This window comes from Balaenoptera borealis, assembly GCF_965194805.1.
Source record: "Balaenoptera borealis genome assembly, chromosome: 20".
Classification (NCBI taxonomy): domain Eukaryota; kingdom Metazoa; phylum Chordata; class Mammalia; order Artiodactyla; family Balaenopteridae; genus Balaenoptera; species Balaenoptera borealis.
The window spans coordinates 22573661-22705082 of NC_138879.1; the positions used below are offsets into that span (position 1 = coordinate 22573661).

The window sequence follows — 131422 nt, forward strand, 5'->3', positions numbered from 1 at the left end:
GGTGCTAGCTGTGTCATTCTGGAACTGACTGGCTGGCCCAGAGAGCCCACAGAACGCCCCTCCCCCATGAGGGCTCTGGAGGAGACCTAGCCCTGGGCAAGGTTTGTGCTTCCCTTATCAGTGGCACCAACCACTGAGCTTCCTGCCCCCTGGGCCCTCCTAAGCGCATGCCTGTGGTCCCTGCGCCCTTCCTGGCACGGCTGGCCTCCTGGTCAGCAGCTGCAGGGGTGAGTCACAGATCTCATTAGAGCTTAATTAATCAATTGAGTTAATCAGACAGCTGAGATGTGCTGTGGTTGCAGATGGGAGCAGGAGAGAAAGAGCCAGAGCATGAAGGGCCGGGTCAGGCGGGCTGGGCTGGCAGGGCCAGGGCTGGCAGCGGAGCCTGGCGGGTTGGCATGGGAGGAGGGCGCTGGCCAAGTCCGCACCTGAGTCCCAGGGAAGGAGGACGAATGGGCTCAGCAAAGGCCCAGGACGGGCCGCTCTGAAAGGTGCCCTTTGCTGGGTGCCAGAGACAGCACCTGGGGAAGGAGAAAGCAGGACTCTTTCACCCCGGCTTCCTCTCTCATTTCTTATCTTGTCACGTGGGTCTCTGAAAGCTGTTTGAAATCCTTATTTGAATGGAATGGGAAAAGGAAAAAAAGACCAAAAAAAAGACAAAAAAGGTAGGTCCTCACATTCTCAGTGATCCCAGTCTGATGGGGGAGGCCAGATGTCTCCTGGGAACACAGACAGAGATCAGGACTCAGAGATAGAGAGACACACGTCTCTCCAGTGAGCCGCTCAGGCTCTGGACATCTGGACTTGGGGGGATGGGGAGGGGCCAGAGGGATTGGAGCCAAGGGCGGGCAGGAGTCCAGGAAGAATATTGGGAGGAGGGGAGCACCTGAGCAGAGTTTACATTGTGATTTGCAAAATGATGTTTCATCTATTTTTTCTCACATCCGACCTTGGTATTACCTTGGGGGCTGGGGGGAGGTGAGCAGGACGGGAAGTGTGGTGGTGGGAGACAGATGCAGAGAGGATTCACGGACACCCCCTCCCCTTAGGCCCTGCCTGCCAGGGGCTTACAGTTTCCACTGGGCGACAAGCTAAGTGCCGTCTCTGGTGACCGAGAGTCTGAGGCCGTGAGAGATAAGGGTTCAGGGTCTGGGCCATGCAAGGGACTGTGGGAGATGAACTAGTGGAAGGCAGGCACTTCTGATGAGGTTGAGGAAGTCTTCACGGAGGAGGCAGCATGTGAGCCAGGTCCTGCAGGCCTTGGGATTCCAATAAGTAGGAGGGGGCATGGAGAGGAAGGATGTCGCAGGAGCAGAAAATGGCCGGGGCGAAGGCAGGGAGGGTGGACTGAGTACAGCAGGTTAGTTGACCCCACAAGCTGGGCTGAAAACAAGGTTCCTGTTTGTGGCAGGAAGAGAGGGCTCTATGCTAGGGGGGCTCTTTGAATGCCAAACCCAGGGGTCCACAGTTGAATTTGGTAGGCACTGGGAATCACTGCCAGTCTCTAACTGGAAAGAATGGGCTTACAGCATTTTTTGGAGACAGGATGTCTGTGGGGGCAGCCCTGTGCAGGATGGAACCAAGATGGAAGAGACCTGAAACAGGAAGAGAGAAAGAGTGTGTGTGTGTGTGTGTGTGTGTGTGTGTGTGTGTGTGTGTATGGGGGGGAAGGGGGCTATGTGTGTACATGTGTGTACTTGTGGTTATGTATATACGTATTTGCATGTATATGTGAGTGTGTGTGTGTGTGTGTGTCTAGAGCAGTGGTTCTTACTCTTAGGAGTCATAGATCCCTTTAAGCCTTGACAAAAGCTTAGAAAAAATGCACGGACTCAAAATTTTGACTTCAATGATGGGGACAGGAGGCGTGTTCGCGGATCTCCTGAAGCCCATTTGCTGGACCTCCTAGGGTTCAGATCACCTTAAAATCCCAACTCTCCTGTTTAGTTGCAGAGTCTGCAAAAGCTGTAACTGAAGGCTCACCATGGTACTTGGTCCTGGGCAGCCTGGAGCCTCTCCCCATATCCTTCCTCTGGCAGGACAATTCTGCAGCCAGGACAGGGAGGACCAATGGGTAATAGGGGCTTTGGGGCCACTTGGGCACAGGATCAGCCAGCCCGGGTGTGAGAGCTCCAGGCTGCCAGGCGCCCTTCCCTGGCTCCCAGCATCAGCAAAAAATGTCTGGCTAGACCCAGGAGAGCTGCCTCCCTGCCAGCACTGAACGCCCTTTGAGTTGCCCTGAAGTAGCCCTGTTCACTCCTTTTCACAAATCCTAGTGCTGAGAGCAGCTGAGAAGTGGGACCCAGGTGTCCTAGCCCCAAAGAAGGGAGCTCCAGCAAAGCTGTTTCTGGGTTTGCTGTGTGACTCCTGGGGAATCACACCCTTCCTGGGCCTCTGCTCCTGCCCTCTTCCTGCAGCGGAAGCCAGCCTCCCCCAGGAGTAGGGTGGCCCCTGCAGACCCCGAGAACACACCCAACAAAAGCCACCCAGGATGGGACGGCCTTGGAAGGGGCTCCCCTGCCCTCCCTCCTCACTTTCTCTTTCCCTTGCCCATGCTCATGGCTTCGGAAGCATCCATTCTTTGTGTAAGAAGCCTTTCTACCCCTGTTGAAATGGTGTTGATCATGACCATCCCCTTTTGATCGACAGTGGAGCTCAGAGAGGGGCTGTGCCTCAGATCCCACAGCCAGGAAGCAGAAGCACCAGGAATGAAAAGAGTGTCCAAGTCCAGCTGGCAGGCTCTTCCCTCCACACTAGGCTGCTCCAAGGCCTGGGGGATGCCAGACGGGGAGCTCAGTGTTCACCCCAGCCCCAGGTCCTGCCCACATCTGGGGACCTCCGGTGAGCCTCCTGAGGGAGGACCACTGTCGTCACTCTGCCTCCCCCAGGGAGCCTCCTGCGGGGCGCTGTGGCCCTTTTGTAGCCATAAAATCGCCCCCCCGAAAAGGGGTGCTCTGCCTTTCATTTCAAAGGGGCCCCTCCCCACTGTCACAGAGGCAGAAGCCCCTCCCCTGTGGGCTTTTTATTCTAGATCTGTGCTGGTCCAATACGGTAGCCACTCATCACATGTGGCCACTGAGCACTTGGAATGTGACTAGTGCCACATGTTGAAATGAAGATATTTTAGATATACTGGGTTACATTTTAAAAATATGATTGAAATTAATTCCACCCGTTTCTTTGTACTATTTTATTTTTCCAGATGATTCTTTTATTTATTTATTTATTTATTTATTTATTTATTTTTGGCTGTGTTGGGTCTTCGTTTCTGTGCGAGGGCTTTCTCCAGCTGTGGCGAGCGGAGGCCACTCTTCATCGCGGTGCGCGGGCCTCTCACTGTCGTGGCCTCTCTTGTTGCAGAGCACAGGCTCCAGACGCGCAGGCTCAGTAGTTGTGGCTCATGGGCTTAGTTGTTCAGCGGCATGTGGGATCTTCCCAGACCAGGGCTCGAACCCATGTCCCCTGCATTAGCAGGCAGATTCTTAACCACTGTGCCACCAGGGAAGCCCTCTTTGTACTTTTTAAACGTGCCTACTAGAACCTTTCTAAGCATGTTTATGCCTTGCATTATATCTCTACTGGACAGAGCTGCTCTAGATAGCAATAGCCCCTTACCACTTCAGTGTTTTGTATAATCTCATTAAAAACTCTGCGAGATGAGAGGAGTGGGGTCTACTTGCCTTCATTTTACTGATAGGAAACATGCGACTCTGTGAGGTCCAATGACTTGGTCAAGGTCATATAGCCGGGAAGAGGGGGAGGCCAGGTACAAAGGAGTGGAAGCCAGGTTTTCCTGACTGTAGAACGGAGACCGGCTTTTTCCAAGACAATCCAGAGAGATGGCTCTCTCTCTCCACATTGGTGCTGACCAACCCCACCCCCCACCCCGCCTCCCTGGGCCACTCACTCCTCCCAGCCCCCACCGAAGCCACTCTCCCCTCCCCATGCTCTGGAAAGCTCCTGCTAGAAACATCCCCCTGACAACTGCATTAAGACTAATACCCCTTGGGACTTCCCTGGTGGCGCAGTGGTTAAGAATCCTCCTGCCAATGCAGGGGACACGGGTTTGATCCCTGGTCTGGGAAGATCCCACATGCCGCGGAGCAACTAAGCCCCATGCGCCACAACTACTGAGCCTTCAAGCCACAACTACTGAAGCCCGTGCGCCTGGAGCCCGTGGTCCGCAATAAGAAGCCCGCGCAGCGCAACAAAGAGTAGCCCCCGCTCACTGCAACTAGAGAAAGCCCGCACGCAGCAACGAAGACCCAATGCAGCCAAAAAATAAAAATAAAAAGACTAATGCCTCTTGGCCCTCCATTGAAGCCAGAGTCTGACATTAGACTGTGTGGCCTATGATTCCCCCATCAAACCTGGTGCGTTTGCCCTGTCATTAACAGTGGGCTCCTTTGTACCTGCTGCCACTCACATAAGTGCTCCAGCGCATGAGAAGCAATGGGCACGCTCCCTGGGACGCACCCACTGTCCCTCCCACTCGCAATCTTCCTCTTGCCCCCCCAACCTGGGTTCCACCCCTTTTGCCACCTCCTTGGAGATGAGCATATTCAATGAGGCTCTGTTGGGGGAACTGTTTCTTTAATTTACGCCCCCCCCACGTCTGTCCCTGGAACGTGATAAAAATACCCAGCATTGATTTTTTTTCTTCCCCTTCTGCCAGGGATAATGTTTACCCAGGTGTCAATCAAGAGAAGAATTTGGCTTCCTAATTTCTCTTCTCCTCCCTGGGGGCCGTGCGTCTCCCAGCCTCACATGGACATTGAGCTGGAATCAAGGTTACTAATAATCCCCCAGCACACACAGACACCGAGAGCACATATATTAAAGTCACATATTGATTTATGTTTTCAGGTCCCTCTGCCTTGCTGCCCAGCCTCAGCCTTTCTCTCTGCCAAGGAGAAAAAAGAATTACACAGCTATATTTATCGCCAGGATGTTCAGTATAAAGAGCACTGTGTCCGAAGGTAATTCCCACCCCACACCCTCTTTGGGGGTATTTTTTAAAAATAGTCTGGCATTGCCTATCCATAAGCATTTATCTTTTGTTGTTCATTCTTTAACTTTTCCCTGAAGGAAGCAGTGAGACATTTAAGGTAGACTGTCAGATGGACTTCCTGACTTGACAAATGGCGGCTGCCATCCCCAAGGAGGTGGTGGGGTTGTCTTGCCAGCGGAGATAATCTTGTGGCAGGTGTGCAAAAGGGATGGGTAGGATGTGTGTGGACAGTGGGGCAATGGATTCAGTAACTTCTAGAAGTCACCCACCAGTCCAAAAGGCACCTTGTGATTAGTGGCTCACAATTTATGGTCCCATTTCACAGCTGGGAAATTCAATAAGGTGAGGAGTGAGTTTACTTCCCAAGGCTTCAGCCTTGCCTTCCATCTGGACCCTGAGTTTGATGGGAGAAAACTTTCCTCCAGGCACGGGTGACTCCTGCCTTGAGGAGTCGAGGTGGAGGCATAGGTCTCTGGCTGGCGGGAGGTGGAGGCAGGAAGGACAGACAGTCTGGCGATTCTGATTCTTTAAGGTGAGATGCGGTAAGGAAGGGCTCTCAGAGCCCTAAGCCTGGCAACAACAGCCTCCTGCCACACCTCCCCTCCCACCCAGAGTGCGAGTTGCTCCGTTTGGTGGGACAGCCATTTAAAAATGCAAAACCATTTGACTCCAGTTCCCCCAGCGAAGCTCTTGGAATGGACGCAGTGCTGAGCGTGGGAACTCACACGGACTCAGCACCGTTCTCTCCATGTCTGTCAGCGAGTTTCCTTCCCTCTCATATAAATAACATCATCTCCTTTATTCTTCACAAATACTCTAGGAGGGAGAGGGTGTCAGCCCCATTTTACACATTGGAAAACGGAGGTTAAAGAACTTGCGCAGGGTCATACAGCAGGGAAAAGGCAAACCTCAACTACAGCCCAATTCCTGATTCCTCCGCAGAGCTCACCTCCGGGCCCCTGCATGGGCGCAGCCTCCTGATACTCAGCCATTGGTGACCTTCAGATCCCTCCAGCCTCCTTCCCCGGTCCAGCCTTGAGGTCATGGCTCACCTCCAGGCCCAGCTAACTCCATCCTTGGTACTGGAGAAGCAGTTCTTCTTCTGATTGTGCCCAGATGTACCTAGGCTGGAGGTCAAAACATTCCGTGATGGAGCCTGACCCAGGTGCCCCCGCCGGCCTGGCTTCTGCCAGGGACTCTGTGGGGCTGGCTGCCCCCTGCTTTCCCTTTGCTGTTCTGCAGGAGCTTGGCTGAAGTGCTTACAAACCCAGTGTCCCTCACTTCATTCTGGAAGCTATTTTACCCCCCTTGCAGGGCTGAGAAGTAAAGCCACGATGTGCCAGCCCAGGGCAGGGCAGGGCCCTCCGCCGTGTTGATCCCATAACCCTGCAACGTGAAGGTTGAGCCCCAAATTACAGATGGGGAAACCGAGGCTCAGGGAGCATAAGGAACTTCTCCTAGGTCACCCAGAGGATAAGTGGAGATACTAGGGTTGGGTCAAGTCCATGTGACCCAAAGTCCTTGCTCTGGAGCTCCCTCTTTATCTCACTGCTCCTCCCGGGCTGTCCCCATCTGACAGGCTGGGTGACGGCCGGGGCGGGCGGGTGGGGGGCAGACAGCACAGCGCGCGGCGGGAGTCAGCAACGAGGACCCTCCCAGGGAACTTTTCCCATTGAAAATCTGTTCCCCTCGCGGCCACGGGTGATGTATGGCTGGCGCTGATGAAAAGCGTGCGGCGGAATGGAGGCGGGCGGCGCGGGCGGCGCGGGCGGCCGGGGCTGGGGCAACGCGGCATTGAGATTCCGCGGGGCGCGGGGGGCGGCGCAGGCCCTGACACGGGTCGGGTAATTGATCTGGAGGTGCCAATTTGCAGCAACTAAATATTTGGTTTCTGCCTCTGCCCGCTTCGCACTCTGCTCAAACTTCAATTAAAAGCGAAAAGCGAAGGGGTGGGGGCGCTGCGCGCTCTGGTCCCCGCGGCCCGATCAATGGCGCGGAGCCTGCGGGCTGCGGAGAGCGGCGCGCTGGCCGCGGGGCACCGTGGACGAGGGCGGGCCGGGCGCCCTCTTCCGGATCGCCGAGCACCGGGCGGCGGGCCCGCGAGAGGCAGCGCCCGAGGGAGGGCCCGCGAAGGCGGCTCCACCAGCCTGGAGCCGCGGCTAGGTCTCAGCCTCACAGAGCCGAGGCCGCCCGCTTTGTGCCAAACGGGGGGCACAAACAGGGCCAGCCCTGACAGCCCCCTTGCGGACGTCCAAGCCTGTGTGCTCGGGCAGGGATCCCGGGGAAGGAGGGGCCCCAGGGCGCTGACCCCCTCTCCCCATGCACCCACCACTTTGAGGCCGGCCTTGCCAGTCAAGAGCATTCACTCAGCCTCTTTCCTGAGAGCCGCTGGGTGCCTGGGGGCACTGGGCGCAGAGGTCTGTCTCCTCTCTGGTGTCTGCCCACCTGTGTACCCTTGGGTTGGCCAAAACGCCAGGGGTAAATCCAACCCAAGCCCCACCAAGGGTGGGGGTCTGAAGGAGACAGGGCAAGATGCTGAGAAATTGGGGAGGGGTCCTGGGGAGGTGCTACAGCCTGGAGCAGGGAAAGGGCTCACTGGGTCACAGCTGCTTCATATCGGGGTTCCAGATAAACATAGTACCCTGTTAAAATTGCTGTATTGTTAATTAATTAAACAGGTGTAATCAGAAAAAAATATATATATCTATATATATATATCTATATATATATATATCCCCTGCATTAGCAGGCAGATTCTTAACCACTGCGTCACCAGGGAAGTCACTGGGTGCAGTTAGTCCCTGTGGAAATTCCTGTCTGTCGAGGATCTTTCACTACTTTGGGGGAGAGACTCCAGCACTGGTAAAGGGAGCTAATCATTGGTGCTGGGAAGCAGGGGGAACCTCAGGGTCTGCTGGGTAGGGCAGCCTGGGAGTAGTTAAGGCAGTTCTGGGAAAGATATGATGAGGGATGTGGATAGCGGTGGGGGTGACAAACAGGCATCCAGGTCAGAATGGAAGGTAGGGGTAGATTCAGATGGATGGAAAGTGAGGGGGTGGGGATTGGGATCTTTTCATCTGAGTGAGTTTCTTAAGGGCCAGAGCTGGGTAGTAAGGCAGAGGGGCTGGGAAGGTAAGTGAGGAAGCCCTTGTCCCCTCCCACATATCTATGCCCCACCTTCTGGGGTGGAAGGATGCTACCAGACTTACCCCTTCACCAAGTGAGGCTGCTGCTGGACCACGCAGCTGCAGGCTGCAGCCCCTTTCCTCCCCTCCTCCTCTTTAAGCCCCTTCTCCCTGTCCCCCCCCCCCCCCAGGATCCCCTTGGTCCACGGCTGGGTGTGGAAGAAAGGTCCTGCCCGTGTGGGCCCCAGCTTCCAGGTACTCAGATGGCCCTGCAAGGATCCTCTGGGCCAGGGAGGCCTGGGTACCAACCCCATTCCCAAACACAGGGCTCTGGGGGAGATTGGTCTCACCATCCCCCCTTTCTAACCCCTTCTACTCCAAGCAAATGCCTCACCTCCTGGGCCCTCCTCATCAGCCCTCAGTCCCGTTCTCTCTCTTTGTGGCTTGGGCCATGTTTGAGGATGAGGAAGAACCCCTGCTGGGCCACCACCAGAAGCCTCCCCATCTACCCCTGCTCTCCCACTCCAGGCCCTCCCTGGAGCTGCATCAGGCCCCACACAGAGCCAGAGCCCCTTCCCAGCCTGCAAGCTGGGTGTCTGCTCCCTCACATTCCCTCCCTCCCTCCCTCCCTCCCTCTCCCTGGGCTCTGAGCTGTGGAGAATGATTTCCTGTAATTGGCCAGCAATCCGGCTGCCCAACTTGTTCTATCGACATGCTGGTTAGCTGGAAATTGTATTGGAATCTGAGCGATGGGGAGGGGAGGGTGGGGAGCAAAGGGAGGAGGCTCTTTGGGCCCCAGCTGGGTGCAGCCTCAGCTCTGCGGGTGGGACAGAGGAGCCACCAGCCACATCTCCCCTTCCCGGGGAAGGAGCAGGAGAGCAGCCCACAGAGTCTCGGCATCTCCTGCACTTTGCTCCTTTTCATCTGCCATCTCTGGGGTCTCCCCTGCCCACCCCATGTGGCCTCGAGTCATCACTGCCACCCTACTCCCTCTCCTGCTCCTGCGACTGGTTCCTCCCGACCTGGAGTGCCTTTTGTGACAGCAGCCCTGGCTGTCCCTCTCCCATCCAATTTCTAGCCATGGTGGCCTGTTATGTAGTGTCCCAAACCTTCCCCTGCCCCTCCCTTCACCCTCCCAAGGACAGAGAGAGACTGAACATCTGAAGAAGAGTTGACAATAACTCCTAGCTAAAGACCCGAGGCGTCATTAATGGGGACAGTGCAGGTAGTGGGAGGGGCATTGTACTGGGAGTCCAGAGCGTGGGATTATGCCTATTGGTTACTTGGGCCCCCGTGGCTCAACCTCTGAGCCTCCTGCACTCCTTCTCAGAGTTGGGGGACTTCAAGGAGAAAGCTGCGGGATGTGCTTTGGAATCTGTAAGGCTCTGCTAAATACCCTATGGCCAGCCTGGGCCTAGGGATGGGGATAGTTTTAGGGGCCCGCCTGTCCCCTTCATCCCCCCGCCGCCGGGAGGCCGGAGCGCCTGCAGCCCTCGCTGGCGTCTTTATTGCTCCGCGCCGGGGCGGTGAGGCCCAAAGTGGGTGAACGGAGGGCAGGGCCCGAGCGCGCGGCTGGAGGGTGGGAGGCCTGGGGAGCGTGCCGGTCGCCCTCGCACGGGGTGGAATGGGGACACATCCGTCCGCCCCGCGGCGCCAGGGGCGCGGGGTGCCCGCAGCTCCAGCAAAGAGGACACAGCGAGCCGCACGGCTTGTTAACTAGCGCCCGGGCCGGGGCCGAGCGCCCGCGCCTCCGCCGCTGGCGGGGGGATCTGACACCGCCGCGGCACCGTAGGAGAGGCGGGAACGCCACCGAGAGAAAGTAACCGCTCGGCGAGCGCCTGCCGCCGAGGCCCGACCCCAACCCGGGCGGATGCTGCCACCTGCCGGCCGGAGGGAAGATCGCCCGCCCGGGCGCGGGGCCGGGGCTCCCGGGGACCTGACTCCTGCTGTATCCAAGGGGCTCCCGAGCGACCTAGACATGAAGCGACGCCCCAGGGGAAGTAGGATTCTTGTAAGACCATCTTGGGCCACCAAGCCTGGGAAAGGGAGGCCGTGGGGAGGGAGGCAAGAGGAGGTGAGTGGGAGCTGTAGCAGGACCAGGGCCAAGGGGAGGACGGGATGGCATTTTCTCCACACCTTAACAGGTTGGCCATCCTCTGACATTCTGGCATCAAACTCAATAGACTAGGTCAGGGAGGAAAATAACTCTGGAACTTTATAGTTTGCAAAGGGTTTTCGCTGTTCTCTGACATAAGCATCATGAAGTCAAGAGGTCATGTAAGTAGGAGACAAAGCCCAGTGGACCAGAGCGATGCCAAGTCTGTCCCTTCCAGGCAGGCCCAGGGACACAGCGGGCAGAGTTCTGAAGCCTGGCTCTGACCCGAATCAGATCATCCCTCTGGGCCTGGAATCAGAATAATCAATGCCATGTTACCTCCGGGTGTCACACATCCAGCAGCGTCCGGCATATCACGCCTTCACGAGGAGCCATCTTCTCAATGACTAGGGTAATGGGGCACTGCAAGGAGTCCATACCTTTCCTCCCTTACCCGCTCTTGCCAGGTCTCAAACCGGGGAAGCGGCTGCCCTCTGCCATTCTCATCCTGCCCTGGCCCTCACCCCACAGCCTGCCACCACCTTACCAGCCTTTGCCCCTCGCGGGTTTGCAGTGAGTTAATGAGCTGGTCTCTGAAGTATGAGCAGTTCTGGGAAAGGGGGCACTAAGTATGGCCACCACAGCAGTCGCATTTGTCACACTCATTTCTGGTCTTAATAGGCTGCTGGCCGCAGGATCAACACATCAGCAGGTCTGCCAGCTCTGGCAAGGGGAAGCTGATGTCTACATTGGTCTAATTGGGTTGGGGAAGGAAGATGGAGTACGTGGGTGAAGCTGCCCCAGCACCTCCACCCACCTCTCACACAGGTATGTCTGGACCTGGCTGGAATCCTCCTGGGGCCCCAGAAGTCAGAAGGCAACTGTACCTTCTGGGGCCAGGGAAGTGAGGAGCACAGGTCTTAGTGTGGGAGGAGGCCAAGTTTAACCCCAATGGTATCAGCCAAGTCTGGGAACCTCGGTCAGTCGGTGATGCTGGGGGAACAATGGCAGCACAGGGCATTTCAGATCCACACACTATTCAGCACCAATGGCGAGTCAGGCTCTGCACCAGGAACAGAGATGAATAAGACAGTTCCTGCCCTCAAAGGGCTTACAGTCTAGTAGGAGAGACTAACCAGTTTTTGGCTGATTATTATACTGTGGATTCAGGTAAAATGCGGGGCGGGGGGTATCCCAGAGCCTGGTATCCCAGGCTGGGTAACCCAGCCTGGGGCTTCAGATGGTGCCTGAGCTGGAAGGTAGCCAGTTGTAGGGAAAAAAAAAACGTTTTCCAGATTGGGGAGGTGAAGGCAAAGAGGCCAGAAACAGCCTGGTGCACCGCATGCAGACTAGCAAGAGCTCAGGGAGGTAGAGTGGTAGGAGGAGGCGGGGAGCAGGGTGCGGGGAGTGCTAGGGAAATGCCATGGTGGGACAGTGGGTCACCCCAGAAGGGGCCTGGCCGCTGCCCCGCTACAGCATCACCCACGAGGGAATTGTTACTGCCTCCTGGCCAAGGGCTTCAATCTACAGGGGAATCCTGCTTGAAGGCAGTCCTTGGTCCAAACTGATTACCCATGGTCCATGCAGGGGGTTTTGGCCGTGACGGGGCACGTGCTAGGAGAGGGTTCAAGCCCAGGGACTCTCCCAGCTTTAAACACTGGTGACGGCCACTGACAGTGCTCCTCACCCCTGCCCACAAGAAAGTTACAAGAGTCTACCATTGTTGCTTCCACACCCCATGATGGACACTGTTCCAGAGGGAGGGGTGCTGGGGGAGGTGGGAAGGAGCATCTGCTGACAGAGGGCTGTTTCTCTGCCTTGGACAGGATGTGCTCCAAGGAAGGGTCAGCCCAGTCCAGGGCTCCAGCCCAGATCCAGAGTGTGTGTGTTGAAGGGTTGGGAGGAAACCGGATGCATTCATTACCTGGTTTCAGCCTCTGAGGACATGGAGACCCAGGAATTCCTGCCTTGCAGGGTCCGCTAGGGGGAAGACAGGAGGTAGTGGGTGAGCAGGTAGAGGAGACTGGCGATGCCGGCCAGCCCCGTGAGGACCCCGAGCCGCAGTGGCAGGTACTCCAGGGAGCGCTCCAGCTCGGCGTGCAGGAGGACCACCTGGCGTTTGGTGACGCTCCACTCGCCTGAGTTGTCTAGAACGTGGCGGGCCATGCGGGCCTTGTCCTTCAGGGGCAGCTGGGCCTCGATCCGGGCCTCTGCGTCGTCGCGGTTCAGGTTGTTCCGCTGCATCAGCCGGGCCAGCTGCGTGTCTCGGTCACTAGGAACCGGGCAGAAGGGCTGCTCAGACATCGCAGGTCCCAGCCTCCCTCCCAGTGGCGCGTTACAGGGGTGGACAGCCCTGGAAGCTCATGGGCTCCCCCCACCACACCCCACTCTTTGTGAGCACCCTAGTAGCACTATGGGCTACCTGAGCCCCTTAGTATAAATGCGGAGGGAAAAGGCGGCAGCTGCTGTTTTCTGCCACCTGGGGTCTCTCTGCTTTGCCACCAGGCCTGAGACTCCCCAGTTTTAAGATGGGAGGATTTGATCACCTGGAATCAGCTACATCCTGCACCCCTGGATGGATGAGCTTTACTGAAAGGCCTGTGTCTGCAAGCTAAACACTTCCTGCAGTTCCCCTGGGGGCCTGGGCCTGCGGCATCAAAAACAGCTTCCCGGTCCACCACAAAGAGCCCTCTCCTTGTCTCCCCACACCTAGTCCTGCACATTCAGAGCAAAAGGACTGTGCTGAGACGGTGGCCACTGGGCTTGATGCCACTGATGAAGCGAGATGCGCAGAGCCCAAGGTGCTTCTAAGAGGAGCGAGGACTTGAGAACTGGATCCCCTCGGTCCTTGGGACAGGACTGACCACTGCACAGTAAGCCAAGCAACACCCAGCCTCCCAACTCCACAGGAAATACAAAGAATGCCTCTCTCGCGCACTCTGATATTACCACCTGGGGCCTTCCTGGGCAAACTCCCTGTCCTGCTTTTGGCTACACAGGAACTGCCCAGCTGCCCTCTGGAACGGGGTCATCTCTATGACTGCCTAAGCCCCTCAGTAGGAACAAGGTGGGAAAGGGCTGCAGCAGCTGTTTTCTGCCATCTGGGGTCCCTCTGCTTTGCCACTAGGCCTGAATTTTCCCAGTTATAAGATGGGAGGATTTGATGACTACAGTTTAGTCCCCTCCTACTTGTGGCCTAGACCCAAGGGCCTCCTGGGATGTGAAGACAGACTTTCCAAGGACAGACATAACTGAACACTAGCCAATCCCAACGCCATTCAGAACTGAACGTGGCAGGAAGTCATTTCTGGCTGACTGATCAGGGAAGACCTTGTAGAAGGACGGCATTTGCACTAGCCTTGGAAAGTAGGTAGGACTTCTGATTTCCTTTGTTAGGGGGACAGCATACTGTCAAGGTCATGGGGCCAATCCCTGCCTGGCTGAGAACAAGGACTATATCCAACCCTAGTCAGGGACACTGCAGGTCTGTGGCTGGGAAAGTCTGGGTGACAGAATGGAGATGGCTTGGGGCCACCAGTGAGCGCACACCCTTCAGACGGTGAGGCCGAGACTGGGGGCCTCCTGGGATGTGAAGGCAGAACTCTCTGACAGCCCTTCCTGGAGCTCAGGGATAGTCCCAGATGGTTTAAAGACCGACGTTGTTTGTGGTAAGGGAACTTTTGCCCAAACATTTATCCCACAATTGGCAAGCTCCTCGAAAAAGTGAATAATCACATTTTGGTATAATCACACTTTGGTAAACCCCCATATTATTTCAAATGCACCAGGGGTAGTTTGCCAGTTAAAGGAGTCCACGAGGGGGTCCTTATTTTTGTAAAGCGTGGATCCCTTTTATGAAAAGCAAATAATCACTCATTCATCTCTTGGGCATCTCTCAAGAGCCATACAACCACATGTGGTGAAAGTGGGGCATGTATGGCACCCGAGACCCTGGGAAAGGCTGCTCTGGCTGGTGAGTGGGGCTGGAGGATCTCCTGGGGAGCAGGCAGGATCTACAAAGCCGCAATTATCTGCCAGGAGCCACAGCTATCTCTGCTCTTAGCAAAAGGAAAGCATAGGAAGAGGAAGGTGGCAGGGAAAGTGTGGAGTCACCTGGTGACTGCAGACGCAACCAGCCCGTCTTGTTTACTCACCTACTAATAAGACTTTTTTTTTGAATCCCTTGGTACAAAGTTTCAATTGTATTAAAATTCCAAGGCAAAGAGAATTCTGTCCTCCTGGAGTTGGCTTGGCCTCAGTTGATAGTCTTTCACAGAGAACAAAGAACCCAGAGAGGCTGCAGGATTACAGGGGGAGACACGGGCCAGTGGGGGAGCAAAGAGGATGCCTGAGTCCCTGCACCAGGCTCAGCAGACTCAGGCTGCCTTTAAATGCCAACCCACAGCGGGGCGCTGGGGCAGAGGGCAGGGTGCTGCCTAGGGCACCGAGCACTCCAGGCCCCGCCTCCCGTGTGCTAGGAGACTCCCTCGCCATTAGTCTCTTGAGAGCCACCCTGTGCCCTAAGTACCTGCAGGGCCAAGTGCCCACCTCTGTGTCTGTTGTACTTATGCATGGCATCCAGGAAGTTTCTGGAAGGCAGAGACACCCTGAAGCCTCATCTGCACTCTCACTCTGCTGGGACCATGACTCATTTTCTCTGACAGTTTGATCCTCCTCTGTTTGCCAAACCTGGATTCTGGTTTGCTTCATGTCCTGGGGGACATGAACAAAGCTCCTTCCTTAGCTGGGTTCTGACAGCTCCCTCTCCGCAACTTTCTGTTCATAGATTTTGCCGATGGGTGACCCTGGACAAATTCTGTAACTCCCCGCCTTGAGTTTTTCTATAACTCAGAAATATCAACTCCTGTCCTGACTACCTTATGTTGAGAGGTAAACTGAGGGAAGTAATACATGTTTGGAAAGTTGAGAAGTGCTGCAGGAGGGAAAAGGGAACCAATGAATAAGAACATGGTCGCCCAGGGCAGGGCCCGGCATCTGGGCTGAAGTGCCTCCAATAGCCAGCAGGGGGAGCCCTTCCCAAGCACTAGAGAGACCTGAGGGCCATCACTCCCCCACACCTACTCCCAGGAACATTTGGGTCAGGCACAGAGGTCAGTTGCTATAGGCTCTGGGCCCTGCTCCCCAAAACCTCTGGGCCTCCTGGCCACCCTGTGGGGAAAGGGCAAAATGCAGGGGGCCATTTTGCAGGTACACGCCTTACCCCAGGGGTCCTCCTTTCCAGCCTCGGTCAGGCCAGGCCGTGCCACACACTCACCAGTATACCACCACTGTGTGCTTCATGTACTTGAGCAGTTTCTTGGTCTCAAACAGCAGGGGGATATCCAGAATCACGTAGCGGTATCCTGGGGGGAGGCCAGGAAACCCACAAATTCAATTCTGCAAGCACACACAGGACTATGTGCTCAGTGTGGGAACAGAGTCAAAGCCACTGTCCCCTACCATCAGGAGCTCCCGGGCAGAGGGGGAGACCTTCCAAGGAGAGGCATAACCTGAATGCTAGCCAGTTCCAATGCCATTCAGAACACAATGCTGCAGAAAGTCATTTTGGGGTGGATGATCCAAGAAGACCTTACAGAAGGGATGGCATCTGTACTGGCCTTGAAAAGCGGGTAGGACTTCTGATACTTGAAAATGAGCAGGTGGAAGTGAGGGTTCCAGGAATGGGAACAGCTCTGGCGGAAGTGGAGGCCTCGAGCAGAGTGAGGCGAAGCTGACAAGGTGGTCGGGGCAGTCACAAAGGGTTGAGTTCACTTGATCTTGAACCCAAAGAGTTGTTATTTCCGAACAGGGAGGTGACACAGCCAGAGCTGTAGGAGACTGGAGAGAGTTTCCGGGAACAAGTGGGCCTGTTCTGCCCTACTTCACCCATCTTTCCTCAAAAAAAGAGAAAAAAAATGATAGGTTCTCCACCAGGAGCCAGCTCCTGCATGGCGCTCTCTGCCAACTCTCCACGAGAAACTCCTATGGGGCAGCGGCCGCAGCAGCCCCAGAAGGAAAGAGGCTGCTTCTCGGCGTCAGAGGCCGCCTCCAGCCAGGGGTTACAGGTACGATGCTGGAGGCGTGGGGTGGTTATGACTCATACTACAGAACTAACTCCATGGGGTAAAAGGCACCGACTAGCCCTCCCACTGCAAGCCAAGGCCGGCCAAGGGGGTGCACCCTCACCCCCTGTGCGCGGGCATGTCCCTGGGCCACTCGCCCAGGAGCACCTGGGGCTCCTACTTCTCTTTAGGCCAGTGACCGCTGTGTAAGTGTGGAAAAGCTGGCAGGGGTCCCAGAGCAGTGAGAAGCGGGGGGTCATGAGACGGGCTCAAATGACACGCCTTGGTTTGTTGCCACCACTGTCTCCCTTTGGGCCCCTTACCAAACCTCACCTGTGTAATGAGTGAACAGATGGCCCGCTTCACAGGAAGATGGTAAGGATTACATGAGCAAATGCCTGTAAACCTCTCAGCAGCCCCTCACCCAGACCCTCACTCACTGCTCCACACATGATGGCTGTTATTACTACAGCTCCCTGGAGGAAGGAGGCTGGCAGTGCTGGCTCCCCCACTCCTGTCCAGCCCAGAACAGGGGCCGAGACCAGATCCTCCCTGGGCCTCTTACCTCCCTTTTCTGCTCCACTCCCGTCCCTTCCTCTCCCTGCACTGTCCTTTCTCCTCGGCTCCTCTTGGGAGCTCGCAGACAGTTCTATGGTTCGCTGGCAAAGGGCTATTCAGCTGTCACATCCCTCCTGCTTGATAAGCTCTGCAAACCATCCTGACTCTATTAAGACATCCGTCTGCCTACGCGGAGACCTCCCAACAGCTGGTGATCTTATCTGACGTTTGATTATACCAACTCTGACAGTTGTATTTGTTATACTCATCAGGGGAAAACTGGGACTGTGGAAGCCACAGCTGTCATCCCCATTTTTCACCTTATCGAGCTGAAAAGAGCTTTCTGGCTTTTATTTAAGTGGTGGTGGCTGGGGAGAGGGGAAGTTGGGTGGACGACACAGCGGGAGAACTTTGGAGCGGGTGACATTATCCGATGCTTAATTTCAGAAGGGGAGAGCCACTGCTGCCTCAAAGCCCTGCAGATAGATGTACTCGCGCCTGGCCTGGGAGCGAACGCGAAAGGGCAGGAATGAAAGGCAGGAGGCCTCGCTCCTGGCGGGGGGTGGGCAGTGACGGGAGGGGTCTTGGCACAGATACAAGAGGCAGGACAAAGGCAGCAAGAGTCCAGAGACTGCCCTTGAGGGAGGAGGGAGGGAGGCCTGTGGCAAGGTACTGAGACGGGGAGCAAAAGCCGGTCCAGCAGGGAGGATGCTGGGAGCCAGCTCCTGCCTGGCCAGAGCTGGGGGGCTGGGAAGGGAGGGTCAACATCAAGGATGTCTGTCAAGTCATCCCTTTCCTTCTGGAGGGAGGTACTGGTCAGAGGGGGACAGGAGTGGGGAGAGGGTCCCCACTCTGTACATGAGAACTTGATGCATGTGAGAATTTGGCCATGATCACAGTGCAAAAGCCCGAAGAAAAGCAAGAAGCCTCCCCCATACCCTCCAGGAAGCAAAGTTTCAGCCTCATGACTGACAGGAGACAATCAGCCAGGCCTTCAACCCGGAGCCTGGGCTGGAGGCTCTGTTGCCCAGCGGCTGACAGGCCGCTCTGTAGGGGCCCTGGGCCAGCCTCTCGCCTGATCCCAAACCACTGCTCTCAGCTCTCCCCCTTCTCCCGGGGACTGACCCCATCCTGGACAGTAAAGATCAGGTCACCGCTGCCCAACGCCATCCTGAAGAACCGTGCTTGGGCTGTGGCGTACGGCTTGAGAAAGGCTGCCACAGACCCCTGCTTTTCAAACGCTCTCCCCTTCCTTCAGTCCTGCCACATCACTTGGCCGTCCCTGCGCAGGCCAGGCTAGCTCTCTCCACTGAGGCCCAGCCCGGAAGGATTATCCTCCACTTAGAACCCACCCCCACTGGCCCTGGCCATCCCGGAGCCTCCCCACCTTACACTCTGCAAACTTACTTTCCCAGGCGCTCAACCAGCACCAAATCTGACTCTGACTGTGGTTTACATTTTCGTGGTGTTTGACAGTCACGGCGTAGACTCTTAGTCTCCCTAAGAGCTTGCCCAGGTTGGCATTATTAGCTTCACTATGCAGAGGAGGAAACAGGCGGAGGGGTGGGCGCACTCAACAGTCACACTGCTGGAAACCGTGAGGGCCAGGTACTTAAACTCAGGTCTTATGACTCCATTATTCGCCAGCTGTTATTACTCCCACCCCTACTAGAAAAATCAGCTTCCTAAGGTTCACGGCTCAAAAGCCTCAAGTGTCTCTTCTCATTAAACTGTCAGCCCCCTTAAGAGCTGAGGGACATCACTTCTCTCTGGGGCTGGTACGGGGCTGCACAGAGGATGCCAATGAGCAGAGTGAACTCAACAGCCTGGATGATAATCGGCTCCTCCCCCCACCGCCCCCCACCCCCCTGCCAACCTTTCTGCAGAGGAGAAGGGCCTGGGCCCCGAGGGGAGCCTGCTCTGCCCCACCCCGTCCCAGGCCCCGGCTCTTACCCCGGAGGAAGAACTTGAAGGTCTCCTTCACCATTTCCTTGCAGATCTCGGGGTGGGTGATGGAGTTGAGCAGGTGCCGCCGGTCGGGCTGGTTAAAGATCAGGTCCCCCAGGACCTTTCGATCGATGTCGCCATTCTCCAGCAAGACCTCAGTGCCGAAGGCCTCCACGATACGCCGGTGGGCGGGGTATCCTGGCTGGACGACTGTGGCATGAAGAGGAGCCTGGGTCACTCTCTAGAGCCTCCAGCCCAGCCAGGGGACTCTGAGTGATCAGAGGCAAAATGATGGGGGAACCCAGGGGTGCTTCTTTCAGTTGCAGCAAAAACAAGATGAGGGGAGGGAAAGCAGGGAGGAGAGCAGAGTGCACAGAATCCCTGGTGTTGGTCATGGGGTGAGGGGAGCTGGAGGGAAGAGTGGGGGTGGGGCAGTAGGGGGCAGGAGCAGGAGACCAGGGCTGACGGGAAGGCCCTCCCCTCCTCTGAGGGCTTGAAGGGACCTATAAAAAGGTGAGGCCTCTTGGAAGGAAGGGAGCCCAGGGGATCTGCTGTGTACAACCCGCCCCCCAACTCACCATGCCGGGCAATGACGTCCACATCAATCACCGCACAACCCAGCTGCTGGAACACCTGGATCACCGAGCTCTTGCCTGAGGCAATGCCCCCTGTCAGGCCTACCAGGAACATCTTCCTAGGAAAGAGGGAGGTCAGTGAGAATAGGAACCAGGAGCCAGAGGTCACCGGAGGCCAAGCTCCCCGGTTGCGATGGTCCCGCACAGGAACGCCGGAAGGACCTGCCTGTGGGACAGAGCAGGCCTGGTCAGTGTGGAGCCAAATGGCTGGGGGAGAGCAAGGCAAAGGCAGGGGAGGGAGACACAGCCTGGCCAGGCAGAGCCAAGGCCTGAGCTTAGGAGGCTCAGGGTCCACCCGAGACAGAAAACTCTTTCAGGAAAGGCCTCCGGTATTCTTTCAAAGACACTCATGAAGAAGGCAAACTAACACTGTATAAATTTAGCAATCAAAACGCTGAGCAGGCAGAGCAAGGTCGGGTGCTATTAAGCAAAGAGAGCTTTCTGGAGGCTGCCGTATCCCACTGCAGGCAAGCTCCCCATAGGAAAGGGACACCTGTCCCTCTGGGGTGAACCCAAGGCACTCTCCAGATGCCCCCAGCTGCCGCTTTCTAGTCTGGGACACTGAGGCTCACAGGGAGGAAATGGCCTGCCTGCCACACCCTAGCACCGGCACGGAGCTGGCCTGGGTGACTGGTGTAGACTGAGAGGAATAATCCCTCCTTCTCATCTAAGAAGCGGCCCAGGTGGGGAGCTCAGTGAGAGGCAGTGGCTGAGTGGCCACTAAGCCTGAGGTTTAGAGAAGTGTGGATTGTGCCAAGAAGGAACAAGGGAAGGAAGACAGGCTTGGTGGGGAGGTAGCCTTCAGCCTGGCGTGGTGATCTGCGGTTCTCAGACTGAGCTGTTGAAATATAGCACAGAGGCTAGGAGCACGGACCCCTTCAAATCCAGTTGCTCCACTTACATGCTGTGCAACCCAGAGTAAGTCACTTGCCTCTCTCAATCTCAGTTTTTTCATCCATAAAATGGTGGTAAAATGCAGATGACAGAACCTGCCTCCTAAGGCTGTTGTGCAGACTGACTGAGAAAACACATCTACAGCCCTTGGTGCACTGCCACTGACGTGGTAAATATCCAGGAAAGGAGGTGAGGGTGCTGGTGCAGGACGGATGCTGTGAGTCAGTCATACTGCAAGGCACGGAAAGAAAAAAAGACTTTCATGAAGTCAGGTCCCCATTCCTGCAGCCTCAGGCGATCTCACAGTAGATTTTAAGCCGTGTTGCGTTTTCAGTAAACATGGTTACCATGTCCTGGACTCTGTTCTCAAACTGGGAGAAATTAAATCAAAGGCCAGGACTCTCCCATCCTTCCTTCAGCATCAAAGGAAAGATCTCCAGGACCCTGAAATCTGTTCTAGGACTTTTTTTTTTTGGTTAAACAGCAGATTTACTGTCCTAATTACATTTTGCTTGAGCTTATACTGAAATGAATCTGCTTCCCCTGAGGACACACCAAACGACAGGGGGAGGCAGCCGCTCGGGTGTGGGCTGAGTGGGTGGGTGGCTTGGGGCAGCGGGGGACCAACCTAGACGTTTAAATCTGCCCAGGCTCATTCTCACCCAGGGAAGCCGGGGCGGAGAGAGGAAAATATCCACCAGAGTCATCATCCAGATGGAGAGACCTAACTAAATTATTAAACCGTTTACAAGGCATTTCTCTTCAATCTCTCTGAGACTAGAGGTGCCCCCAGGTAGGTCTCCCTCCAGCTTACAAAAGAGGAGTTAAGGATAGGGTTCACTTACGGAAAACAAACAAACAAAAATTTCATCCACACAGCTGAAGCTTTTGAACATTTTTTTAATTAAAAAATTAAAAAAAATTTTTTTTGGCTGTGCCGCACGACTTGTGGGATCTTAGTTCCCTGACCAGGGGTTGAACCTAGGCCTTTAGCAGTGAGATCGTGGAGTCTTATCCACTGGACCACCAGGGAATTACTTTTTTATTTTTTATTTATTTATTTATTTTTGGTGAAGCTTTGAAATGGGATATCCAGCACCAGCGTTTTAAATCCAAACTCTGTCCTATTGTCCCTAAAGCACTGGGTCCTCTTCTGCAGAAGACCCATCTTGAGAACAGGCCGCAGCTGAGGGAAGGGGCAAGGGCTGGTTCTCCACAAGGCCCTGACCCCTCATCGGTGAAAGCAAGCCACTGTCACCTGGTCACCCAGGTTTGCCGAGTTGGGTAAGGGGGCCTGTAAGACCATGTGGCCGAGCAGACCTCACCTCCTTCCTGTACACAGGACCAGGACCCGCCTCGAGACCTACTGAATCAGATCTTGGTGGGGGCAGTGGAGGCACCCAGGCAGTTCTGCTGTGCCACAGGACTTGGGATGGACTCTTTGTTTACGATGGTAAAGACTGAGGACCAGAGAAGAAGGGACTTGCCGAGGACCACAACTAAAAGCAGAGCGTGGATGGAATTCAGGGCTCCTAACTCCAAGTCTAGACCCCTGCCTTAATGTACCCTGGGAATGGAAAATTAATTTACATTTAGATTAAGACAAAATAAGGATGGCGCATCCGTCTGTAGGCAAATCAATTTGGGGCCAAAGAAAAATTATTTCTTGATGATCACACTGGTGTTTTCCCTCTGCAGAACAGGGGGCCGGGTCTTACGGACAACAACCAGGGCACAGAGATAAATTCCAGGCTCAATTCTGCCCCAGCCTCCTTGGGTAACCCAATGAAGAGCTTCCCTTCTTGGGGCCTTGGATGACCATCTGTAGAAACAGACTAACAGCTGCTTGGCCTCTGCCAGGAAGGTGAAGGGGATGGAGGAGCACATGCCCGGGGAAGCTGTGGGCCCCTGGCTTAAAGGGGCTGGACAAATAACAGCTGTTCCCATTTGACAAGCCACTCCATAGCTCACTCTTTCATGAACCGCTGAATGAGCTCCTCTGGGCTTTGCAGCAACCAAAGGAAAACACAGGTCTTGCCCCGCAGGAAAACTTGGAGAGACAGACAGTAACAAATGGAACCAGCCAAGAACAGAGCACTGACAGGTGAATGAGAGCAGTCACGTGGTACTCACCCTGGGCCTGGGGAGGGTGGGGGATGGGTCTGCCCAAGAGCCACACTGACCGAGAGCCCACTGTCCCCTTAAGGCTCGGCAAGGAGGTAACAAAGGTTTAAGTTCCCAGCTGCCTCGAAGTCAGGCACCCAGACCCACGCAGACCTGTCCCGTAGCTCCTCTGCAGGCACCTACCAGAAAAGTGACCACCTTTGATAGCCTCTTCTTGATCTGGCTCAAAAATCATCAAAAAGCTCACGATATGTGTGGTGGTGCTGAGTGGGGGAGGGTATCGAGAGTGATGGGGGTCATTGTTTTAAACGAGGGACCAAAGCAGTCACTCTGAGCGAGGACCTGAAAGCAGCGAGGAAGCAAGCCGCCTCTCTGGGTGCAGCCTCGTCCACCCCCCAAACCCAAATCAGGCCTCTGACATCTCTCACCACTTCATTTCCTCTCCTTCCCTTGTGCCCATTGTGCTTCGTACTTTTGTTTGTGTGACTACGTGTTAGATAAAATAAGCTCCACAAGGTCACGAGCTGTGTCCAGTTTGAACCCTTTTGTCTCTAGCATCTAGCCCAGTGTCCAGTGTCTGTCAGTCACTCACCAGGTGAGTGATATTGGTCACGTTATTTAAGCTTTCTTTGACTTAGTTTCTTCATCTGTAAAATGGAGCTAAGGACACCTACTCTGGGTTGCCATGAAGAGTAAATGTGTTAATACATGCAAAGCGCTTAGAACAGTACTTAGCACACAAGGAACCCTCAACCGATGTTCCCTTCTTGTTCTGAGAGTGTTTGATAACTATGCGTAGAATGAATGACTGAATGACTCCAGAAGCAGGAAAGGGAATGGGAAGTACTTGGGGGTCACATTCTCCCGTCAGTGGCAAAGGGGAGGCTCCCAGCCTGCTCCTCTTTCCATGAGAACATGCTGCTCACTGCCAGTAAATCCCTCCAGGAGAAGAGTGCAAACAAACAAAACACCCAATGGGTTCAAGCAGAATAAGGAACTGAGGGACTTCCCTGGTGCTCCAGTGATTAAGAATCCGCCTTCCAGTGCAGGGGATGTGGGTTCGATCCCTGGTCGGGGAACTAAGATCCCACATGGCACGCCACAACTAGAGAGAAGCCTGCGTGCTGCAACTAAGACCCGACGCAGCCAAAAGTAAATAAATAAATAAATAAATATTTAAAAACAAATAAATAAAAAATGTGTTTTAAAAAAAAAAAGAATAAGGAACTGATATGTGAATGGACACTCTTTCTTCCCTCCCTTGGGAGACCTCGGGACTTGGGTTGGAAGTGAGTTCTCTTGTTTTGCATCTCCCAATCAACAGCCCCACACCGGCCTGCCCAGCCAGGGCCCGCTCCCTCATTAACTTCCAGCCTCTTTCCTCCTCCTTCTGCAGCCTCTCAGGATTGCACCCTGGGCATGTCTGACCAGCCACACGCTTCTCCTCTGAATTGCTTTCCAAAGGGGATGCATCCACATTGCTCCAATGATCAATATAATCATTCACGAAAACGAGTTGTTCCCTGCCTTGGGACCCAATTATTTTCTTGTGGAAGCAGTGGTTGCAAAAATATATTGTTTTCCAGTTAACTAATAAGTGCTATTTTTATCTACAGTTTCCTGGCTCCTGATATTTCATTATTGGTGAGAGGCTGCTGTTCAAACCTGGGTCCAAGTTCTCGTCTCTTCGTCTGCTGGGCCTATTAAGTCACCACCTCCTCCTCCAGGCTGCCAATGACCTGGAGGGAGCCCCCAGAGCAGGTGCTGGCGGTCAGCCTCCCTCTCCCTCGGCCCTCACCAACACCAAGGGAAGGGAGGGAGGGCGGGAGCAGGTCTTTCTTCTAGAGCCCTCTCCAGGCACACACCATCACTCCAGGGAGGTTTCATGGGTGGAAAGGGAGGTCATTTGGACTGGACTACAACACTGGTGTTGATGCAGAAAAAAGGATCACGGGGAATGCCAAATCTCAGGGGCTGTGAAGTCACAGGGGCCTGGGCTGGGATCGCAGCCACGTGGCCTCGGGCAATTTACTTCAGGGCTGTGGGCTTCTATTTCCTTGCATATAAAATAGGATCAATAATGACTACTCACAGGGGTTTCATCAGGACCGAATGAGGTACCATATGCCCCCATCACCTCATCTTCCCCAACTCAACGTGTGACACGTCGGTGACTGCGGTCTACTCCCTTTCCCTGAAGGGCACCTCCGTCCTTTCAGTTGCTCAGGCCAAAACCCTCGGCATCCTCCTGGCTCCTCTCTCACAATCTTCATCCAACTCACCCGCGCCCCCTGCCAGCTCTGCCTTCAAGCTTCACCACCTAGCCAGACACGCCCGGGTCCCCCCCGCCCACCGTCTCGCTCCTGGATTACTGCAGCAGCCTCTGAGTGATCTGCTGCCGCCTTTGCTCCCCGACAGTCCGTGCGTCAACAGCAGCTAGTGTTGTCGGATAGTGTCACCTCTCTGCCAAAACCCTCCAAGGTCCCCGTCTCACTTCGAGTTCAAGTCCAGTCCTTAGAGTCCCGCAGGGGCCTCCTGACAGACACAGCTCCATTCTCTCCAGGCACCCACCGCTCTCCCCCTTGACTGAGACCCTCCAGCCACCCTGGCTGCCTTGCTGCTCCTTGACCGTGCTGAGCACTCCCACCTCGGGCCGGTGGACACGCTATTCCCTCCACACACAAGGCCCTTTCCCCCGAGGGTGAGGGTCGCATGGCTCACCCCCTTCTCCGCCCAATTGTCACCCTATCAGAGACTGCCCTGAATATGTAAAATAGCACCCCTGTTTCCCTTGTGTTTCACTTTTCTTCACTGCACTTATCACCCCTCAAATATGATGTCTATGTGATTATTTACTGTAATCTCCCTCTCTCCCTAGAATCTGAGCACTATTGAATTCAAGGTGCTTAAAACAGGGCCCGATGAGTAGAAGGGCCTCAAACAATATCTGTTGAATACTGTACATAAAGCACACAGCAAAATGTCCAGCTCATGGGTAAGCAGGAACTCAACATTAACTATTTTAAAATAAGAACATATCTGTTCCAGAAAACGTACTGTGACAATCACAAAACCTCTTCCACATCACTTCCCACCCCCACATTCCTGGGCTGAGATATCTTGGGCTCACAAATGAGGAAACCGAGGCAAGGAGTGCCTAGAAAGCTGAGTTTCCCAGCAGGCAGGAACTGGAGTGTAAGAGCTGCCATCCACCATCTGAGCTGCTCCCTATGTGCCTGGACGTCGTGGACCCCATCTGATCAGCACAATGACCCAAAGAAGTCAGTTCTTATTTATTCCCGTTCTAAAGGTGAGGAAATGGAAGGTAAAAGAAGTTAGGTATTTGCCCACCGTAGTTCCAAGTGATCTTCATACTGCGGGAGGCACGAAGATTTTCCAAGAGACACAAAAACATGGTTTAAGAGGAATAAATTTCAACTCAGTTTGCCAAGTGTCTCCCTATGAGAACAGATCAGCCTTGGAACATGCTGCAGGCTGTCTTTTCCCAGGTTCCCAGAAAGGTGTAACTACCCACCCATGCCAAATTTTACTAAGGTGCATTGTTCCACGGTGCAAAATACCCCTGGCACCCCAAAGGGGCAATTCAAAATATAAGTATTCATGCCGAGAATGTGATTGCTTATAGTGACCATGTAACAAATCCTCCTGCTGAGTCCGGTGCTTTCTAAACCTTTGCCTTCAGTAAAGTTAAAGGAGGACCTAAAAGAACTGTCAGTTGACAGGTCATTAGTAATTGAGATCACGGTGATTTTTTGGCCCATAACTCAAAAGATGTTCAAAGAGTTGAGTATTATTGCCACAACGAAATGTCTTCAAGTCCTCTGTATTTATTTACAAGAACCAACTTTTTCAATGCTTACTGGCATGAGAAAAAAAAAAGCTCTGCTCTTTCTAGCAAATATACATGGATACATATATGAATTTTTTTTTTAAAGTTCCATTTGGCTTATTAAGAGAAGCATTTTAAATAAAACTTATATTTAACAATGATCAAAACTAGTTATTGTGGTCAATTGGGTATTTTACAATTTTTGAACTCAATCCAAAAGAAAATGTTTAATATTATGACAACACAATTTTCAAAACTGTTTTAATTTTTGTATGTATTTTTGTTGCAGAAAAGTAGGACAACAAACCAAAGACTTCGAGCATAAAATCGATTTTACTAGAAAAAAATTCTGTGGAGGAAATAAAGTGGAAATACGAGCTCAAGGACGAAAAAGGAACAATGTAAAATTTCAACTGTTAAATAAAAACTGGTGGACTTCCCTGGTGGCGCAGTGGTTAAGAATCTGCCCGACAATGCAAAGGACACAGGTTCAAGCCCTGACCTGGGAAGACACCACATGCCGCGGAGCAACTAAGCCCCGTGTGCCACAACTACTGAGCCTGCGAGCCACAACTACTGAGCCCAAGTGCCACAACTACTGAAGCCTGCGCGCCTAGAGCCCATGCTCCGCAACAAGAGAAGCCATGACAATGAGAAGCCCACGCACCGCAACAAAGAGTAGCCCCAGCTCACCACAACTAGAGAAAGCCCGCGCACAGCAAGAAAGACCTAACACAGCCAAAAATAAAAAAAAAATAAAAAAATAAAGAATCCGCCTGCCCATGCAGGGGACACGGGTTCAAGCCCTGGTCCCTGGTCCAGGAAGATCCCACCTGCCGCGGAGCAACTAAGCCCGTGCGCCACAACTACTGAGCCCGAGCGCCACAACTACTGAGGCTGAGCTCTAGAGCCCGCGAGCCACAACTACTGAAGGGCGCGCACCACAATGAGAAGCCCGCGCACTGCAATGAAGAGTAGCCCCCGCTCGCCACAACTAGAGAAAGCCCCCCGCGCAGCAACGAAGACCCAACGCAGCCAAAAGTAAATAAATAAATAAATAAATTTATGTTAAAAAAAAACCTATATATAAAAAAAACTGGTTCATGTATTCTTTTCAAAGAATGAGGGAAATCAAATCACTATGGTATTTAGATTCCACTGCAGATTTAAGTGCCTGATGTAACAGTTTTATTTTTTAAATGTCAATATTTACAATTAACCAGAAATCATATCCTTTGAAACTTTCAGAGAAAAATTTTTGCAATCTAAAAATGGGAGAGTGGGTAGTTTTCAAAACAAAGCTAAGCTCACTGCTACTGCTGGCCTGCCTTCAGCCCTAAAGGCACAGGTACTGAGGTTCTGAACCCTTTAACCAGATTACCCAGGAGGGCACATTCAGACCTTGCTCGAAAGACAGAAGAGGATCTGGTGGGAATTTAGGGCTCTAAGGAAGAACCACCCCAACTGGCCTGTCCACTTTCTATCATCAGCCAGATCTCTAGCATTTCATCGTGTCCCCAGGCCTGTCTGCACCCTGCCAAATCCATCTGATTTATTTAGGCAAAATCTGCACAGCTGGCCCCCAAAGAAACCATATGCAAAGGCTTCCATTTCCTCAACTTTAAAACTAGGTCTTAACGTCAAAGTTCATTCGGGTGACAATTTCCCCATAACTGGGGGAGAAACATCTTTGAAAACTTCGTCAACAAACAGCTCCAGAGGCGCCAACGCCTCCGTTTGGGAAGCTGGGAGGAGGAGAAAAGCAGGGGGTCGGGCTGCCCTCTTCATCAGTGCATGAGTGGGAACTCCATGCCTCCAATTTTTCATATGAGCAAACAGAGTCGGAAAGGTACCCAAGATCACACAACTAGAAGTGGCAGAGGCTGGATTCAAAAATCAAACTTATATCTGACCACAAAGGTCTGAAGTGCAGTAGCTCTGGACTGAACCAGAGTTTGAATTCAATTTCCACCGCCTTCTAGTTGTAAACCTTTCTCGGTTTCCACAGCTGTAAAACAGGGAAAACATCACCTTACTTAGCAGGGTTACTGTCAAGGCAATGAGCCATGGAGGTAAAATAGTATGTGCTCAATAAACTGTAACCAAGGCTTGAAAGAAAGGCGCGTACTGTACGCTACACCACGCAGCACGACTGGTGCGCCCAGAGCCCGGCGCCGGGACACAATACCTCCGGGGTGGACCCAGCTCTCCAGGCGGGGTGGCCTGGGCGCCCAAGAGAGCAATGCAACCCCGGGAGCCGCCGCCCGGCCCGGCCCGGCCCGCCCCTCCCCCGGGCCCGGCAGCTCCCATTTGCCCGTGCGGCGCGCTACGTACCCGGGGCCTCTGACCCGGCCTAGGCCTCCGCGGCTCGCCCCGTCTCAGAGGCGCTCGCTGGGTGACTCCCGGAGGGCAGGCGAGGCCTCAGGAGCGCGCGCACGCGGACCGGACGTCCGGCCAGCGGAAGGGGGCGGGACCGGGGAGAGGGGGCGGGACCGGGGGAGAGGAGAACCGGGAAAGCGCGCAGCCCTAGGGCGCTGGGCCGCTGGGGACCGCAGGGTTACTCCTCCCTCGGAGCCAAAGCCTTTCCAAGCTGGGGGAGAAAATCCGGCGAGTCCTAGCTTCGAATTCAGGACTGACCATCGCTAGCTGTGCAGCCTCTAAGCACATTCTACCTGCCAGGTCTTAAGAGCACTCTGTAGGCATTAATTATCTCATTGAATCCTCACAGTCCTTGAGGTATATACCGTCATCCCCGTTTTACACAAAAGGAAACTGACATTTAAAGGTTAATCCGTTTGCCCTCTCTTAAAATGTACGTCGGCCGCAGAGCTCATTCTGTCCATACAAGGCTAGTAAGTCACTTTAGCCTCTCACTCTCTCTCCTCTATCAAAGTGCAAATAATCGCTACTGTGCTGCTTGTTGAAAGAACTGGAAATACATAAAAGCATCTAATGGTGCCTCACATATAGTAGGTGGTCCTTAATTAACTCCTACCCTGCCTCCTTTCCCTCTCCCTTAACTGTACTTCTGCTTTCCGCTTCCTTTAAGGTAGGAATCTTGTCTATCTTCCCCACTAGTATCCTCAGTGCCTAGAACAGTGCCCAGCATAGTACGGATCCAATACACTGAAGGATAAAGTAATCCAACATCTTTCTCTGATCACTCCAGTCCCTGAAACCTTTCTCCTTGATATCAACAGCACTGGCTGACATCACCCAATAAATAGGATTGCGTCTCCTGATCAAAGGGACCATTTGGTCCAAACACCTGTCTAGATCATCTCTGCTACCTCTACTTGCACACGTCCAGTGTCAGCAAACTCACTGTCTTTCGAGACACATTCATGCTATCTTTGAAGTCCAGTCCTGGCAGTTAGAAAGTTTTTCCTTAGGTAGTAACTCTCCTAATTCTAATCCATAGAGTCATACTAAAACAATTCTAATTCCTATTCCATAGCACCAGATCTAATGGCCCAGTTCCCTTCCTGGACCAAACAACTTTCAGATAACCTCGATTTGTGGTTCTCCACCTTTTCCCTACTCCTGACACATCAGAGGGGTACTCAGACTCCCATCAGTAACCATGGCTGGCCATGGCAGTGATAGGAATAGGAAGATGCCTGCCCCTCCCCCAAGGTATAAAGCTCTTCCTGGGGCATATTGTTAGGAAACCCCTGCAAGATGATCCTGCTTTTCCCGGATTCTGCCTTACAGTATTGTGAGCTACTGATGTACAAGTGGGGGCTCTGTTTTCTAAGTAGGCATCCTTGTGGTCCAATCTGCCAACAGCAGATGCATCTCTGCTCTGGGATGATCCGGGAAGAAAGGCTGAAGGGCTGCTGCAGGTGCTTCAACCCAGGAACCTCCTCTGAACTGAAGCTCCACCTTTGCAGTTTTGAGGTGTTGCCATCAAGGGCTTTTTTGGCTCAAACACATAACCTCTGTTATTCGGGATGGCAATAATAAACTTTGAGCTGGCTCCGGCTGCATACACAATCTCACTTCATCCTGACAATTACCTGCATCTCAGTCACCCCTGTGTCCTTAGCATCTAGCATGATGGCTGGACTACAGAGTTGCATCAAGTTGTGTTTGGTGAACAACCTTCTGAGTCCAATAGAGATGACTCCTTTGACTCCTGGGTCTTTGACTCGCTTCTTAAAATTAAACTTACTTTCCATATGTTTATTTTAAATAAATATTAATATGCAATTAAATTTATACCATCCCTCACAAATATCATTAATATTTATCCTTTATTAAATAGCTTAAGAAAACTTTCCCAGCTGGGAGATAAAGTCCAAACTCTGAAGATAAGCCTAAAACTCAAGGCCTTCTGTAACCTGGCCCCTGATCACCTCTCCAGACATGTCTCACCATATGTTCCCCCCTGGGAAAGGCAAAGGAGGAAGGCAATTTAGTTACTACACCAGACTTTGTGTTAAAACACCAGGTTCAAGTCCAAACTCATCCTAAGTAGCAGTGAAACTTTGGACAAATCATGGCACTTCTTGTTGTCTGACTGTAAAACAGGAATAAAACCAGCCCTGCTGGGGCTTCCCTGGTGGCGCAGTGGTTAAGAATCCACCTGCCAATGCAGGGGACACGGGTTTGAGCCCTGGTCCGGGAAGATCCCACATTGACGCGGAGCACCTAAGCCCGTGCGCCACAACTACTGAGTCTGCGCTCTACAGCCCGCAAGCCACAACTACTGAAGCCCGCAAGCCACAACTACTGAAGCCTGCGCGCCTAGAGTCTGTGCTCCGCAGCAAGAGGAGCCACTGCAATGAGAAGCCCGCGCACCGCAACCAAGAGTAGCTTCTCCTCCCCACAACTAGAGAAAGCCCGTGCGCAGCAATGAAGACCCAACACAGCCAAAAATAAAATAAAATAAATTTATTTAAAAAAAAAAACCAGCCCTGCTCACTGCACAGGGTCAAACAAGACAATTGATGGTAGGGATCAAACGAGATAGTGTGTGAGTGCATTTTGTGGCAATTTTATGCACAAGTGGTCACTATACCGTGTGTTCCTGCCTCTGCCCCTCGTTTGTAACGTTTCTGCACCCTGAAGGCCTTATCACTTTGTTCTCACTATTCGTTCATTTACTCACTCATAAATGTAATCCAACAAATATTAATTGAGGGCCTACTGTGTGCTGGCCCAAGGGATACAGAGGTGAGGAAAATCCAGCCTGTTCTCTGTCTTCATAGAACACAGGGTCTTGTGGGGGAAAATGGTTGCAAATTGAATAACCACACAAACAAAAGTAAAACTGCAGCTTTGACTCCAGCTCAGGAGTGGGTCCACAGGGCCCCCAGAAACGATAATGATAATGCTTTCCTGCTTTCTCCAGGAAGCTCTTTCTAACAATGCTGCCCCAGAGATCTGCACCCCCTGCCCCACCCCTAACTTCAGTTAACTTATCTATCCAGCTCATTTAATCATACCCAGTCAGGCCTTGTTATTTTGTTTTCAAGTGCATCTGGTTTTCCCGATTTCTTTCTTTCTTTCCTTTTTTGGCTGCGAGCTTTCTCTAGTTGTGGCTAGCGGGAGCTACTCTTCGTTGTGGTGCGCGGGCTTCTCATTGCGGCGGCTTCTCTTGCTGTGGAGCACGGGCTCCAGGCGTGCGGGCTTCAGTAGTTGCGGTGCGTGGGCTCAGTAGTTGTGGCTCGCAGGCTCAGTAGTTGTGGCGCACGGGCTTAGTTGCTCCACAGGCATGTGGGATCTTCCCGGACCAGGGATCGAACCCGTGTCCCCTGCATTGGCGGGCGGATTCTTAACCACTGCGCCACCAGGGAAGCCCCTTCCCGATTTCACTGTAAGTGCCTTCTGGGCAGGGAATGCCTGGCACACTCCTTCTTAAATCCCACAGCACCAGGCAGAAGGCTGCACCCACTGTTCTCCAGGCTGGTGTGTCAGGGACTGTCACAGGGAGGAAGGATACCCTTCCTGAAAGTGAGCTCCAAGGGAGACAGGAAGCTGCCAGAGACCATCTCTCCATTCCTTACTTCCCAACTGAGCCCACCAGTCCTGTTCTTCAGAGGAGAAAAACTCTCTTCCTTACAACAGCCAGGCCTCTGCCCAGCATGAACTTTATCCAACAAAAATTTCATCATCTCTCTCCCCAGCTAAAAATCCTTCAGTGGCTCCCGAGTCTTCAGAATAAAGCCCTAACTCCTCAGCATGGCATCTGCATCCCTTCATGGTCTGACTCCTGGCTGCCTCTCTAGTCTCAACTTCCAAAATTCTCCTCATGCTCTAAGCCGGTCACATCATTCTCGTTGTGGTAACTCCAAAGCACCCAACTCCCAGAAAGCTGGACTTTCATACCTTCTGCCTAGAATGTCCACCCAGTTTGTCTGCTTCTGCTACCAAAACTCAGCTCAGCCATCTTTTCCTCCAGGAACCCTTTCCCCAGGTTAAGGGTTCCTCCTCTAGTCTGCTGCTGCATCCTGTAGCCCCTGCTGTCTTCTGCACTGTGTTCTGTCAGTCCGTACACCTAACAACTCACTTGTGGAGTGAACCAAGGGTGGGGACGGTGTTGTTCCATCCCTAATTGTCTAGCTCCTGCCATAGAGCCTAACATGTCATGAGTGCTCCAGGGCAATGGCTGAATAAATCATGAAGGCAACCTGGCTCACGCTCTGATATGCTGGGAGCACAGCAAGGGCCTGATCTGTGAGGGATATCATGAGAAAGTTTTTCTTTGATCACCAGTAGTATTGCTGGCTTTCTGGGAGGGGAAATAACTTACTGGGTATTGACTGTCCCAGACACTTTACTAAATGTTCTGTGTACGTTGCCTCATTTCACAGATGAGGACACTGAGGCTCAGAGAGGTTAAGGGACTTGTCTAAGGTGACATGTGAAGTCAGAGACAGAGCCAGGACTTAGAACCCAGGAAGTCAGACTCTGGAACTTACCGTCTTAACCAGTATATTCTACTGTCTCCAGTAACAACCAGGAAGGGATCATGGAGGTAGGTACACTAGCAGTAAATTCCAGAATCTGCAGACGTTTACAGACACGTCTCTCACCCACTCTCTGGGGCCTGCTGTACCTCACTACCCTTGTATAATGCTCCTACCAGAATGGGTGGGTAGGAAGAGCCGGCAGAGCTAGACAGGAAAATCCTGCCATTTTAGTGTGTTGAGGTGCTCAGAAAGCCGGCAATGTTTATCTTGGAAAAAAGGAGAATTTTAGGGAACTGGATTTAATTGAAAAATATGTAACAACAATCTAGAAGGACCCAGGATTATATGTTTCTACATAACTCCATAAGGCAGAACTTGGCCGATGTTCCACCATTGAGAGCTGTCTGAAAGTGGAAGGCTGTTATGGGGGAGTGGGGATGAACAGATATGAGAACTCTTGGAACCCTAAGAAAACATCCACAGACCCAGTTTAGGAATGCCTACGTTGTACTGCTTTGGGTGATCGTCCTGTACTCATGTGACTATAAACTCAAAAGTAAACTTAAGCACCAAAGTCACATGTGGCAATATTCAGTCATTAAGTGGTCATTAAAAAAAAAAGAAAACAACATGCCACGGAGCAACCAAGTCCGTGCGCAACAACTACTGAGCCTGTGCTCTAGAGCCCGTGAACCACAACTACTGAGCCTGCGAGCCACAACTACTGAAGCCCGTGCACCTAGAGCCCATGCTCCACAACAAGAGAAGACACCGCGATGAGAAGCCTGCACACCGCAATGAAGAGCAGCCCCCGCTCGCCGCAACTAGAGAAAGCCCGCGCACAGCAACAAAGACCCAATGCAACCAAAAATAATTAATTAATTAATTAATTTTAAAAAATTGCGTATACGAGACATTTAAAAAAAAATAAGTTTACTTGATTATTTATATTTTATTTTTGGCTGCGTTGGGTCTTCGCCGCGGTGCGCGGGCTTCTCATTGCAGTGGCTTCTCTTGCTGCAGAGCACGGGCTTTAGGTGTGCGGGCTTCTGTAGTTGTGGCTCACAGGCTCAGTAGTTGTGGTTCGCGGGCTCCAGAGCGCAGGCTCAGTAGTTGTGGCGCACGGGCTTAGCTGTCCGCGGCATGTGGGATCTTCCCGGACCAGGGCTCGAACCCGTGTCCCCTGCACTGGCAGGCGGATTCTTAACCACTGCACCACCAGGGAAGCCCCCTCAATTTCTTTTTAAAAACATAAAAATTAAAATTTTTATTATAGAACTATCACGAATCCTACAAAATCTAAGTGAAGATTCCAACTTGGATTCCAGAACTTTGGACTTGTACTTGCATTCTGAACTTGGTCACAACAGTCACATTGCCTGCCTACCTCCCAGAAAGGCTCTCCACTGAGCAAAAACTGCTCAGTTTGCAGTGAAATACAATGCAGACTGTCTTACTTAAGCTTCGAATTGCAAGAATGGCAGGGGCCACAGACACCAGCACCATCATCCTCTACAATCACTCTTCATCAGTCACGTTTCATTAGCCTTCGTTTAACCTCTACAAATCTGTGGGAAAAGAAAATATAGGGCTGGGAATTAGAATAACAGAAGTGGGTTCTGACCCAAGGTCTGCAACTAGGTATCACTGTGATTTTTTCTTTTGCAAGCACGATTTTCTTCAAGTCTCCTTCACAAAGTCACTTAGAAAAGTTAAATCCATCTAACACATGTAAGCCTTTATTATTATCTCTGACCTCCTCCCTTTGCCTTCATTGCATATAAGGCATCGCAGCAGTCTTGGCCCTGGAGAGATGAGTGTGGGTAACAGCTCTCAGCCTGAGAGGGTGTCTTTGCCTCCCAAAGTTAAATATAAATGATTGGGGGCTATCTGCTGCTTTGGATCATATTTACTTCTGCTCTTGCCACTGATATAAAAACCAAAAGTTGACTATATTTAGCTGTTTTATTTGTTTTGTTTCCCTGAGTCAGATGGGAACTATTTCTTCCTACTCTATTCCTCTTCCCACGTTGAGAGTTACCCAAAGGCAAAGATCATTTCCCTTTTTGGCCATTGGAGCTCTCTGATGATAAGAACTTGTCCTTCCCTCACCACCCACCATAACCCAACCTGAATGGGAAATCTCTAGGAATGGGACCCTTGTCTTTGGGCTTTGCTTCAAGGATCAGGTGCGATTGCTCAGTCACAGGAGTGAGACCCAAGGGAGTGGACCACTCAGTCAAGGGTAAAAATAGCTTAAGATGTCAAAATTACCTTCTAATAACTGATTTCCTTGGGTAGATGTATCAGACAATGGGACTTTTGTGGTGGTGAAAAATTCAGAGGGCATATGACAGATCCACATTTGTACACGATTTTGCCACTTATTAGCTATGTCATTGTGCAATTTACCGACCAATCTGGGCCACATTTCTTGTCTGTGAAAAACGGCAACAGTGCCCACATTCTAGGCTTGTTGACAGCATTAAATGAGATGTACTAAAAGCCTTACCACAGAGCCTGGCATGTAAGTGCTCATTAAGAGTAATTGTGAAGGGCTGCTGCGGAGAATGAAAGGGACTGTGTGTGTGGAAGAGCTTCAGTATCTTCCGGCCAATTAAGCAGCAAGGCCTGACAGAGCAGTCAGATGTCCTTGCTAAGGATCAGTGTTCCGCATATCACAATCCACCGCCTCTCAAGAGGCCTCGAGCTACCAACGACCGGGGGCTGCCCGGAGTCCCGAGTGAGGAAAGGCGGCCAGGAGCCAACCTGGCTTCTTGCAGTAAGGGCTCTTCAAGAAGGCCCTATGCATTTGGGCTCCCACTGGGGCACAGCCGCGGGCTTCAAGGCCTCTTACTTACCCGGGAATGGTAACAGTCCTTAACGGCAGCCAATAACGGCTCACCTGTGGCCCAGACGCTAGCAAGGGCGGGATGATGTCAAACCTTGGATTTTGGAACCCACGCCCCAAACCCTTGACCTGCATTGAACTACAATTCCCAGCATGCCACGCGGCCGCCCGGGTGGTGGAAAGTGGGCCTCGCCAACCTTGGGCCGTTCTTTCTTCCCGCGCGGCCGAACTCCCAGAACTTCCGGGTAGTGCTGGCTTCCCACCCACGACAGCCTCCCCTCTTGATTTCTGGGTATTGTAGTCCATCTTGTTCCGGTTTCCAGGGAATGACCTTCTCCTAGTTATGGATACCTTCGCCACAAAAACTACAAAACCCAGAATGTCGCGCAAGTTCCCCTCGTCCAATAGGAACCCCCCATGTAGCGAGGCGCGGAGGCCGGCTCTCGCAACTCAAGATGGCGGACGAGAGTGATACAGCAGTGAAGCCGCCGGTACCTCCGCTGCCGCAGATGATGGAAGGGAACGGAAACGGCCATGAGCATTGCAGCGATTGCGAGAACGAGGAGGACAACAGCTACAACCGGGGGTAACAAGATCCTCGGAGTCCAATTCCCATCCAGTCCCCCACAACCTGGGTCTCTGGGGTGCGGGGAAGTCATCGGGAGCTTAGTGTATTCCCACCCCCACCTTCTTATTGGCTGAGACATTGGAATCCTGCCTGGCGATTGGTTGCTGTCTTTGTCATGTATGAGGGGTGGGTGGTTAGTATATTAAGGCCCAGAGACATTCAATACTTTTATTATATACAAGTTCTTCTGTGTAATGTTCCACTCGTGTGGCTCAGGCGCGTCCGAGGAAAAGAGCATGTTGGACGATGGTCTTCAATGGCACAACACAGGTCAATCTAACAGTGCAGTTCAAAAGGAACGTTACTTATAAGGTGTTGTGTGAACAACGTGATTAGCAGTAAACGAATAATAAAACGTTTCACTGCAGTTCACCTTCAATGAGGAAATTCATCAGGCTATACCAACCATAATTATGTTGTAAAATATCACTACTAGAGAATCCCAAGATATAAACTCACCTTATAAACCCTGCGTAATTACTGTATGATAATGTTTGGATGTATACCGTGTCTGTTGCTCCAAATAATCCATATGTTTCCTGAACAGCACATAATTAGGTCTTCCAGTATCTTTGCTCTGTTAACTTTGCGAAGTAGCCTGGAGCTTCAAGAAATTGAGTGATGGTGCTTCCTTGGACAGTGTTTGGAAGTGGGTTTAATACTGCATCTCCTGTACTTGAGGGTCTTGCCTACTGGTAACTGTTTCTCGGGTAGAATAAATGCATCAGGCGTTTGAGTATTGAGCTTCCAAATCAGTGTTCAGTCTTGCAAGCCACACCCTATCATTTCTCTTTCGACATATTGTTGCAGTGGCTGGCGCTGACGCTCACTCTCCCTATCTATATTTACATATGTGTTTTCTAACGGAAAGTCATGAGAGACTGTTTTGGATGTATAACTTTGGCTGAGTCTTTGGTAGTCTGATTTTCATAGCCATCCTGTCATTTGCTGTATCTGTTGGTGGTAGTTCTGGAGGTAAAAGTAGAAGGTTGAGATCTTTGGATAAACTTTAAAGAGAAATTCTGCTACCTTAAGGCAGTGGGAGAACAAAGGATTATTTAAGTGGTTTATAAGTGGCTTGTGATGAATGCTTAGGTTAAAAGATCTAGCTTCATGTTCTTCAATCAGCTTTAAAAACCACAAGAAGAACGAAGGGGAAAAGGAAGCTTGTCAAATTTGGTTTTTATAGGACTGTGTTCTTTTGCACACAGATCTCATGTAATGAAAGCCTTGTTTTGAAGTGTGAGATTCCTGAGAAAGGAAGAGCTGAGAAAGAGGAAGTAGGAACAGGAAGGAGGGAAAGTGCAGCCCTTCTGAGTAGAGATTCCAGTCATATGTGAGAATTCTTGAATTCGAAATTCGTTTCAGAAGTGAAAGTACGGCTTCATCTTTGCTGTGCGTGTAGTTGCTTTTAGTTTTCAATGCTAAACTGTTTCCTTGACCAGTGTCTGTAGCTCGTTAATTGGTTTATAATCTATGAATCACTTTACAAGACTGTTTGGCAGAAACTTCTGTGTTTTATTTAAAGTACAACAAAGTGGTAACCTAAAAAAAAACCTTTGGAGGTGTGTTGTTGTTGTACATGGTTACGGTCTGGGTGAACAAATTCAGTTTTTTAGCAACCCGAATCTAGAGATCTGTATAAATAAGTTTGGAGGTGGCAGGTGAAAAACAGAGGACCCAGCCTGGAGGACAGAGTCTAATTCTGACACTTAGAATCTGGGATGGAGTCAACATTTTTCCATTAATTGTCAGAGGAGACAGTTTTGGGAAGAAGCTGTGTGGTATGATGGGAAAAGCATAGACTTTGGAATCATTCAAACCTGTGTTCAAAGCCTGGTTCTGAAACTTAATAGTCCTGTGACCTTGGGAAAGTTAACCTCCAGTTGTAAAGATTAAATGAGATAACATCTGAAGCAGCCTTCCCCCTTCCTTTTATTCTTCAAATCTTCCCTGTCCTCCTTCCCCCAGCTTGCCCCCCCATCACATACTGTATTTTTTTTGTAGCTTTTATCATGACAGTAGTTAAATAACATTCATGTCCTGTCCATGTCTTACCTACTGTGAGGTGTCTCAGAACAGGGATCCTGTCTTTGAGATGCCTGGCAGTTAGTGGGCGTTAATGAGTGTTTGCTGGATGAATGAATGACCAATGTTGAAGTTCGTAGCCTAGTGTTAGTGGAGCTTCATTTCTCCTTACTGAGGGGAAGGATGTCAGATTTTCTTACATGTACACTTTCTTTTCCCAAATAAGTCTCATAAGCCTTACTACAGTTTTTGTGAAATAATCCACAGATATCAAGGATCCTTCAATTTTTCATGGAAGTTTTCCACTGTTTTTTGGCTTCTTGAAATTTTTCTTGCCTTTACTTAATATTAGTTTAAATGTTTTCAAGAGTGATAAAAGAATTGAAGGGGAATATCTCCTTTTTATGCTAACAGTTCTAAAAGACAATATGCTATAAAAGTTAATGATAGTTCCAACTAACCCTGGTTCTCTTGGGCCTTTCAGGATGGGCTCAGTGCTTTACACTAATGAAGTGACATACGTTCATGCACTGGAATAATAGGAAATACAATTCTGCTAGTTCTTACATCCCTTCTTTGTGTAGACGTTTAGCTCTTGATTTTTTTAGTCGTGTGTTTCTTCCATAATTAAATATTTGGTGAGTATAAATTTCATGTATACATATAAGCACACATGTGCACATGCGTGCACATACAGTATATAGGTGTGTGTGTGTGTGTGTGTGTGTGTGTATCTGCCTGCAGTTTTTCTATCTGCTATTTTTTTTTTTAAAATCCACTCAACAGAGGAAAGAAAGGAGGATAGCATTCCACCCCCACCCTCTCCCCAGTAACTTGCCTGGCATAAGTTACCGTGAGCAATTGAGTGGAGAGTCAGATTAAGATCATCTTTATGCTTTATCCCCCTGCAGGTCATGATTCATCTATGGGTTTAATTTGCTTGTTTGGTTTTTCCCCTTTTTAAAAATTTTAAAATTTTTGTGTTTTTTTTTTTATTGGAGTATAGTTGCTTTACAATGTTGTGTTAGTTTCTGCTTCTTGTTTGTTTTTAGTGAGAGACATCGCTAAAGAATAAACCTTATCAGCTGGCAGTAGATTTTAATTGTGGGGTAACAAACAAAGTTTATCTGGGTGTTTTGGAAAGGGAAAACTTTTAGACTATTTTGTTTGTAGAATTAGTTCCTAGAATTTATTCTGCAGTGTCATCGATACCACTGAGGTGCTGGGAAGCCATGGATCAAGAATGCTTTGTTAAGGGATGTCTGTTTCCCATTCTGTTCTCTTACTCCATGGGGACAGGTTAATATGGGTTCTTAAAAGTTTTCCTCACTTCCTAATCATGAGATATTATCCTTTATGAAGAAACTTAAGAGAAAAGAAAGGTCTCTTTGAATGGAATTCCATAAAGCTATCCTTACTTGCTTCTGTTTTATTCTTCAGATTCTCCAGGAGTGGTTCTTTCCACATTTATTTGATGGCTTATAGCTGTATCTGGCTCTTAGAAGAAGAAATCTTTTCAGTTCCTTTTTCTTAATTTCTCTCTTCAGCTTTTGGTTTTTCAAAACTAGATCAAAGCAGAAATGAAAAGAGAAACCTCATCACTGATATCAAATAAGTGTTCTAATTTTATTTCCCAATTAAGTGGCAATTAAAAAGAAACTAATCAAGAGCTGCTTCAGAGAGAAGGGACTGGAGAGCAGAAGAAATGAAAAGTAAATGAGAGCCTATTTCAGGGAGACTGCTGTTCATGGCAAACCAGTTTTGCTGATTTTTCACATTGTTTAATGTGCTCACTCTAAAATTTCCCAGCTTTACTAAGTCTGCCATTAACCCTTTCCCTGCAGAGTCCATAAGTTTTGGGACCATAAATTTAGTAACTTTAGGAGGATGCTGCTTTAGCTCTTCCTCTTTAACCTTTTATCTGAAATCTCTGCCCTGCAAGCCTCTCTTCCAGTTCCCCAAGGATGGTGCTCTTGTGATTCTTGCATTTAAGGCACACAAAACACTATGTTCTCTCTTGAGAGCACCAAAACAAAAACGAAACTAATATTCTTCAACAGGGTTGGTACTTGCTTCAGAATTTTTTCTACTGCTGCTTTCTTCAAGAGGGAGCTAAGGAGGGTTCACTGTTGTTAAGTGTTCAATGAATGTTCTCAGTTGCTAGCATTACTGTGTGCTGGGCACTGTGCTAAGCCCTTTACATGGATTATCTCATGTAGACTTCACTTATAAAGACTGATTTAGCTTTTGTAATGAGGCTTGGGATTTGCAAATCCACCTCTCCCTTTGACACCCAGGAGGATCCATTCTGAACTTGCTGAATTTCTTTTCCCTACTACATTGACTCCTTCCTCCTGACTCTGCAGCAGTGTGAGTCCTGTCTTTGGAGGCATTCAATAACCCATGGACTTTCCCAAACTAGGGAGCCAGTTGGTGATGGAGGTGACTGGCCCCTTTAAACCGTCCTTCATAGACTGATATCTTTTTCAGAGTTCATTCCAGTATGTGAAATTGCTGCCAGCACTGAGTCACTGCTCTGAAAATTACTGAAAATGGTCTCTGAACAGCATTTGACTTGACCTAGGAGTTGCCAGGTTACAGTCTAGCTCACCAAACCAACCCAGAGTATGTAGAATTTACATTTCTGTCTCATTCCCATTGTAAACTACTTAGTGTAGCAGAGCTTTTGTGACCCCTAAAAAACAATTTTCCTTCATGACAGGAATTGGCTTGTTCACGCTCAAAACTCTGGCTAACTATCCCAGGGAGGGCAGAGGGTGGCAGTAAAAGCAGTCTTTTGTAATCCCTTCTCACAACCTGCTGTTCTTTTGACAGGCCTCCTGGGTACCTTGATGGCAGTAGTAGAGTGTTTTTATTTTTACAGTCATTTAGGACTCACAAGCAGTTTTTTATAAGAATAACTGATTGGTGGGAGTTTGCAAAGTTTGGGGGATTGCATTAAGTGATCCTGCAGCCGCAGCACGAGGATCAGCAGCTGATACTGATTGATGCCATGTGGTTTCCACCTGGGCCCCCTTGTAAATGCCATTGCATTCACCTGGCTTTGGGCCTTCTGAATACTGTATCAATAGGATTGCTAGTGAATCATACCTCATGAATAAATTGATTTGCAGAAGGGGAGTTCCCTGGTGGTCCAGTGGTTAGGACTTGGTGCGTTCACTGCTGTGACCCCGGGTTCAATCCCTGGTCCAGGAACTAAGATCCTGCAAGCCACTGGCATGGCCAAAAAAAAAAAAAAAAAAAAATTGATTTGCAGAAGGATTTCCTGATGTCTACAAGTGGAATCAAAAGGATGTTAGAGGCTAGGATTTATTAAGTTTCTCTGGAAATTTTGAATTTTAGCCTAAAAAAATTAACTTCCAGTTTGTAGGGGTAGAAAACAGGTAACCGAAAGTTGTAAATTTTATTTTCTGAACTCTTTTTTTCTTTTGATCTCATAATCAGAACTGAACCATGGTCTGTGTTTAAGACATCGGAACCATTCGAAGTGGTTAAAGTGGAGCTTTTTTGTTTTAACTCTTATAGAAATAGAACAGGTCCTAAGGAGGGAGAAGACAATGAATAAGAAAGTTGATCATTTAATAAGAAATTTGATAATTTAAAATCTCAAACAGTGGCTCAAAAGAGCACAGCATCACCACTGCTTTCATAGAACGTTAACACAGCTGTCCTATGGAAACACTGCTAAAGATGTTTTGCTGACCCTCTTTTGGGTTCTAGCTTTTCAGGGTTTTATTTTAGTCTGTTATGCCTGGAAAGCATCAGTCAAGCACGTATTTGTTGAACTCTCAACTGTGTGCTCAGCATAACTAGGGCTGCTGTGGGAAACAGCTGTGAAAGATACGGTCCCTATACCAGGAAAATTTTTATCTCATTGGGAAGCCAGGCAGCAACACATTATATATATAAAGTATTAAATTGTGTGGGAGATCATAATCTTAAAACAGATGGACATCAATGAGAATGAGAGCTGGAGTAGTCAGGGAGGCTTTCTGGATAAAACATGGCTCACTCTCCTCATTGCCTTTAATGTCTGCTCCTCTGATACGCAAAAATTTGTTTTAGGGCTTTCGAAGGTTCTCAGATAAATTCTCACAGGGAATGAGACTTCAGCGTTTGGGGAGGAATGGGCCAAGTGGTTAGATTGGTGACTTGTCCCTGGGTACTAGTTGGTTAGTTGATGCCTCACGTCCCTGGGCCTTGGTTTCCTCTTCTGTAAACAACAGGTTAAGCCAGACGGCCCTGAGATTCCTTCCAGCTCTGGTGATTTAGCTCCCAGGATAACAACTTTCTGTCCCTCAGCCACGCACCTTTGAGTGGATTTTGTTATCAGTAGGATTAAGAGGAGGCCTGTGTCATGGACCTGCACTGCTGCTGTCATCTGGAGGTTGGCTGCTCGAGCTGCTCCTCTGTCAGCCTGCCCTTCCCTCCCACCAGCACACACTCTGGTGCTGCATTCTATTTCTAGAAATAAGTACTGAAGTTCATTTTCCATCTCCTTCCTCAGCCCTGACTTTATTTTATTAATAATTATTTATATTTTATTTTTGGCAGCATTGCGTCTTCATTGCTGCACACAGGCTTTCTCTAGTTGTGGCTAGCGGGGGCTACTCTTCATTGTGGTGCGCAGGCTTCTCATCGCGGTGGCTTCTCTTGTTGCGGAGCACGGGCTCTAGGCGCGCGGGCTTCAGTAGTTGTGGCACGCGGGCTCAGTAGTTGTGGCTCGCGGGCTCTAGAGCACAGGCTTAGTAGTTGTGGCACACGGGCTTAGTTACTCCGCGACATGTGGGATCTTCCGGGACTAGGGCTCGAACCCGTGTCCCTGCATTGGCAGGCAGATGCTTAACCACTCCACCACCAGGGAAGTCCCCAGCCCTAACTTTATACCAGAGCATCCATAGGATTTCTTATATGTTTGAACTTAGAATATTTTGACCTTCATTTAAAAATGACATTTCTTGATTACTTTTCTTCTCTGTTCCTGGTTTGTCATTCTGCTCATTCATCCCATATTCGCTAGGTTGGTCGTTAATGACTTGAGTTGATCAACTTTACTTTAGAAGGTACATTTCAAAATTTTTATGTGAATTCCCATCTCCCTTTCCACTGCAGGCAGCCCCTCCCCCCCCCAAAAAAGGGGGCAAGTTTCACTAATTCTCTGCTCATTATTTTGGAACCAAATGAACCAAAGTTAGACTTTGATTTGCTGTATTCCAAGGTTCTGGCCAATCCCTTTGAAGTATGTTAAGGTGACTGGCAGGTTTAGAGAGATCTCTGAGAGATTTCTGTTTTAATTTGCGGAGTCCCAGCATGCCCAGGGATACTCACCCAGTGGGTATGGACTCCAGGTCCCTTTAAAAATGAAGCCAAATTCTTTTGAGAAGGACCAGCCTAGCTTTCGCGGGGTCCTTTGGTTTGCTTCTTCCCAAATCCAGATTGAGGCCATCCTGTGAAATGGTATTGGCTTCCTAAGATGCTTCCTAAAGACCTACTCTCAAGGCCTCTGAGCTTGGTTTCTTATGGATAATTAAAGGTATTATAATCACCTGGAGAGCTAACCCTACTGTGCTCCTTGGAAGTCTCTTCTCCGAGTCAGTTGTCTTCCTGTTTGGGTTGTTGACTGTCAAACCATGTTGAGCTCATAGTGTTCTCATGGATACGGCTCAATACCTGGTAGCTCAGTGACAGTGACTTTTTTTAAACTTTCCTTTGTTCTTCAGGTGTCTCCGTATTCTTGATGTACAAATTGAGACAGGATAGTTGCTCAGTAGCTGCATGTGCAAATTCAAGCCAATCCAAGGAAAATGAAAGTAGCTCTCTGGTTTTAGTTTGGGTCTTGGAGTTTGCTGGGCATTTGTATTAATAATGCATAAAACAGAACAAGAGTTCTACCCAAGGTCTGTCCACAAAAATGAGGTCCATAAAGAGATGGCTACACGGAAGTGGCTCCACTGAATAGCAAGAGCAAAGGCAGGAAGGGAGTTTTTGGTGATTTTGCCTATTTGTGAAGATGTCTACAGTCGGAGGAAGTAATTTCTTCTATTTTCCTGATGAGAAATTGTGTTTAGTAAGTATTCAGTTAGTAAATATGCAGCAGTTCTTTACTTTAACCTTTTTGATTCTTTTTTCCATAAAAACAGTTCTTACGGTAATTCATATACAGGGACCAGATAATTCATTCCATAAGCTGAAATGAATAAGGACTTATAAATTGTATCAGCAGTGGAATGCTGCTTTGTCTCCTACCATCAACCAGCTTTTTGTTTTTTTTAATTTATTTATTTTTGGCTGCGTTGGGTCTTCATTGCTGCACGCAGGTTTTCTCTAGTTGCCGTGAGCGGGGGCTACTCTTCGTTGTGGTGCGCGGGCTTCTCATTGCGGTGGCTTCTCTTGTTGCGGACCACGGGCTCTAGGCACGCGGGCTTCAGTAGTTGCAGCACGCAGGCTCAGTAGTTGTGGCACACGGGCTTAGTTGCTCTGTGGCATGTGAGATCTTCCTAGACCAGGGATCGAACCCGTGTCCCCTGTATTGGCAGGTGGATTCTTAACCACTGCGCCACCAGGGAAGTCCCCATCAACCAGCTTTTAAACCTTATAATGCTGCATACAATCCGGAGACTGAAGTGAGAATGTCTCTGGAATCAGAAAACCACACAGGGTTGTCATAGGCTGCGAACAGGCCTGTGCACAATAACAAAATTGAGATAATAAGAGGAAAGCTTTATCTTCAGTCTGTAAATGGCTTTATGGTTCCTATTCTTTGCCATGGCCTTGGGGGTTTTGCTGAGCATCTGGTTTTAAGGCGTTTACCTTATTCCCCCTCTGAATGTTACTGGTCTTCCTTCCGTGTTATGCCTTCTGTGTCCCATTAATATGGTATCCAGGAGGTGCACTTTCATCTGGATGTCAGAACCTTACACTTCGACCAAAGTCAGGACCTTACTTGCTCTCCCTGACTTTAGTCTTTCTGCAACAGGGGCCTGGTGAGAGGCCTGGCCTCACGGGTGCAGGCACAGTTATTCCCGAGCAGGGGAAGTAAGGGTGGATGAGCTAGATGGGAACTGAATGTGATGGGCCGAGGGGAAAGCGGGGCTTGATGCCTTCCAGAATAAGAAGCTGCTGTCACTGTAGGCTTTCAAGCGTGGGAGGGACTCATGGAAAGCCATTTTCACAGAGGTGCGTCCCACTGCTATGTAGAGTTTAGGAGGAGGCAGAGAAGTTGTGATGTCAGGGAGATCCAGGAAAGGCTGGAGATAACTTTAGTCCAAGTGCAAGGTTGTGAAGTCTGGATGCAAGCACTCCTAACCAGGACTAGGACAAGAGAAATCTGAGGACATTCTGCAACGGGAAATAGCAGCACGTTGCCTTCTCCCTATACAGTACCACGTGCTATGAGATGATAATTAATATTCATAATAACTCCAAGGCACTTTAAGACCATGAAGCCTTTCTGAATTATAAAATAAAGCTTAAATGATACTTACCATATGGTATGTAAAATGTATTTTATACTGTTTGAATTCTTTGAAAAATTGATTATCTAGACTGTACAGCTAAAATAAAACCCTGCACTTAGCTGATTCTATAGATTAGGGTTCACTGTACCCTTGCGTTCAACTCCTAATTTAGACTTTTTAATGGAAGATTTCCAGGGAGGATGGCAGAGTGATAGTCCGGCATTACTCCCAGTCTGACAATGCCCAAATCAATTTAGACATGGCAAAAACCAACTACAACAGTAAATTAAGGGGCTTCCCTGGTGGCGCAGTGGTTAAGAATCCGCCTGCCAATGCAGGGGACACGGGTTCAAGCCCTGGTCCGGGAAGATCCCACATGCCGCGGAACAACTAAGCCCGTGCGCCACAACTACTGAGCCTGTGCTCTAGAGCCCATGAGCCGCGACTACTGAAGACCGCGCGCCTAGAGCCGGTGCTCTGCAACAAGAGAAGCCACCGCAATGAGAAGCACGCGCACTGCAATGAAGAGTAGCCCCCGCTCACTACAACTAGAGAAAGCCCACACACAGCAACGGAGACCCAACACAGCCATAAATACGTACATACATACATACATACATACATACATACATAAATCTATTAAAAAACCAGTAATTAGGAAAGCAACCTGCAAGCTGAACCTTAAAATTCATCAATAAAATGAAGGAAACCCAGAATCAAAACTATTATCCTAAAATCAACAGGAATTGGGAGAAAACATTTGGGAGCGAATGAATGGAAAATGTTAGCAAAACCCAGTATAATATGTGATTTGTGTCTCAAAAATATTGAGAGACAATACAGAAAACGATAATGAGAGCCCGTAGGAAACTGTTAAATGTGGCTAAGAAACTGTTTTTGCTGCCTTCATCGGGTGAGTCACGCAGAGGGAAAGCAGCATGAGAAACCCCCATTCCTGTGGTTCACAGGCACACACGTTTCATGTAAATCTCTTCTTAGCAGGGGTGGCTGGGTGTTCATTGTTGTTGTTTTCCCAGGATTCCTAGTGCTGGGTTTTGCCGGTGGTGATCACCCAGTCTGAGCCGGCTGGTAGTTGTTCTCAGTCCTACAGGCCTGATTTAGGCATTTCTCGTGAGCGTTTGGCTATTTTGGACACAGATCACAGCAACATTAAACTGCCTTTTTCCTTGTTCCTTCCTCCCTTTCCAATACTGCCTTGTGCTTTAGGTCCAGATGGGGCAACTCAGAAAACCTAATGCATCGGGAGGGTGGGAGTGGAAGTGAGGGAGAGTTTCCAAAAGACTACTTTGGGCTGTCATCCCTTTAAATTCCAGGCTCTAAGGAAGTGTTGGTGGTATGAATGCCCTGTTAACAATTATCATTTGCCTTTGCTGCCAGCAACCTGGCAATCTAAAGAAAATAACCATTGGAATTCCCTGACTGTCCAGTGGTTAGGACTCCACGCTTTCACTGTTGTGGGCCCGGGTTTGATCCCTGCGGGGAACTAGGATCCCGCAAGCCATGCGGCGCGGCCAAAAAAGAAAGAAAATAAACCGCATAAAATAAAAACAAGAACAGAAAAGGTCCTTTCAAACAAATAGGCCATCCCTTGCACATCGCTCCCTCCCTGGGCTCTGGTGGGAGTGGAGAGGAGAACTGTGTCTGCTGGTGTCCTCCAAATGCCCCTTCTGGGGCCTGAATTCTCTGGTCTGCTTCTGAAGCCAACAGGCTTGATTAAGGAGGGTCTGGCTCTACAGAAAGCTCTTTGTCAGTGTAGCTCAAAACAGATGATTTTTTAAAAACCCTGCATCAGTATTTACTTTGTCTTACAGTGGTTTGAGTCCAGCCAATGACACTGGAGCCAAAAAGAAGAAAAAGAAACAAAAAAAGAAGAAAGAGAAAGGCAGTGAGACAGATTCAGCCCAGGATCAGCCTGTGAAGGTAACAAGGAGGCTCTGTTTTCTGGTGACAGAGTCGCTTTTTCATATGAGAGGGTGTTGGGGTAAATGTATAGGAACAGTGTAGATCGACAGTCTCCGCTGGTATTACTTCGAGAGGGAGGAGTTGGATCCCTCTGCTGCCCTCTGCTGCCCTAGACCTAGGTGATGAAACTGCTATCCTACCTTAAAAGGCACAGCACGTTAGACATGGACTCCCAAGCGTGGTGCCCCCTCAGAATTTATAGGTGTGCGTACCTGCATGGGGTGTTGTGCTACGTGCCATAGAGTGATTCCCTTGTGACAGCCCCTGTGGCCTAGAGCAGTGGTTCTCGGCCTCTTCTGTCTTCAGTGCCCACCACTATGAGAATGAAAGGCCTGTTCCTATTAAGGCAGACCTTTATGTATTGAAAGCATTCTGTTGATGCTATAGTTATTGTAATGAGAACTGAGACTCCTACAGAGCCCATTTCTGAGTTCCATAGTTGAGAACCACTGGCCTAGAGCTTACATCTGAGACTGACACACCGACACAAAACCCAGAAGTATGGGTAAGGATTGTTTTGTTTCTTAAATAAAGCCACATTAAAAAAAGAAAACCTTTTATTTCAGGTAAGTGCTGTCCTCTTCAAAGTAGGCCCTGGAGGAAGCTCAAAACATATCCATAATTCTTTTAGAATTGCCTCAGTTTACAAGCCTCACAAGAAATCCAGTCTTATTCTAGTATACCCACCCCTTGCTTTATGCCTCGAAAGTCATACTCCAACTTGAATCTCCTACCTTACTGAGATATGGCTTCAAGTAATTTTTTTGATATTTTCAATACCAAACCCACTGTGAAAAAAAAAATACTACCATTATTGACCACCATGCTGGCCAGCTAGGTTCTTGCCAGGCACATCGTTTAAATTAACCCCAACCTTCAACTTCTCTACAAGGTAGGTGGGGGGTCTTCCCATTTTAAAGACGAGAGGAGGTGGTTTACCCAGGTCTTTCAGTCAGGAATCCTAGCCCAAGCCCATGCTTTGGCTTTAGGGATTCTTGTTTGTTTCTTTGTTTGTCTGGGGGTGGGTTTTTGGATGACTCCAGGGGGGTTTGAACTCAAACCTTTATCAAAATGGTTCACTTTGAAATTAGAAAATCTCAACAAAACACCATTTATATAGCCGTTCTGTTTTTCTCTTTATGAGAGTGTTGGAATACATCGTAAAGAATTTAGAAAAAAACATAGCAAGAAGAAGAAAATGAAAATCATTTCTAGTTCTACCTCCCAGGAATAAGCAATATAAATATGTTGGTTTATATTCTCCCTTTCCTTCACAATTTAAATGAAAAAAAGATGTAGGAAAGTGAAAGTATTAGAAGTTATGGGTATTTGTATAATCTTAAGCTGGACATAAGATCCAGAAGCCATAAAAGAAAAAGTGACAAATATCAAACTTCTCTGTAAAAGTCAAAAGGTAAACAACAAACTGGGCAAATACTTGCAATACATGAATCAGTAAATTTAAGATAATGAAATGAGTAGGCCATTCACAAAGAAAAAAATAAAGGTTTTTATATGAAAAGATGGTTAAATTTGCAATGAAAATTAAAGCAACATTTTTTTTTTTCCCCTAGATTGACAGAGATTAAGATTTGGTAAATCTGATGATGAGGGTCTTGAGAAACACGCTCCCATACACTGTTCACTGGGTTAATTGATATTCTCTTTTTAGAGAGTAAGTTGACAGTATATATAATCTCAAACGTGCATCTCCTTTTACCCAGCAAGCCTCCTTTCTTAAACTTTATCCGGCAGAAATACGTATTCAGTGAGCAAAAATAGATGTAGAAGAAAGTTCATTGCAGCATTGTCTGTAAAACTGAAGACCAAAATGCCATTGGTAGGGGGTTGGCCAGATATATTGTAGTCTGTGCACGCAGGGGATTCAGTTATTGGAATGGGCAGGTCCATGTGACTGCGTGGAACGGTCTCTAAGACATAGTGTTTAAAGAAGAACAGTCAGTAAAATAATACTGTACGATCCAATTTGAGTTTTTGAAAATTGTGTGTGTGTTTGGAACTTGCATGCAAAAAAGTCTGAAATTATATTTGCCTCTTCTCACCCTACCTCCCAAATTTAAGACTGTTGATGACAAGGATTATATTTGAGGGATGGGACTGTTGGGTTTTTTATCTTCTGTGTGTTTTTACATTTCCGCATTGTTTGAAATTTTACACTGAGCCATGTTTTGCCATCAACCATCGTAAGACTAAGAAGAGGAGAAGCCCTGTAGGAAGCACCTCCCTCTCATACTGCTCATCGTCAACCGCTCTTTCTCCACTTGTCCTACAACAGCTGACCTCTGAGGAGCCACACCCCTTCTTTGAGTTGTACCCCCTTAACTCTTGGACTTGAATGAATCAAAAGTGTTTATTAATATAATGGGCCTTTTCTCTCCCCAACTTTGTCTTGTTCAGATGAACTCTTTGCCAGCAGAGAGGATCCAGGAAATACAGAAGGCCATTGAACTTTTTTCAGTAGGTCAGGGACCTGCAAAAACCATGGAGGAGGCTAGCAAGCGAAGCTACCAGTTCTGGGACACGCAGCCCGTCCCCAAACTGGGTATGTATTTGCTTTCTTCCCCAGGCAAAGGCAAAGGCAAAGGCAAGGGCAAGGGCGAGGGATGTGCCTTAGCCATGCTGAGGGTTCTATGCTGGATTTGTGAGGGAGGACGAGAGAGTTCTGTTGTTCCTTGGTGGTAGTTTTTAGAGGATGGTCTTTACAGTGCAGTTCAGAAAAGACTGTTGTTCAGGGACCTTATCGTTTCACAGTAACACATATTGAGAACAAATAATGGTCCTTTTAGTCCATCATCATCCAGTATAAATCTACAGAGAAAAACAGGGCATTGGCACATGATGAGTGGGGATATGTGCTCATGGACCTGTCTTCCTACATAGATTTTATGGAGAGACTTGTTTATCTGGGCAAGTGTTTAATCTGGAGTGGGCCAGTCCCCAGCCTCTTCCCCTTGTCTCAGACAGTGCGTGCTTAATAGATGCAAAATAATTTGACATTTTGCCTAACAGTGATAGTTTAATTCCACCTGGAATACCATATGCAGGTTTGGTCGGCACCTCTTTAAAAAGCTATGATGAACTCTCAAAGGGGTGGGGCAGGCAGAAAATAAAAGGATTCCAGAAGAGACTGGTTGTAGCAGAGTTAGAGATGCCTGCTGAGACTGAGTCACAGCTCACCTTGACGGCTGACTTCAGAGGGTGTTATTGACAAAGTTTTTGCAGTGGGTTGCATCATGCTCCTGGACCCATTGATAGCCCAGTTCCTATTTTCTATGTGACTGGGAAAGTAGGTATGTTGAAAAAAATGTGTGTTAACAACAAACATGAGTGACCTTCAGGCTGTCCATGTCCATGCTCCCCTCCAGTGACACAGTGAGATTTGACTATGTTTAGTGGGGAGGAGGGGGGCGAGGGCAGAATGAAAGCCTGGTGAGGGGAGAGGGGCAACTGTGCCCAAGGAGAGTTGTCTACTCCAGAGTTTGCTCCTCCGGCCAGCAGGATGGACATTGCTTAAGAGCTTGTAGAAATGCAGAATCTCAAGCCCCAGACCTGCAGAATCAGAACGTGCAGGGGATTTGTGTCCACTTTGAAAGTTTGAAAAGCTCTGCTCTGGAGCAGATGCAGTTTGTAGACAGCTTAGTCACAATCCAGAAGCAAGCTGAGACGTGCCCCCCAGAGGGTGCAAAGCAAAGCAGTGCCTGGATGGTTGTGAGTCATGAATCAGCAGCAGGCACTGTTCTAGAACCCTGCCCTCACCCATCCACCAGGTCTGTTGAGCTGCCCAGGTCAGCCAGGTCCCAGGCCGCTGGCTAAGCCCTCCAGCAAGGCTTTGGGTCACAGTAATACTATTCTTAGGGTATTACAAATACGGGCCCCAGTGACCACTCCCCCACGAAGCAGCAGGAAGAATCAAGAGCCACACGTTCCACCTCTGAGTGAATTGCACGAAGAGGCAGTCCGGGGTGGGGGGCTGCTGTGCATCTTGGCTGTTTTCAGATGGGGTTTTGGTTTGATTTTATTTTTCATTAAGAATTTGCAAATGGGTGACTTTGCTCCATTCTTCATAGACATGGAACCTGGTGAAGAGGCCAGTTGGGATTAATGGGCTTCTCTTCTGCTTCTCTTCTGCTTCTTTCTCAAAGCTCATTTACTCTTTGTTGTTTGCCTCAGTTTCTCCACCTGTATGTAGACAGTGCTCCTGTTTTGCTCTCAGCTCGTGAAAAAGCCACACTATTGCTCACAGGGACCTAGATGGCCTCGGGAAGGTTGAATGAGGCTGTTTTGTTTCTTCTCGATATGCCTTCTGGGCAGTGTGGTGTGGGGCTCTGTGGAAGAGTGATCACTCCGAGCTTCTGGCCAGTCTGCCTTTCAGGTCCACGGTCAGTCAGGTCCAAATAAAGGATTCCTTTGTGTCTGTGAGTCAGCCCATAGAAAGTACCACATTATAGGCATCAGCTGGTCCACGTGGCTGAGGTGTCACCCCAGTTCTGCTTCTGACTGTTCTTAGGGTAGAGTGATTTATAGCTTCTTGCTTTAATTTTTTCCACTTAAATGGGGGCTAATAATTGTGAGACTCAAGCATATCAAGTATACTGTGTTTGCAGCACTCCCCAACTTGAGGCAAGAGTTAGATTGTATTCCACTCAAAAGACTTAGAATTCTTTAGAAGTTTAAAATCATCTGGGACTTCCCTGGTGGCGCAGTGGTTAAGAGTCCTCCTGCCAATGCAGGGGACACGGGTTCAAGCCCTGGTCCGGGAAGATCCCACATGCCGCGGAGCAGCTAAGCCCGTGCGCCACAACTACTGAGCCTGTGCTCCAGAGCCCACGAGCCACAACTACTGAGCCCGCGTGCCACAACTACTGAAGCCTGTGTGCCTAGAGCCCATGCTCCACAGCAAGAGAAGCCACCGCAATGAGAAGCCCGCGCACCGCAACGAAGAGTAACCCCTGCTGTCTGCAACTGGAGAATGCCTGCACGTAGCAACGAAGACCCATCGCAGCCACAAATAAATAAATAAATGTATTTAAAAAAAAATCATCCTAAGTTCACCATTGAAAGGCCTGTAAACAGCCAGTGTCTTCAGCTGTGTAACAGTTCTTTGTGCTCCCAGATCAACTTTTGATCTCCCTTTTCAGACCATGTCCTTCTCCTTTTTCAGTCACCCCTTTTCCTACGCTAGTGGGGGGGTGAGGAATCCTTTTACTTTGCCTGACCTTAGTGGGGTGGAATCTGGCTGCTGTTAGATTAGTTTAAAAAGTAACTCTCCCGAAGAAAGGGAGAAGGCGGACTCGTACTTGGTTGCCCCAGGCCCTGAGAGAGGAGCTTCCCCACTTTGTCCCTTGTCCTACTCGTTTGGCTTAAGGTCTCCCAGATCTCACGTTCTTTTCTCCCAAGTCCTTCACAGGTGCACTGTGGCGCTTAGTTTTGGATCTCGGGTGTCCGCAGGCAGAGAGAGAATTTGGGGGTAGAGTGTACAGAAAGAAACCCGTTGAAAGTCCAGGGTTTCCTTTCAGAGTTCCCAGCGTCCTCCTCAGCTGCTTGCTGGCTCACGGTGGCCTAGAGACAGTTGGCTGCATTCCTGCCACGCTCTGCAGAGCAGCGCACGCCAACTCAGCCAGAGGCGCTCAGGAGCCATGAGAAGGTGGCAGGCAGGCCGGTCTCCACCGAGCAGCGCAGGCAGGAGCCCTGGGCCGCTCTCAGCTTCGCTGGCGCCCCAGACCGCGAGTCTGTTCAAAGTGCTTCTGCTTTCTCAGTGTTCCCTCTAACTCTGCTTTGTCAGCTGTGTCTTGCAGATGGCACACAGCCTTGAGATAACCTGTGAGAGCTGGTCTGTCAACACATAGATTAAGACTTACCAACTGAATATTGTATAAAAGTTCACTCAGTAATGTCACTTGACAAACACTTATTGAGTGCTCTTTGTAAAATTCAAATCTCAGGATGTCACTCCTCCCTCCCTTCCCCCTTAAAGACCCGTTCAGGATGTCCCACAGCCTTGAGGATGAAGTCCAGCCGCTGTAGTAGCTCGCAGGGTCCTCCACGATTGGTCCCCGCTCTCCTCTTCAGCCTCCTCTCCTAGTTTCCTTCCTTCCCCCCCCCCTTCATCTCCAGGCCTTGACTGTGCTGTTCCCTCAGTGTACCCACCCTCCCTGCCCCACCCTGTCCACTCCTGCCTAACTCCTAATTATCTTTGAGATCACATCTTTAGATATTCTTCTGAGAGGTCTTTCCTGACCCCTCCACCTCCTCCCCCTCCTACCATACTTCATTGTCGTGGACTCTCATTATACTGAGTGACAGGTGCCTGCTTGCTTGTCCCTTTGGTGCCCATGATGATGAGGACCTGCGTCCGTTTCATTCGCCAGCTCCTGCCCCAGAGCTGGAGCATTCTAGGATTCTGTGAACACATGGTGAAGGCGCAAATGGAAATGCTTGGTGCATGCAGGACCTGGTAACCAGCCTAAATGAAATGATTTGGCCTTGAGACTATTGTCATATAGTGGCAAAGACCACCAGTATCTTGTCCATGAAATAATTTAGGGGAAAAAAATTGATTAAAAGGTTCTGAAGTTTAAAAATGTCTTTTGGAGGGCTTCCCTGGTGGCGCAGTGGTTAAGAATCCGCCTGCCCATGCAGGGGACATGGGTTCGAACCCTGGCCCGGGAAGATCCCACATGCCGCGAAGCAACCTAAGCCTGTGCGCCACAGCTGCTGAGCTTGTGCTCTAGAGCCCGCGAGCCACAACTGCTGAGCCCGCATGCCACAACTACTGAAGCCCGCACGCCTAGAGCCTGTGCTCTGCAACAAGAGAAGCCACTGCAATGAGAAGCCCGCGCACTGCAACGAAGAGTAGCCCCTGCTCGCCACAACTTGAGAAAGCTCGCGTACAGCCATGAAGACCCAACACAGCCATAGATAGATAGATAGATAAATAAAAATGTCTTTTGCAAAGGGTATAAATTCAAAACAAGATGGGAAAATTGATCAGCACCTAGACAAGACTAGAGTAGAAATCCTTGGTACTTTCCAAGGGTCCGGCCCTTGGCTTGGTAGGCTCAAAAAGTTATACCTGGCAGGGAATTGAAAGTGGATTGACTTATGTTAAACCAGTTCACAAGGGCTGCTTTATGAATTAATCAAAAGGCCAATTTCTAAACCAGGGAAAAAAATATATAACCTCTCTCCCAAGGAAACCTATTTGGGAGCAGCTTATAAATAAGAGTTAGCTGGATTCTTCCCTGCTGTGTCCCCATTGTTGCCTGTACTTTGCAATTTGTGACCCTTAGCACGTTGGTAATGACTCATTTCTTGAATATTTCCCCAGAAGATGGTGCATCTTGTGAGGCCAGGGACCTTGTCTTTTCCCAGCTCTGTCCTGTTACACGATGTCTGACTGGTGTTCAGTAGATGTGCCGGGCGAGAGTTAGATGGTCAGTCCTCATGGTGTTGTCCTCAGCTCATGGCTGGATGTAGCCATTTCCACTACACCTGCCCCATGGATCCATCACTGGGAGGGTCCACAGCTTCCTGTTACACGTTAGAATGGTGTGTTTGGGCCCGGAGTCCGAATGTCAATAAAAGCATGAACTGAGTGTCTAGAATGTACAAAGCCTTTTGCTGGGAGCCGTGTACTGAGTGGTCCCCTGTAAAGACTCTTTTCAAAATGTACTAAACATTTCATTCTTCTAAGTTGTGAACATGAATGAGCTCTGAACTGTAGAATCTGCCAGGGCCAAATAATTCCAGGGGCCAAAATTAAGTGGCTGATTTGTCTGAGTTTATCAGATCGGTCTGATTTGGCTGGGGTTGGGAATCAGGGCTCTGTCTTCTCAGCACCCCCCGCACTTCCTACGCACTCCACAGGGGAAGGGTGTCTGTCCCGGGTGGAGATGTCCCGTCAGACGGTAACTTCCCAGCAGCGTGGTGTAGACTCAGTGATTCAGCCTGAAGGTGCTCACAGGGCTCTGTAAACACCGAGGGCCTGAGCTGGCAGCGGCAGTTAACTGGCCCACGTTGTTCAAAGCCAAGGCTGGCAGGGCCCAGAGTGAGCCTGGCGCCTGGACGCCATTGTCTAGCTCAGGAATAGGCCCAGTACGTTGGCGTTGCTGTTGACACAAAAGCAGCCTTGTTGCAACTCCTTATAAATCCATCCAGGTCGATGGGCCTGGGCCGGGGCCATGACAGCACTCTACACCAACCAGGAGGCAGGAAGCCAAACTAGTCAAGATAAATGTTTGTCATTCAGTAACCCAAGGGAGATTTAAAAGAATGTCCAAGAAACCAACCACCTTGGATCCCACTGATTGTTCTTAAGTTTGGCCATGAATTGGCCCTCAGCTAGGGGCCAGGGGTAGCTGGAGAGATGGTCTGCAGTTGCCAAGAACAGAGTGTTCTTCAGATGGAGGGCTCCTAGGGCCAGGAGGAATTTGCTGCGGTCAGTCTTTGCGCTGAGCCCCTTCCCTCCCCTAGGAGGCCAAGGGTGAGGCTCATGGCTGTGCTCTTCTTCCAGGGGAAGTCGTGAACACGCATGGTCCCGTGGAGCCTGACAAAGACAACATCCGCCAGGAGCCCTACACCCTGCCCCAGGACTTCACCTGGGATGCCTTGGACCTGGGGGACCGTGGTGTGGTGAGTAGGCCTGGGTGGGCCAGGAGTGTGGACCAGTTGCCACTTTCACGAAGAGGCCTGCAGTCACATGGAGACAGCTTCTACTCAGGCCTTCCGCAAGGGCTCTCTTAAGAGCTGAGCCAAGCAGCTCTGAGCAGACCCCCCATCTGTTGCCTCTGGGGCCTGCCCACGACTCCACATAAATAGCTCTTGGCTTCTCTGGCAGGTTGAGAGTTAACCCCTGCAGCTCCCCAAGGCAGATACCTTTTCTTCATGCTTTCATTTTTCTTGTTCATCCATTTATTCAGTCCCTTGTCTTAACGATAGAGTGGTTGGTTAGTTGGATGACATTCTTGGTCTGCCCATTCATGTACTTAAGTCTGCCACTCTACCCTTGGTGGCTCAGTTTCCTCTTAAGCACTAGGGCGCTTGTTCCAGGAGTCCCTGCCATGAAAAGGATTTGTGAGATTAAACATAGCTTTTGGTAGTTTGCCTTGTCCTGAAAGGCTTGGAGCCCCAGGGTACTGGAGTTCGTCCCCACCCCTGGCAGAATACCTCTAAGGCAGCTCCTCATCTCTCTACAGCTGAAAGAACTCTACACCCTCCTGAATGAGAATTATGTGGAAGATGATGACAACATGTTCCGATTTGATTATTCCCCCGAATTTCTTCTGTGGTGAGTTGTAAGGGCTTCCTTATTAAGGTTCCAGAGCCCGGCATAGAGCAGAACAACGACAGGGCACCAGATTTTTCATCCCTGCTAAGAGCCATCCTTTTATTTTTTTATTTATTTATTTTTTTAAAATTTTACACTTTATTTATTTATTTATTTTTGGCTGTGCTGGGTCTTCATTTCTGTGCGTGGGCTTTCTCTAGTTGCGGCGAGTGGGGGCCACTCTTCATCGCGGTGCGTGGGCCTCTCACTGTCGCGGCTTCTCTTGTTGCGGAGCACAGGCTTCAGATGCGCAGGCTCAGTAGTTGTGGCTCATGGGCCCAGTTGCTCCACGGCATGTGGGATCTTCCCAGACCAGGGCTCGAACCCGTGTCCCCTGCATTGGCAGGCAGATTCTCAACCACTGCGCCACCAGGGAAGCCCGAGCCATCCTTTTAATGACAGATTAGTATGCGATTTTTGAGTTTCTGCATCTGAAGGAGACTTGCTTCTCATGGAGCTTAGAATCGAAACCTTATTTAAGACAGAATGACTGGGTGAGGGATTCCTTTATGGAATTGGTACCCAGAAGAAAAGATCATCTGTTGTATGGTGACTTTATGTAAGAAGGGAGGGAGGGATGAGACCTGCTAAGATTTAAAAGAAAAGAGGTCGTTTTCTGTCCATTTCCTGAGCACGCTCAGTTGTATGAAAATGACCTTGCCTGGCTGGGCCACCCACCCTCCCGGGCCTCGTTTAATATCCGGGAAGGTAGAGGCATGAGGCCAGCACGGAGGGGGCCTGCCTGAAAGGGGAGGGAAAGGAAGACTGGCCAAGCGGAGAGAGAGGGAGGTGATGGTGCTTGCGGGGAGGTGGAGCGCAGAGCTCCAGAGGCTCCACAGCCAGCTCCCGACCATGGGACCCACTGGACTCGAAGCCAAGGAGGCCGGTGCTCCGGCTCAGGCTGTCAGAGTAAGTGAGCACAAAGAAACTGGATCAGTATGAAATCTTCACTATGACAGCCCTGGGTTGGGTGAGCAAGTAGGCCAAGTGGACTGAGCAGAGAGAAAGGGCTGTAGCTCGATCCCATTGGTGTCCAGGAGGGTTTGGCCCTGAAGAGAATTAGGAGAATTGAGCTGTTCACCCCTGCTCAGGGCGGTGGTAGCATGAGCTTAGAACCAGACTCGGCGGTGGAGCCCAGACAGTCCCCCAAGCCCGCTGGCGAGCAGCACCACAGCTACAGCCCCCGTCTCTCCTCTAGGGCTCTCCGGCCGCCTGGCTGGCTCCCCCAGTGGCACTGTGGGGTTCGAGTGGTCTCAAGTCGGAAACTGGTTGGGTTCATCAGCGCCATCCCGGCAAACATCCATATCTATGACACGTAAGCACCAGCGCCGCTCCCACCCCCCGCATCCCCACCATCCTGCTTGGTCTGGGAAGGTGGGGGGGAAACGTGCACATACTTTCCGTAGAAGAAAGAGGGAAGTTCCCACGAAGGGAGGGAACTTGGGTCTTGGGAATAGAAATTCATCATAGGAACCACCTGTCTGGCTCTGAATTGTTGCTGGTGCTCTTGTCTGTGACCTGGGCTGGAAGGAATCCACCCTGAGGGCCGGTGCACTCCCTGACCAGCAGTTCAGCGTTTGCATTTGTGCCACTCACGCATCGACACACTCAAGCCGCTTCAGAAGTGGGCGGGTGTGACTCACAACCACATTGTCACGGGGCCTTCAAGCTCTGCTCTTCATTTTCCCTGGAAACGTCAGAACCATCTACCACAGCCTTCTGGGCTTAGAGGCTGTGGATTCTTGGGGGAGTCAGAACCCCTGAAATCCTAGAATAACCCTTGACTTACTCTGTGGGGTTCCTGACGGCTAAAGGTGGGACCCCACCAGCCTACTATTGGGGCTTCACCAGGGAGATGCTGTGGTGCCTTAAATAAAGGAGTTTGCTTGAGTCCCACTTACCTTTGGAGGTAGAGTCTGTAGAGAGTGGGCCCCTTGCCTGGTGCAGCAGAGCAGGGCGGTAGGAGGGCGTCCTAGTCCCGACTGCTGAGTGCAGGCAGAGGCAGAACACGAGCCTGTGCTGAGGGCCCCGGTCCCTGCAGGGCGCTCCACGTGCTGGACGGGATTACCTTGCCTGTTAAAAGCCTTGTCCCTGAGTTTTTTCCTCCCTCTTCAGAGAGAAGAAGATGGTGGAGATCAACTTCCTGTGTGTCCACAAGAAGCTACGTTCCAAGAGGGTGGCTCCAGTCCTGATCCGTGAGATAACCCGGCGGGTGCACCTGGAGGGCATCTTCCAAGCTGTTTACACTGCCGGGGTGGTATTACCAAAGCCTGTTGGCACCTGCAGGTAAAAAATCTCTTCTTTGCAAGGTCCTAGCGACATGCCTGCTCTAGTTGAGGAGCTTGTGTCACCGTGAGTCACAGTTCTGCCCCTCAGCATGTGCCCAAGAGCATCTCGCTGCTCTGGTGTCTGATAAGGTGGGTGGTGGTGCCCACAGGAGCCGGGTGGGGCACACAGGGGAGTGACGGGGAGGCTGTAGGAACAGCAGCCTGCACAGTGCGTGCCCTGCCCAAAGGGGTTAGGCTTTCTTAGCTCCCCCTGATTCCTTCCATTTGGAAATGGTGGGGGTCAGTCTGCTGGGGTTTTGTTCTCGTTTTTAAGGATGAGGCCAAGTCTGGATTTTTATGGTAAATGTCCTAAAGTTTTAAATGGTTGGCCCAATTTTGTTTTGAATATTATGTGGGCCGAAGAGAGCATGTCTGATCCCTGTGTGCACCAAGCACAACCTCTGCCTTCGAAAGTTCTTTGAAACAATTGAATACTTTGCCTTAAGAACTTCAAAAGTGAAAACACCAGACAAATGCTGGAAAGGAGGAGGCAGAGGCTAAACATTCAGAGAACTAGAAGTCTTTTCCATTGACTTGATTCCAGGAGTGGGGATCGCTGTTCCCAGACAAATACTGTTACAGAGGAGTGGCTTGTGAACTTGACAAAGAAAATGTGGGAAGCGCTGTGGCCGCTCTGCACTCGCTGTGGGGAGGTTGGAGATCTGGGGTGACGCCACTGGCTCAAGTGGGGCCCGATGGGTCTCTTACGCCACCTGCCGGCCATCTTGAGATCCCCATGCCATTGTCTTTTTTTTTTTTTTTTTTTTTTTTTAGTATTTGTTTATTTGGTTGTGCTGGTTCTTAGTTGCGGCACGTGGGCTCCTTAGTTGCGGCATGCAAACTATTAGTTGTGGCGTGCATGTGGGATCTAGTTCCCTGAACAGGGATCAAACCCGGCCGCCTGCATTGGGAGTGCAGAGTCTTAACCACTGCACCACCGGAGAAGTCCCGCCGTTGTTCTTTTAATGAGATTTGCCATAGTCCTCTGAGGACAGGACATTTGTGTCCCCACAGGTACTGGCATCGGTCCCTAAACCCACGGAAGCTGATTGAAGTGAAGTTCTCCCACTTGAGCAGAAATATGACCATGCAACGCACCATGAAGCTCTACCGACTGCCAGAGGCCAGTGGTGCTTCGGGGCCCTGGGCAGGGGCAGGAGGGAGGCCAAGGAAAGCCTCGCCCTCAGCAGGAAAGGAGCGGGGCCTGGCGGGGGGAGGGGGCTCTCTTACCAGAAAGGCAACTCAACCCGTAGTTTCCAGATTCCTAGCCTTTCCATCCTGTCGTTCTGTTGCCTGTAGCAAGGTTTTTATTTTAGTTGGACTTTCTCTGTTCTCCTGAGCCTGCATCTGGGCTAGTTTCTGTGCCATCTGTTGGCAGACTCAGAGAACACCTATTCCGTGTAATTTTAGCCTAAGTGAAGCATAATGGAGAGATGAATCCACTCACTGGTACGCAGCACGTCCCAGGACCCAGCGGAAATGAGCCACAGAGCATCTGCTGCTCCCTCTGCCAAGTCAGGTGGAGGAGAGGTGGCTTGAGTTTGTGAGGGGAGCCCAGATTTCCAGTCCCAATCCTCCCGCCCAGATTTTGCCACCGAAGGACTAGGCAGCCTGCAGTGAGCTGGTTTTCTCCTCTGGGCCTCGGTTTGCCTAGTTTGCCAGTGAGACAGACGCTCCTTGTTCTCCTGTTGTGCCTGTCTTCAGGAGCCTAATGGATCTTAAAATCCCTTCTCTTCCCTCAGAGCTCTTCCGGGCAGTGTCAGCACAGTTATTGGATGCCTGCTGATCAGAGGGCTGCCCGCCTGGACTCATCAGCCACCAAACTGGATTAATCGCCCTGGGATTGGGCTGATCCACCCCTGGATTGGGGTCATTAGTGTCCCGCTTTGAGAGCCCGCTGCAGCATAGTTAGGCACTGCCCGGGAAACCAGATTAGGGCGCCACGATGAGTGTCCCCTTGGGCCACTGGAGAGCGTTCTTAAAGTGTAGCAGCTGGAAGAACGTCTTTGGATCTCCCCGCCTGTGGGTGAGAACCCCAGCATGGCTGCTTTTTCAGTCCAGGATTTGAGGTGTCACTTTGGGAGCTACCATGTAGATACGAGGTCACTAAGTGTTCCCTAGAGACATCAGGATTAGCAAGGAATTATGGCAGCTAGAGGTCCTGGAACTGCAGTTTTAAATTTATTTATTTACTTATTTATTTTTGGCTGCTTTGGGTCTTCGTTGCTGTGCGCAGGCTTTCTTTAGTTGTGGCCAGCTGGGGCTACTGTTCGTTGCAGTGCGCGGGCTTCTCATTGCTGTGGCTTCTCTTGTTGCGGAGCATGGGCTCTAGGTGCACGGGCTTCAGTAGTTGCGGTGCCAGGGCTCAGTAGTTGTGGCGCACGGGCTTAGTTGCTCCATGGCATGTGGGATCTTCCTGGACCAGGGCTTGAACCCATGTCCCCTGCATTGGCAGGTGGATTCTTAACAACTGCGCCACCAGGGAAGTCCCCTGGAACTGCAGTTTTAAAAGCAATTCCTGTACACCTGAAACTAACACAACATTGTTAATCAACTATGATATAAAATCTTTAAAAAAAAAGAAGCAATTCCTGCATTAGGAAGCAGTTGTATCAGGCAGTGACTGAGGTATATAAACTAACTCTACCCTGATTTCAGATTCGGCTGACCCCACCTTTGTGTGTTAAGCCTTTGGGAATGTTCCCTCAGCCCCAGTATTTACTCCGGAGTATCACATGGCTTCATTCCACTGAAGCACTTTCTAAGGAGAAGCAGCTGTGGGGTGGGATTCTGGCATGAGATTAAATCCTGGGAGTTCGGTGCTTTTCTTCTGAATTTTACTTGTAGCAGTGTCCTGCCAGGGGCAGTACTGGTGTAGTGGTGTCCAAGTGGATAGGCAAGGCGGGCATCCAGTGTAGGCTCTGCTGGGCCCGGGGTTCCATGGTGCCTGTGGCTGGGAGGCTGGCTGTGAAGTGCTCTAAGTCTGTAGGAGAGAGAGCGTGGTGTAGGAAGAGATGAGCTGCAGTTCAGTGGGAAAAGGTTGTGAGGCTCGGAGGAGAGGGGCCAAGAAAGGCTTTACTGAGGCCCAGGAGTAGCACCGGGCTGGGCCTGCCCCAGCACATCCATGGGGTGGTCAGGGTTTCTCCATCATGGCACCATTGACATTTTGGGTTGGGTAATTCTTCATCGTGGAGACCGTCCTGTGCGTTGTAGGATGTTTAGCAGCACCCCTGGCTTCTACCCACTAGATGCCATAGCACCCCTCCCCCTAGTTGTGACAACCAAAAATGTCTCTGAATATTGTCAAATGTCCCCTGGGGGACAAATTGCTCCTGTTGAGAGCCACTGGGCTAGAGAGACAGAAGATCACAGCCGGAACAGCCACTGGTCCCGAGGGTGGAAGGTCTTGTGTTCTGTGTTAGGGAGTTTGGAACAGGGAGGGGTGTGACGGGCTGTGTTTTCTTAGGAAGCCGGCCTGGGCCATGTGGGTAAGAGATTGACGCAGCCTTAGTCAAGGATGGCAGCCTTAACCACGAGGGAAAGGGCCAAAGACACTGCAGGGGCAGGACTTGTGCCAGCGTGGATGTGGACAGTGGGTGAGAGGGAGCTGCCTAGGATAACTGAGGAGTCTCTCTTGAGGGCCTGGGTGGATAGACTCAGGGTCGGGGTAGGAAGGGAAGCAGTGTGTGGTTTTTGGTTCATGTAGGACTTGAGAGGGAGCCAAGGTGCTCATGGTCAGCACGTCTGATGCTCTCTGGTTCTTTCTTCCAGACTCCCAAGACAGCTGGGCTGCGACCAATGGAAAAGAAGGACATTGCAGTAGTGCACCAGCTCCTCACCCAGTACCTGAAGCAGTTTCACCTCACGCCAGTCATGAGCCAAGAGGAGGTGGAACACTGGTTCTACCCCCAGGAGAATATCATCGACACTTTTGTGGTGGAGGTGAGTGGGAAGGGGTGTTCTGGGCCTCTGCCCCGTGGGCGGGGAGGCATCCTCCCTAAGTGGCTGGCGTCCCCAGCCTCGGTGACGGAAGAGCGATTGATGGGCGTGTTGGCACCCTAGACTTCCTTGACCATCCGTGCTTGGTCCCCACTAAAGACAGGAAGTTGTAGCTTGCGTTGGCTAAGGTGAGCCCTTCCTCTCCCCCTCCCCCACGCCCACTGGTGACTCACAGTAAAGAGAGCTGAGCCTCTCTCGGTCAGGTGAGCCTTCGACTCCCTGGCTGTCCCCGCTTGGTCTGGCGCCGGCCGGGTGCGCTGGGTCCTGGGAGCCGTGAGAAGGCCCTGTCACCACAGGCGGGGAAGGATCATGGCAGGTTCAGCCCATAGCCCGGCCTGGATTTTCCTCCCGGCTCTGTCCTCAAGTTCCCTCGGCCATGTGTTTTCTCCTCCCTGCATATCCTGTTTCAGTTTCCACCCGTTCATCTAGAGCAGCAGAGCTGCCTGAGGGTGGTGGAGTGCAGTAGAAAACATTTTATTCCCAGGTTGCAGGAACCCTGTGCCTGTGTGACACTGCCTTCTTCTGTTGTCTTCCCTTCAGAATGCAAACGGTGAGGTGACCGATTTCCTGAGCTTTTATACACTTCCGTCCACCATCATGAATCACCCGACCCACAAGAGTCTAAAGGCTGCTTATTCTTTCTACAACGTTCACACCCAGACCCCTCTTCTAGACCTCATGAGCGACGCCCTCGTTCTCGCCAAAATGGTGAGGAGCAGATCAGAGGGAAGGGGCAGTGGGGCGGTGGTGCGCACAGCTCGCAGGTAGCTGCCCACAGGCTGGGGGCTTTGAGGCCTCCTCCCCCTCCTGCTCCACCAGCCTAGCACTTTTCAGCCAGCAGCTCAAAACTAGGAGGGAGCAAGGAGCGTCCACGCTAAGTGAAGGCATTGAACTCCTTCTGATTTATATCAGTGAGTTTTGTTCTCACGGTAGGCACTGCCAAGGAGCCTGAATAGCCAGGCCTGCTCGGGGAGTAGAGGCGTTCTCCTTACGACCTCCTCGGTGTGGGAATGGGGAGATTGGTGTCTGTTGCGGTGAGTCATTGGAGCGGCTGACAGTAGAGCATGGGGGGAGGGGCCCGGGCTTCTCTTACACTGGAGAGGTCTCCAGGCAGCCCTGCCCCATGGGTTCTGCCTGCGCCTGGCCCAGCCCACTGTGCGCCAGCTGAACAATGACAGGCCAGTCGCTGCCCTGGGAGAGCTTCTGATCAAGTTGGTGAGATTTAGGAAGTGTCTGTTGCAGCCTGAAAGCAGCATATCAAATGTCGTAAAATCCCTCGGTGCACAAAGGCCTCGGGGTTGGAATGTCAGGGAGTGAGGGAGCAGTGCAAATGCCCAGTGGCTCGTGGGAGTCAACTTTTCAGAGGAAAAGGTTCAGGGCTTGGTCTCCAGAGAGGGCTGTGGAAATTACGAGAGTGTTTCAGGGAAGTGTAACAAGGAACAGTGGGAGCGGTGGCCTGGACACTGAGTACACAAGTGTGTACTCAAGCGCACACCGAGGAGAGGCCGGGTAGGGTGCTCAGAGCGTCATAAGAACCACCACCAGAGAGCGGGGTGCTGGCCGGAGTCTGGATGTAACACGGAAGCAGCAGGAGCTTCTGAAGGAAGATTGCTCCCCTGGCCGCCTGTGGATGGTTTTGATATGATAGAAAAGGGCAGGAAGGTGAGGTAGCTTTCACCTGTCTTCACCTGTTCTTGTCTCTCCCTGCCGCCATGCAGAAAGGGTTTGACGTATTCAATGCACTGGATCTCATGGAGAACAAAACCTTCCTGGAGAAGCTCAAGTTTGGCATAGGGGACGGCAACCTACAGTATTACCTTTACAATTGGAAGTGCCCCAGCATGGGGGCAGAGAAGGTACGTACGTGCTAGGTGCCACCTCCCACCGAGCTCCCTCGCAGTCAGGCCCACGGCTGGGCCTGTGCGGGTCAGGGAGTTGGCGTCTCCAACGGAACCAGGACCTCGGGTCTGGGATCCAGCATCAGTCTGGGCCCTTGAAAAGTCCCTCCCTCTGGTGACCAGACTAGGAGGGTCAGTATTCTCCTTTCAGCAGCTGATGTGAGGGTGGCAGAGGGCATGGGCCCTAGAGCCACGCAGAAGCAGGAAAGTTGTCTCCAGCCTCTCCTCCCACCAGGTGAGCTGCCTCATCCAACTGGGGGCAGGGCTTCAGGACCATCCCAGGACACTGTGCGAGTCGCGGGCCCCTGGTCAGGCAGGAAGGGAGAGTCTGAGGACCTGAGGGGGTTTTCCTCTGCTGGGCTGCTGCCCTTATCCCAGTGTGGCCCTTCCTCCTCCGCCAGCTCCAAAAGGCAGCTCAGGGCCATGGGGGTAGCTGGCGTTTACGGGATGACTGACAGGTGAGGGCAGCCTCGTGCCCAGTATTCCTCAGGCTGCCGCAGCAGCTGCTTTCATTAAAAGATCTGATGTGTAAAGCATCAGAGGAGGTTGGGTGAGAGCCCCGGGCTCGCTGTGGGCCTGCTCGCTCAGCACGGTGGCGCTCTGCGGGCTCCACCAGTCATTGGTCTGCAGGACTGGGCGGGGGAGTGGGAGAGGCTTTGGACAGCTGTCACCTCAACTCTGCCTCTCCCCCTTGGCTTTCCTAGGTTGGGCTGGTGTTACAGTAACCGGTTGCCAGTGAGATTCTGGATAAAGCCACTGAGAATTCAAACCAGGAAATGGAGCCCCACCACTTGTTGGTCCAATTTTCACAAACGTGAGAATCCCTGGCAAAGGGACCAGAACTGAACTGGCTTTACAAACCGCCACTGAACTTGATGATTGTATTGCAATGGCGTAGGCTGTGTGATGTCACCTCTGGCCGTGTCTCTGGTCTCCCTGTTTTCCAATTAATCACATCATTATGCAGCCGTGATCAAGGGAATGTAACTGCTGAAAACTAGCTCGTGATTGGCATATTATGGAATTAACGGGTGAATAATAAAAGTATATATATATTATATATATATATATATATAAATATTTTAAATATCTTTCATGTTCCAAATGTACAAGGATGTTTGGTCTCTAATGAAAAACTGAATCCAAATCATTCCTCAAAATTAGAATCTCAGGCCAGTGCCAGACAAACACATTGGTACAGTGAATTGTTTCCTTCTGAAAGCAGGCGTTGACTTTTCTTGGGGGAGCAGGAGAAAGAGGATGTGGGGAACATTATCCAGTTCCCCTCTGAATCAGCTGGAATACTGGCTTCGGGAAGGCGGGGTGGGGTGGAAGGGCCATGCAAGCTTTGGGGAGAGCTCGGCTCTCTTAGAATGGCAGGTGGAGTCCTGGCTGGGGCTGACGCAACTCGGAGGTTTTCCTGCAGGGGCCACACCTTTTCTGCATCCTGAACCTGGGCAGCGGGGATGACCTGTGGAAGCGGGTTTCATGAATCAAGTCCCTCTTCCAATCCTCTTGGCCTGCTCCCTGTAGGAAGTCATCCTGCCAGCTGATTTTTAAATCAGGGCTCATTAGCCAGCTGTTGCCAACCTTATGTTACGGGGATAAGTCCCCTGTGAGATTATGTTTTTCCACTGCCTGGGGTGACTGGCAGTTTGAAGGGGACCTTTGACCTCCTTGTAGCATCTGGATCGTTGTGGAGACCACATCAGTGCAAATCCTGCTTAGCTCATCTTAGAGCAAAGAGCCAGGAGGACCCTGATGCCCCCAGGGTGGTTGGGCAAGGATGGCGTGGGGCCGATGATACCCAGACCTCCAGCCACCAGCCCTTGGCCTGTGCCTTCCAACCCATTAGCCACCTCTCATGCTCCTTTCCAAGACACACAGCCTGTGAGTAGCGGCAAGGAGTGGTGGTTAGACGCCGATCTGGACTTGGCGACAGAAATGATTTCCTGTTGTCGTTGTCTGAGTCTGGTTTTCACTGATGATGTTTTGTGGATTTTTGTGGTGGTGGTGGTGGTTGCTGATGCTGCCGGTGGCCCCCAAAATAATGGAGCCTCTGGTCACATGGCTGTCGTGTAGGCATTCTTCAGTTGTGCTCAGCCAAGTGGCTTGGGGAGGATTGGGCTGTGAATTGTCCGCAGCAACCCATGTCCAGGCTTGTGTGTAACTTTTGCTCTAGGAGGAGGTAAATGGTGTGGGGTGGGGGGTTTCCTGGCTGCTTTCACCTCTCAGCTACTTGTAGAGGGAAGGAAGCCTTAGCCCGCAGGCCCGTAGGGCTGTGTTGCAGGCTGTGGGTTTTGGTGAGATATGCCAGAGGCTGATTCTGCAGGGTCCCCAGAGCTGCCCCTGCACACGCAGGGGCGCTGCCAGCTTCCCGCAGACGGCTGCTGGAGCCAGCAACTCCGCTGATTGGCTTTTCATCAGAGGCCTCTAGGGGCCTCCCTTCTCCTTGTCGTCCCTGTGCTGCAAACTGCAGGCACTGATCATGGCTGACCTTTGACTCCTTGACTCCGAGATGCCCAGACCAAAGAAGCTGCTGTTCTTAGCAAGGTGTGCACTGCATTCCACAGACGGCGGGAGTCAGAGAGGCAGGGCTCGCCCCACAGCCATCGGACACACAGCACCCCAAGGCCCAGAGCAGCCCGCCCTGTGCAGGCTTCTAAGGATGTCAGAGAACAGAGTGCCCAACTCTCCTACCTTGGGCAGGACCTGGAACTTGGAAAAGCTCCCTGTCACAGGCTTGGTCAGCTCGGGGCCAGGTCCCAGCCTGAGCTGCCTCTGAAATTTGAGGTGCACGACAGTGCCGGGAGTGAGCTTTGCCTTGGTGACTGAAGTCATGGAATGGAAACTGTGAGGCCCGTGCCTGCTCTGGAAGAAACAGATTTCCTGGAGAGGTCCCAATGTCTCCCTCCAAAACCCTGCGACTGCTCCTTGGACTCTGCCGTTGTCTTCTGGTAGGGACCCTGCCGCCTTCAGTGCCGCCGCCCAGGTCTGCAGGAGTCGGCTCGGTGGCTGCTGTTAGTCTCCTTTTTGCCCAAACAGTCCCTGGGTTCTTCACTCAACTCCTTCCAGGACTTCAGGTCAGAGAGCTCAGAGAGAACCAGTGCTTGGGGTTTGGGGCCTTGCAGGATGGTGGACCCGTGGCTGGCTTGAACCCAACGAGGGAAAGGCCCCGGGGCCTCCATACTCATCCGTGGGGACCTGCCTTGGGCAGCTGCTCTTGGTGGGCTTCCCGGGTGTGGCCCTTGCCCTCTGCCTTCAGCGCTGGGCTCTCGGACTCCATGTTCCAGATGTTTACTCCTGCCTTTGGATTGACTCTGCATTTGACCCCTGACCCTGTGGCACATTCCCACGGCCTCCTGTCTCTGTAAGGAGAGAGCTGGGGAGAAAGGAGGCCTCAGCTCTGGACTGAGGTCTACTCCATAGGGCTCGTTTCCCCAACGCGTGCCCACTTCCGAAGACGCGGACGTCTGGTTTGAAGGCCAGCCCACACCAAGCCACTTCAACACCTAGGTTTATGGAAAATTTATGGAAAATTTCAGGCCTTGCCTGCAGCTCCCTTCTAACTGCCGTCACATACTTGCTGAAGCCCAGGGTGGGTGTCTTGAATTCTTTGCCCAAAGATGACCCAGAGGCCTGGATAGCTTCACAGAGCTACAGCCCGGGAGAGGGTGGCGCCAGGCCGGGGGAGGCGGGGGTGGGCAGGAGCATATTTCTGGCCGGTGCCTCCTCACCCAGGGGCAGCCTTCTTGAGGCCTGGCCCGCCTGCCCCAGAACCAGAGGAGAGCCAGGGCTGTGGTTTACTACTGCAAGGTGACGGCAGGCCTGCAAACAGACCGTCCCTAGGGAGGCCGTGGGGAAAATTTCACTCAATTCAGTGCAAGAATATTGACTGCCTGCCGGCAGGGCGCCGCATCCAAAAACAGGGAAGTGGGAAGCTTCACCTTTCTGTCTTGGCTTTTCTCCAGGCTGTGGGAGGGGCATCCATTTCCGGGGTGGGGGGAGAAATGCCAAATGCATTGTTGTTCTGCTTGGTACAGCTCACTTGTTTCTAATAAAGGACGCAGCTGAACAAAACCCTCCCGCCCTCCTGTATTCCTCTGGTCAGCAGGTGGCAGTGGAACCGACGCAGCCCCCGGCCTGGGCTGGAGCCCTCTCGCTCTGTAGGGAAGGCCCTCGTGACCATAGCACCGGGCAACTTCTGAACACCTTCCTTTGGCAAGGCTGCCCTTTCAGGGCCAGCTTGGCGCTTTGCCCCTGACTTCTCCCACCCGCCCGCAAGGAGCCGGTGCTGACTCAGGCTCCTCTGTGTAAGAGCAGCAGCCAGCCTCTGCGCCAGCACCCTCGGTCCAGGGCAGCGTGGCTCCTCTGACGGGGGGCGCAGGCACCGCCCCTCCCACTTGTCCAGGTGTCACACCTCCCCTTGCGGGCCAGGGGCCAGGTGGTTCTGTTGAGACACCGGAGGTGCTTTTAATGCTGCAGGCTGGCAGGTCCCACTGAACCAGAAAGGTTTCCCAGGAAGGGCCTGAGAAACCGCATCTAGACTTCCTGTGTGTCGTGTGTGTCCCCCCCGCCCACCCCCTCTTCTCTTCCTCTGGACATTTTCATCCATTCCCCCCCCCATGGCTGGTGCCTCCGAGCCCCTTCCCAGGGAACCTGGGCCCTGAGTGGCACCCTGAGAGGACACAGGATCTGCCCCTGGGATCATCCATGAGGCCTTTTCCCGGTCCTCCTAGACCCCCACCTAATGTCTCTCCCCAGCCCCGGACCAGCTGACTCCAGCTCCTGAAAGCGGGCCTTCGGGCCTTCGTTCCCGTCTTAGGTTTGGGCTGGGAGAACACAGCCCTGTGGGTGGTCTCCACCCAGGGGTCTCCAGAATTATGAGCTGTGTTTCTTCTTTGCCCCCAGCTCCCATAATCAGTTCCTGTCAGCTTTTTTGCCTTAAAGACTCTCGCCCTTTGAAGGCCATCTTCCCAGCCTTCGGGCTCTTCTCCTAGCAGTAAACCCTTCCTCTGCTTCACCAAACCGGAGACGAGAAGCAGGATGGGGGGCTCAGCCGGGGCGCCCGTGTTCACCTGACAGGAGCCCCAGCCCAGGGGGACCGGACAACTCTCAGTTGCCCTTCATACCCCAACACTGGACCTGGCCTCACCATGCCCCGCACCATGCGGCTGCAGTTTGGCCGCCTGCCTCTCCTCAGAGCCGTGAGTGCTGTGTACCAAGGCCGCCCAGCCCCTTCCTTCATGGTTCCTGGACAGGGGGGCATCTGGGCCCCTTCAGAGTCTGATTGTCTTCTTTCAGACACACTAATTCATCAGAACCAAATGCCCCTCTCAGTGTAAACCGAGAGCAGGGTGAGGCTGTCACTTCCTGCATCAGGTCATGGCAGGAAGGTGGAGACAGCCCAGCCCTGGGTTCTATGGGAGCAGCTTCCAGCCCCAGCCCAGCCCAGCCCCTGCCCCAGGCCACCCTCCGGGAACTGCCATCAAGCTCAGCCCTTGTTCAGTGTTGGTGCTGTTGCTTGAGGGAACCCCAGATGCCAGGGCTCCACATTTAATCCCAGAAAGTCACCTTTCTGATAGGTTTCCTCTGCATTCTGTCTTCTGATGTCTGGGCACGCTCTCCCAGCATCTCTAGGGGGGCCTGGGGCGGCCCGCTGCTTTCCAGGCCTTTGTCTAGAAGGCTGGTTGGCTGGTAGAAGGAGAGCTCCAGGTCTCTGGGATTCGTCTACTGAGCAGACAGGGGCCTCGAACCCAGCTGAGCCTGGAAAGAGGGACTGTGTCTGGAGTCCCTCAGAGGCCTGTCCCCGCCCCCTTGAGGGCCATAACAATCCTGCTCTGGCAGAAGCCCACCCACCTGCCCCCTCCCCATCCAAGGCCCCTGGTGTACGTGCTGTGGGGGTGGCTTTGTGAACCGCTGTCCTCACAGTCTTGTGATGCTGGCAGCAGCTTTGAGCCAAGAGGAAGGGTCAGGGCTATTTTGAGCTGCGGCAGCTCCTCCAGCACCCCTGGCTGTCTTAGACAGGGAGCCCAGATGCAGCAAGAAGCCTAAGGGACGCTCCCTCTGCCCCGTCCTTCCTCATAGGCCTGTGGGTGTGGCCTCAGAGGTGCTCAGGGGGTAGCAATGGTAAAATAAACTTGCTTCTTTATTTTGTTCTGCTGTCCTCTCCAGGGCTCTTCTAAGACAAGTTAAAAATCTCCTCCCCAGGGCTGAGCCTCCCCGCCCCTACTTGCTTTAACAAGGGAGCAGCGCTCAGGTTCCAGAGCTGGAGGGAGGAGCCCAGAAAGCCTGGAGGGGGAAGGAGGGCCTTAGGGGGTGGCTAACGCCTGGGGAGGGGGCAAGGGGGTGGCTGGACTCCTTGTGGGAAGGAGGCTGGGATGGGGCAGAGAGTGGCCAAGGGCTCACGTGTCCTGCTCCCCAAGTCTCCTGGCAGCAACAGGCCTGGCTCTTCAGAAGCCACGACGACCAGGTGGGCTGAGCACCCGAGGAGCTGGGGGCATCTCATGGCCCAGGGAAAAGATCAACTGCCTGTTCTTCAGGAGGGGCTGAGGCGGCCCTCAGCACCCAGTTGAGAACAGAGCCTGGCAGGCAGGCTAAGTGGGAGGCTGGAGGGGCTGGCCCTCCGTCACCCCTCCACTCCGGAGGAGGAGAGGGCCTCCGCTGAGGGATGCAGACTGGCACCTGCAGAACCCAGGGTGGCTCAGCTGTGCCGTCAGGAGCGCTGGATGCAGATGTGGACAAAGAGGGTGGCTGGTGACAGTGAGGCCCCGTCCTTGGAAAGCAGGTGGATGTGGCGGTATCCTGCCGGGAGGGGAGCCCAGTGTCAGCTTCTCTGCCCACTGCACCGCAGGGCCAGGCGTGTGGGGCAGAGACCGCATCCCAGCCCTGGGGGCTGGAGGCTGGGCCCAGCTCGGGCTGGCTTAGGGCAGGCTCTTGGAGGGAGTGGGCAGCCTGGGTGAACAGGGTCTTGGAGGCCCAGCCCCCCTTCTCTTTCCACCCCCATCAACCCCACCAACCTTGCTTCAGGCTGCTGAGAGGCAGTGTAAACTGGCCCACAAAGTCATTGGGGGACGTGGCGTCATAATCTTCTACCACGAACCGGACCAGCACCAGCTCCGGAGCCCGCAGCTGGAACTGCAGGGTCTGCCCCCAGCGGGGGTTGAAGCCTAGGGCGCAGGCCTGTCTGTCAAGAGCCCGCCCTGCACCTGCCCCGCTCCCCGCTGTCTGCCCCCAGCTCGCCCCAGCAGGGCCCCCACCATTGTTGAGCACGTAGTTGGTCTCCTTGCAAGCGCAGTCTGCGGGCACCCCGTGGATCTCAATGCGCACCAGCGGGTCCACGATGGAGTTTGGCTTCTCGGCGTTCAGCTTGGGCAGCTGCTGCGCAGTCAGCACCTGCGGGGGAGGAAGGGGAGCTAGCCTGGCCCGCGGGGCTCACACCGGCCCTCCCGCTCAGGACCCGGAGGCGGACCGCCCTCGCTCAAGCTGTCCCCAGGCCTCTGCTATCCTCAGGCTGGCACCCCGCAGACAGGGACCCCAGGCAGGGTGTGGTCCAGGCTGCTGACCTGGATGGTGAAGGTCGTTCTGGGGGTTCCAGGACACTCAGGGTCAAAGGTTGTGTCAGGCTGCCGCAGACAGGCAGGTTTCAGGACATAGCCGCACCGCCCATTGATAAGGAAGCGCCCGGCATTGAGGTCCATCTCATAACCTGGCGTCTGGAAGTTCAGGGCCACTGTGGACACAGCGGGGGCAGGGCAGGGGCTCTTAGTGGCCCTCTCTTCACTGCTCGGTTTCAGGAGTCTCACTGCCCTCCCCGCCAGACACACCTCATGGGGCAAGGACTCAGCTCTCTCTAGAGAGGGCTCAGGGTCCCACTGCCTGGGTAGTGCTATCCCACCCCTACCATGGCTGGGGGGTTTCACGGCAGCCAGGGAACCCAGCCTCCGCGGCTGGAACCGGAGGGTGGGGCTGGGCCTGGGGCCGGGCCAGAGCCAGGATCCAAGGAAGCCAGATGCTGCCCTACCTGCCCCCAAGGGGACCAGGCTCCTCTCCTTTGGCGCTGCTCAGCGTCCCTCCAGAGCACACGCTCGTCAGCGTTGACTTAGTGGGGACTGCCGGGGTGTGTGTGTGTATGTGAGGGGCACGTGGGAGTGGAGGTTTTTAATTTCCACCTTCATAAAAAGTTTTGAGATTGTACACTGGCTCGTTTACACAAACGAGCCTGCTTTGTTTCCCCACCTTCCTTGTTGATCAGTCTTTTAATAATTGTCATCAACAAGACTCATTTTTCCACCTTCTGGAAAGCTGTGTGGCCTCATCACCGCCGGGGCCTCCGTGGCCCCCTGCCCACCCCCTCTCCTGCTGCTCCCACTCACCCAGCTGACAGCCCGAGTTCCACATCTCCTGGGGGTTGTAGTTGGCGGAGTTCATCCGCAGCCCCAGTGGGTAGACACGGGTCAGTTGGCAGGCATTGTGCCTGATGAAGCTGTTCCCTGAGGGAGAGTTGGGGCAGGACTGTGACAGCCCCTGGGCTGTGGCTCACCGGGTGCCAGGGCCTGTCACCTCCCCTCCCCCACCTCCAGAGACAAGCTGGGAACAGAGGCTGAACTCCCATCCCCAGCTCCCCTGCCCCCGCTCCTTGTTCTCTCTGATGAGGGGACGGGGGTCCTCACAAGGAGGCTGCTGAAGTCCAGAGAGGGGCAGGGACCCCCCCCCCCCGCTCCCGCCGCCTGGCACTGCCTCCCCCCCCAAGTCGACTCCGTGGGTGGAGCACCTGGCCCTAGGCTGGCATCCCCTGTCTTTCATGGCTCATCCCACAAGCACTCCTCCAGCCATGCCTCCGGTTCCAGGAACCCTTCCTATACCTCAAGCCTCCAGGCCTTGGGCAACCTGCTCCTCCTGTCTGGAAGTCCCCTCCCCCTCCTCACCTGGCTGCTTCCTCCTCATCCTTCAGTCAGGTGTCTTCTCAGCCATCACCTGCTCGGGAACCCTTCTCTGATCTCACCCCCTCCTGCTGGGCTTCCCCAGCCTCCGTCATGCCTGTCATGCCCGACTGATCACCCTGCACAGTAATTATCCATCTATGTCTGGCCCCAGCACCAGGCTGTGAGCTGGTGAAGGCAGACAGCAGCCTCCCTCTTCCCTGTGCCCTTTTCCCTCTATGTACGCCTGGCCCGGTGCTGGGCATGTGCTGGGCACATTCCCTGAGCCCCTCTTTTCACTGCCCCCGAAGCCCTTTCGCACTCCTTTCCAGATCAACTTCAACATCTACCACCCACCAGGAGCCTGCAGGTCCCCCAGAGGCCCGACGTCCTGGCTCCTACCTGCCTCTCGGATGAGCTTCTTGGCCTTGCGCTCGCTGAGGGAGCTGACCTGGCAGGGCTGGGGCAGGGCAGAGCGCAGGGTCCGCAGGCGGGTGGCACAGCAGTACACGGCCAGGGCCGACAGCTCCGGGGAGATCTGCTTAGCCTGGGAGACGAGCCTCAGCGGGGGTCTGCCCACTCCAGACCCCTGGTCCTCCCACCTTCCTTCCCTCTGCCACCTGCCCCCAAGCTCCACAGTGGTATCAAGCCCCTGCCCAGCCCGGGCCGGCCCAGCCAGGCCCACTCACCCGCCGCCTCTGCTCTGCGGCTCCCGCCTCCTCTTCTTCGTCCTCGTCTTCGTTGTCCTCCTCCCGGTCTGATAGAACTCGACCGTCCTCATTCCGAGCAGCTGGCAGCTTCTTCCCCTTCACCAGGACCCGGCCTTTCAGCTGCTGTAGAGACCAACACGGAACAATTAAGCCCTTTGGCCCCTATGTCAGCCGGTCAGTCTATCATTCAGCCACCACTGTGTGAGGGGCTGGCCCCGGGTGGCGAGCAGCGAAGGAGACAGAGATGAGTGATGTTTCTAATAGGAAGAAACCTATGAGGGAAACAGCTCTATCCACAGGGGACTGGCTAATGGGGCCCCTCTAAGCATCAGCATACTACACAGCAGCCAATAAAATGAATGAGGCAGCTCAGGGTTGAAAGAGTAGGTGCTCTCTTCAAAAAAGATCTCATGTGAAAGAAGCGCGTGTAGAATATGTGTTCACATGATCTTCTTTGTGTACCATTTGAAGGAGAAGATAGCTATGTACATAGCTATATATATGCATGGGAAAGTTCTGGAAGGATTCACAAGACACTGTTTAAGATGATTACTTCTTCAGAAATAGGACAGGGGGGAGCCTGAGTGGAGGAAAATCCATTTTTCATTGTGTATGCTTTTCTGCGGCTCCATTTTTTCTTTTACCATATGTATGTTATTTTCATACTGATAAAAAAATCAAATCACACACAAAGGTGAATCTACATTCCTTGCATAATTTGGGATTGGGAGTAGGAGGAGAGTTTTCTCAAAGAGCCTAAAAAGGATAAATGTCCTGAAGGGGCAGATAAAATGCTCTGGGGGTTGGGAGGAAAGGAGGATGGACCACTTCTGGCCAGAGAGCTGAGGAAGTTGTTACGGCCGCAGGAAGAGGCCCTCTGTGCTGAGCTAGAGCTCTAAGCAGGTGGAGCCTGGCGAGCACAGATGGCTAGGAAGGGAGCTGCAGGTGGAGCAGACAGTGTCAACCAAGGCCTTCGAGATGGGAATGGCCGAGCCTGCAGGGACTCCGTGGGCAGGAGGCAGAGCGGGGAGGTCAGGGCCAGGTCGTAGAGGGCCTTCGATGCCAGGTGAGAGGGTGGGGTATGTCTAGTCAAAATGGAAGGCAGACAAGTGACAAGACCACAGGGTGGCAGATGTCAGATGAACGGAGAAGCGGAGGAAGGTTAAGACAGAGAGAGGGGAGGGGGCCTGAACAAGGGAGGTGGATGGTGGACCTCGGAGCCAGACCCTCCCCCCACCCAGGCTGGGGGTCCGGGAGCATCACCTCTGGGGACGGCAGCTCTTCAGGGTTCTGGGAGTCCAGCAGCTGCGTCACCAGCATGTCCCCTAGGATGGTGTGGAGGTGACGGGCCATGGCAGCCTGCTGCTCCAGCCCACAGTGGTTCTCGAGGGACAGGATGACAGGGTACGGGGACAGCTGTGGGAGGGAGGGGCGGCAGCTCAGTCACTCACCCCTCCCCCAGCAGGACCCCTGCTATGCCCGGCCCCCCACCCCTTTCAGGACAGGCAGGCAAAGGCAGGGCTCTGGAGAACCCACTCTGGGGGAGACTGAGTGAGTGGATGTGGGACACACTGGGGTCAGTGTGTACGTGGAGGGGCAGAGGTCAGATCTGGGGCCTTGGGGAAGGGGTGGACTGTCTGGGGAGCTGAGGGTGGCTGCAGGAATGTTTTTCTTTTATAAATGCTCTTTATCTGTTAATGACACTGACCATGTCGTTTAGGTTGCACACTTTTGGTCCCAGCCCATCATTTGTTGATGGTAAGGTTTGTATAGCTCGACAGAAGTTGCAATTTTATGTAGGTGCAACACTGAGCCTCTCTTTCACGATTTTCTCTTTGCGAGTCATGATTAAAATGTCCTTCCCTACCCACAAGGTTTTCTTCTGGAAATTTTACTATTTTAATACATTTACTAAATATAAGGGTGGGAGAAGGGAGCCTCTCACCCAGCTTTATTCTACCCCCATTGGGCAGCTGTCCCAGCAGCACTTGGTGAAAGTGAGTCTCTGGGCAGGGGTTTCTTTTGTTTTGGGGGGTTTTTTGTTTTGGGGTTTTTTTGGCCACGCCACAGCATGCAGGATCTTAGTTCCCTGACCAGGGATCGAACCCATGCCCCCTGCAGTGGAAGCACAGAGTCCTAACCACTGGACCACTAGGGAAGTCCCAGGGGTTTCTTTTGGAAGGGCCGAGACCAGCTGATGTCATGGGGAAGGCTCTGGGGCTGGGCGTGGGGGTCCCAGGGCTCACAGTGAAGGCGTGGTCACGCACTGCCTGGATCACATCTCGGAAGAGGATCTTGGAGGTGAGGGTGTGGCCATGGTAGATGACCGGCTCCCCTCCTGGCCCCTCCCAGCAGTCAAGCTCCACACAGCGGCATCCCTGGGCAAAGGCTCTGCGGACAGATGGATGGATGGGCAAGGTGTCATGTGGGTGGCACAGAGCAGGGCAATGGACAGGCCCCCAGGTAGGCCCCAGGAAGCCCAGGGCGGGAGTTGAGCCCCATGTCCATCCCCAAACTGGCTCCCAGACATGTTCACTCCCACCATCCCCCCCACTATGGTACCTAACATAGGCCTCGGTGCTGCTGGGCCCACCGATCTGAGAGTCGGTCAGGTAGGTATTGTGGGAGCAGGAGATGAAGTAGTGGGCCAGGGGCTGGTTCATGTCCTGGAACACACACGTGTGGGCCAGGTTCAGGGCAGCCCCCTCAGGCGACAACAGGTACATCATGAAGCCATCCAGAGTCATCAGTTCGTGCTGCTTGGCTGAAGGAATGGGCAGAAGAGTGCATCACGGGGGACCCCTTTGGCCCTAAAATGCCTCAAAGCTCACTCAACTTAGTAATAGTGAGCACCTGCCTACTGACTGGACTCTACGTAAGTTACGCCTTTTTTTTTTTGGCCACGCCTCACAGCTTGCGGGATCTGTTTCCCGACCAGGGATTGAACCCGGGCCACGGCAGTGAAAAGCTGGAATCCTAACCAGTAGGCCACCAGGGGACTCCCAAGTTATGCCATTTAATTTCAACCCAACCCTGTGAGGACGGTACATTACTATGCCATTTTACAGATGTGGCAGCTGAGTCTCAGAGAGGCAAGGTAACCTGCCCAAGATGGTGCCCACAGCCTGCAATAGCAGAGCCCACTTAGCTGGGAACCCGGACCTGTCAGATGCCGAGCCCTGGGCCGTGTTGGCCCCAGCCCCATCTGTCAGACCCCTCACCTGTCTCGTTGAGCTCATAGGTGTGGATGAGCTGCCGGGCGTGGGCCAGCGTGGCGCCATCCTCACCCTGGTCCTCCAGGAACTCCAGCAGCTCGGAGGTGCTCAACACCCGGTCCTCGCCCGAGTACCGATGGAAGATCTCCTCCAGCTCGGGGCGTTTCAGCAGCCGTCGCAGAAACTCCTCGATCTCAGGCCCCTCCAGCCACTCATTGTTGGAGCGGTCACACTCCTGGAGAGCAGGAGGGAGAGATTCAGAGGAGGAGGACACCCTGGGAGAGCTGGCCTGCGCCGACACACCCGTCATCCACCATGTCTGGGAAGGAGGCGTTGTCCGCAGTTTCACAGGTGGAGAAACTGAAAGCTAGCCAGGCTCCGGGTCTCACTCAGACTCACACAGCTGCTAAATCGCAGGGCTGGGATTCTAAGAAAGGACTCCTGGGTTCATTACCTGTTCCTCTGCCCCATGACCTACTCCAAGAATCAAGATGTAGGAGGAAAAACTGTGAGCCCTGGGCAGGGCTGAGGCCCGGTGCCAGAATCCCCCCTTCCCGTGTGTATACGCTACCGTTCTCACCCTCACACGTTCACACCCAGGGTCAATGAGCAACACATAACAGAATTCACGTGGTGCTTATCGGCCCAGGTGCACAGGTGCCATGGCCCTCCTGTCTTTTGGAGTCACAGTCAACATCCACACAGGTGTCTCCACGTGATCCAACTGGGCCACGGATGCAGAGCCCACCTCTGTGGGCCCCTGTCTGTGCTCCCACATGTGGGGTGTACACGGTCACGTGTGGAGGTGCCACACATGCCACAGTGGAGGGGGGTGTGCTCCTGTGTGTACCCATGAGCCTGAGGTCCTCCCTACCTGGGCTCTGCCTGAGGGTGAGGAAAGGAGCTCTGGGCCAGCACTCCCATCCTGGCCCAGTGGCTTCACTGGGATGAAAGTGTACCTAGGCCCAGATGTGGCCTTTCTGCAGAGAGAGGCCACTCACCACAAAAGCTGGGGGGTGGGAAGGGGGGAGGGAACCGATGACTCAGATGGCTGGGGGAAGGCAGAGAGCAGAGGTCAGAATGGTGGCAGATGCCCACCTTGAAGAGGCGGTAGGCGTACATGTCGTTCATGTCCACGTTGACCATGCGGAGCAGGTTCTTGATCTCCTTGAAGCTCATCTTACTGTCCTGGTTGGAGTCTGCTCGATGCAGATAGAAGTGGATCCAGGTGTGGGTGCTCAGGAAATACTAGAAACAGGCTGGGCCCCGCCCCCTGCTGACAGGTAACTGGCAGGTATGGCATACCCTCACCCCCGCCCTGGGGGCTCCCGGGTTTGGGGGCTGTGCTTTCCCCTCAGCCTGTGGACCCCCTGAGTGCCCCAGCCGCACGTCCTCCACGGGACCGGGCTCCCCAGAGACAGGATGCCCCGTCACCACCCTCAGTTCTGAAGACAAGGGGCTCTATCTCAAACCGCGGGTCCCTAAGGGCGGAGCCACGCCTCCCCTGGGCCTGATCCCGGCACAGGGCCGGCCCCTCTCCCCGCGCGGTCCACTGCCCTCCCCGGGAGGATATTGGTCGAGGCGCTCGCGCTGGCTCATGGCATCGAGGCGCGCGCGCAGCTTGGCCAGACCGCGCACCCAGCGCTGCGCCTCCTCGGCCGTGGGCGCCACCAGGTCCAAGTTCTTGCGACGCCCCTTGAAGGCGATGGTTAGGCAGCGCGCCGGCTCGAAGGCGCCCCCGAAGCGCCGCAGGCCCTCGGACTGGTGGCCCTCGCGGACAGCCTCGATATGCTGCACGAAGACTGCGGAGAGGGACGGGACGCGCGCGGCCGGGTCAGGGCGGCGGGGCCGGGCCTCCACTGTCCCCCGCCTGCCCACGCCCGCCCGGGTCCCAGCTCACAGATGTGCTGCGAAGGCGCGCGTGGGATGCGCCGCTGGAACCACACGCTCAGGCCGTCCTCCTGCAGCCGGTACAGCCGCTCCTTCTTCCATGTCCGCGAGCGGATCTTGCAGAGCCGGGAGCCCCGCAGCATGGCGCGCACGTCCTCGTCCTCCGTCAGGCCTGCGGGGGCGGGAGGCCATGGGCATCCTGGCCGGCCCTGCCTGCAGGTTCCCGCCACCCTCCTCCCAGCAGGGAGGTGCGGCCTCCCTGCCCAAGCCTCTGCAAACTCTCCCAGGCAGCTCTTCCTCTCCCTGTAACAGGCCCCAACACTGGCTTTGGCTATAGGCTTTTTGGCCCCACGGCCTGTGCTTGGTGTGTCCCACCCAGGCCCCCCGGGAGGGGTGCCAGTAACAGGTCTGCCCTCCTCCCTGTCAAGCAGCCTCCTCTGGAGGCCCTCAGAGCAGAGCTCAAGGCAGCGCCTGGGACTCAGGCCTCGCTAAAGGTCACTCTTTCTGCCACTCCCCTCCATCACGGCCTCCAGCCTTCAAGCCTAGAATCTGCCATCAATAGCCTTTTCCCTTGACACGAAAACCTGACCATCAAGAGGGTAGTCTCACTATCTAACCTAAATCTTTCTTGCTGCAACCCAAGCTCCTCATCTCTGCTTTCCCGAAGACAAGGGAGGACAGCAGAGGTCACTCTGGCTCCAGGGTCTCAGGCCAAGCATGCCAGGCCCAGTCCTGCCTTGGCCAGCCTGGGACTGATCTCCAGATGCCCTGGTGGGGCCCAGCTGAAAGCATGATCTCCTGTGACACTTGGTATCCCCCTTGCCCAGCCACTGTCACAACCCCGTGTAACCCCTGAGCCCACATGTGCTCTCCAGTCACAGTGTCCATCTTTCTTAATAAGACAAAATGCTTACAAAGTACCTACTACATGCCAGACCCCACTCATGTATTAACACACGAGAAAACAAGTGCAGAGATGCTTCAGCAACTTGCCAGAATTCCATGGCTGGGGAGTGGCAGAAGCAGGCTTCAAACCCTGGAGGTCAGGCTCCAGCACCTTCGCCCTTGGCCACTACACTGACCCCTCTGCTCCTTCTACCCTCCTCCCTCCCCAGCTCCCTGCAACCACCCTGGGCTTGAGGACCTAGGAAAGAGCAGGGTCCGAGGAGTCAAATACCAGCTCTGTCACTTCCCAGTTACACGGCCTTGGTGGCACTACCCTGTGACTGCTCTAAGCCTCATGTTCACCATTCATAAAATGGAGACCACAATAGTAGCTGCTACAAAATCCAAAATTCAGTCAAAATGCTGCCCATCCTGGTAGGGCCACACCCTGCTCAGATCTGCCTCAGCAGGGGTCAAAACCAAAGGTTTATGAGCCATGGGACAATAGAACGTGTGGGAACCAGACAAAATGTAGGGAAGGACGGAGGCAGCCAGGAGTGGATGAAGGCCCAGAGTTCCCAGAGAACCGAATCTGGATTTATATGTGACGCCTCCAGATTTTTCAATGTTGGCAATTAAATCAAATTGAAACAAAAAACCCCAAAACACCACTGTGTGGGCCAAAGGAAACAAGACAGTGGGCCTCTCTTCCTCCCTTTATTTTAACAAGCTCCCAATACTGGGTTTGGCTTTAGGCTTTGTGGTCCCAAGGACCCTGCTTGCCCAGCTGCAAACCCTGACCCGAGGAATCAAGTCTAAATTCCTGGGCCTTCCTCTCACTCTCTCCAGGAGCCTTTGTAGGATCCTTCTCCCGTCTCTTCCTCACACTGGAGTCCTTCAAGGACCACCTCCTCCAGGAAGTCTTTCCTGATTTGTCTTCAAATAGGAGTTCTCCTTCCCTGACCACCAGCAACACTTGTTACTTTAATTAATCACCCCACCTAAACTGTAATTTCAGTGGACCTTAATAAGCCCAAGCACTGGGATATCCTCACCTCAGTGCTTGTCCCAGAGCCAGGCTTGCAGCCAGTGTTTTCTGAAAGGGGAGGCAGATGGACAGACAGCTGGGGACTAAGTGCATTCTAGCCCCAGCCCTGAGCCATCTGTCCAGATGTCAGGGCAGCAGCCTTGTGGGTCAGGGTTTCTCAACTCCAGCTGTGCATCAGAATCACCTGGTGGAGGTTGCAAAACCCATGACCCAGAGATTCTCGTCCAGCAGGTACAGGTTGGGGGTTGGGCATCTGTATGTTTAAAAACCTACCTTATGACTTTGAGAGTGACTATTATGGAGAATCATGGACTCAGGGGCAGGAGGAGAAACCTGCCATCCTTAAGAGGCTATGGTCCCCCTTGGGGCCAATTTGTGACCTTAATGGCTCCAAGGGGTCTCTCAGGGTTTAGACTGTGGCCTTCTGGAAGGGTCAATGCCCACTCAGTGCCACCTAGCTAGGAAGGGGAGGTGGAACCCTCCTTCTTCCAGGTAAAGAGCTGGAACTTGGCATGTGCCAGGCCAAGAGACTCACCAGACCCTCAGGCCCCTATCCCCACATCCAGGCAACCTCTGCATTCTCTCATCCTGAGGAACAACAGAGGGGGGGGCAGGGCATTCAGGGGAACCTGCAGTGCCACCAGGGCTGAGCCCACCCCTCCACCACCTCCTCAGCTATGGGAAAGGGGACTCCTCATTCCCATGACAACCAGGCTCTGCAGCTGGAGCCACCTCCCCTGACTGGGCCAGCCCTGTGATGCCAAGGCCAGAGGTGGGGAGGATGGGGAGGAGGCGGCTTGGTGAATGACTAAGGCTGGAAATGGAGGTGAGTCACTGAGGGCCTCTTTTGTCCAGAGTCTGCTGCAAACAGGACATGGAGAAAGGCAGCCTGAGCTCCCGACCAGCCCCCCACTGGGACAGGTTCCCACGTTGAGGAGAGGCCCCTACTCCTGGCCCTCACCCCCAGCTCCCCGGGAGCCTGCTGGGGGAAGGGGTGACATTCCATTCTGCCCACCCAACCAGCACAGGCCCCCGGATCACACTGCCCCTTGGACCACACTGTCCTCCAACCACACTGCCAGAGGAAAAGCCACACAGAATGAGGGTGAAGTGCCAGGCTGGGCCAGGTGCTGAGTCCCTGGGTGGGTGCCTCTATTTCTCCATTGCTTGAGCTTCTGAACCCTGGGGTAGTGAGGGGGCTCATCTGTCAGATGGGAAGGGCAGGACCAAGGGAGGTAAGGGCGTGAGGTCAGGAGGCAGGCCCAGGCCCTGGGCAGTGATGCTGAGAGGGGCCTGGTCCTCTGCCTAGCCACCCAGTAAATATTTATCGGTCTTGCCAGATCCAAACCCACAGATGTTTCCTCGACCTCATTCCTACCTGCTTGGAGCAGGCGTGCAAGCCTCCTGTGGTTTCCGTGGATTCTCTATCTATCCATCTCTGCCTTGAACCTGGAGCTGGGCTGGGCCAGCACCATGGCCACCTCAACCGAGCAGGTGGGGGAACAATCACGAAATAACAGTAGTAAAAATGAGGACAGACAGTACCAAAACGTGGAAACAACCCAAGCGTACATCAACAAATGAATGAATAAGCAAAATGTGGTCTATGCATACAGTGGGATAATTATTCAGCCATAAAGAGGAGTGAAATCTGATCTCTGCTACAACATCGATGAACCTTGAAAACATTATGCTAAGGGAAATAAGCCAGACCCAAAATGACAAATGATGTACGATTCCATTTAAATGAGGTACCTAGAACAGTCAAATTCATAGAAACTGATTTTATATCACTTATACCTCAATTTTAAAAATTCAGAGACAGAAAGTAAATTAGAGGTTACCAGGGGCTGGGGAAAGGGAAGAATGGTGAATTATGTCCTAATGGTTACAGAGTTTCTGTTTAGGGTGATGGAAAAGTTTTAGAAATAGCACAACATTGTGAATGTAATTAATGCCACTGAATTACCCACTTCAGAATGGTGTACATGGCCAATTTTATGTTATATATATTTTACCACAATTTTTAAAAATTAAGGGACTTCGCTGGCGGTCCACTGGTTAAGACTCCGCGCTTTCAATGCAGGGGGCACAGGTTCGATCCCTGGTGGAGGAACTAAGATCCTGCATGCCACACAGCACAGCCAAAAAATAATAATAATAATAATGTAATGCCAGAAACCACTGTACACTTTAAATGGCTCAATGGTATGGGATGTGAATTAATTCTCAATAAAGCTGTTAAAGAGGCACAGAGCAGCTAACGAACTTGTCCAGGGTCACAGGGCAGCTGGAGTGCGTTGAGAGTTGGGGGGCCTCACCCAAAGGGCTCTGTGTGACTGAAGGAGCACACAGGGCTCTCTGTCTGAGGCCCGCCCACAGGGGGCTCACAGTAAATGATAACAAAGAAGGAAACCGAGGCAGTGCCCGGGAGGGAAGAGGGACCCGGGTATTCTGCTCCATCCCTGCTCCTCATTCCCACGGCTTCCAGCTGGGCCCCTCTCCCGCCCAGCCCAGCTCCGTGTCATCAGCTGGGGCCCAGACACCTTCCCTGAGCCGCTTATCTCAGCCCCCAGAAAGGGGCCGGGAGGTGGTGAGGAACGGGCAGCACCACAGTTTCCCAGTAACCACCTGCAGCCTGGGCGGTTTGGGCTGTGTGTGGTTTGGGGCCAAGGCTGGGGGCAGGAATCTGCCCCACTGGCAGAGCTGGAAGGGGCTGTGGGGAGGCCAAGTTTATCCCTGGCCCTTCAATCCCACCTTTCTCACAGATGGGCCACTGATGATCAGAGAGGACTAGCTGTGTATGCTGAAAACAGTGTGGGTGGCCCAAGGCAGGGGTGGATGCAGGGGCCGTGTAGGGCGTGGGCAGAGGCCCGAGTGGGCTGGTGGCAGGGGTGGGAGTGCTGTGTGGTCACGGGGTGTGTATGCAGAGAGCAGGGTGTGTAAGGAGTGAAGGTGTGTGTAGGGTGGTGTGTGCATATCGGGGTGTGTGTGTGTGTGTGTGGTTGGTGGGTGGGAGGTGGTCAGCTTGGCGTGGAAACTAAGGTGTGTGTGTGTGTGTGTGCCAGTGCACACTCAGGAAGGGCTCACGGGACTCCAGCAGGAATGTGAGACATGCAGGGAACAGCTTCATGCCAACGGGGGAGGGGAGGAAGAGCAGCTTTTCCCCGGTGACTGAGGCCATGAGGCTCTGGGAGGGGACAGGCAACAGCGAGGGCTCTCAAACACCTTCCCACCGGAATCCTCAAGCCAGCAGGTAGCCCCAGCACCTCGGGTACCAAACGTGTCCCCCTCGCCCTGGCTGGCTGCCACACCCAAGGCTAGAGCCTAGCGGAGCTCAGTGCCAGAATCCATAACATTCCTTGAAGCATCAACAAAGTCAAGAAAGGCAGGCGGTGCTTCCCCCGCTCCGGGTGGACATAGTACGATACAGGGGGCAGCACTCTTCTCTGCAGGCCCAGACCAGGCGTGAAGCCTGTTTGGGGGCTGAGATCGTGGAGCGGGGCTCCTCAGAGCTGAGGAAGGAGGAGAGGTGAGGGGGGCCAGGAGGCAGGACAGAGTCAGCCCCCAGCCCTGCCTGGCACACACCGGCGTGACCAGGAGGGCTGCCCACCCCCCCCACCACCCAGGCCAGGCACCTACCCAGACCGGGGCTGCTCTGAAGACTGCCCCACCTGCCAACCTCGCCCCTGGCAGCCCCACTCACCCTGCAGGAGATGCCCTGGGCAGGCCATCGGGAGAGCCCACTTTCCCTGTGGCACTTGGTGGTGTGTGCCGACCGGGGAGGGAAGGGAACAGATTCTGCCCACTTAGTGCTCTGCTCACAGGGAGGATTAGGGGCCGGGTGGAGCATCAGGGGCACAGGGGCAGTTCCAGGCTCTGGGGAGACAGGGCTGCCGACAAAGTTCAGGATGCCCAGTTAAATGTGAATTTCAGATGAACAACAAATAATATTTTAGTATCAAATATTTAGATAATTTGGGAAATACTGATATTTTTTTTGGCAGCCCTATGAGGACACCCCTGGCAGCTGGCAGAGCCACTATGGGGGAGGGGTGTAGCAGGCCCCTCCCAACCAGGCTTAAATCACTCATTCATTCATTGTGTTAGGAGCTTGGACTCTGGGCCAGACTTCCTGGGTTCGAATCCTCTCTTAGCTACTTCCCAGCTTGGAATCCGGGGCAAGTTACTGAACCTCGCTGAACCTCAGTTTCCTCACTCGTAAAATGAGGCTAATGGTCCCACCTACCTCATAAGGTTGTGACATTAAATGAGCTAATACAACAAAAGCGCTCGCACAGTGTTATAAAGGTGTTAATTAGTATTCATTAATTCCAGAAATAAAGAGCCCTCGTTGAAAACGATGGCTTTGGTGGCAGACAGACGCTGCCTCTTAGCCGCGCGGCCTTGGGCCGGTGACTTCACCCCCTCCACCTCGAGTTTCTCATCTGTGAGGACAGTGACAGCACCTTCCCCTGGGGTGACCGAGGATTACGTGGGATCTGGGCTACTGCAAGCTCAGCCCTGCCGCGGTGCTCCCTGGGCTCCTCTTCTGCCTCTTCAACTGTTCCCTGGCTTCCCTGGCGCAGACCAGGCCAGCAGCCCAGCCTGGGGGCGGGGGATGGGAGCGGAGTGGACCCTAGGCTCCACAAATGACTCCCACTCAACGCGGGGGCTGCGGTCCATCCCCCCTCATCTCGGTTTCCCCCAGTACGGCCCCCCTTTCTTTTCCTTGGGCCCCTCTTCACCTTTGACTCTGAGCCACTCCCTGCCCTAGTCTCTTGACCTGATCAGAAAGAAAATCTGTCCTCTGTTAGACTAAGGGGTTTGGCGAAGGCGGTGACAAGACACAGCCCTGAGGGTCATTTCAGGAGAGGCAGCAGCTGCAGGGGTCATCATGGAAGCTACCTCGGTGGTAGACCTAGGACTTGGCCTTTATGGCCAGGGCAGTTGGGCCCCAGGACACCTGGGTTTCGCCTCCAACCTGTTTCTGGACTCAGTCAGGCCTGGGGAAGGGTCATTCCCCACAGACTTGACATTCCTCTCTCGGAAGGCAGTCACTCAACAGGACGGTGCCGCAGTCATGGGGGAGGGAGGGTGGCCCAGATGGCATTCTGACACCCACATAGTTCCCAAGAGCGTCACTGTCACAGGGTGCCCGGAGCTCCCGTTCAGCGTTACTCAGCCAAAGGGTAATGAGTCTTGGGCTCAGCGGTAATTATTTGTCTACAAGTGGCTCCTGGCACTAGACTGTTCATTCCCCCAGGGCAAGGTGCTGTGTTCTCCATCTCCGTAGCCCCAGCCCTGACACTGCGCCCTGGCATGCGGACGGGGCTTAGCAACAGTGTATGGAATGAGGAGGCAGGCAGGTGTGCAGGAGCATCACCTCAGCCCTCCCATGGTACCCATAACCCCCACAGGCAGCTGACTCCTGGGACTGCTTCTCTGGCCCAACATCAGCCCTTGACTATCTCAGCAGCACCTCAACTCCCCATGGCCATCGACCTCTCCCCAAACCACCACTGCCCCTTAGACCACAGGATGATGACGCCGCCACCCATTAGAGACACCTTCCAGATCCCACCAACTGCAAAGTCCAGCCCAGTCCATCTCCCTGTAGTTCTGGAATCCATCTCGGCTGTACCGACCCACTTCTGAGCTCCCCGTCCCCCCCCCCCGCACACACACAGCTTGCCCAGCTGACTCCTCAACCTCCCTCCTGTGGGTCTCCTTGTTTCACCCCTGCCTTCGTCCAACCCACCCCTACTCTACACAATTCCTGCCTCTCTTCTCCGGCCTGAGACCTTTCCCAGGCTCCTGTTGCCCTCCAGAGAAAGTCCATAACCTTATAAGTAGGGGCCTTGAGGAGCCAGCCTCCACCTGCCTCTCTCCTTTTGCCTCACTCTAGTCTCCCTCCAGCTCCAGGGTGCAGCCAGGGCTCGCTAGCACCTTGGTCCTTCCTTCATAGCCTTGTTTCTTTGCTTCATTGTCTGACATCCTTGCTGGTACTTCAGCTCTCTGAGGGCCAGGACCGTGCCTGCCTTGTTCGTTGCTGAATCCCCAGGGCAGAGCATACTATAGGCACTCAATAAATGTTTGTGGAATGCATGTGTGATTGATGAAGGGTAGGGCAGAGACCGCGTCCTCTGTCTCCATAAGGAGAGTGCCAGGCACGGTGCTCAGAACACAGCACTCAATAAATTCAGGTCAAATGAATGAGAGGAGGTAGAAGTAAGAACGGGGGGTGGGGCTTCCCTGGTGGCGCAGTGGTTGAGAATCCGCCTGCTGATGCCGGGGACACGGGTTCGAGCCCTGGTCCGGGAAAATCCCACATGCTGCGGACCCGTGCACTACAACTACTGAGCCTGCGCTCTAGAGCCCACGAGCCACGACTACTGAGCCCACATGCCACAACTACTGAAGCCCCCGCGCCTAGAGCCCATGCTCCGCAACAAGAGGAGCCACTACAATGAGAAGCCCGTGCACCTCAACAAAGAGAAGCCCCCCTCGCCACAACTAGAGAAAGCCTGTGCACAGCAACAAAGACCCAATGCAGCCAAAAATAAATAAATAAAATAAATAAAGGGCTTCCCTGGTGGCGCAGTGGTTGGGAATCTGCCTGCCAATGCAGGGGACACGGGTTCGAGCCCTGGCCTGGGAGGATCCCACATGCCGCGGAGCAACTAAGCCCGTGCGCCACAGCTACTGAGCCTGCACGTCTGGAGCCTGTGCTCCGCAACAAGAGAGGCCACGATAGTGAGAGGCCTGCGCACGGCGATGAAGAGTGGCCCCCGGTCGCCGCAAATGGAGAAAGCCCTCGCACAGAAACGAAGACCCAACACAGCCAAAAATAAATAAATAAATTTATAAAAAATAAATAAATAAAAAATTTTAAAAATCTTAAAAAAGTAAAAAAGAACAAGGGGTGGAGGACAGTGGTAAAGAGAAGGTAAGACCACCTATCGGGACCTCTGAATTTTGCTCCAAGGTTCACACAGGTCTTCGGGCAGCCCTGCCCTCTGTTGCCTCAGCCCCACCTCATTAACTATGCTACCGACCACAGTTCTACTACACCACTTCAGTTTTACAGTATTTTACATTGTATAAAATACTCTCACACGTAAACCCCCTCGTTCAAGCCCTCAGCCCCCCAGTCAGTCCCACTTTGCCCTGGTTCTGAGAGGGGGCCAGGGGCAGTGTGGGGTACATACCAACTTTTGCCCTCTATTAGCTGTGTGGTCATAGACAAATTCCTTTCTCTGAGTCAGCTTCTTCATCTGTGAAATGGGGATTATACCACCTGCCTCTCAGGAATGTGAACAAGATTGAAGGGCACCACATCCGTAACCACCCAGTGCTGGCCAGTGTCTGGGAGATGCTTGATAAACCACAGTTTTTCCTTTCCCCCACTGACTTCCCTCAAATCTGAGAAGGCAACTCTGGCTTTCTGACCCGAAGGTAGGGCGCCCCCTGGTGGAAAACAAAAGCCATCCTGGGAGCCTCGCTCGGACCCCAGGACCTCGGGTGACCCCAGGTGCGACCTCCCCTCCCCCGCTGGAACGGTGCTGGCCTTCCATCCCTAGCCGGACTCCCCACAGCCCCATTGGGAAGCCCACCAACGGCTCGCCGGAACACCCCGACCCTCCCAGGCTGCGCCGCCGGGGCCCGTCCGCGCCCACCCCGAGCCGCCCCAGCCGCTCACTGACCCATCTTCTTCAGCGCCCGCAGCCCGGGCCTCTTGTTGCCGCCGTCCTGGGGTGCGGGCGGGGACGGGAGCGCGACGGGCGCTGCGACCTGGGCCGGCACCGGGGGCTCCTCGTGCCGCCGGTGGCGGCTCCTCCAGCGGCCGCACAGCATGGTCGCAGGGCCGGGGCCGGGGCCGGGCCCGGGGTCTGTGCGCGGTGTCGAGCGAAGAAACTTAGCGGCGCCGGGAGGGAGTCGGGAGGAGGAGGAGTCGCGAGCAGGGAGAGAGGGAGGGACGAAGGTCAGGGAAGGAGGGACCCGGAGGGAGAGGGCGGGACCAAGGATGGCTTGGGGAGGTGCGAGGGGGCGGTGAAGGGGGCGGTGACCCCAGGCGGGGAACTGTGCCCTAGAGAAAGTGTGGGGAGGGGGCCTGACCCGCGCCCCCGAGTCTCCGCTTTAGGCCCCTGCTCCTGGGTCCGCCTCCCCATTCTCCGAGCAGTCCTGGGATCCCGGCCCTATCGGAGTCCTGAGCCCCCATGGTGCTGCGGGGAGGCATCGGAGGGGGCGAGGGCTGCCCTCTGGCACAGACACCCTCTCCTTTCCCCGGACCCTGACTCAGTGTGGACTCAGGACCCCTCTCCACCCTCCTCCTCCCCGTCCCACCCGAGGCCTCAGAAGGAAGCCAGACGGGGATAGGGTCCGCGGGTCGGATCGTCCTGGGCCTAGGGTCCGCGGGCCCGGAAAGCCCCGGGAGCTTAGCCGGGCGGCAGGGCAGCCCGAACCGGAGGGGTGGGGGGTGGGGGGAGAAGTGGGAACTGACTGGAGGTGGGGAGGGAGGAAGGCTCTGGCCATGACGCCATAGGATTAACCCTCTCCCCGCCCGGCCAGTTGCAGTCCCCAAAGGGGTAGAAGACTGCAAGCTGACTGGTCTGGAGAGGATGGGGTGGCGCTAAGCCTGGAGACCCCGGCAGAATCTGTGGTTGGAGGCTTGGACAGGTTGGCACCCCCGCCGGGCCTTTGATCGTCCTGGGACGGCCACCGCACGCTGCGTAGATGTCCTTGGCATCAACTTGCGGGTGAGCGTCGAGTGCGGGTTCCGGTGACCGTGTCATGCGTACACTTACTACATAAGAAACCACCAGCGTATTTGTGCGCGAGGGGTGGGATATGTGCGTCTTCTGCAGCAAGTGCCCTGGGTCGGGGGCGGAGAGCTGGGTGCACACCGCCACTCGGCGGCGGCCGGGAGTGTGTCATCCCAAAGATAAAGCTTAGTTTCTCAGGACCTAGATTTGCCACCTACTGCTCTACTCCATTCTCAGATATCCCGGACCCAGAGATTCCGTCTGTGCTGGCTGGCGTCTCCACGCCTCTCTGGATATTCTTTCTAAATATTTAGCCTTCTCCTCTGTACTTTTAATCCTGCAGTTCCTTCCTCCAGAAATGACCTTCCTCATTCTTCTCCTGGCTTACTCTTAAGGCTCCCAAAACTCAGCTCCAGTGTCCCTCCTTTAGAACCCCTGACCTCAGAACATGATTCCCCTTTTTATCCCCAGAGCCTGTTAAGTGTCTGGAGAGCTGAGTTGCGTGGCTCGAATCTGCGGGACCTGGGTTCAGCTGACTAAGCGGGTTTCCACCAGAGGGGGCGCAAGAGACAGCGTCATTTCACGGTGTCCACCAGGGGGCGCTTCCGCCTGCCTCTGGCGGTCCAGGGTTGAGGAACCAACCCGCGGATTTGCCCCGCCTGATTGGGAGAGGCACCGCTAAACTATTTGCATAATCTCGAAAGGGCCGCGTTGAGTGGTCGAGGTGTAGACGAAATCTGAAACGGGCTCTCTCATTGGCTTAAATTTTCCCCCTTGCTCCGCGTCCCCATCCGGGCCAGACCCGTCCAGGAGGTCAATCGGAAGCCTCCGGCTAGTGGCGAGAGGGAACCCAGGTGTCCGGGCAGTGGGCGCTGAGGGTGAGTGCCGGGCGGCCGGGCAGCTGAGCCGGGGTATGGGGGGCCGGGGTGGGAGGATGTTTGCCCCGCCCTGACTCCTCTCGGCTTGGGGTTCTCCTGTCTAGGAGTTGGAGATGTGCATCTAGAGAGGCACCGCGACCCTTGCCACCTGTCTCTCCACCCACACACCGAGATCCTCTCCACCCATCCTGGCCCCACCCACGCTGCCTTGGGGTAGGAAAAGGAGTCTCCTCAGTCGCAGCTTCTGACCTCCCGGGGTGTCTCACTCAGGCCTCTAAAGAGCTTAGTTTGCTCCTCTGGAAAATGGACCAGTGGCTTACAGAGGCGTGTGCCAGGGAGGAGTTGGGGGCGGGGGGCGGCCTGGAGCCTGCTCACACACAGGCTTGTTCTTGCAGAGTCGCTCAAAAGTAGGGCCCCAAGGCTCAGAGCAGCTGGGTATGGGTACCGAAAATGAAAGTCCAGAGCCGGACTGCCAGAAACAGTTCCAGGCCGCAGTCAGCGTCATTCAGAACCTGCCTAAGAACGGTGAGGGCATGGCGACCCGCATTTGGGGGTCAAGACGACTGGGGTCCGCCTCCCAGGAGGCTTTGATCCTGGCAGTTTTTACAGACAATCCCTGCCTGAGTTGTCCTGGGGGTCCCCTCTGCCACCTGCCCCTGTCCAGCTGCCCTGGGAGGGACCCCTCACCATCTCTGCCCTCCCCAAGGGTGGTTCTCCCCCCACCTCCATCCTCTTTGAGCTGGGAGTGATGCTCTCTCCTCCACTTCCCAACCCCTGCCCAGGCTCTTACCGCCCCTCCTATAAAGAGATGCTGCGATTCTACAGCTACTACAAGCAGGCTACCATGGGGCCCTGCCTGGTCCCCCAGCCTGGGTTCTGGGACCCTATTGGACGTTATAAATGGTGAGCTCCCCATCGGCTGGGCAAACAAGCCTCAGCTGTCAACCAGCATTTCACAGCTCTCTGTCCCCCAGGGATGCCTGGAACAGCCTGGGAAAGATGAGCAGGGAGCAGGCCATGTCCGCCTACATCACTGAAATGAAGCTGGTGGCCCAGAGGGTAGGGAGAGGCTGCGGACTCCTCTCTGTGACCAAGCTCTCAGCCAGGTGGCCTGCCCCCCACCCTTCCAGTCTGACCCCCATTATGTTTCCTGCACGTTGCTACCCCTATGGGAATTACCACCTTCATGCTGTTCCCCCAGCCCTGCCTGTCTCTGGTTCCCGACTGGGCACAAGGTGGGGAGGTATGACAGGGCAGAAGCAGGGTGGAGGCAGCCCAGCTCAAGGGGGCAGTGGTGGGAGGGGCCAGCCCTTCCCCATTAGACCCCCTCCTGCACAGGTGATCGACACGGTGCCCCTGGGCGAGGTGGCAGAGGACATGTTTGGTTACTTCGAGCCCCTGTACCAGGTGATCCCTGACATGCCGAGGCCCCCGGAGACCTTCCTGAAAAGGGTCACAGGTCAGGCCCCCAGGCTGGGAGCTCCACGAGTGCTGACTGAACTGTCACGGGGGGCTGCTCAGTTGGAGGGGAGCCTGGGGGCAGAGGGCTCTAGGTGATGTCCCTGTAAGGATCGCAACCAGTGCCCCTGATGGGGTGGGTCTCAGGCAGAGTCCATGGCTAACTGGGGAGCAGGGGCCTGATGTCTTCCCAGCCCCACCTCTGGGTGTTGTGTCTCCGCAGGTTGGAAAGAGCAGGTACTGAATGGAGATGCTGAGCCTGCCCCAGAGCCTCCCTGCCTTCCCAAGGAACCAGCAACTCCAAGCCCAGGTCAGTGCCTGGGCAGGAGGGGCAGAGGCCCAAACCCAGGCCAGAGGTGGGGGGGACCTCCAGGCAGGGTGGAGGGGAGCAGGCTAGATGCCACGCTGTGCCTGTCACGCCTCATGCCCAGACACTGAGACCTCCTGTGCTCCCAAAGTCCAGGGGCAGATTCTGGGATTCCTGTTCCAGGGCCCCACCCAGGGAGCCATCTGGGCCTCTTGCGGCAGTATCTCTAGTGTGTCCTGAACAGATGCCTCTGCCTAGATGCACCCGCCTCCCCTCCCTCCGTGGCCTCCCTCTTGTCACTAACCCTACTCATCCCCTTCTCAGAGTCCCAGCCACCCAGGGACCAGGACTCTGAGGTTTTCTGTGATTCCATGGAGCAGCTGGAGCCTGAGCTGGTGAGACCCACTCCCATTGCCTCCCCTTCCCTACCCCACTGGGCCCTAGCTGCTCCCACCACCCCCCTTGGACTTTGTGACTCTTCTCAGCAGGTTTGGGCAGAGACGGGCGCCCTGGGAGGAGAGCTCAACACCAGAAACAGCACCGAGTCTCCTGCAGAGAAAGGTGAGCCCCTGCCTGACCCTTCACCCACTTCTGCCGTTCCCATGGTTCTGGTGCCCTGGGCCTTCCCCTGGCTGCCCTCATGGGGAGAGGTGAAATCCAACGCTAGGCACTGGAGAGAGCAGCCTCTGCCCAGGAAGGGTTAAAGCCAGACACTGGCCTGGATGGGCAAAGTCCCTGCCCAGCCTCCTCTCTGAGGGCCACCAGGAGTCTGTACCCTTGGCTGGCGCTGAGGAAGGGCAGCTGGGGTAGAATTCCTAGACCAGCTCTCTCACCTACACCTATGTGGCCTTGGGAGTCATCCTCTCTCTCTGGGTCTCCCATTTGGGACTCTATTAGGAGAATGAGTTCTGCCCTATCCCTTTCTAGAACTTCCAGTGTGCCACGTCCCATAAGGGGCACTTTCCTAAATATTATCTCCTTTATTCCTCAGAGCGAGCAGCCCTGTGAGGGAGATGACATAATTTTCAGTTGACCAACGAGGCTTAGAGAAGTTACTGACATGCCCAAAGTCACAGAGCTAAGTGGTAGTGCTGCTGGGATTCAAACCCCTGGCGGCCCATTACTCAGCCACATGGATGGGCTTTACAAGACTCACACTTGGTACAAGGGATCGCACTCTACTCTTACTCTTCCCTGGACCTGCCCCAGCCTGCCACCACCCTGCCCCTAGCTGAGTTGCCTCCTGAGTCCCCTTCCGTGTGTGTCTGTGCACTGCAGGGGGATTGGAAAGCACCCTGCTGGGGCCCCAGGAATTGGACACATGGCTGGTGGGGACAGTTCGGGCGCTGCAGGAGAGCATGCGGGACGTCCAGGGGAGACTGCAGAGCCTGGAGAGCATGGCTGTCCCCTGCAAGCAGGTGAGCCCCGTCCGAAGGCCCAGGGCAAGATTGGGGCAGAACTTTGAGGGTCTCCTTTCTGGGCTCTTCATCCAGCCACTTCTGTCTTTGTCCCCACGTCTCTGCCTGCTCACACCTCTGCCTTCTCCAGAGAATGGTGTGGCTCATGGTGCAGGCAAGGAAGTCGGGGATCTGTAGTAGTGCATCCAGCCTGGAAGTGGGAGAGGCCCTCCTTTCCTGCTCTTATCTCCCTCCGCCTGAAGAGTAACTGAGGACAGATGGAATTCCAACAGTTGGAGGGGCCAGAATGTGTCTGCTCTTTGCATTGGGGCTGGGGGGGGGGGTTGTCCCTATTGCCCCTCAGTCAGGACTTCTGTTCCCAGATTTATTGTCTCGCCCTCCCCAAATTCAGCCCTTGCATCCCTCACTCCCTCCTCTCAATTTCTAGATCTGCTTGCCCCTTACACCTCTGCTTATGCAAAATAAATAACAGCAGCCATTTCTGGAACCCCAGCTGTGTGTCAAACACATTACCTGCATTATCTCATTTTATCCTCAAAACAAACCAGTGAAATAGGTTTTCTTTTCATTTCCCTTTTACTGATGAGGAAACTACAGCTCTGAAATGTTGAGTAACTTACCTGAGGGTACACAGCCTGGAAGAACCTCACAGAGCTGCTGTGAGGATTAGATGAGATAATGCATGTAGGTGCTTCCGCAGTGCCCGGGAAGGACTTCTCAAATGGGGTTCATTGTTAGATTAACATTAAGTAATGGAGCTGGGAGTGGCCGTAGGTCTGTCTCCCACCAAAGCTGGCATCCACCGCTCACTATGAGTGAGTCTGTTCTTGCGAAGCCTGGAGTGGTGGGGGCAGGGGACGGCTGAGTTCCTGGATGCGGGGGAATCACTCACGTGACCCTTCACCCCCTTGGCACAGTGGGTGTCAGCCAGGTTGGCAGGAATTCCCTCAGATCCACAGCAGCTAACCTTTCAACACTCACCCCCCCAGGGTTTTATTTATTGTTTACCTTTTACTAATTTTATATGCTGAAGATTTTAAAGGTTTCCACCCTGAGATACTTGGGTTTGCATCTCTAAAAATAAGGACATTCTACTACCTAGCAAAAACAACATTTTATCACACATGGTAATTCCTTCATATCATCAAATACACAATCCAAATTCAGATCGCCTTTTCCAGCTTCCCTGTCTGTCCACGCCAGGAGCCTCTGTTCTTAAGACTCTGTTAGTCTAGACTAGTCCCTCTTCCTTGCTACTGACTTGAGGATGAGACTGGATAGTGGTCCTGTAGAATGTTCCACTCTTGTGGTCTGATGACAGCCTCCTGGCTAGTTTACATAACCAGATTACATCAGAGGTGAGATGTTCTTTCTTTACATCAAGGGACACATATTTGGATGTCCTACCATGAATGATTCTAGCGTGGACCACTAGCAGGGATGAAGGGGTGACAGTCTGTTCCCACCACTTGTAGCCAGGGAATGTCCAGTTCCCCATCAAGCCCATTTGACACACAGCTTTTGACAATTGATAGATACTCCTTGCCTGGATCAATAATTTATTTACTGGTTACAAAAAAACAATGTTGACTTTTAAATTCTATGATTCCTTTAACATTTATTAGCTGTCATTTTTCTGTAGAGTTTCCCTGATCATCTAGGATTTCCCTGAAATACAGTGCCTTATGGAAGGCAGAATAAGTGCTTAATTCTTTCTCTTTAATTATCTATTTTTAGAGTAAGGAGTTGATTTAACAGCCACCTCAATGGTGATAAATTTCCACTTTCTCTTTGAGTATCATCATGAACTCACGGATTTTAAAGACTCAGTATTTCAGTCAACTGCAATCATCATTCTTTTTGATGCCCAGGCTGTCACAACTTTGGTGGGACCCTCCCTTTCAAGCTGGGTCCTATGTTCTTGTAATCTGACCTCATTAATCTTTAAAAGCTTCCTTGCTTCCTGGTACAAGACATCTCACTTTCAATTCTACCTTCCCTGCTCCAGACCTAAAATCTGCCACTTCTCCATTCAGCAGAGAATGGTATTTAGAAACTAAAATCTGAGCACCCAGGGTCCTCATTTGAAATATGTGGCACATCCTTTACAATATGGGGTGTTCGGGCCACACCAACAGGGTCACTGCTTTGTGGCCCAGAGGAGACAGCCTTGAAGCCAGTCTCTCCACTCAGCAGCCTCTCCAGCCTTCAGCCTTCTCAGCACCTTGGAGGAGGATATGGGAAAGAGTTAGGGCTCAACGTGTCAGGGACTAACTGGGAGCCCCAGTCCTCAGACTGGGGAGAGGGAGGCAGAAGCTCCCACCTGAGCTCTGCAAGCAGGTTGCGAAGGAGGGCCCAGCCTGTGCTGAGGCCCGGGCTGGCTCCTGACTCTCTCCTCTTGGCGGCAGAGGCCTCCGCCCCGTGCCAGGCCTTGGCCCCTCAGGCTCTCTGCTCCCACGCTGCTCTTCTTCCTCCTGTGGCCCTTCATCGTCCAGTGGCTCTTCCGACAGTTTCGGACCCAGAAGAGGTGACTCTCAATGGACGAGTCTGCAGCCAACGGAGGAGACTCTGAGCCTTCCTAGAGTTTAGGAGAACGGCGTTAAACCCGTCTCCCACCCCCTTCCTGCCGCAATTAGTGTTTGCCTTGGCACCCCTCCCCTAATGGGGAGCCGTTTAAGACCCCACTCTTCCTGCAGCTCCACAGGAACTCCCCTCCTCGCACCCCCAACCACCTCAGCCTCCCTGGGGAGGCTGCACGTGTGGTGCACGTCCACAGTTCAGGGTTGGCAGCTGATTCAGGGGCAGAGCTGCCGGGTCTCAGCCTCTGCCTTCCCCACCCTCTGGGTCACCTGACTCCTTTCCCACCCCAGCCTCTCCCCGAGGAGGCTCAGCTTGTGGGCAAGTTGGGACTTGGGCCGGGGCCTGGAAGAATGATTGGCTGGGAGGCCCGACCGAGCTGGGGAAAGGCGGAGAGAGCTAACCCCGGGGGAGGGGAGTCTGCTCCGTTTTCCTGGCCGCCCTACCCCCACATATACTCAGGACGTCTTCACTAAACATTAACTTACAAAAGAGTGTTTCACTAAATAAAATAAAACCTTCATCTTCTGCCGTCTGGGCTGCCACGGATTGAGGCGGGAAGCGGGTCCGGGGCGCGTGAGCCCCAAGTCCCTTCCCTGCCCCTCCCCCGCTGCCCGTGGACGGCCCCGAGAGGCCAGCGGTTGGCGTCCCAGAAGAAGCATTTCCCCGCTCCCCGGGCCAGTGGAGGCAACAGCCCAGGGTCTGGAACGGAGGCGGAGGAGATGCAGGCGGAGGGGGCGGCGGGATGCGCCGCGGTTGGGGCGGGGCCAAGGCCGAGGCCCCGCCCCCCGGCCCGTTGTGGCCAGGGGGATGGGGAACCGGCGAGCTAGGGGTGGCGGGAGGAGAGGAGCGCGGCGGGGCCCGGGCAGAGGCTCCGTCCACGCCCGAAGGGAAGGGCGGCTACTCCCTGCTCTGCGCGCCAGGCGTAGGGTCGGGGCCGAGACCCCGGCCCCAGAAGTGCTCACTGCCTCTTCCCCCTCCTCAGCTGCTCGCTCCCCGTGCCCCCTCCCGGTGACCTCCGCGCTCAGGCTTTCCCAGGGAACTTTCTGGAAGGCCAAGGCCGGCGGGAGCTTCGTTCCCGCCCCTCCCTGAGGAGTGGGGGCGGGGCCCTGCACGGGAGCCCCGGTCGGGGTAGGCCCAGTGCCGGAGTGAGCAGAGACCTCCGGGGGTCGCTGGCTGCTGCAGACTGCTGGGGCTCCGAAATTTTGAGTTAACGCGTGTGTTAAGGATGGACAACTGGAGGGCAGTGGAAGAGGGACCAAATTGATGCTGGGGATGCAGGAGTGGGGCGGAAGCCAGCTCCACCAGTTGCACATGCTAGCTGTGTGACCTGGGCAAGATTCTTAACTGCTCTGAGCCTGGGTTGCTTTGTGAAATAACGATGAAGACCTCTTCATCATAAGGCACTCCAGGGGTTTAAGTGACCAGGACAGGGGCTTCCCTGGTTGCGCAGTGGTTAAGAATCCGCCTGCCAATGCAGGGGACACAGGTTCGAGCCCTGGCGCGCCACAACTACTGAGCCTGCGCTCTAGAGCTTGCGTGCCACAACTACTGAAGCCCGCGCGCCTAGAGCCCGTGCTCTGCAATAACAGAAGACACTGCAATAAGCCCGTGCAGCGCAACGAAGAGTAGCCCCCTCTCGCCACAACCAGAGAAAGCCCGCGCACAGCCAACAAAGATCCAACGCAGCCAAAAATAAAAATAAAAAATTTTAAATAAATAAATAAATAAATGACCAGGACATGTAAAATGCCTAGCATAGAGTTAAACCTCAGCTAATATCAAGGTGCATGGCCTCCTTTCATAGAATTCTAGAATTACAAACTATCAGTCTGGCCACCCCTCCCCTAATAGGACAAATGAGTCCATATAGCTGAGCCCTGTCCAGTAGACTGAGGTTGGGCTCAGTTTACCTTCCAAACCCCCTGAGTGAGGGTACCCAGGAATCCTCAGGCGTCTGAAAATGTAACAGTTTGGAAGTCTGTGACTCCCAGTCGAGTTCTCTGCAAAGACTCTTTTCCTCGGGGAGCTCCCAGCGTGAGGGGCAGCTCTTGCTCCCGGGAAGCCTCCTGTGTGACTGATGAAGCAGCACAGAGGAGGGGCAGGCTTTTCAAATAGACCTGAGTTCTTGGAAGCCCAGGGAAAACAGGCTAGGATGTGCAACCTCAAAACACCTGGATGTGCCTCAGGGTCACTCTTGCTTGCCTCTCCCTCTGGGCATACCCATCACCACTTCCCCACAGAACCACTCCTGAGTCCCCAGACAAGTCCTGTCTTGGGATGAGATGCTTGCTCTTCATAGAATGCCCTACTTCATGCTACTCTGCCTGAAAATGCTTCATCTTTCAGAGACAGCCAAGAAGTCACCTCCTGCATGAAACCTGTCCACAATTCTCAACTCCTAAGCAACTTGGCTCACAAGATCCTACCAGGAGTTTCTTCACTTGCTTACTGTGGTTTGATGGCCTCTCTACACATTACCTGAGTAGCAAGGATGACATTTTATTCACCATTGTGCCCTTCTATCCGATGTTTGCTAAGTGAAGAAGGGCCTGGGGTACTTCCCTGGTGGTCCAGTGGTTAAGACTCCCCACTTCCACTGCAGAGGGCCAGGTTCGTTCCCTGGTTGGGGAACTGATATCCCTTATGCTGTGTAGTGCAGCCAAAAAAAAAAAAAAAAAAAAAAAGGAGGGGGGCGGAGAGGGTAAAAAAGGAGAGAGAAAAAAAAGAAAGAAATGAGGACCTGAATTAGGCTGAAGCTGCTGGGGATGAAAAGGAACCAAATCTAGCGTTCTTACGAAAAAAAAGGAATTCTGTGTTTGTGACAGAAAGAAAAATGGCACGGGGTCACACACAAAGACCTTCGCTTTAGCTGAAATTGCCACTCAGTTGTCATGTGACCTTGGACAAGTCAATTTCTGAGATTTCTTATCTCTAAAATGGAGACAATAATCCCTACCTTGCCTAACTCACTGGCCTGTGGTGGGGCAAATGGTTGTGTGTGTAAAAGAACGTTGTGCGGTGGGAAGTGGTTGGAATGTAATACACGGCAGCTGAGGAAGAAATAGTAAGAACAGTAAGAATAGAACGGGTCACTGTGCGTGTGGCAAGTGGGAGACACTGAGATTTCGGGGAGATTCTAGGCCTAAGTGATTTGGGCGGAGGGTTTGGGCTACTCCCGGCCCCTGTCCTTTGGGCGGGAGCTTGGAATCTGGAGAATTTTCACAAGGAGCCTATGTCGCCGCCCCCCTCCACCCCGCCATGAATCTGTCCCACAGTTCTGGGCCAGAATCCCCCTGCCTCCATTTCTGGGCAAGGCTTCCTCCTCACGGAAGCCTCTGGCTCTGCTTCCCTCCCGGCGTTGCCCAGCGCCCACTGACGAGGAAGAGCGTCTGTGGATGATTCCCCCTTCTCTCTCGACTAGCCAGGGTTGATTATTTCAACTCAGTATTAACTTCGAACCCCTCCCCCAACAAAGAGGCTCATCAGCAGCCCTGGACTCTCCTGTCCGGGCTCAGGAAAATTTCCTGGTCGGTTCCCAACTGAAGAGACCAAGACGGCCCCAGAAGACCATTTTCTTCGATAGAAGCTGAGGCCCGGGGAGGGGGAAGAGGGGGCGAGGCTTTACAGGCCGGGGTCTCGGGGGAGCCCAGGGCGCACACCCGGTGCTTCCCGGCCCAGGCGAGAGCCTCGGTCACGGCCCACCATTTTGCACTGGCCCCTGGGGCGGCGGCGGCCCAGGACTACGCTGGGGCTGGGACTCGGCCACTTTCGGCCAAGGGTCCCGAGGCCAGTCCGAAGGCGGACGTCAACCGGGACTCGAACCTGCTTTCTCATTTTCCGAGGCCTAGTCCGAGGTTGCTGCCCTAACGCAGTCACACTGTCCCTTTAAGGCGGCACTTTTTATTCTTCATTTGTTTACTTCTTCATGCGCTTTTTTAAACAAAAATGCGTTCACAATATCCTTCCGCAAACGTCAATCCCAGTCACTAACCACACACCTTAAAGACATTCCTATAATTTTAAGAATCGAGAATTATTAGCCATGGGCCAACATCTCTCTTTACAGAATTAAATCCTCGTTTACACTTTAGGGACTACTTTTTAGGAGTAAACCATTCTTGCTTTAGCTAACAAGTGTTTATGACGTTCAGAACCTTTCCGCTGAGGACAGAATACAATAGTAGCCTTTAAGACGCACCTTTTCATAAAAATATTCTGTGCGGGCCCTCATAGGCCATCGAATCTTCTCTTATTCCTGAAGCACAATGGTATGGTCCAGAACCCGCCCCATCTTCTCTGCGATCGGCCTTCCTTCCTCGGCGAGACATGTGCCTCTTGACCAATGGGCGCTCACGTTTCTCTAGCGAGGGATAAGCGATGGAAGGAGGTGGCCTGGAAGACGCCCCCGACGCACCCTGGGATTGGCTACGTCGCACGGCGCGCGAGGACGGCGGGCCTGAAAGATGGGAACTACGACTCCCAGCTTCCTGCGATGGGGACTCCGTTACGCATGCGCGTAGGCGGGGCGCACCGTCTTCTATATAAAAGGGGCGCAGAGGGCTGGGAGGCAGCAGTTGGAAGTTGGCAGGTGGAGAGGCAGGTTGGGAGGGGAAATTGGGGGAGGAGGCGGAAGAGGAGCTGTCGGAGGGGGGAGGAGGGAGGGAGGAAAAAGAGGAGGAGGCGGAGGAGAACTGAGCTGAGCAGAGCATCGAGCCAAAGGGGAGATGAGTTTGTCTGTCCTCGGCTGAGGCTCCGGCCGGGCCTAGGGAAGTGGGAGCACGGGTTGGAGCGACACCCGTGGAAGTGGGAGGAGGTGGCTCTGGGACTTTAACCCCTTGTGGGCTCTGCGGCAGGGGATTTAACCCTTTGTGGATCCGGCCCCTCGGAGTCAGCGTCATCGGGTAGTTTTAACCCCTTCGGGGCTGGGTTTAACCCGTTGGATTTAACCTTATCTCCTTGCCCACCAACTCCTTGATCGCGGGGGCGCTCTGCGGGGAGGCTTGAGGCCCACCCCTCTGCACAATACCTACTGTTCCTGCTGCTGCACCCCCCTTGGACCCGCTAGCCGGCCGCGCTGTGGGCCCTTAACCCTTTACTGACTTGAGCGCCCCCAAATTGCAGTTGGAGTTTGCTGACAGAAGGATTGGCTGAAGGCATCACTGCAGGAATTACAGACCGAAGAGGACTGTGTTGGACATTTTTGAAAGAAAAGAAAACCCTTTTTTCCTTAAGGACTTACAGCCAAAATTCTTCAGACTCCGAGAAGAGGATTCTATTAGCAATGGCCGAGCCACTCTTGTCAGAGTATCAGCACCAGCCTCAAACTAGCAACTGTACAGGTGCTGCTGCTGTCCATGAAGAGCCGAACTCTGATCGCCCCCCAGGCGCGGAGGAGCGGGTGCCCGAGGAGGACAGTAGGTGGCAATCGAGAGCGTCCCCCCAGTCGGGTGGCTCTCCCGGGCAGGGCGGGGAAGGGAGCCTGGAGCTCCAGCCGCCTCCCGTGCAGACCCAGGTCTGCCCAGAATCCAGCTGTCCGGAAGCGGGTGGGAACGGCCAGAATGGGGACGACTTGTCTGCTGGCGGTGCCCCCCAGCCGGCGGCGGGAGGGGAACAGAGGCCGAAGGCCAACAAGTTGGGGGCTTCTGCCGCAGGGGGCGAGGAGGCGTGGGGACAGCAGCAGAGACAGCTGGGCAAGAAAAAACATAGGAGACGCCCCTCCAAGAAGAAGAGGCATTGGAAACCGTACTACACGCTGACCTGGGAGGAGAAGAAAAAGTTCGATGAGAAACAGAGCCTGCGAGCTTCGAGGATTCGAGCCGAGATGTTCGCCAAGGGCCAACCAGTGGCTCCCTATAACACCACGCAGTTCCTCATGGATGATCACGACCAGGAGGAGCCGGATCTTAAAACCGGCCTCTATCCCAAACGGGCCGCTGCCAAATCTGACGACACCAGCGATGAGGACTTTATGGAAGAAGCGGGCGAGGAGGATGGGGGCAGCGACGGGATGGGAGGAGACGGCAGCGAGTTTCTGCAGCGGGACTTCTCGGAGACCTACGAGCGGTACCACGCGGAGAGCCTGCAGAACATGAGCAAGCAGGAGCTCATCAAAGAGTACCTGGAGCTGGAGAAGTGCCTCTCGCGCATGGAGGACGAGAATAACCGGCTGCGGCTGGAAAGCAAGCGGCTGGGCGGCGACGACGCGCGTGTCCGGGAGCTGGAGCTGGAGCTAGACCGGCTGCGCGCCGAGAACCTCCAGCTGCTGACGGAGAACGAACTGCACCGGCAGCAGGAGCGAGCACCGCTGTCCAAGTTTGGAGACTAGACTGAAACTTTTGGGGGGGAGGGGGGCAAAGGGGACTTTTTACAGTGACGGAATGTAACATTATATACATGTGTATATAAAACAGTGGACCTTTTTATGACACATAATCAGAAAAGAAATCCCCCCTGGCTTTGGTTGGTTTGGTAAATTTAGCTATGATGTAGCTTGTGTGCTTTCTCCTGTTCTTTAATTATGTGAAACTGAAGGGTTGCTTTTCTTGTTTTCCTTTTTAGGAGTTTTTTTCTTTTTTAATGTGTAATTTGACCAATTTATAAAGCATTTTTCTGTTAAAAATCCCCTCCTTAAATGGAGCTATAAGGTGGCCAAATCTGAGAACCATTAAATTCATTCTAGTTATAATAAATTTAATATTTGTAAATGTAATGTAGTTTCAGTGTGATTTCTAGAGCTAATTCAGAATAGTACTGATATATGTGATTGCGTTTTTGGGGGGGGGTAAAGGAATCATCTAATTTGTCCATTTTCAAAAAACAATCTTTAATGGGAGAATTTTCAATTTGCCCAGTTTTCCCTTGAATGGGTTTTAGTGTGCTACAATACACAGTTCTGGCAAAATATAAAGATTTAATTATCTTCAATACTTAAGTATGCTTGTTTTCTAGTGCCTTGGTTTTCTTTCTTGATGCTGGAGAAATAAACCAGTGTTGGGTGTTTGGGGAGTAGAAAGTAACTACAATCAGCAGCTTAAAATTTTAATTCTGCTTCTCAATAGCCGTTCAAAAGTCTATTAACAAAAACGTAAGCCTAATTTGGCAGTTTGTCAGGTTAGACAACTGACAGCCTCATTTCATTCCTACAAGTGTGTTTTTAGTAATTCCCCTCTCCTCCCAATAAGGCTGGAAGGAGTTCTTGGATGCCTGGAAAAGGCTCTTCGTAAACCTCTTGCTTTCTTAGTGCAAGCAATGGTTGGATAAACTTGTGAGGCAGCTCTATATGTTAAAATATTCAGAGGTAGAGAATATTATATTTATAGAGGAAATGGCCATTTGGGGCATTCCAAGGACTTAACCTTAATTGTCCAATACTTAGGTGCTCCCTATACCAAAAAAAAAAAAAAAAGGAATAGAAGCTGTCCACCTTTCCATGAGAGTCAAACGAAAATTAGAAATGCCCCCTCACTGCAAACCAAATGTAAAGCTTCTGGTTAAGGAGCTAAATTAAGTCCTTAGGGGCCAAGTGGGAACTGTGCACCTTCCCTATACAGCCGCTATTCTCCATCTCCTAAACTACTGATAGCTGCTTAGTCCTTGAGTAGTTATGCTCTTGAAAATGCAGGGAGGCCCTGGGACTTAATTTCTGCCCCCAAGTCAAAATAGTAAGAAATTGTAAGATTGTTCCCTCCTGTCACCATGATTAACCCAGCCCATCTTTACCTGCCCTGTGTCAGTGTTTCCCTAGAGCAACTGCATTGTTCAAATCACTAGCACAGGGGTTCCTTCACATGGGGCCTTAGAAACCATAGGGGGCCTTGGGCTCCATGAACCCCATGCAATTATATGTAGACTTGTATTACGTGTACATTTTTCTGGAGAGAGGGTTCGAGAGAATCATGAAATTATCAAACTCCTTGAAGGTTAAGAACCCCTGGGAATAAAACCTCGCATTGGGAAGCTTGCTTTTGCAGCTAAATGAAATAGTGGAGGTGGTGGGAATGTCAACAGTGAAATGCACCTTATGATGCATGAGGAGCATACACAAATCCATGAATCAAGGGAAATTATGGCAGTTAAGACTGACTCGGCCTTCAAAGCTGGACTGAGCTGGCCCTATTTTGGCAGATGGTCCACTGGAGGCGATGTATGATCAGCTTTTCCTTTGGCCTAAAAATTATATTAAAAGTCTATTTTGAAATAGTTTTTGTGTTTTTAATTTTCCTTCTGCCATGACGTCATGCAGCAGTCCCAGAAGCAGCAACACTGCCCTCTGCCTTTACAGTGCACAGCAGAAGCCTCATTTTGACTGAACTATATAGGTTGCAGCAGTGATGACCTCTGATTTCAGAACCTCTTCTTACTTAACAAGATGGATTTAAATATAACCATCTTGTTTCCCCGACTATTAGAAAGACTCTTAGTGCATTTATCATCAGGAAAAAAGTGTAAATTTTAGGAGACATTCAATCCAGTCTTGAAAAATATATATTTAGTTTTAAGTAACTGTCATAAATTACTTTGATTTACCTTGAGATATGCAACTTTCTGTCTGAATTTTGCTTTCAAAGGCACCGACATTTTACTGCGTTTATTGCATTTATGTTCTTAGAATGATGAGATTTGTGCAAAATTTCAGTTTTCTATCAACAGTTTCTAGATTGAAACACTTGACTAACATATTGCTCTAAGGGCAGAGAGAAAAGACTCTGAATTACCTATACTAACAGGATCATGACAAATGATCCTCAAGTCCACTCTAGCCTTTCACTAAAGGCTTTTCTGCTAAACATTTTAAATGAGCTGCTCCAAAGATCATGCTTACACATTAGCAATTTCAGTTCTCTTTCTTATACTGGGGCCTGGATATCCAGCCAGGGTAAAGCACTTCCCAAATTTTGGAGACAGCTGGCTGGACTGCTTAATCCTCCTTTGAGTAAGGAAAACTTTTCTTGGGCTAGCCTATAACCTAAAGTGGCCCTCAAGAGACAGAGCCCTTTAGATTTCAGTTTGCAGGGGAACAAGCCAAGGAGCTCCAGATTGGTTTAGTTCTGAAAAATGGACTAGGTATCTCTAAAGAGAGGAAACATTATAAAATTAGACCAGACTAGGAGTCAAAAACCAGGCTCCTAGTTATACCTTTGACAAATACTAGCAGTACAACCCTGGACACATCTCTTAAACTCTCTGAGCCTCATTCTTCATCAGCAAAATGGGGCCGTGCCTGCTTCACGTAACTGCTGTTAAGTATTAAAGGAGACAGAATGAAAATAGGCTATCCAAAAGTAAGGTACCATTGGTATTATTACTGGTTCTTTATAAGACCAGAGCAGATGCCCATTTGATCAGTATTTTAATTTTCACTTTGTCCAGAGTAAAATAAAAATCCTTTGCTTGGGGAAATATAAATAAATATACTTTACCCCAGTGACTTCAAAAGTGAGAGAAATCAAAGAAGGAATCTACAGAAATAAAATCCACAACTAAATAGTCTACCTTCAGAAAACCACTGTTTAGTCAAATATTAGGTAATGTACTACAGGTGTCCCCCTGTCCACTTACACCACCAGCAGGAAACAAGTATTCACAACAGTGTGACAGAAAAGCTGGCTAGAGTTAAATAGCACTGTACTTGTACCTAAGTACACCTGAGTTTGTGAGTTTTTTTAAATGATTTTTCACATTTCTCAAGCAAGATTATTGGAATAAAATTCCACTATCCTTTCTCATGTAAAGTGTAAATGGTTGTTGCTAGAAAAAAAAACTAATTTTTAAAAGTAAGTGTCAAATTCAGGCCCTGAAGAGTGGGATCTGCTGACCAAAGGGTAATAGTCATACTCTGTAAGTAAGACAAAATATATGGTCTAGGAGGCGAAGATTCACTATTTGGCCAATTTCTGCCAGTTGTCTTTGAATGCTGGAAAGCATACAACCTCATTTCATTTCTTGTTGAAAAAACAAAGGCTGGTTTTAGACAGATCAATACAGCACCAAGAGCAGTTACATTTGGCTTAAAATTTTCCAAAAAGAGCAAAAATTCAGAAGAGTGTTGTAAACCCTCATCTGAAGGCACATTCTATTTGATACATCCACTGACTGTGTGTGAAGTGTTAAAAAGCCCTGGATCTACGGTGAGCAAAAAGGATATTCCTGAAGGAAAATGTGGGAGTTGTAGAGTGTTCCATGCAGAAGAATTTGAGAAAATGACAGCATCACTGCTCTCGTAAACCACTGAGTAGAATTTGTCCTAGACTCCAGAGCGTCAGAGGAGAAGATTAATTTGAAGTTCTGAAGTCGGCTTTAAGCACGCAATTCTGCATACCTGGATAACTCCAGGACAACTTTCAGCAAAGGCAGAAGACCAACCAGAGGATGGAAGGGAATGTCTAGGAGGTTAGTTCTACCCTCCTCTCTGGGTCTTACTAAAAGTGCATTTAAAACGGCAAACATTTGAATTTAAAAAGAGAAAAGACAGAGAAGAGGATGGTGAGGGCTAAACAAAGTAAAAAACTAACTGGAAATCACATAGTTCAGAAGCAAGTATCTTCATCCTGAAGAGGAGGACTGCTGCAAAGAATTACTCCTACCTCTGTCAATGAATGCTGCTCACACATGGCCACTACTCCCAGGAGGTGGCCATCAGGCAAACGTAAAACATCCAGGACTTGCGGTAACAACTGCTTGGTACCCTGAGACTGATCCTCGTTCAACCTATTTGGATGGCCCATGGCAACCAAGGCCACACTTTGGTAAGGCAGGCCTCCCAACTGCCCCAAATAACCTTTGAAGCAGAAGTCCTAAAGTTCCCAAGTAAAGTTAGAGCAAGTAAATGTTTACATAGCCACTGAAGAGTAGTTACTCAAGGTATTTATGAGGGAGGCTGCATTGATACCATTTTCAAATTAGGAAACTGAGGCATATAGGGTTTGTAGAATTTGTCATAAACCACAAAGCAACTCATCTGAAAGAGGAGAACTGAGGAGGAAGTTGAAGGTCTAGTTGAAAGTTAGACGCACAATAGACTCAGCAACAAAATGGCCAGTTTGGCCTCATCTTCAGGATTTGGCCTCTAGCCAAGCCAACCAAACCTGTGGTAGCACACACAGAAATAGAACTTGGAGTTCCTAACTTCCAGTGCTGTGTTTTGCTCAGTAGATAACCAAGGGACCATTGATTAACTGATTTTACTCCCAACTTTTCTTATCAAGGAATGGAAAAGCTTACGGGTCAACCTTAAATATGATAAGCTTTCATCTTTAAAAATGAGTACCAAATTTCTGCACCTGGTACAGTGTTCTCCACTTAGTAGCTTCCAAAGGTTTAACTAGATTACTCCACAATGGAGGATGAATCACAGTCTGAGATCCTCCGCCATTAAATTCTTGACAGAGGAACCACAAAGATAATCTTTAAAGCCCCTTTCAGCTATAACTATTTAACTCCTACCAAGTTAGTGTCAGCTTTTCCTAACTGGCATATTCTCTTGATCTGAACAACAGTGTGAAGTGAACATGACATAAGCCAAGTCAACCCACAGCATGAATCAAGTGTCCTGAAGCTTTATTTAGGATAAGTGGTTCAAATTTTAGATTAACCTGAGTCAAAGGTGATCGTATTTTTGCAATCCAGTTCTAAGACTTTCTCTGAGAACATTTTGGGGGCAAAGGGAGAATACAGTTAAAGCTATGGAACTGTCACTCTTACAACTTAAAAAAAAAAAAAAATCACTTTATTAATAGGAGGAACAGGGCTTCAGTTCCGAAGAAACTTTGCTATTAAGGCCAAATGCTTAGGAACGATTTGACCATCTGTAATCAGCAATGAGACGCATCACAAGGTACCCTCTAAGATAAAGCTCACCGCCCACTCTCCTAATTCCGAGTCTACCTAGGCATAATTGCAAGTGACCTTTTAGCAACATTAAGCTACCCCTGACCTATGAATCTCTCTGAATTTAGATTTCAAGCAGTAAGAAACAAAATGGTTTCATCTGCAATTCAAGAAAAGAATTTCACATCAAACTTCAGTCCTTAAGAAGCTGCTACAGCTATAAGGTTGAGTGTTTATTTTTCTCAAAGTAGGTTTCCCCTGCTCCCCCAAACGCCACATATATGAAGTAGCTCAAAACTGCAATTTCTATTTTGGTGGCCATCTGGGATCCACAGAAGTGACTTTCAATTACTTGGAATTTCAAAATAGAGGTTCCCTAGTAACAATGCACCAGTGGCAAAATACTCCCCCATTTTGTTTCGTCTGTGGGAGAAAAGTTCTTTAAACTGGAAAGAATTTGTAGCCTTATAAAGACTACATTGGAATTAGTTCGTTTTTTCCTTTAGGAGGCCGGCCATCTCCAAAAGTTTTGGTTAAAGTTATGGCTCAGATTTCAAAATGCAAACAGATGTTCCTGAAGCATCCGAAATGGGCCACTCCATGTTTATTCCCAGAACCGTGGCGACTGCAAGTTGTTTTGTGTCCCAACTCTGCAAAGGGCAAAAGCCCAAACCCCTTTGGTGTCAAACTTTAAGAGAAGTGGAACAGCACACTTTTGGAGTTTCCCAAAGCGGCTGGCGACGTGCGAGATCAGGTCGTTCTGAGAACCGGGGCTGGACAGGAGAGATCTCGAGGGCAAGAGCGCTCAGAGATTTCCACGTGCCCCGATCTAGCTGGTCCCTGGGGAGAATTAGTGGTTGCTACAGTAGGAAGAAGGCTGTTCCTGTTCACAGCCCTGGCCGCGGGATGGCCTTGGTGTACGGGGGGAGATGGTGGGTGCACCTGGCTCTCTGCCCTCGGAACCTCCAGCTGACTGCCACGCCAGAGGGGCGCGCGGCCGGAGCTGCGACCTCCACCCGCCCCCGCGGCGCCCATAGAAGTGGGGGTTCCCGCTACGCCGGGCCTCGCCGCTATACCCAGGCCGCATGGGGGTGGGGAAAGAACTCAGCGGAGCTCGGCCTCAGGATCTGCGCCCCCGTGGAAAGAGCAGAGGGGAGTCATTTCACCCGGTCTCTCCTCAGCTGGGGTCTCGGGAAATACGCGGTAATTACCCAAGAACCCCGCCCTCTGTGAGAGGCGAGGCTGCGGGGCTGCCGGGATGGTTTGAGGACCGGGCCCAGCCAGAGAGACTCCAACCTTCACCCCCCCGCGGTCCCCGGTCCCACCCCCCGCCGTCTCCCGGCGCCGCCACTTCAGGCAGCCCACTCGGCCCGGCCTCTCCCCGCGCCCGGACCACCCCCCATGGGGTGCTCTCACTGCGCAGCGAGTCCCTCCGCTGCCTCCTCCCAGCCCAAAATGGCGGCGGCGGCCACCGATCCTTCTCGTCGCCTTCCTCTAGGGCCGAGGATCCCTCCGCGTCCAAGCCCCTCCCCTCTCAGCCGGATCTGTTTTCTGCCCAGTAAAGATTAACGCCATCAATGAACTCTTTAATTGAGCTCGGATAGGCGGATCGACTTGTGCTTCCGCACAGCTAATCGTTGACGAAAAAGGGAATATTGGCAGGCGAGTGGGCCAATCAAAGGAGGCATCGGTGAGCGCGGGACGCCGCTCGCGCAAGGGTAGATGGGTTTTAGAGTTTTCTGTGTGCTTGTTGACGTTACAGGCTCTTGATCCGCCTTCCCCAGCTAGAAGAACTACAATCCCCAGCAGGCACCGCGCTGCCAGGCCGGGGTGGGGGGGCCTCCCCCCAAACCTCAGTGCCTGAGCGGCTTGACCAGAGCTGCAGCAACTGCAGCAAGAGGTAGGGCTGAGGCGTTGGGAATTGCACAGACAGGCGGTCGCACAGAAAGACACACAGATGTAGTCCTGTGCATAGCCCCTGACAGCAAATAGGTCAGTTCCGCCTTTGCAAAATCTCCTTCCCGGATCATTTCCCCTCTTCCAAGGAATCCTTCCTTATCCCTGTTGGGTTTCCCTCCCAGCTGCCTGTAGTGCGAAGACTTCTCCTTACCCTTTCCTCCGTTTCCCATCCTGAGAAGAAGGAGGGAGGCAGGCCAGGCCCTGTAGATGAAAAGGCCTCAGCCACAGGCTGGGCCCAGTCGTGTTTTTTGAGATGTTGACTTCTGGAGCCCAGCCTGGGGAGGAGGTGGGGGCCTGCAGTCAAGGTTGGGGCCTCTGGAGGCAGTGGGGAAAGGACTCCTCCTCGGGCTTGTCGGAGCCACCGACCCACTCCACTCCCAGCCTGACCAGGTCATTGCTGTGTCTTCGCCTCCCCAGGCAGTCTTTTCCCCTCTTTGGTTGCTGGGGGAACAAAGCTTAGGCCTAGCTTCCTAACTGCCAGCCTGCCTCAGTGAGTTTCAGGAGAAGAGTATAGGATCTAAGCCCTGGCCTGGGGCCTGAGGAACAGGACTGGGAAGATGGCCCCTTAATCCCCATTTGACCCCTTGCTGGCTGGAGGTGTGAAAACCAGGCTGGAGGCGGCCCTTCATTTGAAAATGAGGGTGTGCAGGTCTGGTGCTACAAAATGGCTGCTGCTGCCTTGGTAAAAATTTGCTGGGTAGCCAGAGTCTTCCTGAAAATTCTCCCTCGGGACTTAGGTTTCTATTATTTAAAGCAGGTGTCACTAGTTAAAAGGCATCTGCTGAAAGATTTGGAACAGAAGAAGGTGGCTACTCCAAACCAGACCAACTGTAACACAGAGTCACCAGCAGCCCTGGAGGAGGCTAAGGTAAGCCCCACTCTCCCAACCACCTGAGTGCCCTGAACACGGGTCCTGCCAACTGGGATCCTGGCTTCTTGTCTCAGATGTGTTAGTGGATTTGGAAAACCAGTATTTTTAAATGAGTCCCCACTATGCGCTGAGCAATATGGCAGATGTTAATTCTGCGCTATCTCATGAAATCCTAGTAGCCATTCAGGGTAGAAATTACTATTTCCATTTCAAAGAAGCTGATGTTCTGAGAGCTGACATGCCTTTTCTAGAATCATGCAGCCAGCAAGCAGAAGACCCAGGGTTTAAACTTAGCGTCTTGAACAACAGAACCCTGCCTTGCATTTTTGTCTAGGCTGAGAACCAAGTCTGAAGCAGGGAGAAGAGTTTGAGCCATCGGTTCATAATTTAGGATGGAGGTTAGGGGGTAGGAAATCACCCAGGAGAGAGGGGAGAGACAGATTGTATCAGGCCCTCAGAGAACATCACCTTCTGATCTGGCAACAGGAGCCCAAACCCTCCCACCCTGTGCTCTCTCTCACTGGCCCCCACCTTGCCCATTCTTCTCCCTTAGTCCACAACTCCCTATAGGTAAGGGGGGAACTCTAGTCCTCTGATCCACCCTACCTAGCTACTTCCAGTAAATTTTCCAGATTTATTTAACTTGGAGTTCATGGCATGTCAGGGCCTGAAGGTTCAGAGAGGGCAAATGACTCACCCGGGATCACACAGCTTATCTGCAATAGTGGTAATGGTGGAAAGGGGACAAGCCTTCAGGAGGGAGGCAGCATGTGGGGCTGAGGGGCAGGGCTGGCTTGGGTGGGGGGAAAGATCATGGGGGACATTCGCTGAGGGCTGGGAACGGGTGAATGATGTGCGCACCGAAGCGAGACCCCCTGCCTCGGACTTCCCAGCGGCCTTGCCTCTTCCTGGGTGGGGCAGAAGGTCTCCTCAGTTGGCGCAAGACACTGGTGGAGACAAGGCCTGTCACTCTTGATTGTATTGTTACTTTATGACATTCTCCCTGCAGGTAAAGTAACAATACAACACAACAAACAACACACATGTACACACACTCCAACGTACCCCATCCCAAATTATGAAGAGAACTTTGGGGTCTCCAAAACGCACATTAACACACCTCCAACTCTTACAGGGCTGCATACACCCCTCAGTACACTCCCTACACTCGTGTAGACCCATGCTCAGATGTCTCTGAACCGTGTTGAACATTATAAAACACTGTGCCAGTGGTGGTGGTTATTATTAGAATTCCCCAAACCACAAACTTCCAGCAATTCATTCTCCTCCCCCAGACTCAGTACTCCCACCCTCACCACGGCAGAGATAAACAGATGCCCTGAACACACGCACTCTTGACAGAATCCTTTCCGCCTCTTAGATAAGGTGTAGAATTCTCTGGGCTACAGACTGGAGATTGGCTCTTCCTCTCCCTAGTGCTTTCCTGCCCCTCATGTAGAAGAGTGATACCAACTTGTGCCTGGAATAAATACACTCCATTCACCCTAGAATGACAGAAGCGAGAGTCTCATGTTCCAGTATCTTTTGGATCCCCCCCACTTCTGGGCTTATGTCATTTAACATATATTTATTGAACACTCACCTTGGGCCATGCTTAGCGACACAGTGGTGAGCTGAACAGACAGGACACATTCTTCTAGGAGAAAGACAAGTGGTAAATGGTAATGCGCTAAATGCTAAGTGGGACATTAACTGTCACATGACAGGGAGTCACTGGGAAGGGGAATGGGGGCTACTTAGATAGGGTGGTCAGGGAGGGCCTCCCTGAAGAGCTGACATTGGAACTTAACCCTAAAGGATGAAAAAGAATCAGCTACGCAAGTAGCTGGAAGCAGGATTGGCAACATGATTTGTGGGGTCAGTGCAAAGGGCTCTTAATTCAAAAATTACTAAGACGTTCAAGACAGTGACAGCAGAGCATTAAGCAAAGCATGGGGCTTTTCTGAATGGGGGCCTCTGTGGGACTGTACAGGTTACTTGCAAGGAAACCAGCTCTGTCTGAAAGATAAGCTTTCTAGGAAGAGGGAAGAGCAAGTGCCATTTGAGCTTCTGATCAACCAATAATACATCAGGAGCCACTTCCCATCCCATTTGAAAGAGTATTTATTGAATGTCTACTCTGTGCCAGGTGCTGTTCCAGGCATTGAAATTACAGAGTGAAATACACAGGCAAGATTCTGGCTCTCACCATGAGTTTGCTTGGGGAGGGTTGGGGGACAGACAGTAGACAGGTAAGCCCAGAAACAGACAAATGGTTGTAGAAGGTGTGAGGCTAGAGAGGGACCAGGTGAGCTGGGTGCGGGCAGGTCGGCTTCAGGCTGGGTGAACAGAGGATTCTACCATGGGATGGGCCATCTGTGATCTGTCCTCCTTTTTTCCTCTCTCTTTAGATCTCTCGTGTTCCTGGGAGCCCCAAAACATCCCCTGAGCCTCATGACCCTGGAGGTTCCCTGCCCCTGACACCCCGGATGGAGAGCCACTCAGAGGAGGAAGATCCTCCTGGCAGTGGCCTAGGCTGGAACGGTAGGGGTCCCCGGGCCCAGAGCCCAGGGAGCTGCTCAGTGGAGGCCGTACTGGCACGGAAGAAGCACCGCCGGCGGCCTTCAAAGCGCAAGCGGCACTGGCGGCCCTACCTGGAGCTGAGCTGGGCCGAGAAGCAACAGCGGGATGAGAGGCAGAGCCAGCGGGCCTCCCGGGTCCGAGAGGAGATGTTCGCCAAAGGCCAGCCCGTGGCACCCTACAATACCACCCAGTTCCTGATGAACGACAGAGACCCCGAGGAGCCCAACCTGGATGTGCCCCAAGGGGCCTCCCACCCAGGCTCCAGTGGGGAGAGTGAGGCCGGGGACAGCGACTTGAGGGGCCGAGCTCATGGGGAGTTCCAGCAGAGGGATTTCTCCGAGGCCTATGAGCGCTATCACACTGAGAGCCTGCAGGGCCGCAGCAAGCAGGAGCTGGTGCGCGACTACCTGGATCTGGAGAGGCGGCTGTCACAGGCCGAGGAGGAGACGAGGAGGCTGCAGCAGCTGCAGGGGTGCACCAGCCAGCGGCCCTGTCGCCAGGTGGAGGAGCTGGCCGCCGAGGTAGAGAGGCTCCGGACGGAGAACCAGCGGCTTCGGCAGGAGAACGAGATGTGGAACCGAGAAGGCGGCCGCCGTGGTGGGGAGCCTGGCACCTAGGGGTGCCCCCCCATCCAGGCTGACCCAAGGAGAAGGTCCTGTTTTGTACACACTCAGGCCAGCCGAGTCTCAAGGAGGCAGGGCTCAGCACCCCTGCGCCCCCTGAGAACAGCTAATTTAGGTTCCGGCTTCCATCTTGTCATTTCCACAGTTTGTTCTTTGATGTCATCTTATTTTTCACAAAGGAATTAAATGATTTTGGTGAGATCACATGGGAGTGGCTAGCATTGATTTCACTAGGGCTGCTCTGAGAATCAAAGCACTTCCATCGCAGAGAGGCCTGGGGCTGCCCCCAGCCTGGGAGGACAGCAGACCCCTGCATTGGGGGCTTCTCAGCGTCTCCAGAATGTCTGAAATCTGCTCTGTGTATCTGGGGGCCATCAGACTGCTCTGAAGGTTTTAGAGAGGGGAAGGCAGAGGCGGGAGGGGTCTCAGTCAGGAGTCACCAGGTTCAGCCAGAGCCTGACTTAAGATGCAAGATTGCTGTGAGGAGCTGGGAACTTCCCCTGGAGGAGAGAGGGCTAGGCTCAAGTCCAGGGCTTTCTTCAGGGTTTGTTCCCAGGCTCCCTGTATTTTCTCCTATCCTCCCCGCAGTGTAGAGGGCTGGGCTAGACAAGGTGCCTTGTGTCTCTTTGTGCTTGACAGCCTCCCCACCAGCCCCCCATCTCCCAGCTGGGGGTTGGGCAGGAGGTTAGTTGTCAGGTTTGCCCCCTGACCTCCTAGAAGAGCACTTACAAGTAAGCGCTCAAGGGGAGTTTTCTCCTGATGGAAAATAAGCCCAAGGCTGGCTGGACAGGGGACCGCTCCTTAGCAGAGCTGGAGGCTTGGCTTTCGAGGTGCCTGCCGTGCGTGTGCATCCTGCTCCTTTTAGCCTAATCACCTGTGTGGTTAATTCCCTCTGAGGTGAGCCCCTCACCTGTCTGTCTGATAGAGAGCTGAGTCAGCCCGGATATTGCCACCAACACACCAGCAGTCTTGGGCTCTGAAGCGAGCTCACACACCCCTCACACTCAGACCCACCTCTCCCCAGACACCTTGTCTCTTGTTCTTGTGGCTGCAGAGTGACAGGCTGCGGTGGTGGAGGGGAAGTTAGTCAACTCACCAATGAGCCTGTATTGGCTCTGCCACCATGCACAGGGAGGGGCAGAGGCCTGGCGGGCCCAGCCTAACCTCCGTTCCAGGAAAGCTCATCTTGACAGGCCACTCTGGGCGAGAGAAGGGCTCAGGCCTGGGAGCTGCTGGGATGGAAATGTTGAAAAATCCTGTGTGTTGCTAGGACAACTTTCATTTCTGCCCTGTCACACCCAGACCTCTCCAGCGTCTTCTACAGCGAAGTAAGGCCAGAACAGATTCTAGGAAGGGATGGGTTTTAAGAAAGCAAAATCTCCCATCTTTGGGGTCTCCCCCAACCCAACCCTGGCTGGGAGTCCTAGCCCCCTCCCCTCTGATCCCAGACACCTCTGTCAGGAAGGGCTAGAGGAATGATTGTCCCCACTTTGCAGATGGAAAACCCAAGGCTCAGAGAGGAAGCGGCTTTTGGATTCCAGGAAAGCTGGCCTTAGGCCAGCCTTCCCCTGTGGGGTGCTAGCCAGGGAACTGAAGGCCCCTGGGCAGGGTGCAGGCAGCCTCCCAGCTGCTGCATTCCTCAGCATGGAGCTGGAGGGAGAGGGGAGGGCCAGGGCCAGGACAAGTTTGTTTACCAGGAGGCCTCTGTGTGTGTGTGTGTGTGTGTAAGTGTGTAAAAGTAACTAGGAGGGGAGAGAAGATTCCAGAGGGCTGCTGGAGTGTGGGGGAGGGGTATGGGTGCAGTGTCGAGGGAGAGGGTGCTGGAGGTGTGTCCAGGAGGTGGCTTGGGCAGCATGTCCCTGAGCAGGCAGGAGCTGCACACGGGGGAGGGGACAGGTGAGGAGCTTGGCCTTTCTTGGCCAAGGAGCTGAGGAGCCTGGAGACAGGAAAGCTGCTGCAACCCCAACAGACACACACACACACACACACACACACACACACACACACACACACACACACACACAATGGCTGAAGGGCTCTGGGTCAGGGTCACACTGAGGTGGGTTAATTTTCCCAAGGCTGGTGGGCCCAGGATGGGTCAAGAAAACAGAGGAGAAAAACAAAACCAAAAACAAAACCAGAGGAGAAGGGTGTGGGATGGGAGAGTGTCAGGAGGGGCTGAGAGGGATCAGTGAAGAGTCAGTGTCACCTCCTTCCCCCCACCTGGGTCCCTGACCTCAGTGCCCAGAACCCAGGGTAGAGCTGGCGTGACTCGGGGCTCAGCACTGGGTAGAACCAGCTCAGCCCCGGTGGCCAGATGCGGGTTCTTTTTGCTTTTCCCTCTCATGCTGCCTGGTCGTGGGACCCCACCTCAGTGAGGAAGCTCCAGTTTACAGCCTTCACCACCCTATCTGCTGGGGAAGCCGGGCTTAGACACACTCCCCTTTCCTCCCCAGGCCTTTCCAGAGCAGATGCTCAGTGCCTCATTCCCTCATGGTCATTTGCTTTCCAGGACCTTCTCGGTCAGCTGGGCCGGGGAAGGGAGGCCCAGAGAGGCAGGTAGTTCCCAGGGGGGATTTCGTACCCTGGTCTGGGATCCTCCTTTCTTCCCCACCCCAGGTGGACACCCCTGTGTCCAGTGGACAGTCCCTGCCTGCAGTGGGGTCAGGGAATGAGAGGTGATGGGGTGGACAGAGCAGCTGAGGGAGCGGAAGGAGCCTGCCAGGACGTGGGGAAGGGGGTCTGAGGTGAAGTAGTTCAGTATGAGTGAAGAGGGTGGCCGGCTCCCATTGCCCCCGTTCGGCGCGGACAAGGATGGCACTGGCCCTTTAAGTGGGGATGCCAGTCAAGGCCCTCCCCCAGCCAACCCAATTCGAGGGCACACTGAGCATGTGCGGGAGCTGTGGGAGCCGGAGGGGAGGGAGGTAGCTGGAGAGATTCCGGAGGGAGCGCCTCACCCCCCCCCCTTACTTCCTGTAGCTGCCCCCTCTCTCCTTCCTGGGTCTGACAAAGGAGCCCACGGCGCTCAGCCAATCCCTTCCCCCATCCCAGACCCCCGGTGGGTGCTGTCCTCTGGGGGCTCTGGGGCCTGCAAGGGGGTGACAGGTGGCCTCTCAGCCCTGGGAGGTCTCGGCAGCCCCCCTGCTGCCCGGAGATGGCACCCACACGCAGCTCAGTGCCATCCTCACTTCCCCGCTGTGGGCGGGTGGTGGGTGATCTTCCTGCTGCTTAACGTGTTCGATTTCATTCCATTGGTGCCAGGGTTTCTAAAGGAACTGCCTACCTTGATGACGCTCTGCTCTGAAAATTAAAAGCAGCTAAGAAGATGAGGTCCCTGCCCCCACCCCCGGGAGCTTCCAGTCTAAAGTCTGAGAGGAAGCAAACTGCTCAGAGGCTGAAAGCGCCTGCCCCGCTCCCTCTCCTGGTTCTCCCTCCTTCCTGTAAAGGGCAGGGGCTCCCAAGTTCACAGGATCAAACTCTGCTTCCCCAACCAGCTGCATCCTCCAGGCCACTCTCCCCTGCAGCCTAGGAAACCACCCCCCTCAAGCCTTCCCCCCACCTCCAACTTCCCTGTTTCTGCAAGGACGTCCTCCTTCCTCCCTCACCTCAGGCTCTCCTTCACCTTCCCTTCCCCCTTGGGCACTTGCCCACTCTTCTTCCTGTAATCTCTTATCTTCAGGTACCCTTTTTTTCTTTTTTTCTAATTTCTTTATTTTTTGGTCGTGCCCCAGCGGCTTGCTGGGATCTTATTTCCCCGATCAGGGATCGAACCCACGCCCCAGGCCATGAAAGCGCAGAGTCCTGACCACTGGATGGCCAGGGAATTCCCCAGGTACCCTTATTTTTAATTGAGGTGAAATTCACATAACATAAAATCAACCTTTTAAAGTGAACAATTCAGGGGCTTCCCTGGTGGCAGTGGTTAAGAACCCGCCTGCCAACGCAGGAGACAGGGGTTCGAGCCCTGGTCTGGGAGGATCCCGCATACCGCGGAGCACCTATGCCCGTGCGCCACAACTACTGAGCCTGTGCTCTAGAGTCTGCAAGCCACAACTACTGAGCCCACGTGCCACAACTACTGAAGCCCGCGCGCCTAGAGCCCGTGCTCTGCAACAAGAGAAGCCACTGCTATGAGAAGCCCGCGCACCACAACGAAGAGTAGCCCCCCGCTCAGCACAACTAGAGAAAGCCTGCGTGCAGCAACAGAGACCCAACGCAGCCAAAAATAAAAATAAATAAATTTATTAAAAAAAAAAAACCCTTAAAAAAAAATAAATAAAAATAAAGTGAATAATTCCGTGGCATTTAGTACCTTCACAATGTGTACAACTGCCACCTCCATCTAGTTCCAAACATTATCAACCCAAAAGGAAGCGCCATACCCATTCCTGCCCAGGCAACCATCAATCTGCCTTCTGTCTCTATGGTTTTACTTATTCTGGGTATTCTGGTGGTAGAGACAAGAGGGAAAGACTAGTCTTCTGGGGCCTGTATGTGAAAAGCACAGATTCCCTGAGGGCCTACTGTGAAGGGAGCGCTGGACCAGGAGTCCCGAGATCTGTGATCCATCCCAGTTCTGCTTCTAACTCAGGAGCCTCCTCTCCCCTGTTCAAGGGGCTGGGGGGGGCTTCAGGCCAGGATCCTGGGCCCTCCAAGGGCTTACCCCTGGCTGGGAGCTTCTGTCCGCGATTGTGGTGCCGGGCCTGAAAAATCTTCCTCTTTATTACTCTTGGCTCCTTGCTACCGGGTCCAGGCAGTGAAGGTGGCCCCAGGAGACCGTGTGATTAATACCGTGGGGTTTGGGGTCAGAGGCATGAGATGAGGAAACTTCGGCTCAGAGAGGTTGAGAAACTTGCCCAAGGTCCCACAACTCCTGCTTCACTGGAGTAGCAGCCGGTTCTGTCTGATTGTATTCGAGCTCTTGACCACTGTGTTCCCCTGTCTTCAAAGAGATGAAGTAAGTTAAGGGCTTAGCAGAGTGCCAGCTGTGTGGGAAGTGCTCTCAAATGGAAGCCGCCATAAATTTTACTATTTGCGGAGCCTTGCATAGTCCTGAAGTGAATAAATCCATTCCAAGGTGGTTCTTGGGAGTTCCCCTCGCCCCCCCTTACCTTATCTTTGTCCTCCACTGGCCTCCCTAGGAGGACAGCTTCTGTGGGGACTGAGGGGCTGCCTGGACCCTGAGCCTTTAAGGCAGGTGGGAGTGAGAAGCGCGGCTCCCCTCTCCCCTAGAGAAGGAGGTGTTACTGCTGCCTTCAGCAGAGCTCAGTTCACCCATTTCTCCATGGCTGAACGTCCACCCCTGCCCCGCAAACAAAAAGGACTTTGTGGACCCAGGGGAGGGAGGGGACTGCACAGGCCTGGCCTGGCAGCGGACAGACTGAACAGCTGGCTCCCCAGTTGGCCACTGTGTCCAGGCTGCCTGTGGGCATGGACATTCCAGAGACCACCTGCCCCAGAGATCCCCCCGGGACCCCATCCAAGATGGAAAGGCCCAGATCAGCCCCCTGGGCACCTGCTGTCTCCTGCCTCAGGACAACCAGGATGGGACCCCTCCCCTGCCCCATCCCTACCCCGGTTCCGTGGCTCTGAGAGGAAGTTCCCAAGGAGACTAAGTTGTGAGGAGACATGAAGAGCGTGTCCAGAGCCTACCTCGGCCACAGCCCAAGGTTCCACGGAGAAGGAAGGGAAAGCGGTCTTTTGGGGCCTACAGTCTGTCCTGGCTCTTGATCCTTCCAGCACCCTCCTTGGGGTTCTCCTTAGGCCCACACACACCCAGTCAGCCATTCAGACTCCTTTACCATAGTGAGAGGACTTGGACACAGGGAAGCTGCAGGCTTTCTCACAGCCGTGCCCGGAACCAAGCCCTGTGGCTACCCGACTGGCCGGCATCCTCTCTTACTGTTGGGCCCTCGGGCCCCACTGTCCTCACTGGCTAGACCTCCCTTCCTTGGCTTCTCCGTCCCAGCCTCAGCCATTTCCCTCTTGGGCCTTTGATAAACAGGATCTTTTCCTCTGGGCCCCTCGTCCAACTGTCCTCACTTGTAATCCACATCAGCTGTGTTTGTAGCCACAGGCAACACCCCTCCCTGGATTCACCCCACTTCCAGGATCCTTCTCAGCTCCCCCTCCTCAGCTGCTTCTCCCCCCTCCTCCCCTGGACTTCAAATGCTAGATGCCTTTTTTTAACCTTCCACGTGAATTCCCCAAATCTTAACACTATTGAAAAATTCTTTTCATCACGATTTGAAATTCCATGCTTGTCAAAAACTACCTTCACAAATGCATTTGTGAGTTTTCTATTCCACTAATTTTAAATCTATCTCATTTATTGATAAACTAATCACATTAAAAAATTCTTATTGCTACTTAATACGCTTTAATAACTGATAGCTCTATTGTCTCTCCTTACCCTTCTTTTACTAAAGATTCCTGGATATTCTTAGATTTTAAATTTTTCTAGAGTACATTTAAAAGCAGTATGTCCAGATCCCCTCCCCAAAGCATATCTTTATGTATCTATATATAAAGATATAGATAGATATGCAGATATAGACACAGATATAGGTATCGTGGAAGGAAGCATGTGAGAGAGTTCTAGATGTTATCTAGTTCGATATCCTCTCTTTAGGCTGAATTAATTATCTTTCTAAATCTGTGACTCTCTCTTATATTATTATTATTATTTTTTAATAAATTCATGTATTTATTTATTTTTGTCTGCTTTGGGTCTTTGTTGCTGCGCACGGGGCTACTCTTCATTGTGGTGCACAGGCTTCTCATTGCAATGGCTTCTCTTGTTGCGGAGCCCGGACTCTAGGTGCATGGGCTTCAGTAGTTGTGGCTCACGGGCTCAGTAGTTGTGGGTCGTGGACTCTAGAGCACGGGCTCATTAGCTGTGGCGCACGGGCTTAGTTGCTCCGCGGCATGTGGAATCTTCCCAGATCAGGGCTCGAATCTGTGTCCCCTGCATTGGCAGGTGGATTCTTAACCACTGTGCCACCAGGGAAGTCCCTCTCTTATGTTCTTTAACCACTTTTTTTTTTTTTGGCCACACCACGTGGTTTGCAGGATCTTAGATCCCGGGATCCCATCAAACCTGCGCCCCCTGCAGTGGAAGTGTGTTTGTTGCCTTAACCACTGGACCCCCCGGGGAACTCCCAGTCATTGGAATTTTTAAGACTCGGTGCTGGGGTGGCGGGTGGGCATGATGTGCAGGTTCAGCCAGGGCTGAGAGCTAGAGTTCTAAGAGTTCCAAATGTTCTCTCTATCCAGCTTGCCTTGGCCAGGTGTGTGGGTGCCTGGCATCTGTCCACATCCCTAGGAGACTCCGAGATGGCATGACCTCCAGTGAGCAGATGCCAGCAGTGAGTCAGGGTGTCAGGGTGTTTGGGGAGCCTTGAAGGGCAGACCAGGGGATGGGCAGAGCTCAGGTTAAAGAGCAAGGAGGAATTTCCACCAGTCAGTGGAGGGTCCAAACTGCCCCTGGAGACTTGCAGCCTCCATCACTGGATGTGCCAGGGCTCATGAGGAAAGGCAAGAAGTGAGACCAGAAAACATGCTGAAGGCCCCTCCAGCAATCAGATTCTGTAATTCTGCAAAGAATCATTGCCTCATGGCCACAGCAGCACAACCACTTGTGGTTTGTGTGCGATGACGATTCTGCCCCATCTGGGCGGGGGTTGGGTGGGAGCTCTGGACTGGGGATTACCCGGCCTCCTGCTACTGGCATCCATCTGTGAGCAAGTGTTGTGTATGAGTCTGCCTGAAGTTTCAGGATCATATGCTATTCTTGCTTCCCTTTTTAGTGCCTTCTTGATTATCTCCTGTCCCATTTTTCCTTGCTTACCCAGAGCAGAGGTAGGGAGGGAGGAGGTCACTAGGAGGCTGGGCAAGGAGGGTTCTCTAGGGCCAGATGGGCTTCTCCAGTGCAGAGGTGAAGAGCACAGACTCTGGCATTGGACTACTCGGGTTCTATTCTGCCTTATTCTGTCCACTGCTGCTCCCCACCCACTGCAGAATAGGAGAGGCACCTTCCCCATCACCTCTGTGGACACATACGTCCTCCTCTGCTGGTGAAGAGATGCCATGTCTCACTAGAAGCACCATTTTTTCGTCCAACAGATATTTACTGGCTGCGTTAGTCTTCTAGGGCTGCCATAACAAAGTACCATGAACTGAGTGGCTTGAGACTGTATCGTCTCACAGTTCTGGAGGTTAGCCGTCTGAAACCAAGGTGTGGGCACGTTGTGCTCCCTCTGAGACCTGTAGGGTAGCAGTCCCCAACCTTTTTGGCACCAGGGACTGGTTTCGTGGAAGACAATTTTTGCATGGTCGGGGGGCATGGTTCAGGTGGTGATGCGAGCAATGAGGAACGGCAGATGAAACTTCGCTCACTTGCCCGCCCCTCACTTCCTGCTGTGCAGCCTGGTTCCTAATAGGCCTCAGACCCGTATGGGGCGGTGGGCGGGGGTGTAGCTGGGGACCCCTGCTGCAGGGGAAGAAGCCTTCCTTGCCTCTTCTTAGGTTCTGGAGATTTGCTGGCAATCTCTGGCATTCCTTGGCTTGTAGATGCATCCCTCCAATTCTTTGTCTTCCCTCTCTGTGTGTCTGTCTCTGTGTCCAAATTTCCCCCTTTTATAAGGACACTAGTCTTGTTGGATTAGAGCTCACACTGATAACCTCATTTTAACTTGATTTACCTATGTAAAGACCCTATTTCCAAATAAGGTTACATTTTGAGGTATTGGGGTTCGGACTTCAGCATATATTTTTTGTAGGCGGGGGACACAAGTCAGTCCATAACAGTAGGTGTCTGTGCTGTGCCAGGCACTATGCCAGGCACTGGGGGGTAGCACAGTGATGGACACAGCCCCTGCCCTCATGGAGCTTACCTGCTCCTGTGGTCTTTTTTCCCCTATAGCTTCTTATTTATTACTAACTCTTGTTGATGAATCACACTGGAGTGTTCAAAGCGCTTTCATTCACATGAGTTTCTTTGGGCGATATGACGAGGTCCCCACTTCACAGATGGTGAGACTGAGTTTTGGAGTGACTTGTTCAGGGTCACGTGACTAAGCAGTAGTAACGCAAGTAATGACAATATTCAGCAATTGCTAGATTCCAACCAGTGCAAGTGTCACACACTACATCACACACTTGATCCCCTCAAGCATTTTTCAAGATGAGGAAATTGAAGTCAGTTACCCAATGTCATGGGCTGATAAGAGGTTGCACTGGGACTTAAACCCAGATGGTCCAGTTCCAGCGTCCATGCTCTTAGCCACCACCACATGGCTCACTACAGCGAGATGCAGCCTTGTGCCTTTTTCGCTGCCCTCTGCTCCACACCAGCAGGTCAAACCTGATTACTCAATGTGTCTTCCATGCCTAGCAGAGAGCAAGTCACCTCTGCTCTTTCTTATTGAACTTCTCTAAAGCTCTTTCTCCCTTCCTGCTTCCTTCTTGTCCATCTCACTCTGGACACAGTTTTTTTTTTTTTTTTTTTTTTTAAACATTTAATGTTGCTATCCATTTCTTTTCTTTTCTTTTCTTTTTTTAGAGATAACATACATATTTTATTTTATTTATTTATTTATTTATTTTTGGCTGTGTTGGGTCTTCGTTTCTGTGCTAGGGCTTTTTCCAGTTGCGGCAAGCGGGGGCCACTCTTCATCGCGGTGCGCGGGCCTTTCACTATCGCGGCCTCTCTTGTTGCGGAGCACAGGCTCCAGACGCGCAGGCTCAGTAATTGTGGCTCACGGGCCCACCTGCTCCGCAGCATGTGGGATCCTCCCAGACCAGGGCTCGAACCCGTGCCCCCTGCATTAGCAGGCAGATTCTCAACCACTGCGCCACCAGGGAAGCCCCAGTTGCTTTTTTAAATGTTTAATTTATTACATAATATTTTGGACATAAAACAAACATCTCACCACCCAGTTAAGGAAATAGCAGTATTGCTATTATTGTTGAAGCCCCACCAGCAATCACTCCTCAACTGCATTCCATACCCTAAAGGGAACCAGGATCCTAGATTTATGACAGTCATTTCCATACATCTTTAGAAACACAACGTTGCTTTTGACTGACAGTAAGGGATTTTTTGAGTTTGATTCTTGACAAGGAAACATAGCAGGAGGTGGGGATCAAGGTGGACGTGTAGCTTGAACTGACTCTTTCTTTTTTTTTAAATAAATAAATTTATTTATTTATTTATTTTTGACTGTGTTGGGTCTTCGTTGCTGTGCGCGGGCTTTCTCTAGTTGTGGCAAGTGGGGGCTACTCTTCGTCGCAGTGCGCGGGCTTCTCATTGCGGTGGCTTCTCTTGTTGCGGAGCTCGGGCTCTAGGCGCACGGGTTTCAGTAGTTGTGGCTCGCGGGCTCCAGAGCGCAGGCTCAGTAGTTGTCGCGCACAGGCTTAGTTGCTCTGCGGTATGTGGGATCTTCCCGGACCAGGGCTCGAACCCGTGTCCCCTGCACTGGCAGGCGGATTCTTTTATTTATTTATTTTTTAACATCTTTTTTGGAGTATAATTGTTTTACAGTGGTGTGTTAGTTTCTTCTGTATAACAAAGTGAATCAGCTATAAATAAACATATATCCCCATATCCCCTCCCTCTTGCGTCTCCCTCCCACCCTCCCTATCCCACCCCTCTAGGTGGTCTCAAAGCACTGAGCTGATCTCCCTGTGCTATGCGGCTGCTTCCCACCAGCTATCTATTTTACATTTGGTAGTATTTATAAGTCCATGCCACTCTCTCACTTCGTCCCAGCTTCCCCTTCCCCCTCCCCGTGTCCTCAAGTCCACTCTCTACCTCTGCGTCTTTATTCCTGTTCTGCGTCTTTATTCCTGTTAGGTGGATTCTTAACCACTGTGCCACGAGGGAAGTCCCTGAACTGACTCTCTTTTGAAAATGCATGCCGGGGCTTCCCTCGTGGCGCAGTGGTTGAGAATCCGCCTGCCAATGCAGGGGACACGGGTTGGAACCTGGTCCGGGAAGATCCCACATGCCGCGGAGCAACTAAGCCCGTGCGCCACAACTACTGAGCTCGCGTGCTGCAACTACTGAAGCCCATGCGCCTAGAGCCCATGCTCCGCAGCAAGAGAAGCCACCGCAATGAGAAGCCTGCGCACCACAACGAAGAGTAGCCCCCACTTGCCACAACTAGAGAAAGCCGGCGCGCAGCAACGAAGACCCAACACAGCCAAAAATAAATAAATAAAATAAATGTATTAAAAAAAAAGAAAATACATTCCGATGAAATATTTTAGACACAGAAAGGCATATAGGATGATAGACTGAACCTCCTCCTTAGGAAATAAAACATTAAAAAGAATCCCCAGGGTTTTCCTCCCTGACTGCATCCTCCCAGATGAACCACCCACCTGAATTTAGGGCTTATTTTGAGCTGAATCCTGCGGGAGGAGCAGGGGCTTGCAGTCAGGTGGGGGTGGGAAAGGGCATCACTATCAGAGAGAATGGCAAGGCAAAGGCTCGGATGAAGGAGTTTGGGAAGCAGTTGTTGGGCACGATGGCAAGCTGGGTACGGGTGGGGGAGGAGGGAGTTTGGGAGGTAGCAGGCAGCCCCGCCCTCCTCGGGGACCTCACTTCCGTAATTCCCTCTGTCATTGCCCTAATTACATGGACTCACAGTGAGCTGTTAGCTTCACTCTGAGATCCTAAGGGTAGTGACCCTTTTAGTCATCTTTGTCACCCCTGCATCTAACACGATGGCTGGCACAAATGGGGATTTTATTAAATTTATTAATATATTTATTTGGTGGCGCCGCACATCTCGCGAGATCTCATTTCCCCGACCAGGGATTGAACCCAGGCCACAGAAGTGAAAGCCCAAAATTCTAACCACCAAGCCACCAGGGAATTCCTTATTAATTTTTCTCTCTCTCTCTCTTTTTTTTTTAAGCCCACCGCGTGGCACGTGGGATCTTAATTCCCAAACCAGGGACGGAACCCGTGCCCCCTGCAGTGGAAGCACGGAGTCTGAACCACTGGACCGCCAGGGAAGTCCCCCTATTAAATTTAAATTGGTAACTGAGTGAATGAATAACTGTTTAACTGATCGCAGCCTGCCTTGGTCGGGGGTGCTGGTGGCAAGAAGACAGTCTGAATGGAAAGTTTGAATGAGAGTTTTTGAAGAGAATCGTCATCTTTTTCCCTTTCAAGTACAGCGTGGCACTGCCTTCATCTATGTTACCAAGCAGAGACCTTGCTGGAAGGCACATCAGTGAGGGGGAGACATCTGCTGTGCAGACAGGTGTGTGATGATGTGATGGATGACCAGACGGGCTTCTCCCAGCTCTGGCCACCCCCAGTGTCACTCACAACCCTTCAAAAACTGTTAGCTCTGGAGGTAAGTGAATAATCAGTCTTCCACAGGAGTAGGTAGGACCTATTTCTCTTCCTTAAAAATAACCCCCTCCCCTGTGTTCATCAGGCAGTTAAACTCTGCTGATTGCTGTAGAGGCAGACGCTTGTTTGCATTCCTAGAAGCCCCTCTCAGGGCTGGGCATGCTTCGGTGGGTTTTGAGTGGTGAGAAGTGCTTTTCTCAGAGTCTGCATTCCACAAGGGGACTAACAAACAGATAAAACGCGTCTGCAATTAGTGGCATCTCTTCACACACAAAGAATTAATGTGCTGAAGGCTGTTTGTTTATTCTCTTGCATGCGTCAAATATGCCCCACAATCCTGTTTTGGTCAAACCTTGGCTTAGAAAGCCCCCTTTTTCTGTTCCATGGAGAGATTAAATGCACTAATACAAAAAAAAAAAAAAAAAAGAGCAACCGTATAGATAAATCTTAAAAGGTTTCAGATAAACAGCAAGTTAGATAAATCTTAAAAGGTTTCGGATAAACAGCAAGTTATTAAAAGATTTTGGCAGTATGATTCGCAGAAATTTAGGCCACCAGATTCTGAATTTGCAGAGTTCCGATTAATGAAGCCGTTTTGTTCCTTCTCTGTACCCTGTAATTCAGTAATTCTGTAATTCATCTCAGGTACAGAGAGTGCTGAGTGAGGCTGGGGCCTGCATCATGGCTGTTCCCTCCCAGCCTCCCCCGACTTGAGGGGTGGGGAACAGTGTGTGGGGTGTGCCCTGGACTTGGGATTTGGCATGGGGAGACCTGACATTGAACTTTGGCTCCAACGACTTTACTGGCCAAGTGATCTTTCATTCACCAACATTTGTTGAGTGCCAGGCACTAGATTGTCACCAGAAAGACAAAGATAAATAAGACACAATTCCCCCCCAACACTTTTGTTTTTGTTTTTTTTAATGCTGAGGAGTACTTTTAAATATGTCAGGCAATCAGAAAAGTATAAAGGATACAGAATAATAAAATGAACACCCATGATAAGAACAACCTAGCTTCTGAAAGAAAGCTAGAAAAACATTTGAAGTCCCTTGTGCATAACTGAGTCCCCTCTCTCCCCCTAAAATGGAGCCTCTGTTCTGCATTTAGGGTTTATCATCCCCCTGCATGTCTGTTATTTGTACAACCTGGGTATGTATGCTTAAACAAAATGTAGTGTTAGGTACTTTAAAAATTTCTATGAATCATACGACCCACATCTTTTCATAATGTGGTCTTTGCACAAAAATGTTTTCAGATTTATTGATGTGATACAAGTAGCTCAATTCATTTGTCTTTTCTATCTTAGTGTATACTTTTTATTGAAGTATAACATTTATACAAACAGGTGCATAAATCATTTGTACAGCTTAATGAATTTTCATAAGGTCAACACACCTGTGTAACCACACCTAATAAAGAAACAGAACACTACCAGCACCCCAGATCTCCCCAAGGCTCGCTTTTAATCACCAAGGGCAACCTCTATCCTGACCTCTAACGTAGACAAGTTGGCTGTTTTGGGACCTTCTGTGAAAATAAACATGCTATATGTACCTCTTCTGTGCTCGGTTTCTTTCCACCAACATTATGTCCGTGAGATTTATCTATGTTGCTATGAGGAGCAGGTGTTCGTTTTTTTCATTGCTGTATAGTATTCCATTGCATTAATATCCTAAAATGCATGAATTCATTCTGCTGCTGCTGTACATTTGGGTTGTTTCCAGTTTTGCATGGATTATGATGAGTGCTGCTATGGAAATTATTTTACATATCTTTTAGTGCCCATGTGCACACATTCCTCTGGGGTATATATCTAGGAGTGAAAGTGCTGGGTCGTACTGTATGCATATAATTAGCTTTGACAGGAACTGCTAAATGGTTTTCCACTTCTACCAACTGAGTATGAGAGTTCCTTTGCTCCACATCCTTGGCCAACACTTGGTGTCTGCTCTTTTCATTTCAGCCATTCTGGTGGGGAAGGGCTTCCTTTTTTAAGTTAAATGTACTGTGCTAAGCACTTTCTATGCATCTTCTTATTTTACTGTCACGTCAACCTCATGCGGAGGGTACTGCCATTAGCCCTGTTTTATAGATGAGAAAACTGAACTTGAAGAAATTAAGGAAATTCCTTAAGGCCACATAGTGAGGACTAGAGCAGGGCTCCCAGGTTTCATTGTCTCCCATCAAGTGGTCTGGAACCCGGTCTGGCACGGGTGGGGGACCCATGAAGACAACTGCAGTAACTGAGACATCATGTGAGGTGCAGGGGTCACCCCAAAGCTGAATGAGATCAACCCCACTGGGAAAGTCAGGAAGAGTCACAGAGGAGCACTGGATTGAAGTGGATCCCTGGACAAGCCAACTTAGAGTAATAGTGCCCGTCTCCAGTGGTCCTAGTGAGGATTTTTTTTTGGTTGTGAGGGCGGATTTAAAGTGCTGGCATTAGCTAAGGCTCCTTGTACCTCGCACAGAGCTGGTGCTCAGTGAAGGGCTCTCGTAGGCCTTAGTGAACACACAGGATTCGGAGAACTTCACACAGTTAAATGGTCCTTCCTGCGGCCAGAGGGATGGACCAAATGACCTCGCTAGGCCCCCTTCACCCCGAGTCTGGGAGTGCTGGGGAAGAGTGGGAGTAAAGGGCCAGCTCCACCTCCCAGGCAGGGAAGACCTCCGCACACCCACCCCAGCCCCCTCTACTGCAGAAGGGCTGTGAGAGCAACTCCCTTCCACACAGGAAAAAATAACCTCACTGGGCATCAGGGCATCTCTCCACCCCCCTCAGCACCCTGTCACCCCCTCTCCATCTCCATCCTGATCCCTGGACCCAGCAGAAGGAGCTGGAGTCTAGGAAAAACAACTCCTGGAGAAAGGCCCAGGGAGGCTGGGGGTGGGCTGAGGGGGTGCGCAAGTTTTGAAAGCCCTGGGGCCGCTCTAATGAGAGGAGGAGGAGGAGGGGAGTGAAAGGAGGGGAGTGAAAGGGGGAGAAGAGGAGGAGGAGAGGGAGATGGGGCAGAGAAAAGGGGAGGATTAATTTGCAGCTCGGATTCTAGGGCCGAGGACTGAAGCCTGTTCCTGCTTATCCCCTCCCCTCCTCCACCGGGCGTCATCCAAGAGAGTTGCCTTGGGACATCCAAGGTGGGGGAGGGGGTGCGGGGAAGCTGAGGCCCCGGGAGTGGGAAGTGCAAGGATGCAGGGGGAGCAAGGGTGTGCGAGGCTGCTTACAGACCCCAGTGGGCTGGGCTCTGGAAAGCACCCCACGGCTGACCCTCTCCAGGTGCCGCCTGAGCCCCTGCCAGGTTCTGCCAGCGCTGGCTCAACAGCGACACCTGCTGGCCGGACCCCTCCCTGCGGGGCGG

General features: G+C 52.3%; 6 protein-coding genes and 2 long non-coding RNA genes across 31 annotated transcripts; 4 read left to right on the top strand and 4 right to left on the bottom strand.

Annotated features, from left to right (window-relative positions):
- Positions 1–4199: 4199 nt before the first annotated feature.
- Positions 4200–36200, bottom strand: DCAKD (dephospho-CoA kinase domain containing). Of its 7 annotated transcripts, none has more exons than XM_082372328.1 (6): positions 36080–36200; positions 34676–34786; positions 19377–19492; positions 18805–19008; positions 15507–15594; positions 10326–12503 (listed from the first exon to the last, which is right to left on the bottom strand). In XM_082372328.1, the coding sequence occupies exons 3-6, from the start codon at positions 19486–19488 to the stop codon at positions 12212–12214; spliced, it is 696 nt and encodes a 231-aa protein (XP_082228454.1). In that variant the 5' UTR covers positions 19489–19492; positions 34676–34786; positions 36080–36200; the 3' UTR covers positions 10326–12211. The 7 variants fall into 7 exon arrangements, 5 of the variants coding, with proteins under 5 accessions (XP_082228454.1, XP_082228456.1, XP_082228455.1 ...); XM_082372330.1 differs by lacking the exons at positions 34676–34786; positions 36080–36200 and adding exons at positions 20361–20558; positions 28636–28752 and having other exon boundaries at positions 19377–19488; XR_014238511.1 differs by lacking the exons at positions 34676–34786; positions 36080–36200 and adding an exon at positions 4200–6138 and having other exon boundaries at positions 12156–12503.
- Positions 36201–36488: 288 nt separating this feature from the next.
- NMT1 (N-myristoyltransferase 1) lies at positions 36489–69836 on the top strand. Its single transcript, XM_082372315.1, has 12 exons — positions 36489–36655; positions 48036–48144; positions 50605–50749; positions 56720–56838; positions 57402–57493; positions 58731–58847; positions 59648–59818; positions 60874–60982; positions 63631–63801; positions 64399–64566; positions 65577–65714; positions 66461–69836. The coding sequence occupies exons 1-12, from the start codon at positions 36525–36527 to the stop codon at positions 66479–66481; spliced, it is 1491 nt and encodes a 496-aa protein (XP_082228441.1). The 5' UTR covers positions 36489–36524; the 3' UTR covers positions 66482–69836.
- LOC309618505 lies at positions 57631–59640 on the bottom strand. The gene is made up of 2 exons (XR_014238516.1): positions 59434–59640; positions 57631–58003 (listed from the first exon to the last, which is right to left on the bottom strand). It is a non-coding gene; the product is annotated as an uncharacterized lncRNA (long non-coding RNA).
- Positions 69837–72328: 2492 nt separating the features above from the next.
- On the bottom strand, positions 72329–90840 carry PLCD3 (phospholipase C delta 3). 5 transcript variants are annotated; one of them, XM_082372310.1, is made up of 16 exons: positions 90132–90266; positions 89637–89702; positions 80503–80664; positions 80176–80404; positions 79701–79830; positions 78609–78837; positions 77950–78151; positions 77634–77778; positions 76651–76803; positions 75367–75510; positions 75080–75224; positions 74132–74248; positions 73322–73488; positions 73016–73151; positions 72776–72925; positions 72329–72560 (listed from the first exon to the last, which is right to left on the bottom strand). In XM_082372310.1, the coding sequence occupies exons 3-16, from the start codon at positions 80633–80635 to the stop codon at positions 72472–72474; spliced, it is 2169 nt and encodes a 722-aa protein (XP_082228436.1). In that variant the 5' UTR covers positions 80636–80664; positions 89637–89702; positions 90132–90266; the 3' UTR covers positions 72329–72471. The 5 variants fall into 5 exon arrangements, with proteins under 5 accessions (XP_082228436.1, XP_082228434.1, XP_082228433.1 ...); XM_082372308.1 differs by lacking the exon at positions 89637–89702 and having other exon boundaries at positions 77655–77778; positions 90132–90840; XM_082372307.1 differs by lacking the exon at positions 89637–89702 and having other exon boundaries at positions 75367–75507; positions 90132–90840.
- Positions 90841–90993: 153 nt separating this feature from the next.
- ACBD4 (acyl-CoA binding domain containing 4) lies at positions 90994–98356 on the top strand. Of its 9 annotated transcripts, none has more exons than XM_082372324.1 (12): positions 90994–91184; positions 91991–92068; positions 92173–92281; positions 92464–92593; positions 92851–92971; positions 93043–93127; positions 93407–93527; positions 93750–93836; positions 94158–94228; positions 94322–94394; positions 95112–95251; positions 97660–98356. In XM_082372324.1, exons 4-12 carry the CDS (start codon positions 92506–92508, stop codon positions 97780–97782), a joined length of 909 nt encoding a protein of 302 aa, XP_082228450.1. In that variant the 5' UTR covers positions 90994–91184; positions 91991–92068; positions 92173–92281; positions 92464–92505; the 3' UTR covers positions 97783–98356. The 9 variants fall into 9 exon arrangements, with proteins under 9 accessions (XP_082228450.1, XP_082228445.1, XP_082228446.1 ...); XM_082372319.1 differs by having other exon boundaries at positions 93028–93127; positions 94319–94394; positions 97660–97829; XM_082372320.1 differs by having other exon boundaries at positions 93028–93127; positions 97660–97829.
- LOC309618504 lies at positions 96788–111246 on the bottom strand. 3 transcript variants are annotated; one of them, XR_014238513.1, is made up of 2 exons: positions 111074–111246; positions 96788–97829 (listed from the first exon to the last, which is right to left on the bottom strand). It is a non-coding gene; the product is annotated as an uncharacterized lncRNA (long non-coding RNA). The 3 variants fall into 3 exon arrangements; XR_014238514.1 differs by lacking the exon at positions 111074–111246 and adding an exon at positions 100310–102023; XR_014238515.1 differs by lacking the exon at positions 111074–111246 and adding an exon at positions 98317–100302.
- On the top strand, positions 102401–104540 carry HEXIM1 (HEXIM P-TEFb complex subunit 1). The gene has a single exon (XM_082372316.1). The coding sequence runs from the start codon at positions 103113–103115 to the stop codon at positions 104154–104156; it is 1044 nt and encodes a 347-aa protein (XP_082228442.1). The 5' UTR covers positions 102401–103112; the 3' UTR covers positions 104157–104540.
- Positions 104682–115897, top strand: HEXIM2 (HEXIM P-TEFb complex subunit 2). 4 transcript variants are annotated; one of them, XM_082372313.1, is made up of 4 exons: positions 104682–110860; positions 111253–111347; positions 112374–112484; positions 114899–115897. In XM_082372313.1, the coding sequence occupies exons 1-4, from the start codon at positions 110743–110745 to the stop codon at positions 115685–115687; spliced, it is 1113 nt and encodes a 370-aa protein (XP_082228439.1). In that variant the 5' UTR covers positions 104682–110742; the 3' UTR covers positions 115688–115897. The 4 variants fall into 4 exon arrangements, with proteins under 4 accessions (XP_082228439.1, XP_082228437.1, XP_082228438.1 ...); XM_082372311.1 differs by lacking the exon at positions 111253–111347 and having other exon boundaries at positions 112371–112484; XM_082372312.1 differs by lacking the exon at positions 111253–111347.
- Positions 115898–131422: the final 15525 nt, after the last annotated feature.

Bases quoted from the DNA above. Each gene is read 5' to 3' on its own strand.
- NMT1 (XM_082372315.1), top strand. From the start codon at position 36,525: ATGGCGGACGAGAGTGATACAGCAGTGAAGCCGCCGGTACCTCCGCTG. The intron at 36,656-48,035 runs GTAACAAGATCC...TTTGTCTTACAG, and splicing joins GACAACAGCTACAACCGGGG to TGGTTTGAGTCCAGCCAATG. The intron at 58,848-59,647 runs GTAAGCACCAGC...CTCCCTCTTCAG, and splicing joins AACATCCATATCTATGACAC to AGAGAAGAAGATGGTGGAGA.
- PLCD3 (XM_082372306.1), bottom strand. From the start codon at position 90,282: ATGCTGTGCGGCCGCTGGAGGAGCCGCCACCGGCGGCACGAGGAGCCC. The intron at 80,665-90,131 runs GTCAGTGAGCGG...CCGCCCCCGCAG, and splicing joins GCGGGCGCTGAAGAAGATGG to GCCTGACGGAGGACGAGGAC. The intron at 72,561-72,775 runs GTTGGTGGGGTT...CCCTCCCGGCAG, and splicing joins TCTCAGCAGCCTGAAGCAAG to GATACCGCCACATCCACCTG.
- DCAKD (XM_082372328.1), bottom strand. From the start codon at position 19,488: ATGTTCCTGGTAGGCCTGACAGGGGGCATTGCCTCAGGCAAGAGCTCG. The intron at 19,009-19,376 runs GTGAGTTGGGGG...TTCATGCCACAG, and splicing joins GGACGTCATTGCCCGGCATG to TCGTCCAGCCAGGATACCCC. The intron at 15,595-18,804 runs GTAAGAGCCGGG...GCCTCCCCCCAG, and splicing joins CTTCAAGTTCTTCCTCCGGG to GATACCGCTACGTGATTCTG.
- HEXIM2 (XM_082372311.1), top strand. From the start codon at position 110,216: ATGCAAACAGATGTTCCTGAAGCATCCGAAATGGGCCACTCCATGTTT. The intron at 110,861-112,370 runs GTAATTACCCAA...TATTATTTAAAG, and splicing joins GGGGTCTCGGGAAATACGCG to CAGGTGTCACTAGTTAAAAG. The intron at 112,485-114,898 runs GTAAGCCCCACT...CTCTCTCTTTAG, and splicing joins CAGCCCTGGAGGAGGCTAAG to ATCTCTCGTGTTCCTGGGAG.
- HEXIM1 (XM_082372316.1), top strand. From the start codon at position 103,113: ATGGCCGAGCCACTCTTGTCAGAGTATCAGCACCAGCCTCAAACTAGC.
- ACBD4 (XM_082372317.1), top strand. From the start codon at position 92,506: ATGGGTACCGAAAATGAAAGTCCAGAGCCGGACTGCCAGAAACAGTTC. The intron at 93,837-94,157 runs GTCAGTGCCTGG...TCCCCTTCTCAG, and splicing joins ACCAGCAACTCCAAGCCCAG to AGTCCCAGCCACCCAGGGAC. The intron at 95,252-97,659 runs GTGAGCCCCGTC...TCTTGGCGGCAG, and splicing joins TGGCTGTCCCCTGCAAGCAG to AGGCCTCCGCCCCGTGCCAG.